Below are 140523 nucleotides of genomic sequence, written 5' to 3'. Positions count from 1 at the left end.
CCTAACTGAAGGTTTTGTTTCAATTTTGCATGGTATCAAGCGTTTACAACCTTCTTACAGGAAGATTTTTATTATGTAATAAGTATTTTTTTCCAAAGGGTTGACGTATCAAGAAAAAAATGTTACTTATTTTGCAACACTGGGCAGACCAACAACAGAACAACAACGTTAGTTTGCTGTAACAGTACTGCTTTTGAATAATGATAGAACAAATTGTAAAATAAAATCGCCTTTAAAGTGCATTTAATAAAGTTTATCTTTTACAGATACAAAGATTTCATGCCTGCATACATTTAAATTTTCACTAACAAAGTTGTGGTTCAGTGGTGGCGCACTGTGAGGTGCCCCGGGGTGTCTTGTGTGTGATCGGAGAGCAGGTGGTGGAAGACAGTCCTTGGAACCAGTAGAATCAGAAAGCTGGCATTTTCTTCCAAATTCTACTTTTATTGACCCCTTGACTTCTTGGAGAATGCAATGCACTCCAAGCAAGACAAACAGTTAAAACAAAACCCCTGCACAGCAGAGAAATGCATGTGTATATAGTGTTTCAATCATTATTACACGCAATGGTAATTTATATAACAGAAGGACAAATAATTGCAACCTTTTCGGCTTACCCACAGGCACGACGTCCATTCAGTATACATGTGCACAAAAATTCTTCAATCTCTCAACCGCAGAATGTACAGGTTTGTTCTCGCAATTGATAGGAAATTTTGCAAATGATTTGCCAAAGCAATACAAAGGTTACAATGACACAACAAAACAATACACCATGTACATAAATAGGCCTACATGAATGATCCCCATCTGGAGATAATTACTGACATATTGGCAAAACAATCTATCTACGGGTCGTGCTGACAGTGCACACATGCGACTGCAGCGGCGTCTAGCTACACTTTTTTTGCCGCATGCACAAGGTCAAAGGGTATCCACGAGGAACCACATGTACTCCGACGGCGCACGTAGATCTCTGCTCACACTAAACACTGCACAAAGACAACCTTGATGATCACACAAAGAGTACTGTCGTTTATAAGAACTAAGGCAAGTCAAGACACCCCCCACTCGCCAGTTGGCAACCGTCTAAACAATCTTCTCTGCACATTTTCCAAGCCCAAACGGGGCAGTTATTGCCCAAAGTAAAGACTTTTGGAGTGAGCACTAGTTGGAGCACGCATTTGCCTGAATCAGGTGCACGGCGACAGTTCTAGAGGAAACTATAGTCCGCGCCCAATCCCGGTTTTGGGGTTTTTTTTTCAAAGTAGCCCTCTTATCAGTGCCCTGATCAGTTACCCGCTCGTAAGGACAGTTCGCTCCACACAATCAGTTCCAGGACTTCTGTTCACGCCACCGTTTCATCGTTGTATATAGGGCAGCAACATCAACAAGTGTCATACCACTCGATTTTGAAGTGACCCACATGATCAGCAAAGCATGACTATCACAATGAACATCCCAGTCGATTGAAGAAATGCATGCCCCAGGTCGTGCGCATTGGGCCAGGGACGTACCAATGCTACTGGGTTTTAAGGCTCCGGTTTGCTGCCGGACCACACATAGGCCTATGTTCAAGAAATACACGGTTGGGCCGTGTCTTTTAATTTCTACGGTTTCAGTGCAACGGTCTGGCAAAAAAAGAATTATTCTAGATCTGAGGTAGTCAACCAGTTTGTAAGGAAAGAATAGATTAAGTTTGAGGACTAGAATGGAGCACTATGATATATCAAAAAGGCTGTTTTTTATATTCTCTGCTGATTTAAAATGAAGGTACCACCACGTCAAAATTTTCAGCGAACACATTCAGTACCTTGGGTTTGCATTGCATGTTCAGGGTGACATGATTATATATTGCATTCAACGTGCTACCATTGATGGTTTGCCGCTCCATATATATTTACTAAGATTATCAGACCACTAGTGGCCCATTGAAGGTATGTGCATTGTAGTTTACCTATACGGTGGATCAGTCTTGCTTTGTGGCTCAGAATGCTGGAGGGTTATACAGGGAGACATGAAGAAATTATATGTCTTCCAAAATAACTTCCGTAGACGAATATGTGGTATATTCTGGCCGGAGAAAATCTGGAGCGTAGAACTCTACAAAAAGACCAAGTGCAACGGTATGAGTGCTGAGATCAAGCACCGACGCTTGAGATGGCTGGGGCATGTTCTCCGAATGGACCAGGGAGCGCATCCCTAAGGTGGCGCTGAGATGGACACCACGGGGAAGAGGAAGCGGGAAGACCCACAACAACATGGAGGAGGTCGATAGTACCAGAACTGAAAGAGCTTGGCCTTACATGGGGCTAGGTGCAACATGTACATGCAGCTACGTCGCGCGCGCGGGGGCAGGGTCAAATGGAGGCAGAAAGTATCGGTCGGAAAGAAGATTAAGTAAATAAGTATACGATGGATGGGGAAGGGAGGAACAAGATTGTGACGTAATTGCTTAAGAGGTGAAGACTAGCCGCGTATATGGCTCGTTCCCAACATGGAAAAATCAAAATAGCCACCCACATAACAACTCAATTGAACTAAGAATAACATGGGAAGGGAAAGAAGGTTCCACTCAAACAACAGAAGAAAGAGATTAAGTAGAAACGATATAATTTTTTTTAACAATTATTTGACAAAACTACTTAAAATGACCGCCTGAAAGTTGGTGTCTGTGTGTAGCTGGGAAAATACCTTTTTTTGCGTTGTGGGTAATATCTGTCAGCTGAAGTCGCGTTATATATTGCACACAGGACACTGGGACTTCAATTTCTCTATACATCCCAGTAGTAAAGCTATCGGAGAACTCATGTTCTAGAAATCAGACTTGCCTAAACTAAATAAACGTGTACTGTTTGATTATTCCCTCCCCATAATGCATGGTTCTGGTTTAAACGGATTTAAGCGAGTCCGGGTGCGGTGCATGGACTGTTTTGTCGAAGAATTAAAATGGAATCTCAGCAATACTGGTCGGCTGTTGAGAGAAGCAAAAGTTTCACATGGCGTGAGTTAAAAGGGGCACCCCTTTCACTAAAAGTGTTTACTCCAGCTCTCAGAGGCAAAACTGTGCACTTACGCACTGACAATAAAGGAGTGGTACCATTATCACTATCACCAAAGGCAGCATGGTTCCAGAACTGCAAGATCTGACTATAGATATGTTCTACTTCTGCCACAAAATAAATAGATTTGAAAGTCGAATGGATCCCTCATGGCGATAACCTATAGAAGCAAATTTACTTAATAGACAGCAGGATTAACTTGGACGATTGAGGTGTTCCCCAGTTGTTCTTTTCTTTCTTGGACAGGTTGTGGGGGCCACGATACGGGAACAGATTTGCAAACGAGCATAATGCAAACCTGCCAGTCTTTAGTTCCAATTGTACATTGGAGCCCAACGATTCACGTTAACGTCTCCATTGCAGATTGGAGTGATAACTGGTTAGTGTCACTCAAAGATTTATTCTCAAATTAAAGCTCTTCAACGTACAAAACTTGAAGAATAAAGGCAGAGGTAGCTCCTGCAGTATTTCGGCCTTTGTTAAATTCGAATTCTAGCCCATATCATGCATGGTATCGTTATCGAAGTCTTTGGGTTTACTAGCAGCCCTGAGAACATTTCTGTTCAAGGGAAAAACACCAATTCTGAGATTGGCACAACAAAAAATGAAAATCAAGTTTTATGTATACTGTTGCAAGGATGAACTGACAGACAGGACGAAGCTCGTGCATGCTGCATGGCTAGTAAAATAAAGCTTTGCCGTATGGCTGAAAAGAGAGGTAATTCTGTTTGGTAGCTGGTAGAAGGGGTTGGTGGACCCGCAAGGCCGAATGTGTAAAGCATACATGGGGGAGGCGGGATGAGAAGCGAGTTTGTGCTATAGAAAAAAAATATTTGCGAATAATGGTCTTGTGTGCTCTCCCACGGCAGTAAAGTTTGAAACAGTCCAGCAAGCCCCCCTCGCGAAGTAGTAATTAAAGAGCACGAGCTAACATCACACCATTAAGTTTTAGGTCGAAGTCGCATGGCACAGGTTTCCAACAGAAAAAGTTTTATTTTTACTGATCACAGCAGTTAGGTCTGTTCATGGAGATGGTCTGTTCAATCATTTTCATTAAGGCTACAGCATAGTCAAGTGGATTTATCGAGCTTTTTTACACCGCAGTAATTGTTGGTTACCGGGTCCCCCAGCCAAATCAACAAGCGTACTTGCGACTCCATTTTGAAGTGACCGGCATGATCAACAAAGCATGACCACCACAATAAACGTCCAGTCGATTGAAAAGAGTGCGTGCTCCACGTGTGCACGGCATGCGCACATCAACATGACTAGTAGGTCAAGGACGTACTACGGCTATTAGGCTCCGGTTTGTAGCCCGACCAAATACAAGTACATGTACGTGTACATGTAATATTGTTCTTCCATGGTTCGTCCATATGGTTCATCGGAGCACAACAGACACAAACCCGGCCAACTTCTCATGGCGGCTCATGACAGCTGGAGTTCATCAGCGGGCGACAGCAATGGTATTCAAGAGTCCGGGGTCATTATCAAACCTTGTGAGGCACCATGCCAAAGCAAAAGACAGACACATCCACTGTCAAGGGCAGGAGTCTTCTCTAAAGCATTCTTCATGTGAGTTAAAACCAGTTTCCAAGACCTCCTGCTCATATCAGAGAGCTATCCATATTGCATTATAAACTCCCCCATGGTTGGGCTTTTTCTACGGTGGTAAAAGTTCAATCATGTAGGAAAGGAAACTGGACCACAGATTTCCATACTCGGAACATTACAAGACATGCTGTGCGCAAAGGTTATGAGACTGGTCGGGATATTCTTAGTATTTTGCAATGAAGTTGCTTCAATATTTTCCCGGCATGATTTCTGAAAACGTGACGTGCTGTCCCAGGAGAAAATTTCAGTTGATTCCCATTGAATCCCATTGGATTTTTCAATGGGACCCAATAGGACTCAACTGGATACAAAAGGACCAAATGGGATCCCATTGGTTTCAATGGGACATATTCACACAGACTTATCATTCCATTTGAATCCCATTGAGTCCCATTGGTCATTTTAATGTCACCCAATGGGTTCCAACTGGATTCCAATTGGATACAATGGACCGGATGAGACCCCATTGGTTTCAATGGTACATATTCACAAAGACCTATCATTCCAGTTGAATCCCATGGAGTCCCATTGATCATTTTAATGTCACCCATTGGTTCCAAATGGATTCCAACTGGATACAATGGACCGGATGTGACCCCATTAGTTTCAATGGTACATATTCACAAAGACCTATCATTCCAGTTGAATCCCATGGAGTCCCATTGATCATTTTAATGTCACCCAATGGGTTTCAAATGGATTCCAACTGGATACAATGGACCGGATGTGACCCCATTAGTTTCAATGGGACATATTCACAAAGACTTATCATTCCAGTTGAATCCCATTGAGTCCCATTGATCATTTTAATGTCACCCAATGGGTTCCAACTGGATTCCAACTGGATACAATGGACCGGATGTGACCCCATTGGTTTCAATTGGACATATTCACACAAACTTACATCTCAGTTGAATCCCATTGAGTCCAATTGGTCATTTTAATGTCACCCAATGGATTCCAACTGGATACAGTGGGACCGGATGGGATCCCATTTGTTTCAATGGGAGATGTTCATGTGGACTTTACATTCCAGTTGAGTCCATTTGAATCCCATTGGTCATTTAAATGGCACCCAGTAGGTTCGAATTACATACAATGGGGCCAAATGGGATCCAGTTGGTTTCAATGGGAGACAGTCGTGGGGTTTACATTCCATTTGGGTCCCTTTGAGTCCCATTGATAACATAAACTGGTTAATACACAGGACTGGATCTGAGTGTTTAGTGCCATTAAAGTCCAGAAATTGTTGAGGGCAAAATTAGCTTTAAGAGTCCAATGTCCTTGGTTCATAAAGATTTCTAGAGTTCTGGACGTAAATCAGACTGAGTGTACAATTCTGAGACCAGTGTGAGATAATTTGAGATTAATTAGTTCAGCTGAGTATGAGTAACTCAGTGGCGACAGTTCAGAGATTAATACATGATGTAATCCCTCTGCCATACTGGTGGTTCTCTTAATTATTCGCTCAGACTGTCTCGCTCTCTGTTACTGAGAATCTGGCTTATGCTGGGCTGGGTCTTCAACGAAGTCCAGTGCAGCTGGTGGTTGTGCGATACTCTGTGCCATTCATTCTGACGATGTAGGAGAGGGTTGTGTAAGCAGTACCGACATTGCATCTCCGACTGGACCAAGTTTTCCATTCGTCCGGATCTTCACCCGGGCAAGATCTCCAGTTGGTACAATGACTTGGCACCGTGCTTCTGGTTGAAGTAGACTTCTTCCTTAGAATCGGATGCAGCATTTGCTTGTTTCAGCTTTGTCTAGTTAGTGGCCCCTGAAGGAGATTATTGGGCACCATTGGTAGGGTAGTGCGTAACTCTCCGCCCATCATCAGACTTCCTGAACTAACATCCAGGCTTCAGAGTGGGGTTGCTCGGTATGTCTCGAGAGCTTGAATGGGATCTGGTTGGTACAGGATACTCTTGGTAATATAGACAGCTTTTCCTGCCTGCGATTAATGTGGTTGAAGCCAAATTCTTTTGCGAATCGCTGAAACCGTCCCTGAATATGTGGGGCATTATCAGATGCAACAACTTCAGGGATGTCATATCATGCAAATTAAGTTGATGACTACCAATGCTGTTGGTTTCACAAGGTGATGAATCTCAATCCACCTCGAATAGTAGTCAACGATCACCAAGTACACCTTCCCTCTCAGCTCTGCAAGGTCAAAAGCAATGCGTTGCCATGCTTGTTGTGGTAAGGGTGTGGGCTATAATGAGTTCTGCTCTCTGTGCTGGTTGCTTTTCTCTGCAGAATTCATATTGCTGAATGGGCTGGGCAATGTCAGTACCAATTCCAGGCCACCGTATCGCTTGATTTGCACGAAATAGGGTTTTAGTGACCCCATGGTGACCCTTAGTTTCTCCGCATTTTTGCCTGTATCCCCTGTGGGATGATGATGCGATCCTCATGCCAGTATGCTGTTGATCTCGCTTATCTAATCTTGTTCGTCCCAGTATCGTTTGATATCAGGCTGCACATCCTTGACATACTTCAGCCAACTATCTTTCACGTACAATGATACAATAAAGTCTCATTAGCGATTTCTGCAAGTTTAGCAGCTGGCCACTGGCTGGTTACCAGGCTCACATGTGCTGCAACTTTGGCTACAATATCATCACTGCAATCAGCTATCTGGTCTGCATGCACTGGAGCTCTAGACAGGGTATCTGCACCGGCTTGGGTCTTACTCTAGACAGGGTATCTGCACCGGCTTGGGTCTTGTCTGGTGAGTAAACTGCTGTACATTGGAATTTCATGAGGCGCATCAGTCAGCGCTGACATCTCAGGGGTGCTTCACAAAGGTTCTTTTAATTTATCAAGGACACCAGCGGTTTGTTTTCAGTTGATAGTGTCGCATGAAGCCCTCTGATGTAGAAATACAACCTCTCGCATGCCCATACACTGGATAATAACTCTTTCTCAATTTGGGCATACTTCCTCTCAGTAGGATTCAGGGCACAGGGACAGTAAGCCACTGGCTTTCATGTGTCATCTTCCTGCTGCTGGAGCAAACGTCGTCCCAGCCCATAGCTAATGGCATCTGCGCTTACCATGGTAGACTTAGCAGGATCATTGAAGGCCAGTGTTGGTGATATGGTGAGGAGTTTCCTTAGTTGTTGGAATGCAGTCTTTTTGAGCTCCACACATCCAGTCAACATCGTCTTTCAGCAGATCTGTGATTGGGGCTGTTGCTGACGCTACAATCGGAATGAAGCAGGACAACCAGTTGACCATGCTCATGAGCCTCGTTACTGCATCCTTTGATGTCGGTGGGGGCATTTCGACAATTGCTGCAATTTTCACGGGATTGGCCTGTATTCCATACTTGTCCAGCTGTAGACCATGAGAGGTAATTCTTTCTTGAGCAATCATTGATTTTTCCTTGTTTAGTCGCAGGCCAGCTTTCTGTAGCAGTTGGATGATATGATGCACTCGTTGATCGTGCTCTGCCTGTGTTCGGCTGGTGATGAGAATGTCATCAATGTAGATAACTTCATCCAGATTCACTAGCAGGTCACTCATAATACGTTGATACAGCTCAGGCGCTCACAGAGGAGGCGTGTAAAGCGCATTGCGCATTGTGATTGGCCAATACGGTCCAAACTCTTGAAGGCGCCCTACCGTGTATCCCCCATTGCACGAATGGTTTCAAAAAGAGGACAAATAACCGAATTAATGAAGTGAACGAAAGAAACTTGCTGCTTAGTACTACTGGTGAAAAATTCAAATGTTACTTTTTGTCCGAACGAAATTATTCTGTATTGGTGAACATTTCGATCAAAATAATAGCAGTAGTAATAATAATCATTCTTGCTTGTTATTTTCTCAGCTGGATGTTCGGTTTCTTCCGTCGAGGACATAAGAGACCACTTGTGGAAGAAGACTTGTATGATGTTTTGCCGGAAGAGTCTGCAAGTGTGTTAGTGAGTAAACTCCAAAGGTAAGCAGGTCTATGCTGGTACATTTAGCACTGTATAAAACAATTTCACTAATTGTAAGAACATTTGTTTACCTCCATGGCGATGAAACTAACAAATTTGTATTGATTTTCCCGAATGGCTATATTAAGTATATTGCATTTATATTTTAAGTATTCCTATTGTTGTTGTTGATTAATTTTTCATTTTTTCATTCAAATTTCCCCAATGACTGTACCCCTTTCCACAGTCTGTATAAACAGGCCTACAACTGAATGTAGTTTATGGTATTGCTCTATTTAAGACAATACATAGAGAATAAATTATGTGTGCATCGTAACTTCTGTTGCAACGAACGATTTGATTAACAATGTCGAGCAAGCCTTTGTATATCGTATTTGGCAATGTAACATGGCCACTGGTGAACTATTTGGGCTGAATAGGAGCATTTCAAGAACAGATCGATTAATATGACGTCCATGCGCTCTATAGAGTTAAGGGTCTGCCCGACTACGAGTAAATGCAACCGACTGTCTGGCTGTGTTCCCCGTGCATAAAGCATTTTATCACTTTGTCTATAAATATAATTTACCATTATTTACCATACACTCTTCTAACAACACAGTGGTATTCCGCCAAAAAAGTATGGGGTTTACTGAATGAATATCTTTTGTGGTTGCTTCTTATCACTAATGTGATTGTTAAAAGCTACCCATTTGCTTTACTTTTGTTCCTAGGGAATGGAATAAAGAACTGGAAAAAAGTAATTTCACAGGGAGGCCTCCGTCCCTCTGCTGGGCGTTATTAAGAGCGTTTGGTGTGAAGTTCATGTTATATGGTTTGCCCGCTTTCTTTCAGGTACCGTAACTGACAATCTTTTGTCAGATTAATTGTTTGTGAGACTTTGTTTTTATATGAATATTCGCTCCGAATTGCTTTCAAGTAATGCGTTACTGGAAGTGGCCTGATGTGTTACATGCATGATTTAACCCAAAAAGAGCCAGGTTTATATGTTGGTCGATCTCCCAGCCGGGGGCAAAATCCGCACCCCATCCCAAAGGAAGCAGCTCTACCGTACTAAAAAATTTTGGAAACTTGCCATCTGTGTAAAGACCATCCTTATCACTTCAAATATAAAGTTTGAACTCAATTAGACGTTTAGTTTTGATGCTACTTGATTTGCAGTTAGGCTACATGCTTGCCAGTCCGTCTGCATGGAGCGCCTCAGTAGAAAAAGTACATTGGTACGTTTTTGTTGATCTGTCCCGGGAAATGTGCGCTGTGCAAGAATTTTCACAGATTGGTGTAAAAATGGCTGCAAAGACTTACTCTAAAACTCCTTAAGGCTCAATACCTGAAAGCAATGCACATTGGCGATATAGCAAGAATAATGGCAGTGGAAATCCGCTCCCGGCTTTTTTTTAGGGCTAAACGTGATTGTCCTGGTCATGGTTATTTTGCATATAGGAGGTCTTCTTGAAGATGGCCCAGCCGGTGATGTTGGCACGATTGGTTCTTTACTTCTCCACGGACCTCGTATCAACCACGGAGGCCTACTTGCAAGCCGCCGGTCTCTCCTTGTCTTCCCTAGGTCTTGCCGTCTTTCACCATTGGTGTTTCTTCGGCTTCGCACGTATGGGGATGAGGCTCAGAACTGCTTGCTCGGCCCTTGTCTTCAGAAAGGTAATAGGTATTTGTTTTCTTAGCTCTAAGCGGCATCTCATATAATCTAATGGCCTCCATCCTGTTCGTCCAAATACAGTTACGCCGACAAAGTATACCTTGATATCATTGAACCTCAGGCATTGACTCGCCATTGAAGCCCTGTAATTGTCACATTCATTTTATTGAAGGCCCTGAAGCTCAGCAACATTGCTCTCGGAGAGACCACAATTGGTCAGCTGGTGAACATCCTCTCCAATGACGTCAACAGATTCGATATGGTAAGTATGGGACCTGGGCACGCTTCCCAAGCTACCGCCTAGCTCTCCACGTATTTAAAATGGAGAGAAGATATCTGAACAGATCTAGATGAAGCGTGTGAGAAATATTTCATCAGTTGCCGTCTCCTACCGCCCCAGCCGACCGGATGGCTAAGGCCAGCTACCGTAGCAGTCGACAAAATAGCTACAATAATAAACGGGGTGTCATAAGTTTAGTTCCTGCCTCAGCAGGCTTGTGATTTTGGTTTTTATTAACTCTTGAAAGACACCTATTCCTGGTAACTTGACGGTTTCCCTCGTCTGGAAGTGTTTAGAGCTAATGTGGCATGCTTGCATTATGTTTGTTTTATCGGGCTTGAAAACGCATTCGCTCCTTTCTATTGTTCTTGGCGGCTGTCCTTTAAAAACTGGGCCTTTTGAAACTTTCTCTTCTTCTTCCCTGTTTTCTGAACCAATACTGTTTCCATTTGGCAGGCCTTTAACTTTGCACATTATTTGTGGATAGCACCGTTCCAGCTGATTGTGCTGTTCCTCCTATGTTGGCGAGAGATCGGAGTTTCCTGCCTGGCGGGGCTCTCCGTCTTGATCTTGATGGCGCCCTTGCAGTGTTACGCGGGGAAGCTGTTTTCTAAGTTGAGGTAAGGTCCACTTTGTCAAGACATGCTGTTCCTGAAAGTACACGTCCATTTTGTCTTTATGCCCCTTTAAGAAGCCTATACTCTTGACAAGTGTTCTCCCTTTCCTCCTTCTCTCCTTGTCAGATCCAAGACGGCCCTGTTGTCTGATGCCAGACTCCGCATCATGAATGAAGTGATATCAGGGATGCGTGTCATCAAGATCTACGCCTGGGAACCATCCTTTGGAAAACTAGTCGCTGAAAGCCGAAGGTAGGTGTATAGCCACAGTACATTGCCTTAAACCAGTATTTGATTTTATGTTGCACCAGTGGACAGCTTCCTTTCCGGCATTGTAGTGTAGAGTTCAATAAAAGGAAGTATACAAAACGCATGGAAGCTCTTGGAAAACAATGAAACTGAAATGAAACGATACACGACAGCAGTAATTTCACTTTGAGAAGGAATTTTCCTGAAGACGATCATTAATTACTGCTCGATATGTTGAGAACTTGCCGCTGCGAGTTGAGCATTGGTAGACATTGGAAGATGTAGAGATTTCTGCTCGTTTTGCTCTTTTGGTCTGCAGCAAGGAGATACACAAGATACTGCACAGCTCCTATTTACGCGCACTGATCGACGGCCTGCTGTTCGATTCTACCTTACTGACGACATTTGTTACGTTCGTAGTCTACGCGTCGCTTGGCAACCCCGTGACGTCGTCTAAGGTATTTGCAGTAGTCTCGTTGTTTTACGGCGCTCGACTCAGCCTGTCCTTATTCTTCCCATTGGGTGTGATGAACGGGGCGGAGGGACTCGTCTCCATCCACAGGATTCAGGTGAGGGCAAACATCACAGACCTGGGAATGAGGTGGATTGCCAAACCCACTCTCCAAAATAACCAAGAATAAACCCGGATACCCCCAATAAACATAATAATCCTCAAAGGCCTGAAATGTTGTTTGTAAAAATGTGAACACATTAGCGCTAGTTAAACTCAGATGGTCTTTAGGTGTTTACAACGCATGCAAACTATTTCTACATTTAATAACCAGAAATTTCTACTTATGGAAGAGCTCGAGAGAAACGCTGATGAGGCCACTGTGGATGTTACTGCCAATGCTGGATCGGAAAAGCCCGCAATTCTCTTGGACGAGATAAAAGCAAATGGCGTCGTTGCTTTGAGGAAAGCTAATGGTGAGAGCGCCGCGGAAGATGTCACGGACGCCTCACAGCGCCTGGAAAAAGAAGCACGAACGAGCAGCGAAAACTATCTGATCCAATCTGAGGGAGATCAGGAGGTTGGAGGTTACGTTGGGCCTGCTGGGATGGAGGAAGATGACGATCTTGACAAGCCCGAACCTTCCCTGAACACAGAAGACAAGAAAGGAATTGTTGTGAAGAATTTGTATGGATCTTGGAACAAGGTGTATCTAACCCATTCCACCTCAGAAGCTTTCCTCTCTCCCCCTTCATATCCTATTACTCCAGTGATAAGTAATTGGTTTATTTGGCACAACATTTTTGCTGATTTTCTCCGATTTTCAGCTTGTTTGTACTCCAACTCTCTACAGAATGATAGGAATTCATTTTTTAGATTTCTGCTTTTTCCCAGTTGTTTTCAAGTTTTTTTCGACATTCGCTCTCACATCCCTGTTTGGTGACATCATTCTGATCACATTCAGCCGTCTTTATAATGTAAAGATTTAATCTTCTTTTGAATACGTTGTTCAAACAAGGATGTTAGCAACACTGTGCTTCAAGACATCAGTTTTCGCGTTGAGGAGGGAGAGCTTCTCGCGGTGATCGGTCCCGTTGGGTGTGGAAAGGTGAGCTTACTAGGCCTAACATTAATTTTGTCGTCAAACGCTTGGTGTTAATGCAATATCCTTGGTATGTACACCTGAACTGTATATTAGGACCAGTGAACCTATCAAAACTCTCTATTTGTATGTCATAAGAGTGTAGCACAGTAGACTTTCAACACTTTTTGATGAACGTGTATCTACTTGTATACAGCACTACAGGACATATACCAGCCTTAAACCCTAGAGTACAGGGAAATGCTTGGGCTTGATATCTACACTATGTCAATACAGGACAATGGGCCTTTGTAGATACCAAGAAACCAAGTTGGTATATCCATAATTAATATACGTTAAAAACGTCAGGTGAAGGTTTCTGTCATTTTCATTATGTCTGCTTGGTTTATTTTCCCTTGCCAGTCTTCCCTGCTGATGGCCCTGCTGGGAGAACTTCCAACCGTGTCAGGGGTCAATACTCTGATCGGTCGGATTGGCTACACGGCTCAGCAACCCTGGATTGTGTCCGGGTCACTCCGGCAAAATATCCTCTTTGGGAGTGAGTACGAGTCTGCCAAGTACAAGCGAGTCATCAAGCAATGCGCACTCACCAGGGTAGGTCTGCAGCAGACAAAGGCTTTTTTAAAATCCCAGTATCCTCTAAGGCTGTGCTGAGCTCAGTCCATCGTCCTCTTTTGTGTGACTTGATTTGGTCATGCGATCAAGGAAAATCTATGTACCAAGCTTTAACTCAAATGTTTGCCTCGGTGTTTGCTCAAATGTACATGTAGCTTCAGGGACTTCAATAATCTTGCATCCACAGGATATTGAACTGCTATCACATGGAGATAAGACGCTGGTTGGCGAGCGAGGGGTGACCCTTAGTGGAGGTCAGAGGGCAAGGGTCAGCCTGGCCAGAGCCTTGTACAGTGATGCTGATGTATATCTGCTGGATGATCCGCTCAGCGCAGTTGATCCCGCGGTTGGGAGACACCTTTTCGAAAGGTAAGCTTTCTCAATTTCTCATGGATTCTTTTTATATGACGTCATTATTCTGGAATCCTAAAAATGATTCACATCTGCGATGGTGGTTTGAAACCCTTTACCCTTCTTCAGAAACGATATATGACGTTTGTTCTTGCTAGTTAAACATCGGCACAGCACAACAGAGGCTGGCAATTTCTGCGAGATATCGGTTTTGGATAGTGCCGACTCGCACATTCGAAAAAACCTGTATTACAACAACTTCTAAGCACAATATTTATCTACCTTTACTCTGATCTGCAGAGGTATAAAGCTCCCTTTATCATTTAACAGTCAAATAATGAATGTGGTTTTCTAAAGGTGCATCCTTCATCAAATGAGGGACCAGGTGCGGATCCTAGTAACTCATCAGCTGCAGTTCCTAGACAAGGCCGATAAGATTCTCATCCTGAAACAGGTAATTCTTCATTAAAAGCCGTTGAAAACTTCGATTAAGTTTTTGGACTGACAAGCATTCAGTTAGTTTCATACTATTTGAAACATTTAGCCATTTGCCCCGTTTTACTTGTCTGGTTGAAGAGACGTTCAAGTACAAAGTGCAAATTTTAGAGCTGATGGGCTGTCAAAATAATTATGATTCCTTGGCATGTAACATAATCTATTAGGGCAGCGTAGCCGGCTATGGGACCTACCAGGAGTTGCAGGAGGAAGGCGTGGACTTTGCCGCCCTCTTGAAGAAGAAATCCGAGGACAGTGACGACACCGGAGATAAGGAGCAGGTCCTCGAAGGGCGGAAGAGAGAAAGAAACACATCAATGCGCTCCAGTGCTTTGTTTCGTCCAAACCAAGAACAGGTTGGTGTCCTAGTTTTTAAGAGACAAATATCGCTGACCCTGATTCGAAAATTCACAGGGTTTCGTCGTACATGCATATGTTTTTACTGAGTGTATTTATAAATAAAACAAGTGACGTTAATTGAAGAGTCTTTACTACTTTTGATATGATCCATGCGCTTGTATCTTCTCTGTCCTCTTGTCCTCCCTGTCTGGTGTGTCGCCCTTGTTGCAGGCGGAGACACCCGTGGACATCACTCCGGAGGAGATGGCTGTGGGTACCATTGAGTGGATGGTGTATATCCGGTTCTTCCGGGCAGCAGCAGGATTCCTCTTTCTACTCGTCTGGGCGATCATCGTAGTTGGTGCAGAGGTAAAAATACCACTTACTAAAAGGACCTAGTGAAGGTGGGAGCCAGTGACACTTGAGAAATGGGTGCTTATTGTCAGCATCATGCATGAATCGCATCTATTGAATTGCATGCATGATGCTTGAAAACAAATTCCCGGCTCATGACAGTCTGAGCATTTGTCTATAATGAAAGCCAGAGAAACAGCGAAAGCATCGCTTAGTGCTGCTGTCCCAAAACCTTAAACAGAGTGCTGTTTAACTCAGCTCAGCAGAGCCCAGTGGGGAGCAAGGACTTTTAATGTACAAAGTACTTCGCTGATAAGATTTTCAGTGATATCGAGTGCCAGGGGACCTGTCCACCGATATTCATAAAATTTTAAAAAGAAAGTCCAATTATTTCATATCCTTGAAGCTACATTCGAGCAAGATTTGTATTCCAACTCCACCCTGACGCTTGAATGAAACATAAAACTCCTCAAATCAAAAGACTATCACTTGTGTGAGGTCCAATTCAGTGTACAGTGGCGAGACTCAAGATGGCGGTAGCCCACATTCAGATAGCTATAAGTCTTGGAGGTTCGAAATGCAAATGCCTCTGCCCTTGTCGTAAGGTTTGACTACGATATTTAGGCTTTTTATTAGCTTTGTAAAGACGGCTAGTTCTTGGTTGGAAATGTTTTTGCCGATGGTTTAGACCGATGTAGGCGAGATTTTAGTGGCTTCTTATTTAAGTGTTGCACTAGGGGTTGATTTTGGATGCCAAGTGGGTGGAGGTTTAAAAGATGGGTTTTGGAGTGTTTAGTGTGTGTGTGTGCATAAGGAATGCTATTCTCAGTTTTCGATTGAAAGCGTTTATATATGTCGCTTAAACATGTGGTGTAATTTGGTTTAGCAGGAGTGGGAATGAGGTTGGGACCTTTTCCGAAAGCGATCTTTTCACTCTGCGTTAATGTCGCTTTGGAAGGGATGGTTATGAATTATTCATATTGTTCTGCTAATTTAACGTTTTCGATTGGATTTGGTTTCCTTGGCTTTAGCATTGCATGTGACGGAGTAACGGTTTAATTTCCGCTGGTTGTGTTCTCTCTCAGTTTCTTTATGGCTTTTCTTCTAATTGCCATTTCCTTCTGGGGAAGTACGTAGGAATACAGTTGTAAGGTATTTAAATATATTCCTGATTAAAAAAAAACTAATGGCAGTGCTTGGCGATCTCTTTTGGAAGATGGGGTGGTCTTGAAACAGACCGTTTGTTTTGTTGAGAGATTTTATATGAGTGTTTCCTCTTTACGTTTCCTGCCGTTTGTCTTGATCTGGTGAAGAAGCCAAACAGTTGTTGAGATGTGGTGTGATCTTGGCCCTTGTATTCCTCAGCAATTTTCTGCAAGGCTGCCTATCTTGTGCTTGTAAGTTTCTCCTCTGTGGTTACCAGCTGGTGCTGGTATTCCTCCATCGTGCTCTTGGTTAATAGGAGGGGGTGTCTTCCTTTACCGTTTTCTCCAGCGTTCCTCAAAAGAGCTCTGGAATTTCAGAGAGTGGTGCGGTGGTCATACCCTGATTTCTATGTAAGCTGGTAGTGTGGAGTCTCAATGGCCTTGGACAAAAATCGGGTTCGGGGCGTTATTTGGCTCTTGACACCAGGGCTTTCACCCGCTGAAATTGTGCTTCCCACAGGCGGTGGGAGACTTGATGTTCGTGTTGATGGATGGTTCAGGGGTGTTCAGTTCAAGTGACAGGAGTAATGACTCCTCGTTACTGGAGTTGGTTTCCGACTGCAGGTGATGTTTGATGATTCGGAGCTGAACGGAGACGGTGGTGGTTGACGGCTTGTCTTGCTCTTTGTCTTACTGGCACATTCGCTGAGTTTAGACATTTTAGACAAACAGCATTGTGATCAACAAATCAACAAAGTTGCTTCATATTTTGCTTTGCTTTCCGACTCAGGCTGCGCTGACTTTCACGGACCTCTGGCTGGCGACGTGGGCTTACGAGGAAGAGAAGGATTTGGCAGCCAGAAATCAGGTCAGCTGATACTCATAGTCCAGATTACAAATAAGAAAAATTACCTTTGACATTTTAAATTGTATTTATGTCCCTTTAATTTTCAGTCTGTCCAATCTGTTTTGCATTGCTACAGAATTTTCAGAATGCCAGCAAATACGACAACCAGTCACATTACGTCAGAATTTACGCCATGTTGTGTGGAGGATCGACGCTTCTCTTGCTTGTCCGTAGCTTTCTGTTCTTCCACCTGTTCGTGACGGCCTCACGGGCTCTTCACAACCAAATGTTCGCCTCTATAATCAGGGCACCCATGCAGTTCTTTGATACGAATCCAGTGGGTAAGACGAGTCGACTGTGTGCTACAGCGCTCGTAGTGTGAAGTTAATGCAATCCATGTATTTACCCCGTGATCTGTGGGAAAAAAAGGAGTGGTTGTCTGCAGGACAAAATAACCAAGAGCCTTCTCATGGCCAAATTCGACATTTTGGTAGATGTTCATTGGACAGTTTTGGACACGTTATTCGCACGTGATGTTATATGCGGTATGGACTGTGCTTGCTCTGTTCAACGGGCCATTTTCTTACTATGAGATCCTTTAATTTCTTCTCACTTTTGTATTACAGAGGAGAGCGGGGGCACTGAATGTGTTCATGTTCTATTTTCAGGTCGAATTCTGAATCGCTTTGCCAAGGATATCGGCTTCATGGACGATGTCTTGCCAGAAACATTCACAGACTTTCTGCAGGTAAGGTTCTTTCAGACTTAACCAAATTGCTTATTCAACACTACAAGTGAACACTATAATAAAATATAAATCGTTAACATTAATTTGAAATGCGTTGTTGGGAAACCTGACGAAATCCCAAGCCTCTACATAGTTAGCGCGCATTGAATGAATTTACTTTCTTCGTGGCAGTTCCTCAAATAATTTTGAATGCACAAAAGATAATGAGATCAGATTTTTTTCCCGTAAATTGTGATTTTTCGCTTATTTTTAACCTTCCTGTCCAGATCACGGTGAATACCTTAGCCACTGTCATCTTGATTTCCATCTTCAACCCTTTCTGCCTCGCCTTCGCCCTCCCGATCGCCGTTGTGTTTTTCCTCACAAGGAGATACTACTTAGCCTCCTCTCGGGACGTCAAGAGGCTAGAAGGAGTAGGTACGCCAGTTAAGATCACAAACCCGTTGGAGTAAAGTTGAAGATATTGGTAACAACATATTTTTGACTTGAAGGACGTTAGCATGTGCTCTTCATGCAGGTCTGCAGATAGTTTGAGACGACTTCTGATTGGCATTTGCGATATTTCTCACATTACCCTTGAAGGGTTTGGATTTCATTTTTGTTGAAGATGTTTTATAAGAACCTCTCACCCACAGCTTATAAAATTGTTTTGTTTACATACGTGGAGCTACTTTTGCATTCGTTCTGTCATTACAAACTGATTTTTCTCACTAATTTCATCTGGTAAAGGCGATGGCATATCCACTGTGCAAGTATTATGTGCATGACTCAGTTTGAATCCATTTTACTGCATGATATGATACGCTGCAATGTAGTCCGTTTATTTAATAGCTTCAGATAAAAAATACTGTTTTATCTTGTGTTCCTGTTTGCAGCTCGCAGCCCGGTGTTTTCTCACCTGTCGGCCACTCTGACTGGTCTAAGCACTGTCCGGGCGTTCAAGGCCCAGCAGCGCTTCATCGCGGACTTCGACGGGTACCTGGACGGCCACACCCGGGCCTGGTTCCTCTTCCTGGCCACGTCCCGCTGGTTAGGAGTGCAGCTGGATTTCTTTAGCAGCTTGTTCATCTGCGGTGTTTGCTTCACTAGCATCTTGGCTGCTGGCCGTAAGTTTAAGGCGACCGCACTACAGATGGATTAGAAAAGTAATATACACGTTATTTTTTACATCTTTACTGATGACTGGGTCTTTAATTTTAATGGCCATCGTCATCTTTGAAGCTGCAGTTCATAACAACTTTCATTAAGACATTACTTGGCCAGATAGCATTACAAAAAATGCACACTTCTGCTGCTTTTGCTTACTGTCGCGTCATAGAGACAATAATTGCAAAATGCGCCAGTTGTTATGGGCGTGTACTTAATTTAGATATTTGGACAAGGATTCCTCACCGTATCTATCTGTTACATTTTTATAATTTTACTGAATGCACGTTTCTGGCATTTTGAGTCGAAAGTTGTGTCATGTTTGTCGGTAACCCTAACCCTCCTCAATCTTTCACCTGTTGGAGGACTGAGGAGTGTTACAGTTAAAAATGTATCAATTTGGCAATGGGTCTCCACTTGGCGAAAATGTTGTGCACTGGTGATTTTTTATAAAGATCTTGCTCGTTTCGTTTTACAGTAAAACCGAGATTAATCACTCAGTGTAGCACATAATCACTAAAGTCAAAACACTGTTGTTTTGTTTGTTCAGTCCTTGATCTGAACTCTGGCATTGTTGGTCTGTCGTTGACGTACGCCATCAGCCTAACGGGGACATTTCAGTGGGCGGTTCGACAGAGCGCAGAAGTAGAAAACCAGGTTAGTCTACCGGTATCAATTTTGGCCAAACTTTGTGCTTGGCTAGTGTAAATCCATACATGGATGTTACATTTTAACAAAATTAGTTGCATAATAATGGCAATGCCACCGTCCATTTCTGTACACTCAGATGACATCTGTGGAGCGTGTGTGTCAATACATCGATATCGAGCCTGAGGCTCCCTTGGAGACCAACCATAAGCCGCCTCCTGACTGGCCACAAAAGGGAGGTATCACACTCCAAGATACCTCCCTCAGATACACTGAAGACGGGCCTCAGGTGCTGCGAAATATCAGCTGCTCCATCAAGCCAAAAGAAAAGGTATGGCTACATAGACCAAAGTCTGATATCAGGATTGCCACCTTTGGAATAACAACCCTTTCGGTGTCAAAGGAAAATACAAACCTGTAACTTGAAATCAGAATTGGGTTCAGAGGGAAAAGGTCGATTCTGATAAGTTTTACATCAAGTCTGTGAGGGGGACAAAACATGAAGAATCAACCTTCAAGACGTAGTGTGCCTTTCATTTCACTTTACAACTCTGACGGGAGTAATGTGACTAAAACCAACAACAGTCCAAAAACCTACATTGTCATTGAAACATTGGCTTATAATTGCATGTGCATTGAGCTGAATTGAGGTCAAACTCATCAAGCTTGCAAGGTAAGCAAATTACAGCTGGTATTAAAATGACCAGTACCGACCGTTTCGGCTTTCAGGTGGGCATCGTGGGCAGGACTGGGGCTGGCAAGAGCTCCCTGATGACGGTGTTGATGCGACTGGCCGAGCCCACGGGCACCATCATGATAGACGGTGTCAACACGACGCTGATCGGGCTGCACGACCTCCGCAAGAAGGTCTCCTTCATCCCACAGGTAAAACGTCCAGTTTATATTATGAGCACAAGTTTAACTGGGCTCGAAAAGCCTCGATCTTTTCTGGGGCACGGACCCTTATAGAGTACATTGTCTCGCACTTGGTCGGACACCAGTGAGTTTGTAAAGGTCGTATTGTCTTTCCTCCACTTCATTGTCAGGCTATTGTTATGCATTACAAGCAACATGAAGTCAACTAGCCTGTATATCTTTCTATCTACTTTGTGAAACAGGGGAGGAAATGTGTGCTTGGCTGGTCTGAAACGTTTAAAACCGGCTCAGCAGAATAGACGCAACTAACGCCCTGGCCTTTGGCTCCATAATTAATTGTGTCGATTCACCTGTTCATCCCATTTCTTTATTCCTATTCATGAATTCCTTTTGAGTCTGAAGTTTAAACAAAGTTAAGCACTTCAAATTTCCAACATCCCTCCAGCCACGTTATGTTTTGTGCCGCCGCGCAAATCAGTACTTTCTCAATCTTTTTGTAAGACTGGCTACGTTACAGGCTCTCGGCCAGCAGGAATGGCTTAGCTGTCTCGGGTATTTACGAATACTGGTTAACAGATTACTATAGGTAATTATGTTCACCCGTTTGTCGGAACATATTGCTGTATTGATATTCCTTTGATTTTTAATTTTAATAGGATCCAATTCTGTTTAGCGGAACACTGCGGAAGAACCTGGATCCGTTCGATGACCACGCTGATTGTGATGTATGGAGAGCCATTGAAGAGGTGTGTTGAGTACAAAACACTGGGTGAAGCTAGCTGTTATAGCAATTCTCGTCAAACGTGACAATCGCAGTATGGTCAAAGAGGTGTGCGCTACTTGCACTTGAATAAAACTTTTAAAGCAGGATTGGACGTATTTTCAGTTAGGCCTTTTTTTTGCAAAACTTTAAACAGGCGATGTGATTGAGTATGCCCACTTCGAAATATGAAGCATGAAATGATTGGCATAGTTATCGAATCAAGTTCAACTCCTTTGAATCATTTCGATGGACGATTGGAAATTGGAAATAAACCTGAGAAATGTGGATCAAAAAATGACGTGTTTTTGCAAACAATTGCAACAATTCTGAATCAAAATATCGTTCCTGCACTTCCATACAAGTCCTGTGTATGGATTCTAATCCCGCACTACTCATCAAGCCTGTTTCTTGGCATTCCAAACAAACAAACAAGAAACTTTTCAACAGGTGGAGTTGAAGCCAGCGGTGGAAGAACTCCCTGACAAGCTGGAGGCAGTCCTCACAGAGGGAGGCACCAACTTCAGTGTGGGTCAGAGACAGCTGCTGTGCCTGGCCAGGGCCATCCTACGTCAGAACAAGATCCTGATAGTGGACGAGGCCACGGCCAACGTGGACGTCAGGTCAGGGTGTTTGTTTCACTTTCAGTCGAGATTGTGACCCGTGTCAAGTCCGTCTACCGTACAAAAAAGAGTCATCATTCTCAATAAACAAGTAATCGGTTCGTAGTGTTTAAGCTCTTTCCTGTGACTGCTGTTGCCTCTATTGCATTTATAGAACTGACCGGTTGATCCAGGCGACTATCCGACAGAGATTCAAGCACTGCACGGTCCTAACCATAGCTCACCGCCTCAACACCATCATGGACTCCGACAAGGTCATGGTAAGAGGCTTTCAATGGAAGGTGCACCGTTTTAATCCCCGAATGGAACTCTCCTTTACACATATAATCACATTTTGAGTCCATACACTGCATGTTGAGTATAATAACGTGCAATAATGAAGCACAATACACCATGACATCCATCTTACCCCAACTCCTCGACTGCTTAAGGTGTTGTACTGAAGTGTGGTATTCCAGCAGCGTACGTGCAAAACGAAGCAGCTCAGAGGCCAATCGGGAACAGGTGTGGTCTGATCCCGAATGACCTTGCCCCTTTCGAAATATCAAACTGGCTTATTCGTACCAGTCACAGCTGAATCTTGTCCCTTTCCAGGTACTTGATGCGGGGCGTCTGATCGAGTTTGACGAGCCTTACACTCTGCTCCAGGAGGACAGTGCCTTCACCAGGATGGTCCAAGAGACGGGCAAGGCTGAGATGGCCAAACTCCTACAGATTGCAGCTGACAAGCATGCAGAGAAAGTTGCCCACGACCCGGAAGACACATCTGATATACCGGTCTCTTAGCATGGAAAAAGAATCGATCGGCCTAAGTGACAACAAATGATTTCAAGCTTTTGAAGTGTTGAAAAGATATGCGATAAGTTAATGCCTCTCGTCATACTGGTGGGAAGTGTCATTCTTTCACTGTCCGTGGATTGCTGTAAAATATGTTTCTTGGTACGACAGAGTTGTAAGTGCGTAATTTAAAAGCCGGCTCTCTTTCAATGTCGATGTTTTTTGGTGAGTGGATTTTTGGTATGCTTTGCAAACTGTCCGGGGAGCACCCCGTTTCTAATTGAGAGTTTTGTTTAAATTTTGCATTGTATCAAGCGTTTTCTTCATGCTCATAGGAAGATGTTTATTAGGTAATTATTTTTTTCCCAAATGGTTGAGGTAGCAGGAAAAAGTTTCTTATTTTGCAACACTGGGCAGACTAACAACAAAACATTTGCTTGAGGAGTACTGCTTTTGAATAGTGATAGAACAGACTGTTAAATTAAAATCGCCTTTAAAGTTCATTTATCTTTAAAATAATAATTATCTTATACATATACGAAGCTTTCATGTCTGCATAAAGTTAATTGTCGTTCAGTGTCAAAATTAATGTGATGGCACGCGGTTGGGTGCCCTGGCATGTGCGCGGAGAGCAGGTGGTGGAAGACAGGCCTGGAACCAGTAGAGTCAGAACTCTGGCTTTTTCTTCCAAATTCTATTTTTATTTATCCCTTGACCACTCGGAAAACGAGATCCATGCACTCCAAGCAAGACAGATAATTAAACGGAGCCCCTGCGAAGCAAACACATATAGAAGTGTTGTGTTTCAATCATTATAAACTTATTACACACATTAATGCATAATTTTTATAACAAACAGAATAACAACTGTAACCGTTTGGGCTTACCTAACAGGCACCAATTCAACTTGGTATAGGCCTTACCCAGAATTCTTCAGTCCTCCAAGTTCAACGGCGGAATGTTCAAGGTTGCCTTTGTACATGCAGCTGATTGGAGAACTCGGAAATGATCTGCCAAAGCAATACAAATATTGTAGTGATACAATTAAACAACACGCCATGTATAAATACATGAACGATCCCTTAATACTCACTGTACCATATCTTTGGGCCACTGACATCGCGCACTGCGACTGTAGCGGTGACTACACTTTTTCTTGCTGGATAGGTCAAAGGTCATCCTTGAGAAACTACCAGTAGTAGTACGGTGACGCGCACATATAGATCTCCGCACACATTGAACATCGCGGGAGAACACTGTCGGTTAAGGCGAGACAAGTCACAGCAATACCACTCCACTCACCAGTCGGCAACTGTCTAAACACTCTTCTCCATACAGTTTCCAAGCCAAAACGAAGTGGTTGATGCCAGAAGTAAAAACTTCTGGAGTATGTACTTGGAACACACCTTCGCCTGAAGCACTGGCAGGTACACTGCATAGTTCTAGAGGAAACGATAGTCCACGCCCCGTTACAGAATTTCCAAAGTACCAGTGCCTGGTCAGTTTACTGGAAAGGATAATTAACAGCTAAAAATCAGTGACCAGGACCTCTTGACTGTCACCGTTTGTTGGTTGCCTTGAGCAGCAGGTCGGCGCTTTTGAAGTGTGCTGCATGATCAACAAAGCATGGCCATATCACAATGAACATCCCAGCCGATCGAAGAAAGTGCCTGACCGACCTCACGTGTGCAATGCATGCGCAAGTCAACGTGGCAAGTGGGCAATGAACGTATGGCGGACATATTTGGCTGTAGGGCCCTAGAAATAGTATGTTCACCCAGCGCTGCCGGCGTGTCCACTGAGTTAGCACACGTACGCAGGATTGTAAGGGCGTGGAGCATAACACTGACAGACGAGCCGCGCTTCGGTCTCGTCTCCTACGACTGTCCGATACTAGTGTGTGTGTGTGTTTTTTTTCAGGAACAGAGAAAATTAAGAGTTCCGCTGCTCGAAAAAGGCTACTGTTGCGTTAGACGACTGAGTAACATAAGAATTACGTCACACGTCGTTTCCATCACAAAAGCTGGCTGGCGTTCAGTGTTAAGTCCTGAACAATAAGAACTAAGTGGAGGGAGGACACACACGTGACCATACATGATCCATGATTCATTCATATGGTACTGGTGCACCGCAGCCACACACCCAAGACTCATGGCGGCCCAAGACAATAGTGTTTCAACGGGCAGCCACAATAGTTCTCAAGACTACGGGGTCACTGAGCCTCGTACTCGTAGGGCATCTTGCCAAAGCGGAAGACCACCACATCCGCTGTTGAGAGCAGGAATCTTCTCCAAAGTATTTTTCATGTAAGTTGGATTGAAATAGCTTGTGCACGTGATTCTCGACCTACTACGCGTAGGCCTAGCTATCCATGATTAGTCAGTGGTTAGGCCTATAGTTCAACCTTGGAGAAAAGAAAACTATGGAATAGGAAAGAGCTTCCTACGCGGACATTAAAAGACATCCTGTGCCCAAGCCTTATGAGATTTGCCTGAAGATTTTAATTATTTTTTATCAGGAAATTCTACGATGTTTTCACTGCTTGGCCTTAACATTGTGACATTCTATGGCAGACAAAAATTCTCTCAGAACCGGGCATTACAATACAGGAATCGCATGACTGTTTGGAGAGGGTGACACATACCACGCTGTCAAAGTGACTGAGACGCACAGTTGTTTGGTGAAGCAGAGGGAAAGCACCCGGGAAAGATTTCCATATACATGAACAGACATCAATAATTTTCCTTTCCGCTGGTTTATGAACCATCAGAAAATGATGTCCTAAGAAGTCAACTTTAGCAATTAAAAATTTTGAAACATTTACTAAGAAAACACTGTGACATTTCAGACCAGTGTCATAGGGTTTGTGCACAGTGTGTCAAGCGATGTCCGGATACGGAACTCTTTCCAGAACCCATATTAGCCCCCCCCCCGACCATGTCAAGGGGCATACGTACTATTAGTAGTGCCGACTCTTACGGGCACGGGTGTGGCGTTTGTGTGTGTGTATATATACATGTCTGGAAAATTCTGTTCAGCTGATGACTCGAGAAGCATTTATCGTATAGGATTTAAAATTGATTTGTGGATTGCTCTTAGGTGATAAACAATAGAAATCTTGTTAATCACAAATTGAAGTTCTGGGTTGAAGCACTGGTCTGGCCAGTTGTGTTTGTTATTAACAGATCATTCATGTCTACTTCTTCTTTTTCGGAGTCGCTTCCAAATTTCAATCAACTGCAAGGGTTAGTCACATCTCTAGTGGGAACTTGCAAACCCCTCTATACCTTTCACATATTTAATTTTACGCAAAATTTTATATAATGGTAAAATATCAAACAGATTGCCCTGATCACAATCTAAACAGGTCACTCTATATATACAACCTTATACCCGAAAACAAAGGGCAATCCATGGATAATTTCAAGAAGCGGACAAACAGCTGAATTAATCGAACTTTTAAACTGTGATGTGAATCGATATTCCAATGTTACTATTGTCCAAACGAAATTACTCCTTACTGTTGAACATTTCGATGTATATCCATGAAAAGAAACCATCAAGATCAGTGATTATCATTTGAGTCACTAAAATCCAAATCAAGCTCCTCGAAAAATGATAAGAGTAATAATCATTATTATTATCATTTATTTCTGGTAATGACACCTCGAAAGCGTTCAAGGCACTGCAGCTCAAAATATTAACATAATTCTCAATTGTTACTTTTCAGCTGGATGTTCGGCTTCTTCCGTCGAGGGTATGAGAGACCTCTCGTAGAGGAAGACTTGTATGATGTTTTGCCAGAAGACTCTGCGAATGTGTTAGTGAGTAAACTCGAAAGGTAAACCAGTCTATCACCTGTGGAATCTCACACAGTTTCAGAGCGTTCGTTTAGTCCAGAGCGATGGAAGGGAAGAATTTATTTGTTTGTCTCCATTATTCACGAGTAGATTGCATTGATATTTGGGGCATTTCTTTTATTGTTCTTGAATAATATCCCCATGTTTAAATCCAAATATATCCCTGAATGATTATTCCACTTTTTATAATTTGTATAAATGCAACCTTCTATTGTTTATGGCATTGCTCTTTATATTTACAGTAAATTTTGTTAACCAACGTAAAACCTATATCATGTGTACTGACCCAAATCTCTCTACTTGAACCTCAGAAATTCGTACCGCGGCTTGTCCGTGTTTTATTGCTCCCTGTAGTAAACCCGATAATACATAACTCTGACTCCATCCTCTCAACGGGCTTAGAGCAACAACTAGGTATGGAAACACATGGCCGCCGGCTTACTATGAATGATCAAAAATATCATAAAAATATCAAAAATATCATCATACTAGACACCGAATGAGTTGAATCCTTGGAATGGGGGGGGGGGGGCGGGAGGTGGGGGTTGACTTGCCTGAACATGCCAATTTGAAAGGGGGGGGCACACCATATACTCTATATACATGTATATACATGTACAGGGGGCGGTGCTCATGATAAAAATGCACATCTATAATGTGTATGTATCAAATTCATGCAGAATCAGAATGCCATAGTGTCGCATCGTTGTTTGCCGTAAACTGTTTTTAATAGCAAAGTGAAAAGAGGACTATATTTGGTAAATGTCAGAAAACCGGTGTCTACTCGTGAATGACCGTTTTCACTTTAATTTTTGCTAGTTTGCCCTTCCTGCGGCTACCTTTTCTCCCCTTTGGCCTAATGACCTGACAACGATTGACTAGGATCGTTCGCGCTTCAACGTTCACTGCACATGCGCTTGGTACTTCAAAAACCCACCACTGGTTAATTAGTGGTCCTTGATCAAGTTTGCTCCGGCTTGTTTTATATGAAGTCCACGCACTCTCTGAAGTGAAAATCTGTCCGGCTTTTGTCACTGCAGTTAACCAGTTTCATCTATAAAATCTTATTTTCCTACATTCTACACTCTCTTCCAACAAAAATATTCCCCCAGTAAGTATAGGGTTCACTTTATGAACATTTCTGTGTGGCAGTGTCTAAGGCCATTTGGCTCTTCAACAGCCACTGATTTGCTTTATTCTTTGCCAGTGAATGGAATAAGGAACTGGAGAAAAGTAATGTCACGGGGAGGCCTCCGTCCCTCCGCTGGGCGTTGATTAGAGCCTTTGGCGTGAAGTTCATGTCATACGGTTTGCCAGCTTTCGTTGAGGTAACTATTGCCAAATCTTAGATAGTAATTCTTCACTTATGGCATGCTCTTGTAGTGTTCAGGATTACGAAACAATCTCTGAGTCAGTATTTTGCTAAGCAATGGGTTTTTATATGGATATCCACTATTGATTTCATTCACACAGTGCATAATTCGAAATGGATTCAAGTGCTGCATCATCTGATAACGTTGTTATTCCGATCATGGACATTATTTGTAGGAGGTCATTTTGAAGATGGCCCAGCCGTTGATGCTAGCACGATTGGTTCTTTACTTCTCCACGGACCTCGTATCAACCACTGAGGCCTACCTGCAAGCAGCCGGTCTCTCTTTGTCCTCCCTAGGTCTCGTCGTCGCCCACCACTGGTGCTTCTTCGGCTTTGGACGCATGGGAATGAGACTCAGAATTGCCTGTTCGGCCCTCATCTTCAGGAAGGTAATGGGTTTTACCCTTCTTTGCTCCCGGTTGTTCAAATACAGATGCGCCGACTGAGCGTAACGTGAAATCATATACACGATATCGCCACTGTTGCACCGTAATTGTCACGTTTAATTTATCGAAGGCACTGAAGCTCAGCAACCTCGCTCTAAGAGAGACCACAATCGGTCAGCTGGTGAATATCCTCTCCAATGACGTTAACAGATTCGATCTGGTAAGTATGGGACCAGGACATGCTTCTTAGCTCCCGTCAGCTTCTTGTCTCTACAATTTTATAATGGGACAAAGCCCTGGACCTGGCTCTACCAAACGGATCTTGGTGAAGCCTTCATCAGTTGTCGTCTCCTACAGCCCCAGCTGGTCAGATAGCCAACCGCTGTCAGCTCAGTGGTAAAGTATCGGCACAGTACTGAACAGTGTCGTACAGGTTCCAGTCCCGCTAGAGCAAGTTTTGGATTTTAAAAACCTCTAATCTGTTGAACAACACCTTTTCCACAGAACGTGGCAAATTATGCCTGTGAACTGGACACAGTTCCCTTGCCTCAAAATGTTGAAAACTGTTGTGACTCGCTTTTACTGTTGTTTGGTTTTTTTTTTCGTTCCTTACTGTTATTCTTTAGCTATGGACAGTTTGAGAATTTTTTCCCATAGTGCCTTGGCTTCTCATGATCATCCAAGGCATTCTTGGAACGTTCAATGCATCTTTTTTCAGGCCTTTGTGCTCTTGCATTACCTGTGGATAGCACCAATCCAGCTGATCGTGGTGTGCATCTTATGCTGGCGAGAGATCGGTGTTTCGTGCCTGGCGGGGCTCTCCATCATGATCTTGATGGCGCCACTGCAGGGTTACGCTGGGAAGCTGTTTTCCAAGTTAAGGTATAAGGACTCATTTTGTCAAGAGATTCTCGTATGATTCTAAATATTTGCGTCTATTCGGTGTGTTTTCCCTTAACCCTATTCTTAGCCTGTTTTTCCCTCCCCTCTTCAAAGATCCAAGACGGCCCTGTTGTCAGATGCCAGACTCCGTATCATGAATGAAGTCATCTCGGGGATGCGCGTCATCAAGATCTACGCCTGGGAACAATCTTTCGGAAAACTAGTTGCTGAAAGCCGAGGGTAGGTTGATTGTCAAAGCAGACTGGTACTTTTTTAAAGAAGCAAGAATTCTAATTTCGAACCAGTGATTTTTTTTTATTTAGTCGCGGACATTATCCAGTAGAGTTCCGTATTGGCGTGTCTACAGAAGCCCGTTGAAGCTCTGTGAAAAAGTTTGAACAGAAGGGGGAGAAAGATGGGACATGCAGGATAGCAGTAGTTACACATAAGAGCAGGGGATATTCCAGGAGACTATACACGCAATTGATTCCTGGTCCAAACGTTGAGAACTCACACCAACTCCTTAATGTGTATTATTTTTCTATTTTGCCACAAGACAACCTTGTAAGATTTAGCAATTTCTTATTCTCGTGCTGTTTTGGTCCGCAGCAAGGAGATACGCAAGATATTGTATGGTTCATATTTACGCGCGCTGATTTATGGGCTGCAGTTCGATGCTATCCTACTGACGACATTCGTCACGTTCGTGGTCTATGCCTCGCTTGGCAACCCCGTCACGCCCTCCAAGGTGTTTCCAGTGATCTCGCTGATCTACAACTCGCGAGTTTGCCTGTCTTTATTCTTTCCATTCGCTGTCATGAACGGGGCGGAGGGACTTGTCTCCATCCGTAGGATTCAGGTGAGGACAAAGATTAGAAGCCTGCATGGGGATGAGGTGGATGGCCATAGGTCACAATGCAGCATATCCAAAAACATCAACGTCCTTAAAAGGCTTTCAGTGTCTTTTGTTTGTAAAAATTTGCACACAAGATCACAAACAGAACAGTTAATATTCAGTCATCAATTAAGTCTAGATACATGTATCTTGAAAGTAATCGCAAACCATTTCATAACCAGAAATTTCTGCTCATGGAAGAGCTTGAGAGACACACCGACAAGGCCACTGTGGATGTAACTGCCAATGTTGGACTGGAAAATCCCGCGGTTCTGTTGGACGAGATAAGTACAAACGGTGTTGTTGCTCCGAGGGAAGTTCATAATGAGAGCGACCACGATGGCACGGACGCCTCACAGCATTTGGAAAAAGAAGTACAGTCAAAATACACGAACTGTGTAATACAATCCGAGGGAGATGAGGAGGTTGGAGTTATCGTTAGGCCTGCTGAGATTGAGGAACAAGACGATTTAGACAAGCCTGTACTGTCCCTTGATCCAGAAGTCGAGAAAGGAATTGTTGTGAAAAACTTGTTTGGATCATGGAACAAGGTACCGAGTTTCACAATATCTAACCCATCCTACCTATCATAAGCCATCACAAAAAAATCGAACGAGACTTCTTTGCTGTACCTCTTCACGTTCAATTACTCCTGCGACGAGTAATTAGTTTATGCTTCACCACAAACCAGTTGTCAAGATGCAAGTTCGATTGTGTTTATAGATCGCCCAATACTCCTTTGGTAACATCATTTTGCTCAGTTTTAGGCGTACACATTCAAGTTTGAAGGCAGGGATCACACGACTGTTTATATTGTGGCTTTATGTAGAGATGTAACCTTCTTTTGAATATTATGTTATTAAACTAAGGGTGTTAGCAACACAGTCCTTCATGACATCAGTTTTCGCGTTGAGCCGGGAGAACTTCTCGCTGTGATCGGTCCTGTTGGGTGTGGAAAGGTGAGTAATGAAAACTGGGGTTATTTAAACACGCTTTGCTAAGCTAGATATTAGATATTATTGGGAAGTCGGGTTGGCGTAGTGATTCTTCCCTCGCCTTCCACCTCTGCGGTTCAAATGCCGGTTCGGTCCACATGTTGATTGGGTTTTCAGTCCCTACCTGATTCCATGGGTTTTACCCAAAATATTCCCCTGGGGTTTTGCTCCCACCTCTAAAACTGTAACTGCTTCTCATTGTCTCTGCAGATTTATTAAGCCTTACGAGCGTCAGTGCCTGAGGCGCTTTTGAGGAATTTTTGGTGTCAACACAAGAAATAGATATAGGAGAAATGTAGGACCAAAATCCTGTTTTATCCATGAGTTAGATACAGCAGTAAATGGAAGCATTTGAACACCTTTAGCCCAGGACAAAAATAATCGGAAATCGCTTAACCTATAGCAATAACAGTGCTTATTAGTACCTGTGGACCTAAAGGCGCTCTTTGTTTAAGAAAGATGTAGCCCAAATAGACCCTTTTACCAGCTTTGATATTTTTACAATACATACAGCACTATTCGATAGTGGACATCAATCGGCCTTAGTATCTTCACGGCACTAGTGTATAGCGTAACACTCTTTATATCGTAGGAAAATGTATACACCACCCTTGATACCTATACGGCAGCACTAGTATAGGACGTGCAATGGACCTTATAATTGGCATCCACTGTAAATAATGTTTAAAAGATCAGGTAAGGGTAAAATCGTTATCATGACGTCTGCTTCGTTTATTCTCCCGTGCCAGTCTTCCCTGTTGATGGCCCTGCTGGGGGAGCTTCCCACTGTATCAGGAGTCAACGCCCTAACCGGCCGGGTTGGCTACACGGCTCAGCAACCCTGGATCCTGTCCGGCTCACTCAGGGATAACATCCTCTTTGGGAATGAATACGATGCGGCCAAGTACAAGCGAGTCATTCAGCAATGTGCGCTCACCAAGGTAAGTCCTAGGAGAATATGAGGTCATTTTTGAAAATCGGGGGATTGTCTTAAGCTGTACTCTATATATCCCGAATCATTTGTTGAATGGAATGCAAAATTTGGCATTGCACAAAAGAATTTGGCTAAAGAAATCAAGAGCGTTTAAATCAACGGAGCAAGAGGTGTAAAAAATTGACTAGAGCTCAAATTTTCTCCCAACACGGATTAATCATGTTGGAATAGCACTTGTATTTGACAAAAGGAAGACGTTATTACTGTATTTGACACTGAAAAATAATTCATCGTCCTCTTTTTCCTGGCTCAATATTGTTCTGTGATCAAGGAAAATTTACCAAGTTGAAACTCGAATGTTTGCTCAAACGTGCATATAACTCCAGGGATTTGAGGTAACCTTTTATCCACAGGATATCGAGCTTCTACCTCATGGGGATCAGACATTTGTGGGAGAGCGTGGGGTGACCCTCAGCGGAGGTCAGCGGGCAAGGGTCAGCCTTGCTAGGGCCTTGTATATTGATGCTGATGTGTATCTGTTGGATGATCCGCTGAGCGCAGTGGATCCGGCAGTCGGTAGGCACCTCTTTGAAAGGTCAGCCATATCGATTTCTCGTGGAATTGGTTTTCTTTTCATGTCATTATTTTTTTGACATTCTAACATGACTCATTTCAACGAAGATGGGTTTGAAACCCTATTATTAATAGAAGGAATCTAATCTGTTCTTGCTTATTATACGTTTTTGACCAGTAGAGCGATGATGATACTCTTACTGATGGATTTATTTTATTTATTTTCACTCTTGTTCTGGGCGATTTCTGACAGATGTCGGAATTGCACTTTTTGACAGTGAAGACTCCCACAAAATACCAACAAAAACTCTTAAGCACGGTATTAACCTGAGTTTGCTCTAATCTATGGAGATTAAAAGTTACCCATTCATTGAAGAGTCAAAATAATTTGTTTCAAAGGTGCATCCTTCATGAAATGAATGACAAGGGGCGGATCCTGGTAACTCATCAGTTGCAGTTCCTGGACGAGGCCGATAAGATTCTCATCCTGAAGCAGGTTATTCTGACATAAAAGCCGTTGAAAACTAAATCTCACAATTCTTGTGCGCTTTTCCCAGATTAAGAAACACTCAGTCATTTTCATATAGTTAGAGAGTTTGACAATTTTGCCCAAGGTTTGTATAGTTACAGTCTGCTGATAACCTGAGATTGACTTCACAAGGAGAATTGTTTGGTTACAGAGACATTTTAGTGCAACTTACTTATCTCGAGAGCCAAGGGGCTGCGTAATTACCCTTGTAATAATTGGTCATGTTCCATAATTTGACAGGGTAGTACAGCCGGCTATGGGACCTACCAAGAGTTACAAAAGGAAGGCGTGGACTTTGCTGCCCTCCTTAAGAAGAAGTCCAAGGACGGTGACGACGCTGGAGAAAAGGAGCAGGTCCTCGAACCGAAGACGCGCAAAAGGAAAATGTCAACGAGCTCCAGTGCTTCGTTTTGTCCAGCCAAAGATGAGGTTGGTGTATTGCTAACCCAAATTCAAAAAAAAATAACATCATGCGTCTATATGTAAAATGAGGTGAATGGTATTAATTGAAGGCTTTGCTAGTTTGGCCATGTGTTTGCATCCATTTCTTTTATTTTTGTTTTCCTGTCCCCATCCTTCCCACCTCTTCTTCACTCTCCCTGCTCGGCTGGTCGCTCTCGTAGGCTGAGGCACCCTTGGACATTCCCCCGGAGGAAATGGCGTTAGGGACCGTTGAGTGGATGGTGTACTTCCGGTACTTCCGGGCAGCAGCGGGATTCCTCTTTCTGCTCGCCTGGGTGATCATCGTGGTCGGTGCACAGGTAAAAGTACCTCTGTAGTAAAGGGACCTTGTGTAGACGGTAGCTAGTGAAATCGTGCTTATTATTGTCATCTGTACTGAATAATGCACGGTGCTCATATTTTGCTTTGCTTTCCGACTCAGGCTGCTCTGACTTTCACGGACCTCTGGCTGGCAACGTGGGCTTACGAGGAAGAGAAGGATTTGGCAGCCAGAAATCAGGTCAGCTGATGCTCATAGTCCAGATTACATATAAGAAAAATGACCTTTGACATTTTTAAATGTATTTATGTCCCTTTAATTTTCAGTCTGTCCCATCTGTTTTGCATTGCTACAGGATTGTCAGAATGCCAGCAAATACGACAACCAGTCACATTACGTCAGAATTTACGCCATGTTGTGTGGAGGATCCACGCTTCTCTTGTTTGTCCGTAGCTTTCTGTTCTTCCATCTGTTCGTGACGGCTTCCCGGGCTCTTCACAACCAAATGTTTGCCTCCATCGTCAGAGCCCCCATGCAGTTCTTTGACACAAATCCAGTAGGTAAGACGTAATCGACTGTGTTTAAGAGTTCGTGTGGTGTGACTTCAATGAAATAGTTGCCGCCTGTAGTGACTTGGCAAACTTCCTTGCATTGGAAGTAGTTGCCTGTAGGAAGATATTGGCTTAGAGCCTTCTTTTGGCCAATCTCGGTGCTTTTGGTAAATCTCCCTTGGTCAATTCCAGACAGCGGATTTGTTAATCATGTGATATGTTTTATCGACTCTGGATGCTAGTGTTCAACGGATCATGAGAGATTTTCATAAATAATATGATTCGTATTTCATGAGTCCTGCAGAGATAGCACGGGCAAATTGGACTGGGGCATTGATTTTATAATGTTCAATTTCAGGTCGGATTCTGAATCGCTTTGCCAAGGATATCGGCTTCATGGACGATGTCTTGCCAGGAACATTCACAGAATTTCTGCAGGTAATGTTCTCTTAGAGTCAACGGAATTGGTAAAGCACTACGAGTGAACGCCCGAATGTAGACTGTTTAATTTGAAAGGCGTTGTTAGGAAACTTGACAAAATCTAAAACTTCTATATACACCATTATTATGAAACGAATGGACTTGTTGTCGATTGTTTGTTGCTTTCTTTGTGACCATTCCTTACAAATAATTATGACTGCTCAAACTTTTTTAGATCACCTTGACTACCGTCGCCATAATCATCTTGATTTCCATCTACAATCCTTTTTGCCTCGCCTTCACCTTCCCGATTGCCATTGTGTTTTTCCTGACAAGGAGGTACTACTTAGCCTCCTCTCGAGACGTCAAGAGGCTAGAAGGAGTAGGTATGTCAGTTAATGCTACTGGTTAGGTCACAAACCTGTGTCATGAGTAAAGTGACATTGGCAGCAAATACTGTTGATTTGAAGGACGTTGGCATGTGTTCTTTACCCAGTTTTGCACGTTATATAATTTGACACCTGCGTTTGCCATTTGTAACATTTTTCATGTTACCCTTGAGGGACTAAGATAGTACAAAAGAATTAGTCACTTGTTACTTATGGAAGACTGTACTTACATGTGGTTGGCGCTACTTTTGAATTCATTAATACTATCACAGGCATAGTTATGGATCAGGTGTTTTCACTATAATTTCATGTGGTAAAGGACGATGGTATTTGCCACCGTTTACTATTATTCAAGATTTCAACTGTGCAAGTTTAAGACTTAGTTGGATCTCTTTTACTGCACTAAGATACGCTGATACATGTATATGTATAGTCCATACAATAAATACATGTTCAGATAACAGATTTTGTCTTACCTGGTGTCCCTTTTTGCAGCTCGCAGCCCAGTGTTTTCTCACCTGTCGGCCACTCTGGTTGGTCTAAGCACTGTCCGGGCGTTCAAGGCCCAGCGGCGCTTCATCGCGGACTTCGACGGGTACCTGGACGGCCACACCCGGGCCTGGTTCCTCTTCCTGGCCACGTCCCGCTGGTTTGGAGTGCAGCTAGATTTCTTCAGCAGCTTGTTCATCTGCGGAGTTTGCTTCACCAGTATCATGGCTGCTGGCCGTAAGCTTAAGGCGACCGCACCACAGATAAAACTAATATGCCTGTCATCAGAGACATCTTTACTGAGGACTTGGTCTTTAATAGGGGCGATTCACAATAGTACGCCTCCAAGAGTTTGCAATGCTTGGCCAATCACAGTGCGTGAAATCTGTCGACCCTTTCTAAACGCGCATTGGGTCTGTAAATTTCGTGCATTGTGATTGGTCAACGCGTTGCAAACTCTTGGAGGCGCACTGTTGTGAATCGCTCGTATTTTGATTGCCATCCTCACATATTCATCTGCATGTCCTCATTTCTCATAATACACTTTAGCATTTGTGTGTTGCTTACTGTTGCTGCGCCAAAGAGACAATACATGTAATTGCAAAAGCCAGCAGATGTTATGATGCGTATTAAAAGTGGATGGTGCAACTGAACCTCACCAACTGTACCGTATCTACATGTGAAAGTCGTTACAACTCACAACGTGGACGTTGCTTGAATTTTGAGTTGTCATATGTTTGGTGTTCGTCGTTATAATGTTCCAATTTGGCTATAGATTTTCCCTTACGACATTGTAGTGCATAATAATTGCCTGATTGGTTTTAATTAAACGATCTTACTCATTTGGGTCTACAGTAGAACCGAGCTTAATCGCTCAGTGTACTGCAGAATTGCAAATGTGACCGCAAACTCTGTTTCTTCGCTCAGTTCTTGGTCTGAACTCTGGCATTGTCGGCCTGTCGTTGACTTACGCCATCAGCCTGATGGGGATGTTCCAGTGGGCAGTTCGACAGAGTGCCGAGTTGGAAAACCAGGTAAGTGTACCCGAGTGAAACGGTTTCTGCCGAAATTTGAGCTTGACCGTAAATCTGTGCCAGGGTTGTCGCATTTTAACAATTTAGTTCATGGCAATGCCACCCTAAACTTTTGTGCACTCAGATGACATCTGTGGAGCGCGTCTGTCAGTACATTGACATAAAGCCCGAGGCTCCCTTGGAGACCGACCATAAGCCGCCTCCTGACTGGCCACAAGAGGGAGGTATCACACTCCAGGATACATCCCTCAGATACACCGATGACGGGCCTCAGGTGCTGCAAAATATCTGCTGCTCCATCAAGCCGAAAGAAAAGGTATGGTTAATACAGAGAGATAAAATCCGATGTCAGGATTTCCACCTTTTGGGGAACAACCCTCACAGTGTCAAAAGGAAAATCTTACTCTGTATCCTGTAAGAAAAATTCAGTTCGTATGAAAAAAGTCGATTCTCAGAAGTTTCTGTGGAACTGTTTGTGGACAAGGGATTGTTAAGAAAATTGAAGAAATGTTAAATTTCTTTAATTTAATCTGAACGACACGTCAGTGAATTAGATGTCCATACACAAAAAAGCACGACTGATTGATGCAAGGTCCAAGACCTGCATTGTGCAAGAAACATTGGTTGAAACTGTTATGTATATCGGGTTGAATTGAGGTCAAACTTATCGAGCTCAGCGTATTACCCTTCCACCTTGATGATCAAAACGACCAGTAACGATCGTTGTGGCTTTCAGGTCGGCATCGTGGGCAGGACCGGGGCTGGCAAGAGCTCCCTGATGACAGTGTTGATGCGACTGGCCGAACCCACGGGCACCATCATGATAGACGGTATCAACACGGCCCTGATTGGGCTGCACGACCTCCGCAAGAAGGTTTCCTTCATCCCACAGGTGAATGGTCCAGTTTATAAGCGAACTGTAACTTTGCGCAAAAAGCCTTTACCTAAATTAGGAACACCTACCCTCTACATTGCATAACACTTAAAGTCTTGGCCTTGTACTCGATTGCCACCATCGAGCTAGCAGTGGGCGAATAGTCTTTCGTCAGGCTATTGTAATGGGTTATAATCAGGCCAGTTGAAGAAGAAATCTCAGCAATATTAAGCCAACAAGCGCTGGCCTGCAGTTTTATTGCCCTCTACTTTTTGAAACAGAATGTAGGCCTCAAAATTGCGCTCTGTTGGTCCTTAACATCCAAGACGGCTTTCGGCATAATGGACTCAACTACCCCGTTTCTAACATTTACTGTTCATAAATATTAGAACATTCCCGGGGAGTTTGTACTAACAAACCAACCAAGTTTCAAACCAACCAAGCCATGTTTTGGTTTGAGCGGCTGCGAGTAAATGCTTTCCCAATCGCATTATTAGACGGGCCAGATGCCAGGCTCTCGACCAATAGCAATGGATATTTGTTAAGAGTGTGGTGAGGGGAAATTATTTTCACCCGGTTGTAATAAAAATAATGTCTATATTCTTTTGCTTTTCAATTAACAGGATCCAATCCTGTTTAGCGGAACACTGCGGAAGAACCTGGATCCGTTCGATGAGCACGCTGATTGTGATATATGGAGAGCCATTGAAGAGGTTTGTTGAGTACGAAACGTGTGGTGAAGATAGCTGTTAGATACCTGACAATATAGCTGTGTCAAGAAAATCGGGTGTCTCGATTGTGCAACATTCCTGATTCAAGATAGCCCTTCCCAATTCCACACAATTCTCATAAAGCCTGTTTTCTGACATTCCAAGAAACAAAAAATATTTCGACAGGTGGAGTTAAAGCCAGCTGTGGAAGAGCTTCCTGACAAGCTGGAGGCAGTCCTGGCAGAGGGAGGCACCAACTTCAGCGTGGGTCAGAGACAGCTGCTGTGCCTGGCCAGGGCCATCCTACGTCAGAACAAGATCCTGATAGTGGACGAAGCCACGGCCAACGTGGACATCAGGTGAGCGTTGTTTGTTTGTCATTCATATTAAAACTAATGTCAGGGTTACGTCTCCTAACACCTCGAGTTTAAGCCTGTCGTAGGTCATTGTCATTGACCTACTGCACGACGTACAGTATCGCCGACACGTACACACACTAAACATGCTCGAACTGATCGATGAATGCTCTTTCTCGAATGACCTTGACTTTTAAAAATGGAACTGGTTGTTTTATCTTTGAAGTAGTTCTTTTTACGGACTTGGAACTGGTTGTTTTAGCTATGATGTAGTTCTTTTTACGGACTCGTTCAATTGTCCAAAGAGAAACTGCTATTAAGATGTTACCTTAAATCGTACTGGTGACCTTTCCCACGTCCAAATGCCATACAAAAAGAGTCATCAGTCTGAAAATGGTCGGTTTGTAGTGCTTAAACTGGGTGTTGTGACTGTTGTTTACATCTGTTTGGTAATTTTAATATAGAACGGACCGGTTGATCCAGGAGACTATCCGACAGCGATTCAAGCACTGCACGGTCCTGACCATAGCTCACCGCCTCAACACCATCATGGACTCCGACAAGGTCATGGTAAGAGGCTTTCAATGGAAGGTGCGCCGTTGTAATCCCTGAGTAGGAGGTAGGCCACATTTGAATCCACACACTGCATGTAAAATGTATACGTGCGATAATGAAACACAATACACCACAGCATCCATCTCACCTCACCTCTTATCTGTCGTTGCACTGAAGCGTTGTATTCCAGCAGTGCATGCGCAAAATGAAGCACCTCCGATGTCATTCGGGAACAGCCATGCGCACGCATGAGGTCTTCGCCGTCATGAGCGAAGCTGCCCCCGACTTGCACGCGTGGTTTGTTCCCGAAAGACCTTGTCCCGTTTGAAATATCAAACTGGTTCATTCGTGCTGGTCATAGCTGAATCTTGTCCCTTTCCAGGTACTTGACGAAGGGTGTCTGATCGAGTTTGACGAGCCTCACATTCTGCTCCAGAAGGAGGACAGTGCCTTCACCAGGATGGTCCAAGAGACAGGGAAGGCTGAGACGGTCAAACTCCTCCAGATCAGTGCTGACATGAATGCGGAGAAAGCTGTCCACGACCCGGAAGACGCTGATATACCGGTATGTCTGTAACACGGAAAACGTCGGTTGGCCCCAAGTGACAAGAAATAAAAATTCAACTTTTCAAGTGTTGGAAAGATATGCGAAAAAGTCATGCTGTTCATTACACTGGTTGGGAATTTCATCCGTCCGTTGACTGGGTATTGCTGTGTAAATATACTGTTGTTTCGAACGACTAAGTAGAATGTGCATTGATTAAAAATCAGCTCCCTTTTAGTGCCCGCAATTTATGAGGATGGAATTTTCGGTATATTTTGCCAACTGGTCTGGAAGCACCTGCTTCCTAATTAAAGGTTTTGTTTAAACTTCCTAAGGTATTAAGCGTTTATTACATGCTCAGAGGAAGATATTTAATTGTGTATTTAATCATTTTTTCCAAATGGCTTAGGTATCAAGAAAAAGCTTCCTATTTTGCAACGTTAGGCAGGCTAACAACAAAAACGATTGCTGTAGTTGTACTGCTAATTGTAAAACAAAATCCCCTTTGAAATGCATTTTATTCTTAAAATATATTCTATCTCTTAGAAATACGAAGCTCTTATTGAACCACACAGTGTCTGCCTACGTTTAAACTTTCACTAACAAAGTTGTGGTTCATTGTCGAAATTAATGTAGTGGCAAGTGGGGAGGTGCCCAGGGGTGTCCAGCATGCGCGCGGCCTGCATTTGGTTGGAGACAGTCCCAGTAACAAGTAGAGACAGAAACTGGCTTTTTCCAAACCCTACTTTTATTGATCCCTTGACTGCACAGACATAACAAAATACACCCCAAGGAAGATAATAAAACTGAATCCCTGCAAGGCAGATTAATACATGTGTTCGTATCAGTTATTTTAAAATATAACACCAAATGTTAATTTATATAATAAAAGGAATAACAACCGTAATCGTTTCGGCTTACCCAAAAGGCTGCACTTAAGTACCACACGTACGCAGCATTCTTCAATCCTTCAACTGCAAAAGGTTCCGGTTTGTACTCGCAGTTGAGTGGAAACTTTGCAAATGATCCGCAAAAGCAATACAAAGGTTCCAGTGGTACAACAAAGCAATACCCATAAACAGCAATGCACATAAACACACGAACGATCCCCAGATAATCACTGAAATATTAGCGAAACCATCTATCTACGGGCAGTCCTGACTGCAATGGCGGCTACACTTTCCTGTTGCATACGCAATACAGGGCAAACGTCATCCACGAGGAACTACAGTGACAGAGCACGTAGATCTCTTTACACATTGAACATTGCGAAAAAAACTATCTCCGTGATCACACAAAAACTACGGTGGCTGGTATCCGCCATGAATACACTTTTTTAATTTTACGGCGTTATAACGCCTTAATTTCAGGTGTAATAAACGCCCTTTTACGGGTTACAGGGCCCTATTATGACGTTGTTATAACGACCAATTGCAGCGTAATAACGCTCTGCTTCCTGCAGACAAAGGGGCTTTTATCACTTACCTTCTTGCAAGATTCGAACCGTCCAAGGATGGCCACAGTAACTGCAAATACTATGCTCATATTAAGCGGAGCCACGTGTGTGTGTGCGTGGACGCCGTAGAGCGTTGTTAACGCCGTAATAGGGCGTTATAACTCCATTATCAGGGCGTTAAAAATAATAAAGGGTATTCCTGGCATAGATCAACCACCGTAAAGAACACTGTCGTTTATAAGAACTAAGGCGAAACAAGTCGGTGCAATACCCCTCACAAGTTGGCAACTTTCTAAACCTTCAGGCATCCTGCAGATGGACCATGTTGGAGGTGATTATACAGATTCAGTCACAGCCGTTCAGAAAGCCATTCATTAAAAACAAACGCTGTTTACAACAACACAATTTATGAATGTGTATAAATATATAATGTGACCTTTTAAAAGACAATTGATACTATTATTTGGGTGGAATCTGATACCCCCCCATGAACTTTAGCAACCTTCATTAAGATGACGTGGTTTCCAACCCACAATTGGTTTTTTCTAAATTTATAAGATATCAAACTGAAATTTCAAAATCCCTGGAGGAATTTCAGAACAACAGAAATATACTCTAAATGAACCCCTCTTCCACCTCATCTGAAGAAGTCCACATACCTCCAAACGTTCCTAAACTTAGTTGAATGACCCATGTAATGAAGTTAAATAGAGTTTGCCTTAACAGCAATCCTCGTGCTAGCCTTTATCCAGCAAGAAATGAGACCGAGGGGTAACCCCAACATTTCCAATCGCTATACACACTTTAGACTATTGTTACCGAACACATCCCCTAAATGTCTGAAAAGAATTCCTCGGATTCCAGTGAAACAATAACCAGCACAAAGTAGTGGGGTACTCTCCGGCTCATACCTTGCTTCGTAGATCTCATGGACTAACGTCGTGACAAAAAGGTCTCTAGGTAGTGGGTCAAGACACAGTATTGCGCCCACCTGTTGGTATGTTCATTGTCATGGAACGTTCCTTTGGGCATTTGAAGCAAGATATGGGACAGGAAGACCTCCCCCCCCCCGCCTTTGTGTTGTTCATTGTTTGATCGGAATCTCAGAAATTCTTTACAGACTTCTAGGGGGGATGTTTTAGGTAACAAGAGTCTAGAGTGTGTCTACGGATTGGACAGGTAAGGGGGGTACCCCTTCGTCCCATATCTTGCCTGGTATACTTTGGGGGCCCGGTTGGCCATGTCTATTGATAAAGGTACAATGGTCTGCTTTTAGCAATCCACTGATTGTCTGCTAGGAGGGTATATAAGGCCCATGTGACTGGGCAAAACATTTTTACAGAACACTGGCTGGGACGCATCTCTGTAGCTCGGCAGGCGGCGGTCCATCTTGTTCTGTTTAATTTGCTACAGTGAAGCTGTATGTAGTCTGTCAGCGTTTTCCTTCTACGTCATCCTGTAAGTTTGCAATTTTGTTTCCTTATGTTTAAATCCTGTGTTGTCGAGTGACATGGGGAACTAGCCTGGTCAATATCACCTTTTTCGGAAAATTAAGAGAAAGGTGTTAATTTTTTTCAATACTTTTTCCTGGGACCAAAGTTTACCTGTGTTTGGTGGAATTATTTTCTCGAGTTTGTTTATTAACTGGCAGGTATGGCCCCATGGTGGCTCTCCATTACAGTGTGGTTGGTGGTTTGTTAGTCTTTAATCTTTAAAGTTTGTAACAACATCTGAAATCTGCCTGCAAGATATTAGTATGATTCAAACCAATGGATCCTGTTTTGTGTCACCGAAATGTTGCATCAAAGTCTTTTCAATATCCTGATTAAGTTCACCAAACGTGGCACTTCATAAATCCAGAATAGTGATTTTAACATTTAATACTTGCAGTCGGAAATCGACTGATATTACCATATCAGTCACCTCAAGGAGCCCATGGTCCCTATCAGGAACTGTATCTGTTTATAGACATGTGCTGACTGGTCGAGGCTGTTCGAGTTGTGACCTGGTGTTACTTCCACAGTAGCATAATGAAATGTAGTTAGAAGAGACCTGGGGGATGTATAAGCTACCATAAAGCAGTCGCAAAGTTTGTACAGGTTCAGGCATGACCGGAAACTGACCTGGAGACAAAAATTACCTCATGGAGTAATGGTGTAATTTTTGAGGCGTGGCTGCTCCTTTTGGTGGTTGGTCATGGCTGTTTGGGTTGTGACCTGGTATTACTTATACTTCCACAGCAGCATGGTAAAATGTAGTTTGAAGGGACCTGAGAGATGCATAAGCTACCATAAAACAGTCGTACAGGTTTAGGCATGACCGGGAACTGACCAGTGATGAGAATCTCCATGTGGTGACAACACCCTTCGTTTTTGGGTGTGGCTGCCCTGAATGTTACAGATGTCAATGTTCCTCTAAAAAAACTTTAACAAAATACACAAACACAAGAACATTTTTCCTTTTGTTGTTCATAAAATACTGGGAAGAGATTTATTCATTTCACAAATGACTGATTCTGATCTGCCAAATTTCCCTTAGGCAAAGAACGCTTACGAAAGTTCAAGCGAAACCTTTAATGAGGAACACTCTCAGAAAAAATGGCAATGCATAACAAAGTGCATTGATAAAAGTATTACTTTTTTTAAAATGCACACATAAAAGACTGCTGGCGCTCAATAATAAATAGGACAAGGTGTTTTAATACACATTCGACTCAGTCAGAACAACATATCTTACGGTATCCGTCGGTCAGTAAATGGGTACAATTTCAATTATGCGTGATTTGCCGCATCTAACTTATGAATGATTATCGTCAAACTGGGCCATCCAGTTTTTTTCCATATTAATGACACACCGATGCATTGACGTCCTCACGGTCGTGGACAGCTTTCTCCGCATGCTTGTCAGCGGCGATCTGGAGGAGTTCGGCCGTCTCAGCCTTCCCTGTCTCTTGGACCATCCTGGTGAAGGCACTGTCTTCCTTCTGGAGCAGAACGTAAGGCTCCTCGAACTCGATCAGCCGCCCAGCGTCAAGTACCTGGCGGGGGGGGGGTTCAGCTATTATCGACGGGAATGAACAAGGTTGGTTTCTCAGCAAAGCAAGGTCATTCGAGAACAAGGTATCCGAGCGTGGAGAGGCATGGCAGCGCCGATAGAGCAGACCTCGTGCGTGCGCACTATATGACTGTTCCCGAATGACCTCGGACAAGCTTCATAATAGATTGGAACAGCTCAATACAACACCTGGAAGGATTTTATTAAAATAATAGTACAGTTTAACGTGCTTTGCATGAAAATATTCCTTCCCCTTTACGGTACACTGTTTTTCTTTTCTTTTATTCTCTCTTCTTTTGGATGCAATTAATTTTTGCTCTGATGATAGCTGTGTTATTTTATGACAGTTGAGGACGTGGTTGATGTAGTGACATTTATGGCATGTAAGTGTATTTTACACCTCTTGCACAAACTTGAGCCCAACATATGGCTTGATAAGAATGCTTTTGATCCATTTATTTCAGAAATTCCCCCTACAAGTCCAATTCATGTAACATTTGACTCATACCATGACCTTGTCGGAGTCCATGATGGTGTTGAGGCGGTGAGCTATGGTCAGGACCGTGCAGTGCTTGAATCTCTGTCGGATAGTCACTTGAATCAACTGGTCAGTTCTGTATTTGAATAATAGAGGTAACAACAGTCAAAGCACAGAGCTTTAAGAATCACCACAATGCAATTATTTTGATATTTTCTATCGTAAACATGAAATGAGTAAATGGTTAAGTTTATTCTCTTATGAGGCTTTAAGAAGTCCATATGAAAATGAACAGGGACACTGTATCGTAACCAACCAATGAACCAGTTACGAATTTCAAAATGGTGTGCTTATTCGAGGAATATCACCAGACATCACACGAGCTCGGATATGTTCATATGTTATTAGTCGCAACGCTGACCTCTGTCACAGCACAAAGGCGAAACAAACACGCTCACCTGACGTCCACGTTGGCCGTGGCTTCGTCCACTATCAGGATCTTGTTCTGACGTAGGATGGCCCTGGCCAGGCACAGCAGCTGTCTCTGACCCACACTGAAGTTGGTGCCTCCCTCTGTCAGGACTGCCTCTAGCTTGTCGGGAAGTTTTTCCACTGCCGGCTTCAACTCCACCTGTTGATGATTTTGTGTGTGTGGGTATGCAAGGAAACAAGCTTCGTGATCGATGTGGCATTGTTATCGTTACTGTGGCAGCGTATGCAGGACTATGACATTGGGAAATGTCGGTGCTAGGTTTTTGCGACGTCAGGACCTAAGAGTTTATCTTGATTCACAACTGAAAGATTTTCCTTATATCCGATCACCAATCATATATACCTCATAAATTCGAGATGGGCATGCTCAGACGCAACACCTCTTCAAGTTTGTGAGTCAAACCATGGAGGAATGGTCCAACTTGAATTACGTTCCATCCTGCCTTCGAACTTTGAATCAATCAATACTGGCAGTGCACAAATGCTGGATAACACAGTTCATGTCTACATTATTAAGAAGACAGACTAACTTTACCCAACTATTTCACGCACAACACACCTCTTCAATGGCTCTCCATATATCACAATCAACGTGCTCATTCAATGGATCCAGGTTCTTCCGCAGTGTTCCGCTGAACAGGACTGGATCCTAAGGAAATGAGAAATCAACAGTATCGAAGTTATCAACTATTCCATGACCAATAACGATGGCATGCGATGTTCATAAAGTGAAAGGAAAGTACACGCAGCTAAGCTTACTTCATTTTACTAGCATATGTTTCACGAGGAAGGTTTGAGAGTATATCTAGGCTCAGGACTGTGCAACTCTCCGGATCATTGCGTTTCCGAATTTGCAAATTTTGAAAGGGAATCCAAGAAAACCTTTACCTGTGGGATGAAGGAGACCTTCTTGCGGAGGTCGTGCAGCCCTATCAGAGTCGTGTTGATACCGTCTATCATGATGGCGCCCGTGGGTTCGGCCAGTCGCATCAACACCGTCATGAGGGAGCTTTTGCCTGCCCCAGTCCTGCCCACGATGCCGACCTGAAAGCCAAAATACAAATTACTGGTTATTTGGCAAAAACAGCCCCTTAACCTGATATTTGCGATATCGGACTTTATTTTCTGCAGCCATACCTTTTCCTTCGGCTTGATGGAGCAGCTGATGTTTTGCAGCACCCGAGGCCCGTCATCGGTGTATCTGAGGGAGGTATCTTGAAGCGTGATGCATCCATCTCGTGGCCAGTCAGGAGGCGGTTTATGGTCGGTCTCCAATGGAGCCTCAGGCTTGATATCGATGTATTGACACACACGCTCCACAGATGTCATCTGAGTGTACAGAAGTTGACGGTGGTGTTGCCATAAATACGCTGTCTCTTTTAAAACTATTTCCGTTAAGTATAGACTCTCAGCCTACTAGAAAATCAGCAGAAATTCATACAGATATACACTTACCTGATTTTCTAACTCCGCCCACTGTCGAACCGCCCACTGGAACGCCCCCATGAGGCTGATGGCGTACGTCAGCGACAGGCCGACAATGCCAGAGTTCAGATTAAGAACTAAGCAAAGGCATCAAAATAATTGAACATTAGAGATTTGCCCTTGTATTCAAACACGAAATCTGGCCTAGCGGTGTTTTAGTGAGATTCCCTTAGAAATTTGGCTCCAAAAAATGAGATACAAACTCAAGGGTGGTCGTCAAAATTGAAGGCCAAGTCAGCAATAAAGCTGTAAAAAGGCCTAGCAAAAGCCAAGAATTGTATATAGGGCGTTCGTTTGAAACTTACGGCCAGCAGCCATGACGCTTGTGAAGCTAACTCCACAAATGAACAAGGTGCTAAAGAAATCCAGCTGCACTCCAAACCAGTGAGATGTGGCCAGGAAGAGGAACCAGGCCCGGGTGTGGCCGTCCAGGTACCCGTCGAACTCTGCGGTGAAACGCCGCTCGGCCCTGAACGCCCGGACTGTGCTCAGACCAGTCAGAGCAGCCGACAAGTGAGAAAACACGGGGCTGCGAGCTGCAAACCGGGACGCATGCATGGGTTTTACAATTGAACTATGGAAATCTTGCACAAAAGAAAACTGTGGAAAATACAGGTCTTTTTACCAAGATACAATTAGTGAGAAAACCCACTTAAAACTTAGTTCCTACAATGACATCACGCATAGAAATGTGACTCCTTCCATACAAAACGACACAACTAAATGAACAATTCATAAACAACTACTTTTCAAATAAGGCAATCTGAAATTTTCAAAACCATGTATGTCAAAATTACAAATGAAAAACTGAAGTCGTTTCAAATAATATCAGAAAATCGAAAAAGAAACTCTAAAAATATTGTTAAAACAAGTAAACTTGACAGGTTTGTAGTAGCGCCATGAATATATCTTTTATTGAGCATGTGGGGTTCTGTAAAGAACCGGTGATATTCAAAGTTTCGGACTGTAGGCTCTGTCTGTCGTCAGTGATGAGGCAGCACTAAGGTGCTGAAAGGATGCTAACTCGGGACCCAACTGAGGTCACCGGAGTGCCGGCAAACCAGTGAGGCGTGTCAGTCTGAGGGTGGGGAATGAGGGGGAAGGTAGCCAAGGGTATAGGGGACCTGTTGGACTGAGATATAAGGATGGGACGCCAGATGTCGCTGATGTGGAAACCGAAGTCTAGTGGTACTGTGTTGTTCTTGGTGATTTCGATAGCTTCTCTGATGCGGGGCAGGTACCAGTGCTTGATGCTGGTGAGGAGTTCAGCTTTGCTCCAGTCGACCAAGCGGTCTTCGATGTGAGAGTGCTTGATGACGGCAGACTTGACGTATTCCCCTTTCTGTCATGGGCTTTGTGTTAAATCTGGCAGGGAGGTCCATGCCGGTCTCGCTGATGTACAGTTTGCAACATTTGCAGGGGAAGCTGAACTCCTCAACAGCATCAAACACTGGTACCTGCGCTGCATCAGAAGAGCCATCGAAATCACTGAGAACAGCACAGTACCACAAGACATCCTCACATCTCAGTCCAATGGGTCCCCCAGGACAATTTCAGCCTATGGGTCCCCATATCCTTGGCCAACCCCCCCCACACACACACACACCCACAAGTGTGTATTTGCCTGCAACTGGGGACCCCCTATTGTTCCTCTTTTGTTTGTACTTTAACTTTTTTAGAAGACCACCCATATGTTTTGTGCACAGTTGTCAATCGGGGACCCTCTGTCAATCGGGGACCTTATTGTCCGCTATTGTTCAGGGTCCCCAACTGAATGCAGAAACAAACTCACACTCCCCTCCCTCAGACTGACACGCCTTACTGGTTTGCCAGCACCCCAGTGACCTCTGTTGGATCCAGAGTTAGCATCCTCTCCACACCTCACTGCCCTCCACACAAGCTGCCTCATTACTGGACCCTCTGCAGTCTCCCGACGACGGACAGAGCATACTGTCCGAAACGTTGAGTACCACTGGTTCTTTTCAGAACCCTACATATTAAAAAAAAATGATATATCCATGGTGCTACTGAAAATCTAATTTACCTGCCAAATCCACCGAGAAAAGCTTCAAATCTCATTATTGAAATCGTCAAACGTATTTTGAGGTTTACACATTCTCTAACTTTAATTCCTTATAGGGTGTATGTAAAATCATATGAAATCAGGCGATAAAAGACTCTAAGAGTTAATTCATAGATCTGGTGACAATAACTGAACGCACCTATTCCCTCTAATCTCCTGACGTCTCGAGAGGAGGCTAAGTAGTATCTTTTTGTGAGGAATAACACGATTGTGATGGGGAGGGTGAAAGCGAGGCAAAATGGATTGAAGATGGAAATCAAGATGATAATGGCGATGGTATTCAAGGTAATCTGCAGAAGAAGTTTAAAAAGAAAGAAATCACAACTTAGGAAAAGACGAATTCTTGAAGTTTACCTGTGGTATTTCGTAATACAGTCATTTGCGAGGGAATTTTTGCCGTCGAACTCAGTACGTCTTGTAATAACGTCGAATGGTCTTTTTCTTTAACTGTTAAGTGACAAATTATTTGAAATTGAACTAAACCCATTGTGTTGATGTTTATTTGCATAGCTTTGCAAAACTATTGCCTTATTACCTGCAGAAAGTCTGTGAACGTTCCTGGCAAAACATCGTCCATAAAGCCGATATCCTTGGCAAAACGATTCAGAATCCGACCTGAAACGTGACAATTTTATCATTCAGTGTCTCCCAGGACAAACTCGTCAGTGTAATTTCTACCGGAGACACAAGTAGTAATGATCTCATGTTAATTCACCCATATCCATTGAGCAGACCATGCGGACTGGATAAGGCAAATTACACTCTTCATCGTGTGCGAATCATGTGTCAATAATTGTCCAATGACGATCTTCTAAAACTTCGAGTTTGGCAATGGGAAGGCCCTTGACCATTGTCTTCCTGCACGCGGCCACTCGATCCCTATTAACGGATTCGTGGGAAATCACTAAAAGGCAACCATCACACTGACTTCACAATGCAGACGCTCACAGTCTGACTATACGTTTTACCTCCTGGATTTCTATCAAAGAACTGCATGGGTGCTCTGATTATAGAGGCAAACATTTGGTTGTGAAGAGCCCTGGAGGACGTCACGAACAGATGGAAGAACAGAAGGCTCCGGACAAACAAGACGAGCGTGGATCCTCCACACAGCATGGCGTAAATTCTGGCATAGTGCAGCTTGTCGTGCTTGGTACCATTGTGATTGTCCTGTAGGTAATGCGAAATCTGATGTGGAAACAGATTGAAAATTAAATGAGCAACGACCTCAACAAAGGATGTCCTATTAGAACTTCGCTGACGATTTGCTGACCTGATTCCTGGCCGCTACATCCTTCTCTTCCTCGTCAGTCCACGTGGCCAGCCAGATGTCCGTGAAATTCAGCGCAGCCTGAAAGCAAAGCCAACTGTCTGTTAACTTGTTGAACCGTTGGTCATGGTGCTGTTAGAAATTCTTGACGTCAGGAAGTACAAATGAATTAATGAACAAAGCATAATACCCTTCTTGGAGACGAGATATCCTGTACATCCCCCGTATCCCATCCCCGGAATTTACGCCGACTGTTTCTCCGGTTTTTAGTATGAAGACAACTCAGTCAACTGTGGCCAAAGCTTGTGTTTTTTTAAGTGATCCTGTAGAGTTGTGCACCAAGATACCGATAAGCAGCTGGCGTTCTCCTATGTCAGTGGCTTCCGCGTTCAATTCCATCCAGTCTGTGGTGCTCTTACCTGTGCACCGACCACAACGACCATAAGGGTAGGCAGAAAGACGAATCCCGCCTCAGCCCGAAAGAACCGGATGTACACCTTCCAGTTGACGGTACCCACTGCCATCTCTTCCGGAGTGATGTCCACAGGTGTCTCTGCCTACAACAAAATGGCGACAAGCCAGACACGGAGAGCAAGAGGACGTGAGAAGGGACGGCCAACAAAAGAAGGGGGGGAGAAACAAATAAAGGGAAATTTACTGAAATGGGAGTGATGCATTACACAAGGGCAGAGATTATAGTTATCAACACATTCTTCTTCGAACTGTTATCAATATATATTCTGGGTGAAAACATGTATATTCCGTATTTCCAAAGATGGATTTGCACCCGGGGATGTTTATTGATTTTAGATTTTTGCCCTGCCCGACGTGTATTAAAGCACAGTATACCCCGTGTTTGCCCCGAAGACTTGTGAAAAAACCACAAGGGTACACGGGTGGGACTCAAACTTCGACTTCCTGCTTACTGGTGCAGACGTCTTAACCACTCGACCACCGAACTTGCTGGTGTCGGTTGGCTGATTCCAGACAGATGTAGCAGGGGGTACTTCGAGCAACTATTTCCAAGGATGGATTAGCGCCGGGAAGATGTTAATTAACTTTAGATTTATAAAGTATACAGTGTTATAATACACGTCGGGCAGGGCAAAATTATAAAATAATGTATATTTCCATTATGTTATTTGAAGCATGGTCACAATTTTTGTGCTTATATAAAAGTAGGACACCAACCTCATCTTGGTCTGGACAAAACAAAGCATTTGAGCATGTTGGTATTTGCTTTTCGCACGTCTTCGGTTCGAGGACCTGCTTCTTTTCTCCAATGTCGTCACTGTCGTCAGATTTCTTCTTCAGGAGGGCGGCAAAGTCCACGCCTTCCTCCTGCAGCTCTTGGTAGGTCCCATAGCCGGCTACACGTCCCTGTCAAAGTATGTCACACCCCAGGGAAAAAGGCAATCAGTCATCACCAGAGAAATTTGGACAGCCCCGATCGGCTCTTGAGGTTAGCAAGTTTCACTGAAATGTCTCTACAAGCAAAATGTTCTCCTTGTGCAGTCAATCTCACACAATCAGCATGACTGCATCCGACCTTGTTCAAAATTGGCAAACTCAACCTGATAATGACTGAGCAACAAGAAATTCCAGATTTTAAGTTTTCTACAGCTGTAATTTCGGAATAACCTGTTTCAGGATGAGAATTTTATCAGCCTTGTCCAGGAACTGCAGATGATGAGTTACCAGGATCCGCACCTTGTCCCTCATTTGATGAAAGAGGCACCTTTGAAAAACAAACTCTATCCTTTACACAACAAATACATGCGCTGAGGAACTGGGGGGGTTGACAGATTCGTCAAGCTGCAGTACACATGAGAGCTCAGAAGATAACTGTTGAACAGCCAAAGCCATTACTTAGCGGTATTAAAAGAAGGTTTCTTTGTCGATGCGTCTGTGCGCTTGGAACAAGAATGAGATGTGCAAGTATCCCGGGGAGAGCAGATTTTGGAACTACTTGCACGCACCGTCAGAAGATGTTTATCCTCAATCGTTAACCCATGTCCGCAGTACATCTAAGTGTGTGAGTACAGGCGAACTCAGCTCTCATTTGATTCACGAGTTGCTTAACTGTAACATAGTAATAACGGTCATAAAATCTAATTTCTTCATTTGAATGAGATTGAAAGGTTTAATGCTGATGAAGCTGATGAAAATCAGTGTTTTAAGACCAAACCACATTCACGCAGGACAGATAAAAGAGGGTCGTTTTGAGTACGTCAAAATGAAAAGAGTATAGGACGAAAAGAAATACAAATAGCCGACTTTTCAAAAAGATGCCTCCCGACTGCTGGATCCACTGCACTCAGGGGATCATCTAGCAGATACACATCGGCTTCACTGTACATGGCTCGAGCCAGGCTGACCCTTGCCCTCTGACCTCCGCTAAGGGTCACCCCACGCTCGCCGACCAGCGTCTGATCTCCATGTGGTAGCAGGTCAATATCCTGTGGATGCAAGATTAATTTTTGTATCCAATGTCTTCAAGCTACATCTGTGAAACTTTGTGTCAATTTTCCCTTTTCACATACCAATTTCCAAATTTAGAGATGCATTAACCGGGTTTGAACTGTGTTTAAATATAAGTTTCATTTAAATACGAATAAGTAATTTGGGTGAAGGGCGAGCAGCTGCGGCTTCGTTAATTCAGTCTCTTGGGTTTGCGACCAATTTACTCAGTGGAGCTTCCTGATTAGCTTTAAAAAAGGTAAAATGTTTTCATTTGACCGTTTTACGGTTTAGTTAATCAAACAATGGATTTGGGGGCAGAGATAAGGCCATTGCTATAGATGATACCTGGATTTTCAAAAATGGCCTCTGTCTCCTAGGACTTACCCTGGTGAGTGCACATTGCTTGATGACTCGCTGGTACTTTGGCGACTCGTACACACTCCCAAAGAGGATGTTGTCCCTGAGTGAGCCAGACAGGATCCAGGGTTGCTGAGCCGTGTAGCCAACCCGACCGGTCACGGCGTTCACTCCTGATACGGACGGAAGCTCTCCCAGCAGGGCCATCAACAGGGAAGACTAGCGCGAGAAAATAAACAAAGCATATGTAGAGAAACTTAAAAAATTTCATAATACCTTTCAGGATCAGTTTGAATGTATACTGTCTGTATATACCAACTCTTACATGTCTTGGTATCTACATCATCCATCGTACATCCTATGCTGGTGCTGTATAGACACCAAGGGTGTTGGTGCAGTAAAGCTAGCAATGAGCCCAGTTTCCTAAGCACAAGTGTTCAATATACATGTAGATACAGTGGCTGGCATACGTCCGTTATCCTTGTGCGGTATACAAGTAGATTTCAAAGGTCACCGTGGTGAAACCTGGTGTTCTAAACTTTTTCTGATGTACAGAGAGTCTTTTGCTTCACAGGTCCTAATAAACACTAAGGATATTATAGGTCAACCGATTCCTAGTTTTTGTCCCAGGTTAAGGTGTTCAAATGATTCTTATGTTTGACTGTATCAATACAAGGATGTTACAGACCCTTCGGGTCTATTTGTCTGCTACCTAAATTATCCAAGAGTGGTGTTGAATTAACACCACGCTTTTGGCGTTAAAAGAATAAGTGTTTATGACTCACCTTTCCACATCCAACAGGACCGATCACCGCGAGAAGCTCTCCTGGCTCAACCCGAAAACTGATGTCATGGAGCACGGTGTTGCTGACATCCTTGTTTCAACAACGTATTCAAAATAGGATAAAATATCTACATGAAAAGGCACTTTCATTGTGAATTACTGTGTGATCAAAGCGTTAAAATTAATGTGTGAGTCTGAAAGTTAACAGATTGATGCTAAACCAATGGAATGTTGAGCAAACTGCGTGCTTGAGCAAAGCAAATCAAGGATACATCTTGGACAATGTTGCTAAACCAGCAGCGCGGGTCCTGGTTTGTGTTTCTGTGGTGCCATTATAATCCAATTCTTCTCTTCAACCTGGAGTCATTGAATATGAGTTGGATATAGCAAGGAGGGGCCTTTCAATTTTCATTCGCAAAGGCTTCACGGGTAGAATGGGCTAGATACAGTGGAAATGGGTATACCTTGTTCCAGGATCCATACACATTTTTCACAACAATTCCTTTCCCATTTGCTCCATCAAGGGAAGGTAAAGGCTTGTCAAGATCGTCATCTTCCTCGATCTCAGCAGGACCAACATAACCTCCAACCTCCTCATCTCCCTCGGATTGGATCAGATAGTTCGTGCTGTTTGTTCGGGCTTCCTTTTCCAGGCGTTGTGAGGGGTCCGTCCTTTCTTCCGCGGGGCTCCCATCATTAGCTTCCCTCGGAGCAACAACGCCATTTGCAGTTATCTCGTCCAACAGAATCGCAGGCTTTACCACTCCAACATTGTAATTAACATCAGTATTTGGTCTATTTGGGTGTGTCTCAAGCTCTTCCATAAGCAGAAATTTCTGGTATTAAAGGTTGAAAGTAGCATAAGCTAGACAATGCAAGATCCATACACTTAATTGTGCGTTGCGTAATTCTGGGTGTGATCTAATGTTCATAATTTGACAAAGAAAAGCACATTTTAAGCCCATTATATTTAGTGTGGTTTGGGGTTGTGAGTTATGGCCATTGACCTCATCCCTTGATTTCCAATCTTTGTCCTCACCTGAATCCTACGGATAGAGACGAGTCCCTCCGCCCCGTTCATCAAGGCGAACGGGAAGAATACGCATAGGCAGATTCGAGCGCTGTAGTACAACGAGAGCACTGGGAACACCTTGGAGGCCGTGACAGGATTGCCAAGCGAGGCGTAGACCAAGAACGTGGCCATTGTTGTCAGTAAGGTACCGTTGAACAACAGGGAAAAGATTAGCGCGCGTAAGTAAGAGCTGTGCAGTATCTTGCGTATCTCCTTGCTGCAGACCAAAACAGCAAAAAGAATCGGACATTTCTCCATCTTACAATGTCTATGCATGTAAAGAAGAGACTGAGAGAAAACTATAGAAAACTTGCAGTTACAAAATGGACAGACATCTGTTAAGAAGATAATTTAAGAAGAATTAATTTTTCAGTTTTCAGCATCTTGATGAAATCAAAAGGTCATCTTCGGGAAATTTCCTTCTCAGCTACTTGCAAGGGAGCATTCCTGTTGCTTCCATTCCATTTGGACTTGAGTTTAGTTTTTCCATTTGGAAACTTATTACCCTCTTTTGAATAGTGCCTGCGACTGAATTGAGAAACAATCCATGGGATGAAAATGTACTTGCTGGTTTAAAACAGTTTTGGTTGGAGGATCAACCTACCCTCGGCTTTCGGTAACTAGTTTTCCAAAGGATTGCTCCCAAGCGTAGATCTTGATGACGCGCATCCCCGAGATCACTTCATTCATGATGCGTAGTCTTGCATCCGACAACAAGGCCGTCTTAGATCTGAAAGACACGGCAAGAGTTGGATTTTTATATTTTGAAAAAGGGAGAAAGTATGGGTGGTTTTATAAAGAAGTAAAGGAAAGCACATCTACTGAATAGAAACACAGACTTCTGCTCTTTCACCTCAACTTGGAAAATAGTTTCCCCGTGTAAACTTGAAGGGGTGCCATCAATATCATGCTGGAGATCCCTGCCACGCATGAAACTCCGATCTCTCGCCAGCACAAGACAAACACCATAATTAGCTGGAATGGTGCTATCCAAACGTAATGTATGAACTTGAAGGCCTGCAAAACAGATTTTTCAGAGATTCACAGAATGCCTTCAAGAATGATAATATGGCAAAGTAAAAAGAAGATCCATGCCATGTTTGCAGTTTTTAGTTCAGAGGGAAAAATTAATTTTATTTTAATAAATCACTGGTTCAGATACAAAACGTGTATCAAGCACTTACAATCCTGTCCCACAAGAAATTCTTGTCCATCAGTAATTAGTTGATTTTTAAGAAACTTCTATTTTAGAGACCATACATTTGCATTTTTGTGATCCCACCTGAAAATATGCACTAATTCTAATCGTAAACAATCTTGATGCTCACCGTAACTTTCAGTGGTCGGTTTACTGAAAAGTGTAGTTGACAATTCTATTCGTCGATACCTCAGGCTGGACTGGAGCCCACGACAATCTGTTTGCTAGAGCTGCTGTATTAACCATTCGACCGCTGAACTGGTTGGGGTCGGCCATCCGACCGGCTGGGCAGTAGGAGCAATTAAAGAAATATTTCTCACACTTACCGGATCGAATCTGTTGACGTCATTGGAGAGGATGTTCACTAGCTGACCGATTGTGGTCTCACCGAGAGCAAGGTTGCTGAGCTTCAGTGCCTTCAACAGTGAATGTTATACAGTTAGAGTGCTGCCAGTATTCACAAAATAAAAATCGAAATGTCTGTTGTCTATTGATTTCAAGTCATGCCTTTTTTGTGCTGATCCGTAATATTCTGGTAAACCCCAGTGGACTGCAGGAGATGCCAACTTGAGCTCAGAAAAAAAGACCCCGTTACCTTTCTGAAGACGAGGGCTGAGCAGGCAGTTCTGAGCCTCATCCCCGTCAGGCCGAAGCCGAAGAAGCAAAAGTGGTGGGAGACTACGAGACCTAAGGAGGACAAGGAGAGACCGGCGGCCTGCAGGTAGGCCTCTTTAGTTGACACGAGGTCCGTGGAGAAATACAAAACTAGTCGTGCCAACATCAGCGGCTGGGCCATCTTCAAGAAAACCTCCTACCAACCATGTCCATGACAGGAATAACAACCTTATCAGACGATGCAAAAGTGGGAGCCATTCGAATTTTCTTCGAGTCAAATTCAGAGCAAATAAAAACGAATATCGGACAAAGCCTTAAATTCCCTCAGACGTTCATTTTCAGCAATACATTCAACAGTTCTTTTAAAAGTGACACTATATCCATACAGTTACCTTCGTCTAGCAATTTAGAACGACGTTTTCGTTTCTTTGTGGTTCCTTTTTTCTTCACGCTCTAACATATGAATATATTTCCACCGTTCAATTAAAGGAAAGCCTCTTTTATAGAGCAAGCAGAAATACTTTTAAAGATCAGGCCAATAGTTACCTCAAAGAAAGCGGCCAAGCCGTAGCACATGAACTTCAGACCAAAGGCTCTGAGCAACGCCCATCGGAGGGACGGAGGCTTACCTGTATCCTTACTTTTCTCCAATTCTTTATTCCATTCGCTGGCAAATAAATAAATAAATAAATAAACAAACTGCTACTATCTTGTCTGCACAGGCATGCAATGTAGTATCTTGCACAACCACAGAAAAAAGCTTTACAGTGAAAACCGTATTTTGTTGGGGAATAATACTCTTTTGGTGGCATGAGTGTAAGGAATGAAGGTATCCGGCTCGAGAAAGACCATGAGGGGATGCATTGGCAGACCTGTGTATATATAGAGAGAGTAGCACCAACTTAAGATTTTGGAACCAAAATGGCTGTCCATTATGTGTGCGGTGCAGCATACGGCTCTTGTATACTAATTTTCCATGTGCACCACGGTTAATCCACCATTTTGATTGCAACGATCGAGACAATCGTTTTGCAACTCTCTGGCTCCGATAGTATAGGAGCTGCAATTCGCTAGTTCATGAACGGCTACGAAATGCATGCGTTGTGATCGCGTCGCTACCAACAAAAACGATCACCCCGTGGCTCCTTTTGAACAGATGAAGGGGTGTTTTGCCCGAGGCTGATACAGACACCTAATTTGAGGTGTGTGATGACCAATCCTGTTCAAACAAAGATTAGTCCATAACTAGCTCATATGATATACGTACTTGTTTAAATTAAATTTATTCTGAATTAAACTAACTTTAAACTGTACAGAGTTCGTGTTAAATATGCAAACAACAAAATGCAAATGAAAAATATTAATAAATAAATATGAAAACAATTCCAAAATGAACAACAGTATTTTACTCAAAGATAGCAGTGAAAATCAACACATTTCCTATCTTTTGTGCCCACGGAAGCAACGAATGCTTTTACAAAAGTTTGTCAAATTATTTTAAATCAATGTTGTTGTTGTTGCTTACCTTTCGAGTTTACTCACTAACATACCCGCGGAGTCTTCGGGCAAAACATCATACAAATCTTCTTCCATAAGAGGTCTCCTATACCCTTGACGGAAGAAGCCGAACATCCAGCTGCAAACCGGGAAAAGAAAATCTTTAAGAAAAAATTACCTAAAAGCATGGAAGTAAACAAAGGGTCATATCTGTATACTCAGTTTTTAAAGGACTATTCCAGCAAGATTAGGGTGCAGATAGAACCTAACCAGGAAGACACGAATGATTGAAGATTATGGATTTTGAAAACATTATTGCAGGTTTTAAAAATATTTAGTAGAACTTTTGGAGAATAACATATACCTTTGCAAGTATTACTTTAAGCGTAATTTGCTTATTTCACGCTATCACACTATGAATTGAAGGCATTTACTAGTTTACTGAGAAGAAAGATGTTGGTGGACAAGACGGAAAAGGACAAATAAGAGCTGAGTGTCTCGACTATTACGTGAAGACTATTGCGGTAGATATGCTTTATAAGATCAACGCTGAGTTCAGTGGTATCCAAGGTGATATTCGTTTTTTGTAGTTTAATAATCCATATTATGGTTTACACGATTGTTTATTTAAGCTTTAATCAGTCTCTGAAGATGTAAGGATAATAGCAGTCGCTCTCGCCAAGGCAAAGCTTTACTTCATTTGTATAGCCATTCAGCCAAGGAGATAGAACATTAGTTCGAGGTTTGCCCTACCTTAAGACATCCAATATCTTGCAGACAGGTATCGATCGGGATTAATTCCCTAACAATCACGAGCAATAAATACAGCAAGGCCGTTAACACAGGCTCATTCTGCCCCAATCCATTTTCCGAGGATTATCCGCCCCCGAATCACTATAGGCCTACTTGCCGGCCGCTGTTGCGCCGTTGCTTGGAATACATTGATACACATCTCGGTTTAATTGGTAAGCGATAGGCCCAGCGGTTGCGCCATTTGAGGACAAAAATGATCACCACCCAAGAATGAAGTGTTACCGAATGGTATTATCGGACTCCCAACTCCACTTTCGATGTCGCTCTCCAGTGGGCCTATATTGCTCGTTAAGAAGTCTTCGTTTCACGGAAAGTAAAGTCGATTTATTATGTCAACCATGGGCACGCATTATTCTGTTCTATGGGATGACATAACACATCGATAGCAATTTGTTTAGCTGGGATTATTCAAGATGCCGAAATCCACCAAAAGAGAATATTCTGGGTAGACTAAGGTGTCGTGCCAGTAACTACAGCGTTGAGACCTATACACCCCTTATATAGACTCTTAAACATATTACAAAGTCTACTCTCTGTAGGTACATGAGTGAGATATCGCACTCCCAAAGACAGTGGGCCTCTTATAAATCTACTCGAAAAGTGCAAGCCACTGAGAAAAAGGAGCCAAATAAAAGACAACTCTCTTTCAAATGGTCTTTTGTAATTATATATAGCTCCAAATTTCACTTTTTGTAGAGGGTTTTTACTCTTCTCAGAGTGGTTTTTAACCCTCCTTTTCGAGTGGTTTCCACTCTTCGGAGTGGTTTTATAGAGGATGCACTCGTTTTGAAAGTGAGGTTTCACTTTTTTTTCTTGTAAGGTAACGTCACTTCCAGCAAGAAGATACAGATGCCTGAAGAAACACTTAGCCCTTTTGAGGCCGAAACAGGTTCAGCAATATGTTGGAATTTCATTGGGGGAATTATTTGGGGGGGTTGGGTGGGTTTTTTGGTGCTAAAAGGGTAGAAACCATTGTAATTCTGTTCATCCCAAACTCGGCAGGTATCAGAATCGAAATTTGCATTGCAATTTATCATTTTTGTACTATTTTTCCCTTCAGTTTAACACTTCATTAAATAGTACGAATAGGGAGATAAAGGCGATACCTTCCTAACCGAAGAAAATGGGAAATGGGATGAATGTCACAAGTGGAGTTTAAAACTAAAAGTCCGATTATTTTCCACACGTTTAAAATCTTTCATATATGCTAAATGTCAAACTGTACTGAACATTTTACCTAGTGTATTAGATATTCATTCTCATCCATACAACAGGTCAAACTAAAAAAAAATCTTAACCAATACGAACTCCACCGTATCACAATTTCATTTCATGTTCAAGTCACCTTTCCATACTTCTTAAGAAAAAGACCAGTGTGTGCCAGAGTCCCCATTTGCAACTCAAGCTCATAGCAGTTCCCAGGAGACATGGAAACTTTTGCAGTGCAAGAAAACATAGTGACTTCTGAAGTTGAAATAGAAAGATGGGGTCCCTTTGTCAAACAACCGGTCCACCATTCTACTTCGAAGGTGCAGTTTGATTAGAGATTTGATTTTTATTAATTCAGTTTACTGTCTGCATAATGGAATATAATGGTCTCTGTAATTGTACAGTGAAGCCCCCCTTGACTTGTGATTTCAAGGACGTCTTATAATATGTTGTGGCCTATTAGCTGGAGGCCAAATACTTGCCGCCGCTGATTTCCTTTGGCTGTGGGATACTTGCAAATGAGGAATTCCGATTTATAGGCCAATAGAAACACTGCTCTCGTAGCTATTCGGTATGGGCGGCACATATCAACTTCAGCCCAGCTTGCAACACAATAAAACACCGTTTTCAACCCACCAATTTCCCTAATCAGCTCTATAAGTATGTTGAATGAGCGTACGGAAAGTGGGTGCTTTCATTTTGGGGGCTTCAGGAAACAAGCTACCACCAACTTAAGTAAAATGGTCTTTACAAATTACCATTTCTTTCAAGATATTATTTCAGTTGCAAAAAACCCGCTATGCTATGACACCATTTGTCCTGGGACCATACGTTCCAGCTAGCTGATGTATGAGGCATAAATTGTTCATTGTAAATTTAAGATTTAGAATTTTTTGAAAAAAAATAATTCCAAAGTAATATTAACTGTAAATTAATTTATTACTTCATGTCGTTCTATGTCTTGTTTCATCTGTATCAATACTGTACAAGTACCCCCTTTTTTCTCCAGAGGGGAATGGCACTTCAATAATGGAAACATTGAAGGCTATATTCAAATCTGAATCACTAAATACTGAACACCTGTTTTCAGTCTTGTTCTCCATGCGGCTTTGACTGGGGTACAAGTTCCCAAATTTGTCTGATAAGCTTGCCGAGTTAAATTTCTGAGGGCAAACTCACCGAAGTTCGTTTGGCACACTCGCCAGGTGGGCGCAGGGCATTTTCAGGTTTTTGAAGCTTTATGTGCAAGTCGTTGAAAGGGGACAAACATGCCCACTGCTAGGCTGGTGAATTAAAAAAATTCACACAATGCTGACTTTATCAATGCCAAGGTTTAATGGAACATTGACAGAGTAGTTGATCTAGACAGCTTTTCCTGGAAACCCACTCTCAAAGCTGTTCACTTTGAGGTGTCTGAGAAAACCAGTTTGTTGTCGCTATTTTCAACATCCCTTCCAAGTCGAACAATGCAGGTTCTTGTATTTCGCGTTCTAGCATGTTCGAAATATCGCCACTCATTTGGAAACTTCCAGTCATGTGAACTCACTTCATAATCAAATGCACAATGTTATGAGAGCAGAATAACAAGCTTCAACGTTGATCCCCGCTATGAACCGGAAATTTTCGAGGAACTTACATGAAAAATGCTTGGGAGAAGATTCCTGCCCCTAGGAGTGGATGTGGCTGTCTTTTGCTCTGGTGTGAAACCTTGGAAGGCTCAGTGATCTCGGACGCTGGAGCGCGATGACACTTACTGTCGCTGGCTGAAGAAGTCCTGCTGCTTTGGGTCGCCATGATAGCTTATCTGTGCCGCCACGGTACTCAATTGTATGATGCTACGGTATTGATCAGTAGATCAGGCTAACTATAATAGGGCCAGAATCCGACGCGTCTGCATCACCTTGACGGGTATATGTAATCGACACGAGGCCACACTCCAGATACATTTGAAAATGGTTGTGTACATTATCTTGCATAGGGCCTAGTAAACCTACAAATTTGCATTGACGTATGTCAGAGTTTGAAGCATACTCGGCGACCGACTAAAATTTGGCTGACGCGTATATAGCAGACTCACTGAAAGATGTGAGAAGAGTATTTAAGGAGAGTGAGGGTATAACTGGTGAAAACGAACGTCACTATTCTGTTGTGCTATCGCCAAATCACATAGTTGAGTTGGGGTTTGATCCCCGCTATGAACTGTGTGGGAACTACACAAAATAGTTGGGAGACAATTCCTGTCCTGGGCAATGGATATGGCTTTCCACCCAGGTACGATGCCTGTGAAGGATCAGTGACCCCTAGATGCTGGAGTGCGATGGCATTTGCTGTTGTCCACTGATGTAGGCCTGCTGCTCCGGGCACAATTTTCCCCCCAAACTGTATCCGTTTCCTGTCTTGTTATTGGTCTGTTATATGTGTATTGAATGCGTGGTTCTCCTCACAAACCAAACTCATGGTGAGAATGTTACTTTCCCACTTGTTATTTGCAAGTTTTAAAAAAAGAGTTGTAGGCCTAAAACGAGAGAGATGATTCCAACCTTAGACAGAGAATTTCAAGTCAGGAGTATTCCCAACCAATCCACACATTGGCTGCCAGGCTCCGCTGAATTGAAAGCCTGTTTACCTCAGTGTACATGAACATGTGACCACCACAGAGACATGGACAGAATTATGAATAATGTATAAGCACATAGGGAGCCCTCTTTCGAAATGGTTGGATCTCGTTTGGGGGAAAAATACGCGTCGGGCGGGGCCACTATGATAATTTGCTTGTGCGGCCACGAAGCTCTGTCGCACTATGTTATTGATCAATGATTATGCAAAAACTGACGGTATTTCGTCGTGCAATCCCATTTAGAGTGTAACAAAGACTATTACTACAGTGCATTTAATCTTACATTTAAGTTGCGTAAATTTGTGCCAGAAATTGGTGGAAATGGGGAAGAGACACTGCAGGGGTGGGTTGACCTGTTTGACGGAAATTTGAGAGGGGGGAGTCTGACACCATATGACACTATAATAGGACGATGTCAATGTACATCTGTGATACCTGTTTTAAATTCCTGCAGAATCTTGTCCCAAGGCGTAATTAGCGTCACCCACACCGGACGCCCTAAAGCCCCTACCGCCACAGAATGTCTACCGTACCTAGGCCCCATCCCCACACCAACTCCGCAGTATCCTACAGTCGACTAACATCCAAGTCTATCATTCTGCACCCAACAAGCTGCAGTCAGTATTCCACACCAACAAGGACAAGCACCCACCCAGCAGTCACCCAGGTGTATTTAGCATTCCATGTGAGTGCGGCCAAGTATACGTCGGAGAAACTGGCAGGAATCTCCTAACCAGGCTTCAAGAGCACCGTGCACACCGCCGACGAGGAGAATACAAGTCGGCCACTGTCAAACATGCACACTCCTCGGACCACTAAATCAAATTGGACAAGTCCAGGAAGCCCGGGAACACCGTCCCCAAGATATCAGTTTCAAGCTCAACGACATCTGGCGCCCATTGCCAGCACCCAAGTCGACCCCCACCCCTGGGGTTACATGACCCACAAATTTCGTTCCACCACTTCCAGATTACCTTTAAACCCACCTGTCCACTCGAGTCCGGGCACACTTTTCTGATGATGGCCAGAACATCCTGGCCGAAACGTCGAGTTAGCCCTCACCAGTTCTTTTATTACCACGCCTCTTCCAAAAGAGGTTTGTCCCATGGTGTAGTACACGTAAGCCTATATCTCCTGTAACTTCCATCCTACAAAGCTTCAAATCTTACTTATTTCTGGAAAATCCTTCTTACACAAAGGTACAATTACCTGAAGTCACGCATATCGCACTGTTTCCCCTTCTTCCGTTTGAACTGTCCTGGAGGGCTCCTGTGAGTTTCGCGCGCACGATGGTTGGAAATTTTAATTAATTTGAATTGTACAATGCCTGCCACTGAATTTATAAACCAATTCATGGGTTTGAAATGAAGTTTCGCACTTGTTTAATCCGCATACTGTAACAGCCACCCTACCCCCTGCTGTCAGTGACTGTTCCCAGGCGTAGATTTTGATGACACACACCCTCGAGATCACCTCACTTATACGAGTTTCGCATCAGACAAGTCATCTGACATCGTCTTAGATCTGAAAAATGTGCCAAGAGTTGGTCTCTTAAAGGTAAGAAGAAAACAATTTATGCCTAAATGTATGACAAAAGGGCATCTGGCTTTACCTTAACTTAGAAAACAACTTCTCCGTGTATCCTTGAAAGGGCGTCATCAAGAACCTGATGGAGAGCCCTGCCAGGCAAGAAACTCCGATCTCTCACCAGCACAAGACGATCTCCACAATCAGCTGAATATGGTGCAATCAACAGGGAAGATTCCAAAGGGCCGTCGCCAAACGGAAAGCTGCCACCTGTCCTGAAGAACAAAGAGCAAGGACAAGGTAAGGTTTTAACCTCACTGAAAACATTACATGGTGCATAAAACAGTAGACGCTCAGAAAAAAAATACCATGATAATAACATAAGATGAAGTTTCAAAAACCTGGTTGAAACTGTTGGTGAACAGGGGTAGTTCTGTTTTGATTGATGCCAGTTCCGTGCTTCAATGCTTCAATGAATAGCGTAAGTTTGAATTTTGAAAAATTCAAGTCTGTTCCGCACAGGTGTGTGAGGGATATAACTGAGATCTGTCACATTGAATAAAAGGAGTTTTACCTGCACATATAAAATTTGGGGAAAAAATAAATGACCCCTAAACCACAATTAACACTAACATAATCTCAATCCTGGTTGTACCGTTATACCAAGCAGACAGGGGTAAACATCGCATACATTTCTTGATGACGTTTAATCTTCAATTCCTGACATACCCAACGTGTTTCTGATGATGGGTTCACAAACTTTTCAAACTTCACTAATAGTATTGATCATTTTTCTGCAACAGCATGAAACCAATCTCCACTACAAGAGTCTTCATAAACATACCTATGCCTCAGAGATGGGAATCTATGTAAGTGTTTCACTCTAAATCGTGTCTAATGTGAGACAGGAACATACCCAGGTTGGTTTTGAATCATTTTTCGGAGTGGGAGACTTTGAGACACATGGTGGCGCAGTTGTGTGCGTGCTCAGAACAACTACTCATGCCTTTCACTGCATGGGCATGCCCACATTAACCAAAAAAGGACCGTTGCTTCTGTAGCCGCCAAGCGTCTCAAAGTCTCCCTTTGACATTCAGCATCGTACTTACTGCCGACTTCATTTTTGACCAAATGTCGACATTAGAGTGGTGGTTGTGGCATTTTCTCCTAGAAGGAGGAGCGGCAGGAGTGTCGAGCAGATAATCACCACTCCCCTTTTAAAACCACGTGCAGTTAATTTGATGGCAGAAAAAAAGAAATGTGATTACGTTCAACAGAAAATCAACGTTTGAAGCAACTGCCAACTTTTCTCGCTTTTCGTCGATTACAACTTTTAAATTAGATGCAGCAGAAGTTCGACGTTTGAAGCTGGCCATATAAGCACTCGTGCATCATCGCTCGTGCTGGCTGCGATTGCCTCACAAAAAATACATAAAATCGTTCCACAAAGACTGGTTCCATAAAATGTCTCACTTTCTGGTGTCGTAAAATGACTTTTTTTTACAATTTTATGTTAAATGATTTATTGTTAGAGGATTGTTTCATCAGTGACTTGAGCTAGCATTCTGCCTTTGATGCACCGCGTACCAGGAGAGAGTTCACTTTGTTAAATGGTTGATCGATTGAAGGCGTGTTGGAATTCACCTTTCTTCGAAATCGTCACGCAAAGACGAGAATCCTAGCTCGGGAATCGGACTCAGCTTCATCAGAGAATCGAATCCCCCAAACAAGTTGAATTGGAGTACGATTCTGATCTGAAATCAATTCTATTGGATTCCAGCGTGGATTCACCTACGCCCGCCGTCAACACGGGCATCGATCCACAGAGAACAAACATGAACACTTTTGTAGCTCAAAAGAAAACCTTCAAAGGACTTTCAGGGAAACGTCAGAACTTTTGATAACGCAATCCGCTGGGTTGACCTCGTTATATTGAACTGGGTAGCTCTTGTTCTTAGTCAGCAGAAAGAGAAAAAAGTATCACTGCTGAAGGCGGAAAATTACACTGCCACTTTAGTTGCCACCAACGCTTAAGTAAATGTAAATGTTTATGCAAATGAGTGGAAGGTTCCACGTGACCCCGGAAAACCGAGTTGGACCACTTCGACTTGAACTCGCAGTGATAAAACGGTATTTGGCTTAGAGCTCGCTCGTTTGAATATCACGGCTGACCCGATCCCCGTGGTGAGCAACTGTTTTAGCTAAAACACTAACGTGACATACATATAGTTAATTATTAAGCCTTTATGACCGTGTCTGACGCTTGTTTATCAGCTACAAACCACAAACACCGCGTTCAAACAAAAAGGTTGAAGAAGGGGACCACTTTTTATTTAAGAGTGGTGCTGGTAGATAAGGTCACCAGTCACCAGAGGTGACCATAGAGCTATGAGTTGACAGGCGCTACGCTGGGAAGGATCTAGTTTGCCTAATCAATAACATTGTGCATCGGGGCTCCGTGGCCTCACAGACAAGTCATCATGGAGGCCCTAAACAGCAAGCCTACTTCAGCGGGTGGCAGTAAGCGCTATAATGCTAAAGAGTCTGGGATCACCCCGCCTCCGAAAGCATCATGCCAAAATGAAAGACAACCACACCCACTGCTTAGGGCCGGAATCTTCTCCAAAGCATTCTTCATGTAAGTTGGAGTTAAATTCACTGTTTGTAGTGGGATCAACTTCAAAGCTTACTATGGACAAGTTTGCGGTGACACCATGTGGATATATTTCTCTTTTATGAGTGTGTGTGGTTCCACCTCGGTTCCTCTCAAAACCACACACACTCACAAAAGAGAAATATATCCACATGGTGTCACCGCAAACTTGTCCATAGTTAGTACTTCCACCATGCATAGCCTCAAGTCTCATCCAAATTCAAAGCTTGTTGGCTTACTCGTAATGTTGCAATTTAGTTAGTCATCTAGCAGGGAAGTTTCGCTAGTGAGTTGCAAAAGTATTTCACTGTGGACGAAGGAAGATGAAAAATGAACCACAAGACCCTTTATTTCATGGCTTTGGAGAGAAATTGAGGACGACAACAAACGATCAGAATAACCAAATGTACTGTATGTTAAGAAACGGACTAGTCTGCCAAAGCAGAGGGATATGAACTAACTTTCTACATCTGAGGTTGCTGTTTTCTTTTTCTTGCGTGAAGTTTTTTCCCACATCTTTACGGAAATATATTGAAACTTGCACACCCTTCACAAATTGTCATTTTATTAAGAAAAATCTTGGAAAAAACCACTAATATGGGCCTATTATGCAGCTCCTACAACCTTAGCTGGTCACAGTATAATATTCTGTTTGAATAGAGTCACGTTTACAGACATTGAACATTCACAGAACTGATTTCGTTGTTCGTGTGTGTGTTGTCGAACACAAAACTAAAAGGTTTTTGCCTGCAATGCACGCCGGTAAACAAGTCTGCAGTCCAGTGGCTGCTCACCCGACCCGACTACCCATATAATAATATTAGCACCACAGTTAGAGCGTGGCTATTTATTAGCTGCACAGGCCCCACTTATAAGTAGCGGTGGGTAGTCGGGTCGGGTGGCTGCTAGACTTCTTTAGAAGCTTGTGTTTTGGTCGGTGAACTTCATTTACAATCCTTCGTCGTGACTCTAGTGAGGGATAATAGTGACATAAGGCGACATAACGACTTGACAAATAATTTTTGGCATCGTTATTAAATATGTACAGGGCAATAGATGACAATTCATGTCAAAGATGCAATGGTGCAGCCTTTTTTCCAAGATAGATATTTTAAGAAGTAACAGAACGAAAAAATATAACAAATTCTAAAATCTGTGCACGTTATTTTCATATCCAAGGGTTCCGGAAGCGTGCCACCAAGGTCAACTTTCAGGTTTCATACGTCGGGGCAAAGCATTAACTTGCATTCCCTGCAGGTATTGGTGTGTTTATTGTATGGATTCAACTCCGTATCCAGTCCTTCAATAAACTGGCAGGGGTAACTCTGACAATGAGTTAGTTGTTGCGCAGTACCTAGCTTATTTTAATGTCACTAAGCTATTTATTATGTATTATAATGTGGATCCGACTCCCAATCGCTAACGACCTGGCCTTTGCGATAAAGTACACCAACAGTGAAGTGACTCATGGTAATCACACGGAGAAAGAGAACCAGCCAGATGGCAATGGCACAAGAAAAGAACAGAAAAAGGATTTGATTTAAGGGATGAGAAAATCCCTCCAAGTTGAAAACATTGAAGTCTCCTAGCTAACACTCCCTCCCTTCGGCGTATAGGCTTAATTTCCACCAAAAGACAAATCATTTAAATCACATAATACACAAAGATACATATTCTTTGAAATCACTGTCAGTGTATCTTTTTGGCAAGAAACCCTTGCTTTTTCAATGTTTACAATTGGTATTAAAACATAATGTTCACCAAGAGGAAACAAAGTTCAATCTGTCTGAACACTAACTGGGGGCAAATAAACCTGACAGGTAATACGTTAAGGGCCCATTAAAAACTTTCAATGCTTTAAATTACATTTACAAACAAATTTAATTCACCAAAAAAATTGGCTTCGGCCACCTACCCCCATTTTCGGTTTAATTACTAATGTTTTTAAAATTCGGTTTCATACATACATACAAGTCTCTTTTACATCCTTGTTTTTCTTTGGACGACTTGCATCCCTGCTCACAGTTGTGTTTTCCTACAATTGACTGCTAAAAGTGGTTGCTGGCCGTCAGAACAACAGCAATTGAACACTTCAGAGAGTGTTAAATTAATTGACCACAACGGGGAATAGGCTCCAACCTTATAAATTGTACTGTAAACTGCCGCTTTACGGGTGACATGTTTTCAAGCAGTTCGCCTCGCACTGTCCCCGTAGTAGGTGTGGAGCCACATATTCTCCACTCGCAGTATCACTGCGATCCACATGGTCTGAAGTATTATTACTGGTTTATTAAATAATAAACTTTCGCAGCTAAACAGCTGCATTATGGTCCATTTTACTAAGATAATATTAGATTACAAATAAATTGAAATACATTTAAAAGTTACTGCCATACCAAACAATTACTTAAGAATAGATAAAACATTACACTGGTTGCAGAACAAATATACTATGAACCTAAAAGACAAATAACCACACAAACTAGGACAGGATAAGAATCTATAAGATATATCAGACACGATATAGAACATACACGAAAATTCATCATGAGCATGTCTGCAGAACAAAAGCTACGGCAGCCCTTAGAAACCACTAAAAAGATTTTGACAGGTTTGAGGACTGTCGGAAAACACTTGATTTGTAACGGTTTGTGCGAAAGCGTATAACGGAGAACATGTTTGTATTTCTCAAATTAAGAGGAAGCGAATGCCTAAAGAACCTGTACTTAAGTAGACTCTTACCAGCGGCGTATGTACACGACCAACAACGTAATACTGTCAGTCTGATTTCTAACAGATTCACTGATATGAAAAGAAGGTACAGTAATAAGTACTTTTCGAAAGCGAGATTATCTGTTACCTTTACACGGAGGTGTTGGTTACCTTGAAGTTCCCTAATTTGCGAATGACTATCCAATTATTGAATTAGGAACATGTTTTGTACACGACACATGGTATGATCTGCTAGATTCGATTCGGACACTTTGGTTCTTTGAGCAACCGTACAGGGGGAGTATTCGAAACCCCGCTCTCGTGTTAGTCGAACACGAGAACGGGGTTTCGAAAGGAAAGAATCAACGAGCGAACATTGTTTGCGAGCAAGATTGTCACTCCCCAGTTTCTGGGGAGTGGATGGAGAACATCAAGAAAAAAGATGGCGGATATGGTACATACCAAACTTAATGTTGGTTTTGTGACGTAACATAGAAAAGACTCACTATAATGAAAATAAAACCCAGTGCAAATACTCATGGCTATTGGAGAGAATTTACCCTGACCATTTGATATGAATATCTGGAGACTTTATCATTGTGAAATGGTGAATGCCATGCCATCTTTTCATTTGGTTTCAAAATGGCAACTACTATCTTGACCTTCAGCGCAGCTGCACTCTTTTTGCCATTCGGCCTTCGTAATCAACGACCCACGAACACTGTTCGTGAGTATGGGACTCAATGAGAATGGGGTTTCTAATACGCCCGGGGTGTTTGTCCAGACACCTTCGTTGTTGTGGGTCGTCGATCAATCGGTAACTGGATATAAGTATTGTAGCGTGTCCTACTGATTGGGCTCTGATGCTAATATACACACACACAAGTCAAGAAATCTCTGTTTTATTTCTCTTTGTCAACAACACTGTGTTCTATCCCAAGCTCTAGACATGACGCGTCTTCGCGGGGACTGCGCAGGCGCGAGGCGGGAAAACCGCGGGCCGTTCGCATACCAGCGGGGGCAGCCAGCCAACTCCATACGGGTCCAAGCTGGCGCCCCCACCGGCCGGACCCGCCGGCGCTACAGTATGGATTTCATGGATCTGCTCCGTTCCCCAAGGTTCCAGAGCGGAAAAGTGGAAAATGAAAAAATGAAGGTCCAAATCACCTTCTTGAACTTTTTTCTTTTGCCCCCCCCCCCCAAGTCCGGTTTCTGGTCATGGATGGACTTGGTCCAAAAGTGGTGTGGTGACGCAATTTCCTCCCCTCTTTTTTTTTTTTTTTTTTTTTTTTTTGTTGGAAGTGATGTACAGGCACATATACTTTAGAGCGCATGGCCTTGTTACTATGAGAAGTGTGAATTAACAACTTTGAATCAATAAAAAGACCATAAAATATGACGAGAGGCAATGGTTTCAGTCCTCTCATTCAAACAAGAGGCTTCCATTGTTGACAATGTCAAAACTAAATAAATAAACTTTGCACCTTTTTTGGACCCATAAATGAGGAGCTGTGTCACTGAAAAAAGTTCTTTCCTCACCTTTCACCCAGTGGCGTATCGGGGGACGATCCCCCCCCCAACGAATTTCCACCACGTTTTCCCCCTTTTGCAGTATAGTCGGTATGTCTATTTATCAAACATCATGTTGAATAAGTCCGATGCTGCAATTGCCTTTGAATTCCCCCCTCCCCTGCTACAACAAAAGCTGCATACGCCTATGCCAGCTACTAGTGACGAATGGACGTGTCCTGGTCGTACTGGTTTTACCCAGAATGTGCCAAGATGTTTCCTCCAGTTCTAAAGCTGCAAACGCATGTACTTATAGTTGTCTTCTGTTCGGGTGACCACAGGTCTGTGGGCTTTAGGCAGTGCCAGTGGCGCTTTCAAGGAATCATTGGCTTCATTATAATACCAGAAAGGAATGGGCAGTAGGAACAGAAACTATCCCAAGTTGATATTTTCTTTCAAGCCGCTGAACTCATAAAACGACAAAACTTAACTCAACCAAACTTTGCATGTCTTTCTGTTTAAACTTGCACTATCCAACGAGACGGAACAATCTAATGATCTCGTTCTGGTATTGTAAACGGTAAGGGGACCTTAAGAAATATCCCCGATATCTAATGTCTCCAGTGTTCATTCGCAGATATGGCCTCCCTAGTATTGCATTCAGTCGTAATATCCTAGCTTTTTTTTCAGCTGGATGCTGGACTTCTTCCGTCGAGGGTATGGGAGGCCTCTCGTGGAGGAAGACTTGTACGATGTTTTGCCAGAAGACTCCGCGGGTGTGTTAGTGAATAAACTTGAAAGGTAAAACAAGTCTATGAAATTCCCATTTGGAACCCTCGGTATAACCTACTTAATCTCGTGTGCACAGGAAAAATCACGATTGCAAAGTCTTTTAACAGAGTACTGAAAATGGCACTTAGATAAGAAACTAACAGCGGAAACGACTTAATGGGACTTTTTCTAGAGAAAAAAATTAACAAAGCCAGAAAACCCGAGAGAAAATGATCAAAATCGCACCCCCTGTACATTTTTCAATGGCCCTTAATTGCCACCAAGGCCATTTACGCGCATTTGTGAATAATTATGAATTTCATTAGTTCAAATTCCATTACGAAGCGCCTTTGTACTTACCTTTCATGCCCTTCCAAATAATGAGGTGGTATTTACCAAACAAATTAATTATGCGGTTCACTGAAAAAAAAGTTGTGGTTGTGTCAAACACCGTTGTGCCTGTATTATACTGTATTATAACTGTCGCCGATTTGTTTTGCCAGTGAGTGGAATAAAGAGTTGGAGAAAAGTAATGTCACGGGGAGGCCACCGTCCCTCCGATGGGCGTTGCTGAGAGTGTTTGGTGTAAAATTCATGATCTATGGTTTGCCCGCTTTCGTTGAGGTAATTTTTGCCAAATCTTAAATGGTAATTATTTCCTCTGCAGTAGCCCTACTTTTATTGGATCGAACCTTGAGACTAAGAAGCCAAAACGATGTTTTAAGTTGCCAAACGAAAGAAACTGCTGTTATTATTTCAGTCATAAATACTGTTCGTAGGAGGTCTTCTTGAAGATGGCTCAGCCGTTGATGTTGGCACGATTGGTTCTGTACTTCTCCACGGACCTCGTTTCAACCACTGAGGCCTACCTGCAAGCAGCCGGTCTCTCCTTGTCCTCGCTAGGTCTCGTCGTCGCCCACCACTGGTGTTCCTTCGGCTTCGGCCTGACGGGGATGAAACTCAGAACTGCTTGCTCGGCCCTTGTCTTCAGAAAGGTAGTGATCATTTTCTTCTCTTGCCTTAGCTCCAGGTGGCATCTTCAAGAGTCTACTTGAGTTGAACTTAGACACTGACCCTGCACTTTTTATGCGCTGTGGCAATTATGTAGCCGAGCCATTTTTTCCATTATTGTAGGCCTTGAAGCTCAGCAACCTTGCTCTAGGTGAGACCACTGTCGGTCAACTGGTGAACATCCTCTCCAATGACGTCAACAGATTCGATCTGGTAAGTGTGAGAAATATTTCGTTTGGTGTCGACTCCCGCAGCCCTGTCTGTCGGATGGCCAACCCCGGCAGGTCAGTGATCAAATGGGTAAAATACCCTCCTTGTCCCGTGGGAGCACAAGAACGATTGCTTTTCGAAGGCCCAATTAAACCTTTAAACGACACCTGTTCCAAAGCATTCGCTTATTAGGTCCGTTGACTAATTTTAGTACCAACTTGATACCTTCAACTGTTTTTACTGAGTTAGAAATCTCAACGTAAGACAAGGTGTTTCTGTTCTTGAATGTACGCGCAGCAGCTTTCCCTTTGGCACTGTTTGGCATTCCTAGACTTCTTGTCTTATTCGCGTTGGGTTTTAATGCCATCCGAGGCATTCTTTGAATCTATTCCGTGTCTGCTTTTGCAGGCCTTTGTATTTATACATCACCTGTGGATAGCACCATGCCAGCTGATTGTGGTGTTTGCCTTATGCTGGCGAGAGATCGGAGTTTCTTGCGTAGCGGGGCTCTCCATCATGTTCCTGATGGCGCCCATTCAAGTTTACATGGGGAAGCTGTTTTCGAGGTTGAGGTAAGACCTTTGTTTGCTTGTGATGGTGCGCATCCATTCTTCCTGCTTTAGCTATTGAGATGTCACCTCTTCGCATCTTTCTCTCCATAACTATGTCAGATCCAAGACAGCCTTGTTGTCCGATGCCAGACTCCGCATTATGAATGAAGTGATCTCGGGGATGCGTGTCATCAAGATCTACGCCTGGGAACAATCTTTTGGAAAGATAGTCGCTGAAAGCCGAGGGTAGGTTGATCGTCAAAGCATACCAATCTGATAACTTGTACCAGTTTTCAACATTCAGTGGCGGTTGTTGTACCACGGATAAATAGTTCCAAACTGGGAGATGATGTTTAGACCCTACGGGAGCCGTTCGAAAAGGTTTTTGTCCAAACGGTGGGATAACAATGGAACATTCCAGGCTGGAAAAGAACATTTCTGAAGACAGCCATTCATTACTAATTGAACCGTTGAGAACCCACAGAGCGATTTTTCTTCGAGCCATCATCGAAAGAGATATCTTTCAGTTTTGCCATTTCGAGTCTTACATGGTTCATGCCAGCCTTTCTGGTGTAGACATTAATTAATTGTTCTCCCCTTCTGCAGTAAGGAGATACGCAAGATACTGCAAAGCTCGTATTTACGAGCGCTAATTTTTGCTCTGCTGTTCGAGGGTACCCTACTGACAACATTCGTCACCTTCGTGGTCTACGCCTCACTCGGCAACCCTGTCACGCCCTCCAAGGTGTTCCCGGTGATCTCGCTGTTCTACAGCGCTCGAATCTGCCTGTCCTTATTCTTTCCATTCGCTGTGATGAACGGGGCGGAGGGACTTGTCTCCATTAGTAGGATTCAGGTAAGGACAAAGAATGCAAATCTGGGAAAAAGGTGGATGGCCGTAACTCACGCTCGTGGAGTTAAAGAGTAATTTAATGTAATGATTGTGGTTCGTCGACGGGTTTGGTCATACAAGTGCTTCTGAAGGGTGTGTAACAGAATGGGGTTCGGTGCGTTATCTCTGCAGGGGAACTCCTTGAATGATGGTATGAGTTCTCCAGTTTTATGCTCTTATTTTTCTAAGAAACAGCAAGCAGATGAAGAAGTAAAAGAAAACCTGGAAAAGCAAAGTAGAGGCAATAGTTAGTTCCCGTTGTATGTTTATACAAAAGAAAGTGCTAGGTGACATTTTGAATTAATGTAAGCAGTCTTAGTGCGGTACTGCAGCGCCAACTTCGCTTTTAACGTTGACAAGTGAAAGACCAAAGCGCTGGTAAAGTACGTGTAGCCAATCTGGGGCGGGGGAAGTCTTGAGAACTGGTCACGACAACTTTCCCCAAAATTTCCATGGACAGCTTACGACATTCTTCTCGAGCCAATCAGTACCAGATAAAGTAGAACGATAATGAATTATTCATGCTGGCTTCACTGTAGAATGAGCTCCTTACATGCACACAATCCACACTACTCTTAGTTCACGTAAGCACGGGAGTTCTCCTCGGCCTATTGGGTGTTATTTGCCATTGAGTGAATACAAAATTATTCAGGACTCAACTTAGTCTAGAGGATCTGGCAGGTTTTGTTTTCAGTTTTGCAAAACTATTTCCACCTTCAATAACCAGAAGTTTCTTCTCATGGAAGAACTCAAGAAACACGCACAAGAGGTCAATGTGGATCTTAATGCCAATGTTGGATTAGTAAAGACCGTGATTCTGTTGGATGAGATAACTACGAACGGTATTGATGCTTCGAGGGAAATTAGTAATGAGAGCGACTCCGAAGATGGGAAGGGCACCTCGCAGTACGTTGAAAAAGAAGCACGAACAAAAATCACGACCTGTCTGATCGAATGCCACGGAAATGAGGAGGTTGGTGGGTACGTTGGGCCCGCTTGTATGCAGGAAGGCGGCGATCTAGGCAATACGGGAGCTGCAGCTGACATGAAGGACGGAATCGGGATTGTTGTCAGGAATATGTGTGGATCCTGGTACAAGGTATCTATCTGCACTGTAGGCCTGTTAACCCATTCCACCCATCAAGCCTTCACGAATAAAAAACGAATGGTCATTCCTTTCCATAATTCTTTGCATCCAATTATTCTAGAGAAAAGTAACTGGTTTATAAGGCAACACAAATGCACAAACCTAGACCTTCGAATCTGGTTTTCCCAATTGTTAAGATGCATTCTTGATCTGTTTCCTTCCTACTGTTTAGACAGCGTTCCTATGGTAGCGTCTTACTTTTCACTTTCACTATCTCACACATCAACTATCAAGGCGGAAAATACGTGTACTGAGTTGAAAGTGCCTTTTTTACAGTATTGTGTAGATCCTTAACCTCGTTTTCATTTTTAAAACAAGGATTTAAGCAACACTGTGCTTCAGGACATCAGTTTTCGGGTTGAGCCGGGAGAGCTTCTCGCGGTGATCGGTCCCGTCGGGTGTGGAAAGGTGAGCCATCACTGATTCTAGATCGCAAAAGCGTGGTGTTAATAAACACCCTTTAGGAAGAGACAGGACAAACATAGGATCAAAGGACCCATTATTTTCTCGCTTTTGATACAGAACTAAAACGTACTTGAAGGAATAACTCTAACCGGGCAGAATGGAGAATCAGTTGACCTATTAAATTGTAGGTGTAGGACCAGTACTAGTGGACCACAACTACTCTTGGTATCTGTATAGGCCTACACAAGGTCAAGGACAATATCTACACAGTTTTATCACACTATCCTTCATATCTAAATAGCTCTATTATGGAGCACCCTCGAAATCGAGACAGTGTGCAATACAAACATACCACCCCTTGATATCTCTACGGCATCGATACAGAATGCACCTTTTTGGATACTACTACAAATACAAGTTGGTATCCACAGTAAATACACATTACTAGGGATCAGGAAAGGGGCTCCTTCAATATCTTTATACCGTCTGCATGGTTTATTCTCCCGTGCCAGTCTTCCCTGTTGATGGCCCTGCTGGGGGAGCTTCCTACTGTATCAGGAGTCAACGCCCTAACCGGCCGGGTTGGCTACACGGCTCAGCAACCCTGGATCCTGTCCGGCTCACTCAGGGATAACATCCTCTTTGGGAGTGAGTACGATTCGGCGAAGTACCAGCGAGTCATCAAGCAATGTGCGCTTACCAAGGTAGGTTCTAGGAGGCTGGAGCCATTTCTCAAATCCCAGTATCTTTTCATTCTTGGGCTTCATCTCTGTTCCAGAATCATTTGTTTGAATGGAACCTAAAACTTAAGCTAACATGGAAACCACATTGAAGGATTTATCTTTTTTAAGCACCGGAAGAAGCTGCAGTGAGTTGATTGTTGTCAACCAAAGAAAGACCTCCGGGGAGCTACTCTGTTTTTCCTTAGAATGACTTATTAAGTAAAAGAAATTAAAACTCGTCACTGTATTTCTGAAATGTCCTTCTTTTACTAGGTTTAAGGTTGTTTTGTGGCCTAAAAAAACTTTACAAAGCTTCATCTTAAAGGATTGCTTCAAAGCTTGCCCAAATGCAGCCTCAAGACATTGAAATAATCAACCTTGTTTCAAATTAGTTAAAGGTTATGGTAGTACAACGCAAGGATATCTCTATTTATCAGTCAGCTTCTGGTTCGGACAAAAAACCCAGTGGATATTCAATTAATGTTCACACAGTAATAGCATATGCTTTGTCCGTCGTCAGAAGCCATCCTTTGCGTCGTGCTACTGCAGACTTTTTACTTAATTTGCGAACTTCACCACGAGAAGCTTTAAAGGTCATCCAACCTTGTATCCTCAGGACATTGAGCTGCTACCACACGACGATCAGACACTGGTCGGCGAGCGGGGAGTGACCCTCAGCGGGGGTCAGAGGGCAAGGGCTAGCCTGGCCAGGGCCTTGTACAGTGATGCTGATGTTTTTCTGCTAGATGATCCGCTGAGCGCAGTGGATCCGGCAGTCGGGAAGCACCTCTTTGACAGGTCAGCCATTTTTATTTCCTGTCATAGTATTACTCTTTTCATTTTACATTCTCCATGACTTTCTTGTACTTCTCCAAGATGAGTAATGGACATCGTCTTCGTCAGCATTAAACCTCTTTATCTAATTCAAGGAAACAAATTTGAAAAGTTGCTCGGTTCTCGGTTACAATGAGGCATCAGATCAAACTCAAAAGGTTCAGAATAATTCACATCCTTTGTTGTATTTCAGACACGGGATCTTTGCTCTGTGGATGAAGATTGGACAAACAAATCCTTTGTTGGTGTGCGCCAAAAGTCACAGAATCCTTCATCCCCACAAAAAGGATACATGCATATGCATTTTCACTGAGTAGACAGACGCATTGGAACATTCTCTTTGGTACAGCCAAATAATTGCTCTACCTGATAATTCTGATCCCCTGCGCAAGTAAACCTGTGTTAACTACAAAGTTGCACCTGATGATCTATCTGTTCACACCTACAGTTTCAGAGTGTGCATTTCAGTACACTCGGGTGAAAGGATTAATGTTATTTTCTTTAATTTAAAAGGTGCATCCTTCATCAAATGAGGGACAAAGCTCGGATCCTGGTAACTCATCAGCTGCAGTTCCTGAACAAGGCTGATAAGATTCTCATCCTAAAACAGGTAGTTCTGAAATAAAAGCTGTTGAGAAAAGAACATTTTGGGTTTCTTGCTCACGTTTTAGACTGACAAACATTCAGACTATCTGGCAGTTTGGCCATTTGTCCCCAGGTCGGATATAATTACGGTGACAGTCTGTGATGGACTTCACTTCAAGAATGGTTTGGTTATGTAGAGGCATTTTAGCTCTACTTTCCAAACCCAAAAGTTGAGGGCCCATAAAAGCTACTCATACATAATGATCGACAGTGATTCCTTGGTGTGCTGGACTAAATGTGACAGGGTAGATCAGCCGGCTACGGGACATACCATCAGCTACGGAAGGAAGGCGTGGACTTCGCGGCACTCCTGAAGAAGAAATCCGACGACGATGACCAAGCTGGAGAAAAGAAGCCGCAGTTCCTCGGGCCGAAGACACACCAAAGGAAAATATCAACGAGCTCCAGTGCTTCGTTTCATGCAGGCCAAGATGAGGTTGGTGTCTTTATTTTTCATGCTAGCAATTTGCTGACCCTGCTTTGAAAAAGTCGCATTGTTGCGTCATACTTGTAAACTTCCATATGTTTGCTGAGCTAATATAAACAAGGGTGATGATCAGGGAAGAGACTTTGATAATTTTGGTCTTGTGTTTGCCACTCTTTCTTGTTAGGCATTTTTGCATTTTTTGTCTTTATTTTTCCGTCCTTTCACACGTCCTCTTGCTCTCCCTGTTTGGTGTGTCGCCCTTGCTGTAGGCGGAGAAACCCGTGGACATCGCCCCAGAGGAGATGGCGGTGGGTACCGTCCAGTGGATGGTGTACCTCCGCTACTTCCGGGCAGCGGCGGGATTCCTCTTTCTGCTCACCTGGGTGATCGCAGTGGTCGGTGCCCAGGTAAAACTGCCAGTAATGGGACACGGTAAAGGTGGAAGCCTGTGACACTGGAGAAAGCAGAATGCTTATAAGCATTATGATTCACATTCATAAAAGCATGTTTAAAAATTAGTTTCCAACTCACTCAGTCTGAGCTTTGTATATTAGAAAAACCATAAGAAGAACAGAAGCATCTCTGGCCGTGTCCAAAACGGGCTTCCAGAGCTACGGCTAGGTCTATTGTCCACGCATTTCCACGCATTTTCAATGGAGTAAAGACCTAGACCTAGCTCTGGACAAGAGATTTGGACACAACCTCAGAGAGCTGTTGTCCCACAGCCGATTACGGAGTGTTTTAACGTTTAAGTTAATTTTAATTTTAACGTTTAAGTTAAGTTTAAGGCAGTGGCATATCTGCCACGTCACAAATATTTTCAATGTTACAAAAGTGGACTTTTAGTGCAGACATTCCACCCGGAAGAAGTATTTTATGGCCAACCAATCCCAACCCAGCGTACGATGTTTGACGTTTCCTCTCCTCCATTTTTTTACTTCAAAGTGACGCATCTTTCCAAAACATGCCTGGAGTGAGTAATGATGACGTTTTACAATTCCACACGTTCATTTGACTGTTAGGGGGCTGCAAGCCGCTCAGACCACACGCCCGATGATTGGCAAATCAACAAGTTCCCCAGACAATAATATTTTGCTTTGTCTTCCATTTCAGGCTGCGCTGACTTTCACAGACCACTGGCTGGCTACGTGGGCCTACGAGGAAGAGAAGCATTTAGCGGCAATGAATCAGGTTGGCTGATAGTCAGCATACAACTTACAGTTAAAAAAAAGTCGTAGCTACTATAAGACACTTCTTGGTGTGAACGTTCCCCGTCTAAAGTTTAAATTTGATTCCAAATCCATTTTCTACTGCACACAGGAGTTTCAGAATGCTACAAAAAACAACCACCAGTCGCATTACATCAGAGTTTACGCCATGCTGTGTGGAGGATCGTCGCTTGCTTTGTTAATCCGTAGCTTTCTGTTCTTTCATCTGTTTGTGACGGCCTCCGGGGCTCTTCACAACCAAATGTTCGCAGCCATCATCAGAGCGCCCATGCAGTTCTTTGATACGAATCCTGTTGGTGAGACTCAAATGAGACTGCACACTAATGCGTCTGTAGTGTTAATTTAGTGCAGTGTTTAACCCTTGTCGTTATAGATCGATAAGAATTCATGAATTTGTGTGACCCACGTGTAACAGAAAAGTAAGGAGTAGCACTGATAAAATGTATGCTGTTCTACTTCAGGTCGGATTTTGAATCGCTTCTCCAAGGATATTGGTTTTATGGATGATTTGTTGCCCGGAACGTTTACGGACTTTCTGCAGGTAATGTTCCGACGGGCTCAGCTTTTTGATGTTTCACTGTTTGGTGGCATTGCTAATTGCTTTCGTTAATTCCAAATACACAAAGTGGCTTCGAACTAAATTTAACCTTTCATATTAAACTCAAAAATGGTCTTCCAGGTTGAAATTTTTCTTTATTTTCATTTTTCTCCATTTCTCCGTCCAGATTACCTTGAACACCATTGCCATTATTATCTTGATTTCCATCTTCAATCCTTTCTGCCTCGCCTTCACCCTCCCGATTGCCGTCGTATTTTATTTCGTAAGGAGATACTACTTAGCCTCCTCTCGAGACGTCAAGAGATTAGAAGGAATAGGTACCTCAACAGGGATTCCAGTAATCTAAATCTATATTATGATTGATGCAACCTCTTAAAGTGGATTGAAAGAGGCCTTAAGTCACTGCAACCCTGAATTTTTAATGATAGTGTGCTATGCTCTTCTCACCTAATGAGGATTTATTTTCATTTCTGTCATGCTGTCTTAAGAAGGATTGTCGAATTTCGTGGGTGAGACAAATAGCTTTTTTAGGAATCGTTAATTTATAGTTTTAGAATTATTTCAGTATACATGTGTAGAAGTACACTCTATCTATGATTTCATTTCACAAACTGACTTGTAAATGCGTTGTCTCATTAGTACGGCCGTTGCACAATAGTGCGCCACCAAGAGTTTGCAACCCGTTAGCCAATCACAGTGCACAAAATTTGTCGACCCAATGCACGTTTGGAAAGGGTCGACAAATTTCGCGCGTTATGATTGGCCAACGTGTTGCAAACTCTTGGTGGCGCGCTATTGTGAATCGCCCGTATTGTATCTAGTGAAACATTATGGTATTGTCACCATATGCCATTGCGCAAGTTTAGGACCTAGTTTGGATCCGTTTTAATGTGATATGATTCGCTTTCTTAAACTAAACATCCAATATTGTTTCGTATTACAAATTTTCTTTCATCGTATGTTCCTGTTTGAAGCTCGCAGCCCCGTGTTTTCTCATCTGTCGGCCACTCTGACCGGTCTGATCACGGTCCGGGCGTTCAGGGCCCAGCGGCGCTTCACCGCGGTTTTTGACGGCTACCTTGACGGCCACACCCGGGCCTGGTTCCTCTTTCTAGCTACGTCCCGCTGGTTCGCAGTGCAGCTAGATATCCTCAATACCTTGTTCATCTGCGGAGTTTGTTTCACCAGCATCATGGCCGCTGGCCGTAAGTTGCACAAAATGAAGTAGGCATGTTCAAATGTAGACATAAACCCAGTCGTTTTTAAATTTATGCTACTGACTGGGTCGTTAATTGTGATGACCATCTTCACATTTGCAACCTATTTTTGGAGAAAGAATTCATGAAATAACTCACGGATATACTTCAGCAAAAATTTCTTATAGGTTCTCATTAATGTTTTGATTTACCGTGCTCACATTACAAAAGAAGACAGTTATGGCAGAATGCGTCCTATGCTTCAAAACATATTCAGTTTAGATATTTGGACAAAGCTTCTTTATCCATCTTTGAAAGTCGTCGCTATTTTATAGATGTGCAACTTTCAGCATTTCAAACAAAACTGGTTTCAGTGTTTGTGGTGTAACATACAAGATATACCGGATGTCGACTGAGTACACCCTCGTCGAAAATGCAGTGAATAATAGCTTTATCATTAAAAAAAAAAAGATCTTGCTTATTTGGGAAGGCACTTACTATAGTACAGGATCATATTCAAGCCAAATTAACATTGTTTTGTTTGCTTAGTTCTTGATCTGAACTCTGGCATTGTCGGTCTGTCGTTGACGTACGCCATCAGCCTAATGGGGCTGTTTCAGTGGGCAGTTCGACAGAGTGCGGAGTTAGAGAACCAGGTAAATACCTGTATTAAATTCTATCGATTTTCTGGTTGGCTGGAAGTCCGTGGGCGTTTAATACATAACAGAATTAGTTCCAAACTAGATATTCATGAGCCACTGTCAACGTCTGTACACTCAGATGACATCTGTGGAGCGTGTGTGCCAATACATCGATATCAAGCCTGAGGCTCCCTTGGAGACCGACCATAAGCCGCCTCCTGACTGGCCACTTGATGGAGGCATCACGCTCCAAGATACTTCCCTGAGATACACTGAAGACGGGCCTCAGGTGCTGCAAAACATCAGCTGCTCCATCAAGCCGAAGGAAAAGGTACGGTTAAATATAGGCCTACAGGGGCCGATTCGAATCCGATGACATGATTACTCTACCTTTGGTGGAAACAACTCCTTCAGTGTCTCAGGAAAATCTGAACTTGCAACATAAATTTAAAGTGGGGTGGAAGAATTCAATACTGTATATTGACATCAAGTCTGTGAACGAGAAGCTTGAACGCCCGCTTCAACAATTACATTTCCATGCACGTCTGAAATACTGTGCAGTTCCGTTTCTGCATAGCCTCTTCTACAGGCATGTGATGAGCACTAAACCCTTTTCGAAACGTTGGTTCACATATCACGGGAATTACATCAACCTGGATCAAACTGTACATGCAGGTGAGAGATATTTTGTGGTAATTGTGGCTTTTAGGTCGGCATCGTCGGCAGAACTGGGGCTGGCAAGAGCTCTCTAATGACGGTGTTGATGCGACTGGCCGAACCCACGGGCACCATCATGATAGACGGTGTCAACACGACGCTGATCGGGCTGCACGACCTCCGAAAGAAGGTCTCCTTCATCCCACAGGTAAAAGATCCAGTTGATGAGCACAAGCATCACCAACCTTCTAAGCCTGTCTCTAAAGCCTCTCCAATCCCGAAAAGTGACAGCTGATTTGGATTTTATTTGGTTTTGTCCTTGATTACGGCTCTCTCCTCGAAAGATGTCCTTCAAAGACATGAACCAGCGGTGAAGATCCACAAGAGGAGACATATATACCGGTGATCAACTACCAGTGACAACCCACCCCACACCTTGTCTATTCAACATCGACTCCGTCAGGCACCAGTTAGCTTGCAGTGGGCGTAGTCTCTTTCCTAAACGTCCTTGTCAGGCTAGTGTAATGCGCATGTTTGCCAGTAAAAGTAGGCACCGGAGGGAAGGAAGTCAACTGGCCTGCATGTATTGCCCTTTGGAACTGTGAAACAGGGATAGACTGTTTAGGAGTAATGTGCTTAACCGAGTTTTGAAAAACAGTTTGTCAGAACGATATTATGGCAATTTTCCTTCATGTAGGACCCAGTCCTGTTCAGCGGAACACTGCGGAGGAACTTGGATCTATTCAGTGAGCACGCTGATTGTGATATATGGAGAGCCATTGAAGAGGTATGTTGGGTAAAAGAAATTGGGGGACCGGTATAGTAGGTTAGCTGATCCTGATCATTCAGATCCAACGCGACAACTACAGTAAGACCCAATAGGGGTACACTTTATTTCATTCTATACCGAAAGCATGGAACAGCCCTGAAGAAAACGGGTGTATCCTTTTCTGCAAAATTTCCACAAGATTCCTGTAAATGGAAAAGTCCCTGTGAATGCAATGCCTCTCTCATCTCCAAGCCTGTCTCCTGGGATGCGTTCCTGAAATCATTAACATGCTGGTTCTCTTCCCACCTGCAGGTGGAGTTGAAGCCAGCAGTGGAGGAGCTTCCTGACAAGCTGGAGGCAGTCCTGACAGAGGGAGGCACCAACTTCAGCGTAGGTCAGAGACAGCTGCTGTGCCTGGCCAGGGCCATCCTGCGTAAGAACAAGATCCTGATAGTGGACGAAGCCACGGCCAACGTGGACGCCAGGTGAGCGTGTTTTTTTTTTCTTTTTCATGCCCGAACGATGATCAGTGTTCTTTTAGACAACTCAAGGTGAAGCACCTCGTGGGTCAGTCGAGAGCATCAATATCCGGGTTTGCAAATTCAACGCTATCAGCACGACGGTAGCTGGTCGCACGCACTCAAATTATTGACCTTTGTTTTTTCTTAAATCCAAAACTGGTTATTGCTTTTCTAGTCTTTAACAAAGAAACTGTCAGCATTTGTTAGAAATCATACCAGTGACCCATATCACATCTACCCTACAAGAAGAGTCCTCATTCTCAAGACAATTAGTTCGTGGTGTTAAGCTCCGTGCTGTGACTGTTGCTCTGTTGCATATTCACATCAAGAACTGACCGGTTGATCCAGACGACTATCCGACAGAGATTCAAGCCCTGCACGGTCCTGACCATAGCTCACCGCCTCAACACCATCATGGACTGCGACAGGGTCTTGGTAAGAGCTTTTTCATGGAAGTGTAGCAGTGCAGTCCCCGAAAGAAACATTCAAAATCATTTTCACTAATCCACATTTTGAGTCCATTATCTGTGCCAAAAGTCTCTGTGCATGCAAAACCATAATTAAGTGCATGAAATGGCGACATATCAACAACGCCCTCAACTGTCACGAGAAGGATCTGGCCGATCAGCGCGGTCATGGCCCAAACGCGCACGCAGGCCTTGTTCTCGAATGACATCTTCCTTTTTGGGGCACCGAACTTATTCATTCCTGTCGATCAAGTCCGAATCTTCCCCCATTCCAGGTACTCGATGCAGGGCGTCTGATCGAGTTTGACGAGCCTTACATTCTCCTCCAGAGGGAGGACAGTGCCTTCACCAGGATGGTCCAAGAGACAGGGAAGGCTGAGACGGCCGAACTCCTCCAGATCGCCGCTGACAAGCATGCAGAGAAAGCTGCCCACGACCTGGAAGACGTCGATGTCAGCCCCAAGTGACAGCAATTAATTCCAAGCTTTCTAAGCGTTTCAAAAATACACAAGAAGTTAAAGTAGTCAATTCATGAATGAAATTTCATGCAGCTATTAACATAAGATGTGTATATCGAAGACTGAGTTGTATGTATATAACTTCAAAACCCGGTATGGTTTATGGTTTAATGATTTATTGACTTTATTTTTAGTAAACAAATGCGTCGTTGAAACGGGACAGTTAATAAGAAATGAAGAAGAAATGGGTGAAACTGATCCACTTTGTAAAGTACATATAAAATATATCAAAAGGTATACGGTGGAATAAAAAAGAGCGTGCTTTTTGGGGGGGTTGGGTTAGGTAAAGTTGTTAAAAGGCACGAAGACCAATATGAATCATGCAGTATATTTGTGAAAGGATGTGATATCCTCTTGATGTACAAAATATAAAGTAACATGTAATGTTCGTCCTGGCATGCAACCCTTCAGAATAATCAATGTTTATCTTGGTTTGTACAAATCGTTGTCTGCTCCCGTGCCACACTTTGTGCCATGATTGTGTCTGTTGTGTACGCGGCGCTAAGGTCGCGGGAACAGACTGCCCTTTTCCTCGAGAGCTCTGAACTTTGCCACTGAAGAGAATGGCTACACAGGTGAGTTTCAGAGGTTTTCAAACGATTACGCCGTATTATATTGGTGACAATACAAATCTGATTACACACAAAACAAATGGCTGCATTAGCAGCTATCAAAAACTGCATTCGAACTGCTGCACTACAAATCTGATGTGATGTCGCCACAGTCCATGATAAAATGTAATCGCTCATACACAAAGAAAGCGCACCTGTTGTTAGCCGTCCAAAACCGAGAGCAGCAAGGCAACATCCGATCTTGAAATGGTGAATCCTGCCAATAAGCACTTTTGATGCATCCATTGGTATGCATTTTGAAATCTACTCTTGTGCTTGCTCCAGTAAAAAAAGAGCAACATCGACTATGGACGACTTATGTCTTCTTCGAAATAGTCCACATTGCGACAAACGTCGCTTTAATGTTCTTAAACTTACAATAACACCGTGATTCACAGCTAAACCATAAAATGTCAGAATACCTTAAACCAAGAGAAGTAAGAGCTTACGAGGGTTTTAAACCTTATGTTCTTTAAGATGATCACCCATCTACACAATCAACGAAACAACAGTATTAACGACAAGCTAAACAGCGTTATTTCGCAAAATTATTTTGCATTATTTCACAAAACTGTTGCGTTATTTCGCAATTAAAAAAATTATGTACTTTAAATATCTGGCACGATCGGGCTTCCGTAGAAAACAGCGCAACAGCATTACTCTTGCTTACAATGTGCTGTGAAATACAGATTCATATGCAGTGACGGAACTGTACGAGTTTACACTGTTGTTAGGAAAGTGTCACGAACAAATATTCGGTTATACCTTCACTTCAGGAAAAGTCAACAAAGTTCGACAATGCCACGCAAAATTGACGTATTCCAAACTCCCTTTGTAGTAGATTGTGTTTACTTTATTAAGTTCCACAAGCATTTCAGAAGTGTACAGCACACTTTGTAAATTTGGAAGAGCATTTAATAATACACGATCGATGCCACATGGCAGCGTTCTGTGCCACGAATTAGTTTAAATGCAGTGTAAATATACGGTCCATTGTAAGTGGTCTCAGAATGAAATAAACTCCATGAGCAATACTGGTCCAAAAAAAACCAAACACTCTTGATGCAAAAGTATCATTTCTGCATAACTTCTGAAGAACAAACAATACACAAAAGCCTTGTTTCAAACAAAGTTATCCAACAAATTTTATCCTTGAGATACGATGGTCGAACGTAAATTTAATGTCACAATTTTTCCAAATACGTGAAGCTTTCGCAATCAAAAATATCATGCAAGTCTGGATCAGTGCCAAAATCATGGCTCAATTGACAGCGTGACTCTAACATGTCGCGGAAATAAAGTGACCATCTTGCAATATCTGTAATGCATAATGAGGGGGATATTGAAAGTATTTTACAGTTTTCCTAACTGAAAACTCTGAGATAAAGCTGTTCTCCCACAACATTTCTGAAATCTGATGAGATACCATGGGACAGGGCTTCTGACACAAATTCTGTTGAGCTAGCATTGAACTACATCTTAATGTCCTCATTTCCGAAGTTAGTTTTTGTTGGTGTCGTCGTCGTCAGCGGCGGCGGTGGCGTCGTTTACTTCGTTCTTGTTCTTTTTGAATTTATCCTTAAACAGGCCAACTAAGTACGAGGTGGCTCCCCCGACCGTTGCCCCGACACCGCCCACCGCGGCCGTCCCGCCTGCGCCGAGGCCGGCGGCTCCAACCGACTGAAGGACGGCCACAGCACTTCCAGCAGCTACGCCGCCCCCGTTGGCAACAGCTGCAGCCGACATCATGCTGGCAGCGTAGGATCCGGCTGCTATCCCCCCGGCAGTGAAGCCAATGGCCGGTAGAGCGACCATTACGGCGCCCACAGCAAGCGGCGCGCCCAGAGCTGCCATCAACAGATTGCGTTTCCAGTGTCCTGAATCATTAATTGTGGTAAAGTATGAAAGCGTGCTAGCCACTAAGAAACGCATTAAAAGGAAAATATGGTTGATGCCTAATAATCATCTTCCATTTCGTGTCAAATTTGAAACCAACGATTAATAAAGCATTTCAGCTTCACACAGGTATGACAAAAGTGCACAGCCAGATTTTGCAAGGCTGTCCGTTGCAAAAATGAATTAGCCCCGTTTAAATTATCTTTACCTCGGCGCAATACGGTTGATTCACAACAGTGCGCCTCCAAGAGTTTACAACGCGTTGATTAAACACAGTGCGCAAAATCTGTGGACCTAATGCGCGTTTGGAAGGTTGCACTACACCAAATACGCGCCCATAGTAAACAGTGCAAAATCGGGCCGAAATAGCGCCGCCTTGTGACTCCGTTTTTTTACCGGAAATTCAAGATTATGTCCAGAAGATCACTTTTCGTTTCAATTTCATGGGGGTTATAGCCACGATTTTGTTTTTTATTCGCCTTTGATACCCTCAAAATAGCAGTAAAACTAAGCGCTCATTTCTGAATGTAGCCGCCCGCCTATATCCAAAATAGGCTCGCAATTGGGGCTTTTTGTAAAATAAATACCCCGACCTGAAAACTACCAGTCCAAAATTTGGGATTTATAGAAATATTTGTAAGATTCCTCCTGATTATTGCATGTCATATTGTAAACCCTCCCCCCTCAGAGCTTGCGCGCAGAAATACAACCTTAAACACCTAAACGATGCATGCACGCTAAGATAAAGAACAACGTGTGCATGCTCAGAACTGCTACAAAGGACCGGTATGTTTGCCGCCACCAAAATCTCCTAATTCTGCTTCATTCGCATCCCGTGTTTGCTTTGAAAAATCCATCTTGTTACAGTCTGCAACTTACTCTAGTACATAACCTAGCAACCCCTTGACTACCCTTGCCCTTCCAGTTGTGATTCTGGCCCGAGTCTGAGACATAACGTCCAACATACCTCCGCCTTTACCGTCTGGATTTTGCTGCTTGGTGTCAGCTCCGGCAGGTGCTTCGCCTGGCTTCAAATCAGATGATTGAGTAGATGTGTCGGATGCAGTTGACTTGACTGGGCTTTGGGTTTCTATGAAAAAAAATCAGAACTTGGCCTATTCTCCAACTCAAACGTAATACTCATCAAATCAATTTGACTAGAATGTCATAATGCTACACTGGCAAAAGGGCTCACTCACTATGCAGGCCCCAGGTCTTTTTTCCCTGAAATGTTTTAGGGTTTGCTCGGATAGTTTAAATAGGGACGGCATATCTCTTCACGGTGCTTGAGGTTTGGAGTTACAACGTCTAACATACCTCCACCAATTTCAGCCTCCGAGTCTGGAGTTGGCTGAATCGGGTCAGACCCATTAGTCACTCCACCTGCATTTGCATTTAATAGTTGAGCAGACGTGGTGGATTCAGTTGAAGTGGATGGTCTTTCGGTTTCTACATTAATTAAGGCAAAACCCAGAAAGGACCATGTCTCAATGGCAAGCGAAAAAGGGGTCGGTAAAAATTGTCCCAACAATAATCACAATAGGTTACTAGATGCAACTTTGTGAGATGATTGAGGCCCGTGGTGTGTCTTGTTGGGGCCTCTCGGTAAACAGGAGGGGATATACAGGGCTTGCATGGCTGCCATCTTTTGTTCCACAGGGTATACACAAAGGATGTCGAGGAACGTAACGAGCCTCTTTATGAGGGTAGGGAAATGGCAGAGGCACAGTACACTGGTTATCCTAGGCAGGACTCGTATCTTTCTGTTGTGCCAGGTGGAGTTGGGGTTTACTGGGTCTTGAAGTGGACCAACCAGGCACAACAGAGAACCCTTTTGAATCAGGTTCCACTTATCTGGTCAGGAAACTGTCCAGCGCCCCAACTTCACCCAGTGCCAACTTTGGGCACGACCAAATGTTGGGGACAGTGATCCAGCAGCACTGAATATAAAATGTACGTAATTCAACAAAGTGTCAAGAGTTTACCAGACTAGTTTGTAAAGGCAATCTACATGTCGGGGTAATTAGACTGCTCCTTAATGAATGGCTTATGTCACTGCATTCTCCTTAAACTATTCTGTCTTTCCCCTGTTAATATGTGGGTTTTTTTTAATTAGGCCTGCTACGGTTCTTTTTATGTTTTTAATTTCAAATACGATTTCACAACGTTTATTGCTCGCCAATATTATTTTATTCATGGTAGTGTTGGCTATGCCCCACTTTATTGATAGACTAAGCCAGGTCAGTGGAGAATGTCAGGATCCTGCAATGGGTGCACAAGGCATTTTTACCTTGCACCGGAGGAACCAAGCTGAGGGGAGACAACAAGTGCTCGAACTCATGAACGAACTCAAGCGCCCCCATGTCGGCTCTCAGTTTGTCGGCAAAACATCCAGCATTGCTGTAGTCAGCCAGGGGAAGTTCCATGGTGGTTCCATCGTCAAAGCAGATCTGGCAATTGACAAAAGACAGGAATTAAAAGCTAATTTCAACAGAGAGACGGTCAGTAAGCCAAACTTGTGAACCGACATTTTGACTACATGACAGGGGTTCTTAACGCCAGTGCATTTTCTCGGCCCACCTGAAATTTTCAATGGAACTGTGGTCCACGGCATCTGGGGACGTACTTTCCAAGGTTCTTAAAAGGAACATGCGTGTAAATGATGAAAGACGAAGTGTGCTTCAAAGCCAGAAATCAAGTTTTGGGACGGTCTGGGTGTCAAAAAGTTGATAATCAGAGCCCATCTCTCCACGCTTTTTGCTGGTATGAGGACAGTTCACAATATCTGGAGAACAATGAGTTGTTTGTTATGTTCACGTGAACGTTTAATGTCGTTGTACGTATTGCAATGCAATAAAAGTCAACTCGTCCCGAAACGTACTCGTCCCCAGGTGTGTGTGCGTGTACGTGTATGCAGTCATGCCCATAATCAGGACATCTCATTTTTTACCGCTCCCCGGCCATGTTGGCCTGGGGGGTGAATCCGCATGAAAAAGGAACCTCGTTTCAGACAAATGGCTCTTGATCTTGAAAATTGGGCACGAAAATGGGTCCCAAGGAAAAACGAAGTGAAGTTCATAAAAACGTTTTCTACCTAGAAGTAATAAACTTTTTTAATCATTAGATTTACTAGTCTTTCACGTGGCATCAAAGTTATTTGAAGGTAAACAAGGCAAAATTGTGAAAATTAGACATGAATTTGGCTTAAAAAACGATAATTTTTCATAATTATCCTTTTTCGTAAAATTGACGTTTTCTACTTCTTTGATTAGTTTCCGGAGATCTTTCTTATCAGAAGCTAAAATATATCACCATTCCATAGATTATGGGAAATTATTTATTTACACACGAGGTCTTCAAGGGAAATGGCCGGACAAATCCCTCACCGACATGCGTCGTCTGCTAGAATAGACCTATTAGTTTTCAGGCCGACGACCATACTATGTTACTACTGCGCATGCGCGAATTCACAAACTAAATGCACGCCACGTAGGTTTTACCCCCTTCGACGTGTGGAAATTAACGATTTCGACCGTGCGCGGCGGTTACTTGACCGGACCCTCGTTAACCATACGGAATTGTCCTTATCAACTTGCCAATCCTCTCTGTAGAGCCTTTTCGTTTTGAAGACTTTGTTTGCACAAAGTTAACAAACGATCACATTGAAACTCTCTGTATGTGCTCTAGCCGGCTTAATCCGAATGAAACACTACATACCCATAAAAAGAAATGCTACATAAATATGAAATGTAGCCTCAGAGTGGTTGCTTAGATGATACAATATTTCCATTTTCAATAGATCATTTGGTCTTTTTCCCACTAGATTTCTCAATTTTAGAAGTTTTCCCTGAACAGTGAGAAAGTCTCTACGATGGGCCAGAATCTCAACTACACAGTACAATCAGTTCTATGCAGCTAGATTTTTTTGTTCGACTTTCATGAGTTACATTTATTACTTCTGCGCGGCGCAATCTATTTGTGTTTTACACGCACAAAAACGATCCAGCCATGTACCGTCACGGTAAACTGCGGCCTGTTACACACGTACCGCGGCGTGCATGTTCATACGGTTCATGCATGTATAAAGTACACGTAAAACTCGTATATTTACTGTTAATTTCAACGTATTCCCGGCAATTTTATAAGACAGATAGACCTCGGTTTTAATAATAAACTTTATGTTATCTTACTGTACTTTGGTGTTCGTCTTTCGTTCCGGCCCGAGTCACTGAATTTTTACGCTCGCAAGGCCGTAAGATTATGCGGGAAGAACGGAATATGCAAACGCGTCCGGTCGGGAAGAGAAAAAAAATCTAGCGGAAAACCGTTAGCAAATCTGAAACCTTCGCACCAGTTTCTCCACTGCAACCCACTTTTGAAAACTTCAGGACAACTTCGAATTCTTTGTTTCGAGTCTTCAAAAATCGCATCAAAACGTAAACAAACTACCGCTTACGAAAAAAGCTTTTCCCAAAATCATTAGTTTTGACCATTCTGGTGCTATTTCTCAATTTTATTTTCATAAAACACTTTAGGAAAAGTCCTTATCTCACCATGAAAATATTTTGGGCAGGAATTTTTATTTCCAAAAGGTGGAAATAAGACGTAAATTTCATGAAATGAAGCAGCTGTTTACCAGGCATAAATTCCCATGGCCCTCATTACGTATGCAAATGACCCTAAAAATGGGACATGCGCAGTTAGTAATTTCCCTCGGAAACATGCGATCTATGATGTACAATGCACAGTAGGCCCCCTTCTGTAGATTAACTTGTGTGCATTACGCATATACGGACCAGTCTAATACAGTGTGTGAACCAAAAATCGTACAGCACCGCGTAGTAAACACGGCGCTTTTAATACGCAAGGAAGAAAAAACCTGTCTAAACCGGATAAAACTAGTGCCGTTTAGCCAAAAGAAAGGATGTGCATCCATGATTTTCCTGATGACACAGAGATCGGTGTGAAGGTTTGGCGGCACGATGCATGCCCGACCGTCACTTTTGTGTTCTGTTGTCAGGCCTACGTCATGTACATGTACCTGTAGCCCCACTAGTGCGGCACGGATCACTCCCGATTTACCCTTCAGGAGTAGTCCGTGCCACACTAGTGGGGCTGATGTACGTGCGGCGAGTTGCCCGTGACGCTAAACCCATTCAAATTTACCCACAATTTACATTAAAATAGCCTTTCATTTCCTAAGAGTATACTCGAGTGGCAGAATCCGGTGCACCTGTGACCACGAGCATAATCGTAGTCGGCAGTGACCGTATTGTATTTGTAATGGTGCTGAAGCTTTCGAGCAGGAGTACACTACTTGACTAGTCCTATGTACAGTGTATATAAAAACATTACTACATGCACACACCTCCACTTTTCTATCCGGTAATGCGTTGACCTTCACGACGTATCTTCCACGAACAGGAGAACCATACAACACCAGAATCACTCCGTCCTCGACTGAAGATCGCGAAAACTCCCACATAACGTTTCTTTGAACGATGTAATCAACCTGTGTTCACCAAAAACAGAGCAAGAATGACGCAATGTTCCAGCCATAGAGCAAGGAAACCGAAGGTCAACCCCCTGCACGCGAATCGCACAGTTTAAAAGCGGGAAGGCGTTATCGGTTATTTCTCATTTGGGGATTCCCCTAAACTGGTGCTTTCCCCCAACAAGAGGGCGCTGTTTCCCATGAGTAATTTTACACAAACGAAAGAGTTTATCCCGGCAAATGATGACAATCCCACTGTTCTGATGGCCAAACAATTTCCCTTCTCAACAGAAACTCTGTGTGTGGGGGGAGGGGGAATTTCCATATGACCATACTAATAAGCTCGGCAGAAAATTATCATTAGACCATGACTAGAGTCAATGTACTGTACCCGCAGAGCTACAGAGGGCGCCCAATTTGAATCCGGTGGCGCAAACGTACGATGCAGACTGCTTACAATTTATATTAACCGCGTGATCTGGGCGTCCCGAGAACAATTACGTCTCTCATCTCGTCAACTTCTGGACTTTCCATTCGATTCGCTGCTTTCTGCACTTGGGAAATCTGAAGAACCATGATCCATTTCCCTTTATAATTAATCTGCGCTTTGTCTTACAAGCAGCACAGTAGAACAAAAAATAGCTCCTGCCGGACTGCCTATAATAAACTAGTTTCTGTCAAAAGGCTATCAAAGTAAACAGATCGTTTCAGGTACAAAGTAAATTTACATGATAAACGTCTTCCACTCCACTTCCACTCCCACTCCAACCCCAATCCAATAAAAAGAATAGAACAGAACAGAACAGAACAGAACAGAACAGAACAGAACAGAACAGAACAGAACAGAACAGAACAGAACAGAACAGAACAGAACAGAACAGAACAGAACAGAACAGAACAGAACAGAACAGAATAGAATAGAATAGAATAGAATAGAATAGAATAGAATAGAATAGAATAGAATAGAATAACCAATTTAGACAATAACATTAATATGAACAGTAGGGCCTACATCGAATAATGATAACCATAATTTTCAAGGTATTGCACATAGGATTATAATAAATACTGAGAACGATGGAGCTTAATCTGCTGAAATATGATAGTTTGATACACTGTAATTGGTTTCTGGTGGGCAGGAAGAGGAAAAGCCATAAAACATGTCGGCCTATGTTGGAAAGAGTGTTTTAGAGGGCATCGGGGGTCCAGGATGAAGAAATACTCTCGATCGTTAAAGAACCAATAAAGGATTTCAAAAAAGGTTCGAAACAAAAGTCCCGAATATCCAAATATCAAAGAAAGAGGATAATACAGAACTTGGAGCAGTTAGTTCGGTTGTATCGATGCTTGTTCTGGCCAGCTCATTAGCATTAAAACAGTGCCCCGTTCTTTTGAGAAAGGAGATTGTTCAGCCCCCCAAATGGTGAGATTGTGTAAATCGTGGCCGGAATAAACTCCCTGGGCTTTTAAGCTTTCATATGAAAGCAGAATAGCTAAAAACTACGATTGAAAAATGGTCAAAAGTGCCCGCGAGGAAGTTAAGAGTTGCCACTTGAAAAATGGGTGCAATCAGACTTCGGAAAAATCACTTTTCGGGGGCGATTGTTTTGCGGGAATAATTAAAGATGTAACTAGTTAACCCACAAAAAAATTGAAAAGAAATTGGAAGATTAGGGACCAGACAATAATTTAACTTGTGTTTCAGAAATCTCAGGAATGTTGCTGTGCATGTTATTTGGCCCTGTTTACACTGTTTTCAAGTTTAATGGGGCTTGAAATGGTGGATTGTATCCTGATAGTGCGGCGGGAACCGTACTGACTGAAACTGATAGAATCCGCGGGGTATACAAAAATCCTCGGTTCGGTAGGCCGAAATAAGGATATTTGAAAAATGAAACTTAATGCTCATTCTGTCAAGCTGAAGTAAGTGGTGTTGGTTATTACGAATTTGCATGTTTAGCATCACTCTTTTTGTTTGACACCGGCGTCCATAAACATCTGCCCCGCCGCGAAAATTTGTGAGCGGGCTGGGGCGGGGCGGAACACGGGAGTGGACATCAACATCACTTTAAGGGGGTGCTGCACGCCTGCTATCCATTTTGTGGCGATGCATAGATATAAACCACGACCTCCGTGCAGTTTTGGTTACTTACGAAATATGAAAAAAATCACGGTAACGGGTGTGGGGGGGTTGAACAAAATAATAATAATCTCTCGGGTCAAACATTTTCAAATAGGCCTATGCCCCACACCTCCGGAATTTATGTCCTTTGGGTGAAGTTATCTCCTTTATATACTCCTCTAGCATTGTGTCAATCACTTTATTTTATTTCGGTTTTCTATAATGAATTTAAATGAAGTTGTAACTGTTTGTGATGTATCTGTAGCTGTCACGATGACATAGCAGATTCTACGGTGTCCTTGAGCACTGGGGTTTTGGGATCGAGGTTGGAGTTACACTATGATAATAAGCTTCAACCTTCTAAGCAGGGTAGTGTAGTGCACGTTGTTGCATTGTGCATATTGTACCAGAACTGTGTGACAGTTCATTCGTCGTCGGCTTGCACTGCACTGGGGTAATCCGAGTCAGGCCTTTGTCAACTTCACTGGTCAAGTAAACAAACCCAGCGGCAAAGTCCACAACAATGCCACAAAAGAAGAAATTGAATCAGATAAGGAAAGAGTCCACATACGTTCCACAACACGATGAGGACAACAGCATGTGCACGCCGTTACCAGCTACCAGTACCAGCAGTGAGCGTGCTGAGGCGGGCATGGCGGACGAGAAGGGTGAACGCACTGCCTGCGCCACAGGTGATGACTCCCACGGACTAACGCAGGAAGAGTACCCGGACGCTGAATCCAGCGATGGTGCTGAACCGGAGATCCAAATAAAAGCAGCGGATGCCACACGCAAGCATCCACTGTCGAGGGCCAATATCATCTCGAAAATATTCTTTTGGTAAGATCACTGGAAAAGAGCTCAAAAACATGACTCATGCGTACGGTACCTGTTTGCAAATGTACTAAGACACAACGTAGCCTAGGCTGCTCGGGTAGAATTGTTACGGACAAGGACGTGGCCCAAAAAGGGGGGGCCAGGTTAGTGCACAACATGTATTGTATGAATTGGTTTGCCCTTTTTTCTGTTTCACACACAGTAAAAATTTACCAATAAAAAATAAATGTATAATATTATTATTATTGTTGTATAGGTATGATATTTTTATACAAATAAAAGGAATAAATGTCGACACAGGTATGTATTGATAGTTTGAGTGTCGGGACTGTATCATGCGTAATGTGTATGGGATATCTCCAGATGCAGTTTTCATTATAATTCGGAAAGAGTTCCATGAACGGACAACACTGTTTCCCTTAAATGTTATAACAGCCGTCAGCATGTGATAAAAACAATGAAAACATGGAATTTATCTAATAAAATTCAGAAGCATTGACTTACATGTAGAAAACACTTGTTTCCGACTTTTGTTTCAGACAAGCACAGGTCTGTGTACAGGGACACCAGGGCTTTTCACATTATGCGGAACATTTGTGATTCCCCCATTCCAACTCATTGGCAGTGCTAAATAACAGCCAGTCTTAAAAGTGAAAGGTTTTCAAGAAAAAACTAAATAGACATTTTGCTCTCTTTGAATGTTTATTCAGTTCTGGGGTCAGATCGTCTGAACAGTAATGAACTACAAGTAGCCACATACACATGTAGGCTGCTGGCATGTCAGGATGTTAGTCTAGATCTGACCATTGCAGGAAATTTCTTCCTGCATCCCACCAACTTTAAACACTTATCGGTTCTCTTGACTATATTTTCATACATGTATTTTTGTAGCATAGTTAACCTGCTAAGCAACTTTTCTTGCTGTATTTCATATGCAAGGCCGTGATGAAATCATGGACCCATAAAAATCCCTTCTCTCCATGATGTAACGTAATCACGATGTACTTGCACAATACATGTGTTGCATCATGCATGCAAAAAAATTGTTTAAGTGCGGCTGCAATGAAGTTTTCTTCAACACAGTTTTTCAGCATCTTTTTACTTTCTTCAGTGTATGAAAACTCTTCCACACTCCTATTTCATTTGGTTAAATGCACTGAAAAGTGCACACTTTTAAACAATCAAATCATCCATGTTTTCCCGGACAACAGAGGGCGCTGTTGCTGTGAAGTCATCTAGGGAAGACATGGTTCAGTGCATAGGTATTTCTGTTCAAATTGTGAACCCAGAATTTATTAACTGATAACGTTTCTGAGAGAGGGATTGGTGGTTATTGATATGTACATTAATAACATTCAGCAAAGAAGAGAAAACTTAGTCTAGGAAAATCCACAAAAACACAGGATTTTTTTTGTACAAACCAAAATAACATTGAGACTTCTTCCTGAGATGACATCACAGTTTTGTTATATGGAAGTATCATTAGCATAAAAATCATCAAGGCATTAAAACACCCTTTTAAATAGTGAAACCAAAAATGGAAATAGGTTTTACAGAGGCATAAAGGTACATTTTACAGGTTTATACAGTAGTCAAAAACATTGATTGCAGCTACCCTTTAAACTGGCCAAAACAGTGGTTCTAATCAGTGAAACAAGGAAGTACATGGAAGTGTGGTTAGTAAGTGTAGAGGAAAAGGCTCACGTGCTGCAGTCAGAGTAATGTAAGTCGGCGTCAATTCAAATAGTTGAATAATCGAAACTATAGAATGACTCTGTGCCAAATTCCCATAAAAGCAGTTCTAACCAAAAAAGAATGTTTGTCCCCTAGTTGAAGGGTGGGACAGGACGTCCCGCTGATGTTTGGTCCTAATTGATGATTTTACTCCCCAAGTCTCAGCAAGATCGCACACTACAAAAAGTCAGTCAATAAACCTGGTAGGGGAGTCGTATTTTGGACTGTATTTGTTTGGGACATGCACTTTTTCAGCTACCATGAATTCACTCCAGACATCTTGAAGTAGGCTTTTGGAATGCAGTTTTCTTTCCCCACAACCAAATTTCTCTCCCTTTCAAAGTCATTGATTTTAACCTCCAAATTGATTTCAAAAATGGGTTCAGCTCTAAGTTGGAAACACGACCAAGTCACAGTGGGGTGGCAATATTGAGGGACAGGTCTCAACAACTCATACCATCCACAGAAAACTAACACAGCAGAAAAAGTAATTCAAGCCCTGTAGGATAATTTCCCCCATCTACATGTACTTCAGGATAAATTTGTGAATGTTTTCACCAGCAGGCTTTGTCAGGGAAGATATTCTGGAAATTCAGTTGTCAAGAATAAAAGCTTAACCCCCACAAAATTGTATGTGTTCATGTATGTACATGTAGTATACAATTGAGACAATAGTGAAACAGTTTCATGCGAATAGTGTTACAGCCGGATAGTGTTACAGCCGGATCTTTACATGTGTAATTCTGAAGAAATCAATCTGCATTGCGCATTGTTTGGTAAGTGTACATGTGCGTACGTGACAGGTCGCAAAGTCACTAGTGCACATACATGTACATGTATATTACTCACTTTGCTGTAAGCCTTTAATTTGATGACATCATTTCCTTCAGTATTAAAGGCATGCTTTACTTCCTGAGCCAGGTTCTTGGGGGGGGGAAAGTTCCCCACAGAGGACAACTGTCATCTTTTTTCTCGGGAAAATAAAGGACTTTTGAAAAAAAAAACCTGCATTAGTGGGGTATCCATTTGTTTCATGAACACTGCACCATGTTCATATTGGTTGGTCTTAGTACGTTGTGCATACATGTTCACATGCATTTGTCCTGTACACGTAACATGTCTGTAGAGTCCATGCAGTAATGCCTGAAGTCATTTCCTATCTGGAACTGTCTAATAAAAGCGGATGTTTTGGCTACTTTGGCTTCATAAAACCAAGCTTTACCTGTGTCCTAATCCTCTGAAGGATCCTTCATCAGTACTTGACATGCATGCCGCAAGGTTTGGGTGAAGGATTTAGCAGGACTGGGAAAGAGCACAGCCTCTAACAAATACTTCACATGGGGCTTCGACGTTGCTTGAAAATTCTTTCACAAAGAGTGGAAAGTGGAGGATTGGGGATTGTGCTGACAGCATCCTGGCCAAAAAAGGAAAGGGACTTTTTTTTCTCGAGGGCTGGTAGTGTCATAGTACATGAACATGCTATTTTTTGGGGGGAAACTCAGACGCCATGTAAAAAGTTTTACCCCCTTTGAACTGTCCTCAGTCCTCCAAATTCCTCTGGTTGGAGAAATAATGATAATTATGTCAAGGCTGGTGAGACCTTGTGTTGTTTTAAATGCTTAGCTATGTATAAATTTCTGCTTAGATTTTACGTGTATGTGAAATCCTCCCTACTGCTCCGGAATAGCATTTGCACTGCCTCAACATAATGAGAGCAAAATTTGCCTGTGTAATTTGCGGCTAGATGTGAAAGACAGTTTGGAAAAAAGGGAAGCACATGTACACAAAATTGGAGATTTTGTACAATTTAACCCGGTGATCATGAATATTAATCCTCTCCTTGCCTTGCTACCATGTTTATTTATTTATTTATTTATTTCTCTGCTGTTTTGAAATGTACTCTAGCTGGATGTTCAAGTTCTTCAGAGTGGGCTACAGAAAACCGCTTGAAGATGACGACTTGTATGACGTCCTACCCCAGGACTCCACCAGGGTGTTGGTGGAAGCGCTGGATAGGTATTTTAAATGTCAATGTCTCCAAAAATATATGTTTTCGGGGTTTTTGAAACACTTTTGGGGTATTACCAGGGGACGGGTAATTACCACTATTGCAGAAACATTGTTGCCGGCTTTGCACATCCTCAGAAGACAAGTTGGCCAAGCTACATCCCTTAATTTCGGGGATTTTTTTTTTGGGGGGGGGGTTAATGAGACAAAAGTGAGGGTACTTCCAGTCCCCCAGTATATTTCTCATTTTCCCCTCTGCAGGGAATGGCAGCTGGAGCTTGAGAAGAACAAGAGGACGGGTGAGAGGCCGTCACTACGCCGCGCAATATGGAGAACATTTGGCTGGGGCTACATGGTGCTGGGCGTTCCTGCCTTCTTTGAGGTACAGCCCCCCATCTTTTCCATCTCTCCCCTCCCCCCCAAAAAACACTTCCTAACCAGTCGCAAACCACCGCCCGCGACGCCGGCCAAAACGTGCACGCTGTCGTCATTTTTTTTTTTTAAAGTAAGCACACCGAGTCTCAAAATGGTCGAATGAATTCCATCGAGTTGCAGTCCATCATGTTGAGTTAATCCTCACCCAAACAGTTAACAGCTGCTGGGAACCATTCAGCCTCGTCGCTATCGAGCAGACATTATTCACAGGTGATTTGATGAGACATTACAGTAGCACTTAGCTACATGTACGCAGATTGACGAACACCTGTTCAGTGTTTCATGCAGCCTCTCTCTGCCATATTTCAGTGACGGCAAAAGACAAAAAAAAAACACGACTTGGACTGCAGTCAGCTCAAATGTATTGGAAAACAATACTAATTCATGCTCTATGTGTACATAAACAAGCGGCACAATTCTCTTTTTCTCCTTTACATGTAAAAGTAACCTTACCCACGGACCATTTACCCAGGGATGTGCAACCGCGAGCGGCCCCAGTGCAAACACATGTGCGCCCTTGGTTCCATGCATGTTACGGATTGTTATTACCCCCGCAGGCACTCTCGACTTTCTCGAAAAAACTCACGACCACATGACGCGCGTTGCAGCATGTACAGTGCAGCCGTGGTTATGCCGAGACGACGGGCCGACGCGGTGCTTAAATCTATTCGTTTTGACAAAAAAGTCTTCTTCATTTATCAATTCAAGGAGAAACAAAGTTTTAAAGAGGCAAAATTCCCCAATTTCGTGGTACACTTTTCTCAGAATGTATAGGATGAAATATCTTGAGCAGCATACTTTTAGAAAGCATTTACCCTGACTTAAAATATTACAAGAAAACAAAGTGGTAGACAGGAATATATGTTTTATTAATAGAGAAAGTGGTACATAATCCAATTTAATTTCTGCTTTTCTGGTCGTAACACGCACTGAACCAACTTTGAGCAAAGTTAAATGGTCCGTGTCTGACTGCACATGTACATTATGTACCCTGAAATTTATAAAGTTGCTGGTAAGTGGTATAAAAAAAAAATTAGTGTGGTATTGTCATACATGGAAGGTGACTGGCAGCCCTTGTAATAAATTCTGAATGAAACTAGAGGCATGTTCGTCCTCTGGACGAACGCAGCTGTTTCGGCGTTTATTCTTCTCGGTTCTTTTTCCATCTAAGTAATGGTGTTTCCATTTGATGTGAAATGTATTGAAATAAAGCTTTGAATAATGAGTCTGTAAGTGATGAGAGCTGTACATTGATAATGTTTAAAGAAATCATCACACATACTGGTACATGTACATGTATGTAGTTCAAAGGATATTTTGCTTTGAAGAGTGCACCTTTAATGCCACATGACTTAACAGCTGATGATGTCATCATTTCGTGATTCCAATTTGCTTGTATAATGCTTCCCTTTGTAGTTGTCTTCAAAATTTCAACCCAGTGGGTCTTTAGGAAATATCAGGCCTTATACATGTTAAAGGATGTGCCTTCACTGTAAGAAAAATCCTGTTTGGAGCAGCGATATTGGTCTTTCTGTGCAAGGCCGATCGTGCATGTACAAAAAAAAGCCATTTCGGCATGTCTATGAAAATCGCGAAGTTACCAAAATGGTTGCTGGAAAACATGTACAGAGTCAATGGGCTAGAAACACACGCAGAAACACTACTTCTCTTCATGTCATCCGATTTGCTTTTAAACTGAAATTCTTTTTGAAATATTACTTGGTATTCTGACTCTAGGGTATATTTGAAATTGAATAACTTGGCAGAAAAATGCAATTTCTCCTTTCTTCTCATAGTTTCTCTTAAGCGGAAGTTAAGGACTACTGACTCATTATGATCAGTGAAAGTGTTTAGTAGAAAAACGTGTACAAAACCTGTGGACAAAAACTGCAGCTTTAATCTCATGTCACGTGACCCCTGATGTCATTTTGAGAATTTTGGTCCTGGGACCCTCTCTCCATGGTGGACTACGAATGTACATAAATGGAATAAGTTACACGTAGATTGACCTTTAATCTCATGTCACATGACCTCTTGATGATGTCATTTTGACAATTTTTGTCCTGGAACCCTCTCTCCATGGTGGACTACGAGTGTACATAAATGGAATAAGTTACACGTAGATTGACCAGAGTACCGAAGACTGGCTGTTGAAAAACGTGTACAAAACCTAAAGGGGAAAATTGAATATCCAGAAATAACTTTAAAAATAGGCGATGACATTATCATGAGGTCATAAATAAAGCAAAGTCTTTTGTTAGGGTCTTTGTTGACTGTAACTTTTACACCAACCAAAGATTTCACAGTTACCAAAATGGTGGCTTTAAAACGTGGACAAAGTCAATGGGCTGAAAGAAACCAGATGATGATGTCATCATGACATCATTCATTTGGAATAATTCTTGTATCAGGGTCTTTGTTGGCTATCACTTTGATGACGATCAAACATCTCTAAGTTACCAAAATGGTGGCTTGAAAACACGTACACTGTCAATGGGCTAAAAACACATGCAGAAAAACTGCTGCTTTAAGTTCATGTCACATGATTTGCACTTAAACTAAAAGTTTTTTTGAAATATGACTTGATATTTTGACTCTTGGGGCATACACGTATTTCAAATTGAATAACAGGGATTAAAACGTACAATTTCTCTTTCGTTCTCATAGTGCTCTTGAGCCGAAATTGAGGAGTACTCGTTCATTAGTGTGTTGTAGAAAAACATGTCCAAACCCTATGGTCAAAAAGTAAATATTCAAAATTAAATCACGTGATGACATCATCATGACAAATGTGTTCCAGGACCACCCTTGGATGATTGACTGAAGGTCTGCCAAGTTTGAAGTCGATCAGATGTATGAAACTACCGAACTGTGGGACAAAAAGATGTGTACAAACTCTGGAGAAAGTCTGAGAATGGAAAAGAAAAAAAAATGCCATAAGGAAAGCAATGGCTTTTTCAGCTGCTGGCTGAAACAGAGATTCCTATCGGCCCTATTGATTTCTACTTTTCTTGCAGACTTGCCCTAAACAAATGTGACGCACCGGTAATAAAACAAAGATATATCATCTCAAAAAGAGGACACTTTTGTGGGTTTATCCTACTACTTTTTCTCTGCGAAACAAATAAAAACAATTACCAAAAAAAACTTTCTTTTTGTCTTACATGATGTTGTGGTTACAGGAGTGCGTCTTCAAAGTGGTGCAGCCGTTGATGATGAGCTGCTTTCTTTTTGTCTTACATGTTGTGGTTACAGGAGTGCGTCTTCAAAGTGGTGCAGCCGTTGATGATGAGCCGTTTGGTCCTCTACTTCTCCACGGACCAGGTACCCACCGGCCAGGCCTACCTACTGGCTGCTGGCGTCTGCTTGGCCGCATCAATGACCATGGTGTGTCACCACGTGGCCTTCTTTGGCGTGGCACGCTACGGCATGCGGATCCGTGTGGCCTGCTCCGGCCTCATCTACAGGAAGGTGATGACTGCTCGGACTTGGTTATTACTGGTCAGGCAGCATTTGGCACTGTGCCAGGGTCCTGGCAAAAAATCCAGGGGCCTACAGTAAAATTCTAGGGTCTGCAAAGAGAGTGCTCCTCTCTTTGAATGCTCGAATCACCAGTACTCGTACATGGATGTGCTGATGATGAGCGCAGCTTAGCTTGAACATGCTTTTTTTTAATCAAATACTTGCACGTACCAGCATTGTGAAACGTGTGGTGATGCACGCATGCCAACGGGCAATTTAATCCAGCCTTAAGGACTTCACTTAGGTTCTTTGTGGTCAAACTGTGGTCGTGTGAAGTTGAGTGCTTCACAAGTACTCACAAGTATGTCACAAGTACCCGAGATTTAGTAACAGCCTCATGCTCCTAAGTTAATAACAAGACTTTGTTGTTCCTTTTTCTCACACTCTGAGTCGTGAAAGTACTTTTCATAGTATTTATGTGCTGTAATATTGATGTGAAGTACTAGAAAAAGTACTCAACTGCACCAAGTCCTTCTGATAGTAGTATTTATGTACTGAAATAATGACCTGGAGTGTTAGAAAAGTACTCAACTCCTAGTACTTCTGACAGTGTTTGTGTACTGAAATAATTATTGTTGTTGAGTAACCAAACTTGGTTACAACACAAATATCACTTGGGTAATAAAGAAAGGTTTGTGGTACCATGTGGTATCAAGTGTTTGCCAGCAAGCAGCTGTTTTCAATACTGATCAAGAAGTTGACTGGGCGTGCTATAGTATTACTCATCTCCGTCAATCAATAATCAGACTAGGAACTGTATCGTCAAAGGGAGAGGCAAAATTTCCTCTCCCTAAAGGGCACCTACATGTATATTAGGAAAATCAACATGTTCCCGGAAACTTGGGCAATGGAGACAGAGTTCAGGGACGTCGAGACAGTTGCCAGCCCCCCCTCCCCCTCCATGTTCCTCTGAACTTCCTGGCCTGATGACTCGTTATTTCCAGTCCTAGGATGCAAAAATGAATCAGAAACCGTAAAAAAGCTAACTTTTCTCAGGCCAAATGAGCGGCAATCACATGTTCATTGCTTGGTTGCAGGATAACATGGAACAGCTACATGTACATGTATGTGAGTCATTCTATAAATTTGGGTCCATTTTTTTTCCCGTCCCTGTTAATCTGGCAGATGATTTTTTTTTACTGTTTAGAATTCATTCTGTAATTTCCAAGATTGAATAAGTACGCGTACTGCCAGTTACCTGCCAAACTAATAAAAATAGTTTGAAATCAATTTCAGTGATAATGTGTACATGTAAGGTGTAACAGGAACAGAAAAAGTCACACGCCAGACCTTAGATCCTTTCAAAGATGGTCTTTGCTGCAGGGATGTTTTTTTATTATTATTATTTATTTATTTACTTCTGGAAATGAGACCAAGGATTCCTCAAAAGCACCGTAGGCTCTGTAGCTCGCAAGCCTGAAAAAACCTGTAGAGAGGAGACAAAGAGAAGAAGTTACAGTTTTAGAGGTGGGAGGAAAACCCCAGAGGAATATTCTGGGTAAAACCCACGGAATTAGGTAGGGACTGAAAACCCAATCCATGTGTGGATCGAGCCGGGAATCGAACCCCGACCTCGGAGGTGGAAGGCGAGGAAAGAACCACTACGCCAACCTGACCCCCCATTAATTGTGGGTTTTGCCCAGACACCAAAGCATATCCATAGCCCTGTATGGTAGTATCCATATAGTGATAACACGGAGTATACCGTGTTATGAGTATACGGTAACAACGTTGCCATGGTGAGCGTGTTTCTTGTGGCTATTTATTGTGAGCAGTACAGTATTTGAGGCCAACCCAGCCAAGACCATAATTAAAAGGAAAAAGGCTGAGTCCTTGTCATGTGTGTCTGCAAACACATATTCAAGAGCTCGTCATCCAAGCATAGGCCCCGGTAGAGACCTGTCTTTACAATACTTGCTGCATGCCTACCTTTTCAGGCGTTACGGCTCAGCAACCTTGCTCTTGGAGAGACCACTATCGGCCAGCTAGTGAATATCTTGTCCAACGACGTCAACAGATTTGATCTGGTAAGAGGAGCGTTTCAGAAACTTGACTTGTCATCAGATTAATTGCTGCATTTTTCCCCGAAGTCCTTGAGACTGTTTTGGATGCGATAAATGAAGCTGCCATCATATTATTGAAACAAAAAATGCACATAGCAGTGATGATTATCGTAGTAGAATCCAGTCTGAGAAAATGCCATAGTTTTTCAAGCAGGAGATCATACAAAGACTTTGTACAATTGCCCCAAGTCACTTTATCTTGAGATTTCGAGAGAGTGTTACATCCATACCTCACAACATTGAAATTGGAATGTACAGCAAAGCAAGCAAGACAAACTACGATTGCAAAGAACAAGCCAGAGAATGGGCCATTTTGTTGAAGGCCTTTGATGAAACAAAGTCAACTCTATTGGAAAAATAAAATATGGCATTAAAACGAGAAGTTGTCTGATTGAACATAAAAGTAACCATTTCAATTTCCCGGACTGAAGACACTGTTGCTATACCTCGTGATTCGGTGCTAGAGTTGGCGTAGCGACCACCACCTCTGGAATGGACTGGTTTCTTTGTGCCCTTATTATCCATTGAAAACATGCATTGGTGCAAAGAAATGTCTTACGTAACTAAGCAAGCACTTGCCCCGAATCATGAGGTATAGCAACATGTGTCTTTAGAATGGAGCATTCCAATTGTTATGTTCACGTGAATTTAAAGAACTCAGTATACCAGATTCGCGCAAAAGGCTAATTAACCCTTGTAGGGCCAAATCGTTCAATTTCATTGAGATTTTCATACACAGCTAAAGTAAAGTTCATGTGCCAGAGAAAGAACTCATCTCTTTTCTCCCGCATTTAGGCGTTCATCTTCCTGCATTACCTCTGGATTGCTCCGATCCAGCTGATCCTGGTCACGGCACTCATCTGGCGGGAGATCGGCATCTCATGTCTGGCAGGCATGCCCATCCTGATTCTCCTGGCCCCACTGCAGGGCTACATGGCCAAGCTCTTCTCCAGGTTCAGGTGGGTGGGGAAGGTCCCTCGATGCCCATCTTGCCTGAAAATGTTGATGGAGTTTGTAGGGTCAGGGAAGGGATATCCCAACCACCGTTAACACTGTACATGGGGGCCAGATGTCTTTTGTAAGCTTTGAGGGAGAGGAATGTGCCCTTGCTTTTCCAGAAAAATTTGGAGTAGCATCTTGGAAAATGTCTTGAGTGTTGCACTAAAACTTTATTCTATTCTTTTTAGTGATCATTGAAAATACATCTTTTAAAGTTTGGCAAGATTTTTCAGAGTCGAGGAATGTTGAGCTCAGCCGTGGTGCTTCTCCTGGGTATAGTCCCTCTTGAAATTTAATGTATGCAGTGTGGGCTGTTGGGTTTCCATACCGAAGAGGATTTCGGGAATCGTCAAGGAAGATGTATAACCACAATCTTTCAAGATCCTTTAAAATCCATGTAGAATTTTTGTAGGATTTTTCAGGTTTACGGGAGGTCGGGTCGAGCCACCATTACGTTGCACAGGGCATGATGCTACTTGAGAAAGTTGGGGTAGAGAGAATCGGCTACTCTTTTGGAGGAGTCAGGAAAGATGGAATACGGAAAAGTGGGAGAGGTTCCTGCTTATAAAAAGTACATGGAAGTTAGGGTGTACGGAGCCATTACTCTGCAAAGAGACTACAGCGTTGGCCACTTGCAAGGAGGACAAGGTTCAGTCTTGTACTTTTAATACATGCAGTCCAGCGGAGAAAGTGTTGGGACTGCGTTTCATCAAAAGATGCCCCTAGGGCTCCCTTGACTTTGCTTTCCAATTTTGGTGCATTGCTCTTTCAGATCCAAGACGGCCTTACTGTCAGACGCCAGGATCCGCATCATGAACGAGGTGATAGCGGGGATGCGCGTCATCAAAATCTACGCCTGGGAGCCATCATTTGCGAAGCTGGTCTCCGAAGCCCGAAGGTCAGTAACTGCAAGGACCTAGTTTTACATTGCTATCTGGGCGAGCAAATGTTGCTCACAGTGTATCAACTTTGCGCCAAGCAAAACCCAGGTGATATTCTGCCATGTGATGTTTGTGCAGCGCATATGTTTGACCAGCAAACCGGATCTCACGTTACAAACAGTCTCTATGCGTTATATGGTACATTTCTCGGCTTAGCGAATTCACAAGCTATTCAAATGAACTGTGACAAAAGCATTCTTTTGTCATTGTTCATTAAGTTACTAATATAACTGGCCTTGTGAAATGACTTGTGATGAACTCGAATACAACCTTGTGTGATTCCACCTTAAAGGTCTTAACAATGCCGTGAAATCTGCAAACACTCTATGGAAGAAAAAAAATTAAAAACTTTTGAAAATCCAATTACAACTGACTCATTTTTAAAATCCAGGAAAAGACAAATGAGAACTAACCACTCTTGTTTTGTACAATTCATGACCTAACTTCAGTCACGATTCACGCCTCCAACAAATGGAGCAGATCGGTGCCGTATGATGCTTCACGTGTGATTTCAAACCCAAATGTCAGAATTACGAGGTGCATATTGTCAGACAGGTAGTAGGCCACTAATGAGGGTTTGATTCGGTCGAAAGAAGTTTTATTTCTACAGGGCAGGAACTTTGTTGTTGAAAGGACAAGCCAATTTCTCATTTGCAAAGGGCACGTGTATTAGAAAATCAACTTGTCTACGGGGACATTTCAATAAGCATTGAGGTAAAGACCAGGGGCATCCAGGCAATTGCCTCTGATGCCTCCGTGAAGTTCCTGCCCTGTATCTTCTACGTTGTGGTCTCCTGAACCATTGCTATTGAAGTATACTTTTCGAGGCAGTGTCAGTGGCTGAAAATCCCCCCTTTGATCGAAGTCGTCCTGAAGCCGCGCTTTGTCTTCTGACAGGAAGGAGATCCGTAAGATCATGCACGCCGCCTACCTGCGCTCCTTCACCCTGGCGTTCTTCTTCGTGGCGCCCCTCCTCATCACCTTCTGCACCTTCCTGGTCTACTCGGCCCTGGGCAACGCCGTGGTGCCCTCCAAGGTGTACGCCGTCATCCCGCTCTTCTACGCCGCCCGGCTCTGCTCGGCCCTCTTCGTGCCCTTTGCCATCATGAACGGCACCGAGGGCCTCGTGTCAGTGCGGCGGATCAAAGTAAGGGCAGCCACCTGTTAAACACCCGTCGACTCCAGAACCAATTCACTGTGATCACCTTGTACATTCCCCACTCACCACAGCATGCCCTAAAATTCAGAAATGTTACGCAAAGAAGAGGTTGTGATGGTTTCATACCTTGACCAAACCCAGTAAATGAGGACCTCCCCTCTACACCCCCTCGTTAGAGACAGCCAAGTCGCTCAGCCACAGATGTTAGACGCTAAGAAATGTACGAAGCAGCTAGGCAGCGTTTCCTGAGAAATGTGTTTCATCCGCAGCCTCAGCCAATACTGACGTGGTCCTAGTGTAGCCAACATCCTTCCTCCCACATTCTTGACATTTAATGAAGCCATGGGTGGGGCCAACGGGGGCCCAAGAAAGGACCCCCAAAAACTGTTCGTGGAAAATTAATGAGAGAAGGTCAAGTTTGTATTGGTGTGTTGCTTTTCTTCACCTTAAAGATAGCATATAAAAACCCCAACATGGAGCCTCACTCCACGGAAAGGTCATACAAGGTTATATAAAAACTTTTCAAAATTTGTTGGCCTCCTCAAAACCAGATTTCGCTCTCCTCCCAAGAGAGAGTTGGTTCTTGATCCGTTCTTGAATGCAGATTAAATATGAAACAGTTGTGTAGATTTTATTTGGCTGGAGAAATTTGAGCAAGTGCCTTCGTGGTCTTGGGAAACTTTTTTTGAAATCTCTGATCAGGGTTTCTTCGTTCTGCTCACAGAATTTTTTGCTGATGGAAGAGTTGGGTGTTCAGGACACCACGATGACTGATGCCTCCACCCCCAGTGAGGTGCCCGACGGGATGGCCATACAACTGAACCATGTCGATGTAGCGGCGGACGATGACTGTGCCTCATTAGTGCCTGCAGAGGACAGTGACTGCCCGCAACAGCAGACGGCCAGTACCGATCAGTCCGTGGAGTCGCCCACGCCCAGTACGGCCTTCCTGAACCACACTGGGGAAACTCTGGTGCAGGAAAATAAGACTCGCTTCCTCTTCGACTTAAACGCTGAAACACACACCTCAGGGATTTTAGTTGACAAGCTGAGAGGTTCCTGGACTAAGGTATAACAAACAGAAATTGAAAAGTAATCGAAAAAGTTACTCAAAATCAAATGCAGTCGGGGTTTATTGGTCTTGGAAACCTTTTGACATTTTACAGTTTTGGGGTTGAAAAGGGAATTTGAAAGATAAAATTAAGATCTTTTTGCCCAAATAATTACAGGATATGAGTAATGCCGTTCTGGAAGGGATCAGTTTCCGTGTTGAACCCGGAGAGTTGCTGGCTGTCATAGGACCAGTGGGATGCGGCAAGGTAACGAGGCAGTGTTTCATTTAGTTATGGGCTTCATTGGTCGGGCATTGGAGGTGTATTTGAAGAAAAAGAGCCGAGTTGAATCAGACAGAGGAAAAAAGAAGCATACAATCACTCTGTGACACTCGTTATTAATAACAAATTTATTTCTAAGCTTTGAAGATATTGCTTTATAAATCTTCAAGGAAAAGGTAGTACATCTAGTACAAAGGTAGTATATTAAAATACTGGGTTTCAGTGATTGACTGAAACTCACGTTCCTTTTATGTCACTCAAACGGCAGGTTCGAAAATTGACATTTGATAGTCTTCATAAAATTTACAAGCCCCATTTCAGCATAAAAGGGTTCCCTTTCTGCATAAATCCCTAACATTCCATCTAAAATATTTGGTATGGTGGACATCTGGGGATAGATAGCCAAGATGATTCAGAATTTGGGCTAAGAACAGACATATGGTTGTTTTTTAATCTTTATTGGGAGTGGACTGAGAGAGGCTTAATGACGTTGTGCTTGTAACTGCCAATGGTCTTCGTGAATTTGTGAGCCATTTCCCGATTTGTGATGGCTTTCTCTCCTCCAGTCTTCCCTGTTGATGGCCCTGCTGGGAGAGCTTCCGACCGTTGCAGGAGTCAACGCCGTGAGCGGTCGGGTTGGCTACACGGCTCAGCAACCCTGGATTCTGACTGGCTCACTCAGGGACAACATCCTCTTCGGGAGTGAGTACAAGCCAGCCAAGTACCGGCAAGTCATCCGGCAATGCGCACTCACCAGGGTAAGTTTAGTTCGGCTTGCAGTGCCTTGCAGCTGCTTAGGAACCAAAAGGAAGATGTGAGAAAGATGTGACCGGGTCTAAACAAAATGAGGCTTTTATTAAAAATTAGGCAGTGCTTTGGTTTTGGTTTTAGTGTACTAGGAGTTGCAAACAGCTCTTTAACTTGATGTTTCACGAATAGCTTTGCATCTTGGCAAAACTGGACGTTGTGTGAATGCAAAATCATGAGAGTTCCTATCAATGTACATCGTGTGCAGTTCTTGTTAGCTTCCAACTCAAAAATGGCTCCAGCGATTCCGATTCCTTTTGTCCAGTATTAACTTAAAACAACCCGGAAGTCAAGACACCACATTCTACCAGATACTTTGTGTCTTCCAAGTGCAAAAAGGCTTTTCTTGAGACTGCAGCAATCCTGGATACACCTCGTTACAGTTTTCACAGAGAGACAATTTCCTCATTGGATTGCAAAACATAGGTTTAGAGAAAATCGCATTTGAAGTTGGTCTCTTTTTCAAACGCTTAATTTCTTGGAATTTAGCGTTCCTTTAACTTCACCAATGCTACTCCATGAAAGAGGGGATGTTTTACATGACACAAAACTACAAAACTAATATTTCTAGAAGTTTATTAAAGTTGTTTATTTTGTAAACAAACAAGATTGTCTGTTCATGAAATGCTTAAATTTGTGTGACTTTTGGTCTCTTTGTGAAAATGGCACACACAATACACACTTTTGCTGTAGCACGTGCCAGGTGCAACATTGTTACATTTGTATACATTTCTGGAGTCAAATTGTCTCTTCGTCTTTTTGCCAATGTTATATCCATGGAAGGCAAAATTGTCTCTTCGTGAAAACCCAAAATGCAGTTCAGTTGAATATTACCCCACAGACATCACCGTAATTTGGGTGATTTCAGTAGAATTGGTAAAAAATTATTACATTAAGTTGTAACTTGTAAGCATTGCATAGCTTAGTTGAGTTTGCAAAAAGCAGAAACTTGAAAAAATCATGATTTGGGGTCAGATTGTCTCTTCGTGAAAACTGTGATGACCTGTTTCGTCTCCATATTCGTAAAAGCAGCATCAACAGCAAGGATGTAAAAACATGTCTTCTTGGAGCTCGCTGTCCGCTATATATTCAGTCTCACCAAACGTTAAAAAAATTTTTTGTTGTTGCAGGATATTGAGCTGCTTTCCGACGGTGATCAGACGCTGGTTGGCGAGCGCGGGGTGACCCTCAGCGGAGGTCAGAGGGCAAGGGTCAGTCTGGCCCGGGCCGTGTACAGTGATGCTGATGTGTATCTGTTGGACGATCCCCTGAGCGCAGTGGATCCAGCAGTCGGGAGGCACCTCTTTAGCAAGTAAGTCTGTGTTGCTGTCTCATTCCGGACTGCTGTTACTTCAAGCAGTAGGCGGACAAAAGAGTAAACATTTAAGACAGTCATTGCTAACCTGTTTCAAGTTTAAAGTAGGTGCATGACATGTACAGCGTCAGTTATGCCCTTGAAAGTGAACATCCTGAGCTCTTTTTTTCAAATCTCATTATTTTTCCCCTCCAAAGGTGCATCTTGAACTATTTGAGCAGGAAGCCAAGAATCCTGGTGACTCACCAGCTGCAGTTCCTTGACAAGGCAGACAAGATACTTGTCCTTAAACAGGTAGAAGTTGCATGGTTCCTCATTTTTTTGTCGTCAAAAATTGGTGTAGGCAAATAACCTTTCCTTAGATCAGCCTTGGCCAATCTGTGATTTTCTTAGCTGAATTTTGATCCGTGATTTCACAGCCACCGGTCAATTTTCCAGAGTAACCGGTGAACAGGCTGTATCCTGAATACCAGGCAAATTCGACCGGTGGTAAGTTAAATGTCAGTGATCAAACTCTCATACTTTCTGTGTGCTTCGTTGCGGCTTGTGCAAAGGCTAATGAAGTTTTTCATTTTCTCGTTCTTGGATTACATTGTATTGCATGTCTCATCATTGTATTTGCTGATGCAGAAAAGTATTTGTCTCAGTGTCCATCTTTGGGAACTGTCCGAATTGTAGATAGTGATGCGTTGCTTGCACATCTGTCGGAGTATAATAGCCTCGGCTGAAAACCCTACCCATGTCTATTGGGACATGCATAAAGACACTAGCTGGGGGGGGGCTTGCCTAAGCAAACGTGCGATTTCCAGCAGTAGCCACATATTTCAAACATGGTTCACCTCACAAGAGCCAGTTCAGGACACCTCATATCTGCGCACCATTCCATTATGCACTGAAGCCAATCTGGGGCGTTGAGACGAGTTCCTGCTTCGATTCCGCAAAAGCTGATCCCTGGCGAACTTTACCGTGCATGTTTAAATGTCCACTTTTTTGTTTACGTTCATTTTTGTGCCGTGCAAAGAGAGAAAAAATACTTAAAAGGTTCATCATACCTTGTACAATCATTTGAATGAACAGTTAGAGTTTAACTTAAGCGAACTGGTCACGGTCTGATTTGTTGGGTAATAATTCTGTCTGCAGGGCAAAGTAGCCGACTACGGAACGTACCAGCAGCTCCAGGAACAGGGCATAGACTTCTCAGCCCTGCTGAGGAAGAAATCAGAAGACAGGGACTACGACGAAGACGTGGAGGAAGAGATGCTCCCCCGGCTGGAGAGACAGCTCTCTGTCATGTCCAGGACCTCCCTCTGCTCCTCCATACCCGATTTTGATGTGAGTTCTGTCGCAAATTCTAGCAGATCTCTTCAGCCAGTCATCACTGAGGTCAAGCTGTGTCCAGAAAGAGGCCTTGTGGTCTCTGTGGAAGTGTGCCATCCATCTCTAAATTCACTTTTATGCATATGCATTTATTATGGTTTGAGTGCAACTATTTTTCAACGGAATGTGCAAAAATCCAAGACACATCACACACTCAGTGGTTGACTGACACACCTGGCATACAGTGAACAGTGACTACTTTTAAACTGAATGTGAACAAATCCGGGACACAAGCCCTACTCGCAGTGGTCCAGTGACTCACCCGAGACTAGTAATTTTCAGCCGAATGTGCACAAATCCATGGGTCTTTTGGAATCGGATATTCTTTGAGCATGGGCATACGACTTCAAAGAATCAGTGATATTCAGTGCTCAGCATTATGAGGGCATGGAATTTGTACTCTCCTTTTCCCTTCGTCTCTCTCAGACCTCTCAAACGACTTGTTTTCATTTGCAGATTGAGGAGCCCCCAAATGTCGTGCCCGAGGAGACAGCAGTCGGCACCGTAGGAGTTAGTGTTTACCTTAGGTACTTCAAGGCTGGTGCCAATGTGTTGCTCCTTCTTTTCTGGTTGATAATGGTCCTTGGTGCACAGGTACTAGACATGTGTGGTTGTTCCTTGCACTCTATGTATACTGTATATACACATATATATATTGAATAAGTACACCTTATGCACAGGAAGCCATGATTGATCTTGTTCCCTGAATCTCTTATTTTTATTGTTATTTGTTAAAATGGAATGGTGCTAGACTATGATGGGTTCCTAGACCCAACTTTTTTTTTTGATTTTTTTTTCAGTGTTTTCACAAATTTTGGATGAAAGATGAAGTTTTACATCCTCGCTGTTATTTTTATGTTTCAAAATCAAAAAGTTTTACGTCACTTTCAAATCAAGACGGCCAACACGACCAAATACAGTCTGTTGACATTAAAATTGAGTCTTACCCGGTGAAACACCCAGTTTTGGACATGAAAATGCTCTCTCATCCCCTCTCCTTAGAAGACAAAATAAAAAAAAAAAAGAGAAACACAAGAGTTGTTTTAAGTACCAAAGGCAGATAATAATTTGACATGGATGGCTTCCAAGCCTGAACTTTAAGCCTCGAATGTTTGTAGAAAAGATTGATAAATTGTCCATCTGTCTTTCAGGCTGTCTTTTCATTGAGTGAGTGGTGGCTATCACAGTGGGCGTACGCGGAGGAACAGAACCTGGCAGCACAGAATCTAACCAGTCAGGTCGGTTTGATCGATGAGTTTGTTAATCTAACCAGTCAGGTCGGTTTGATCGATGAGTTTGTTAATCGAACAAGTCAGGGAGGTTTTGATCGTTAAGTTTGTTAATCTAACCAGTCAGGTAGGTTTTGATCACTGAGTTTGTTAATCTAACCAGTCAGGTAGGTTTTGAACACTGAGTTTGTTAATCTAACCATTCTGGTAGGTTTTGATCACTGAGTTTGTTAATCTAACCAGTCAGGTAGGTTTTGATCACTGAGTTTGTTAATCTAACCAGTCAGGTAGGATTTAATCACTGAGTTGATTATTTGGTTTGCTAATTTAATGAGGCAGGTAGGATAGAGTCAGTGTTCTGCTGATTTTCTCCATCCAGACCAGATTTTACGCAGTTTTGGATTTAAGGAACTGGTGTTAAAGGAATCAAATACTCAAAATTGGAAATTCTGTATTAATATAAAATCTTCGATAGCTTTTCATCCTCGATTTCTGTCATCAAGTAAGTACTTCTCGTTTGATATATTCCTCCCTCCTTTGAAAACTTCTGGCGATGCAGTATGACGACTCCTTTGTCCAGTTTGAGAATCGGACTTTCTACATCCAGCCCTACGCCATCATGTGCAGCGTCACGTTTGTGACATGCTTCATTCGGAGCTTCCTGTTCTTCCACATCTTTGTCACGGCCGCCAGCTGCCTCCACAACCAGATGTTCCGTTCCATCATCCGGGCGCCCATGCAGTTCTTCGACACCAATCCTGTCGGTAGGTTGCGCTCTTGACAAATTTTAGTTCCGGCTAAGTGCGTGTCCTTTTTGGACAAAACGCCCAGCGAACGGAATTTCTTTTCATATATACTTAACAAACCAAAGAATAAAAGCAGTTGTTGCCTAGCAGTTTCTCTTCAGCCTTTTGCCACAGTGAAACAAATCAACGGCTCTCTGTTTCAGGAAAATTTCCAGCAACTGGGATCAAAGCAGAGGATTAATACCATTGCTTTGAGCAAGATATGTGCAACTTTTTCAGTAAAACGTCGTTCAATTTTTGTCTCTCTTACTTCCCCTTAGGTCGCGTCCTGAATCGCTTTGCCAAGGACATCGGTTTCATGGACGAACTCCTGCCCGCAACATTCACCGACTTCCTTCAGGTAGGGCAGCCATCATCCAACTTCTGTCCCATGTTTCAAAAGGATGCTGTATTGTATAGTTGCCCATTTGTCTGACTTGAGTCCAAGTCTGTCTGCTTGTTGGTGCACATTTTCAGCAAACGTTTTTGTTCACGAACTCTTATTTCTTTACCCACAATCAAACACTCAGAACTCCCGTACTGATCTTGTCCAGTTTCAGTGGCGTAACTTCTACTGCGCCATGCCATTCTGGTCATGATGTAGAATGTTCCCCCTCCATTGCAAGTAAAATGGGGACCATTTGGACTGGGCAGCCAGCATGCACACAACAAAGACTGTATGTTCCAACAGAAATGCGGCGCACATGCTCAGCGTAAGACACTTTATGGAGGCACCAACCTTTTAACACGTTCACGTGGTGCTTCTCCACTATAGCGATGTTGCTGTTGTCTGAAAACTCATCTCGTTTCAATTTTTCGTTTTGCCTTAACTCTGATGCATGTTCATAACACTGTACGCTCTTTTTTTTCGGAGAGCTTACGAAAAAATACCCAAGCTAACTCAACTAGAACCCACAACCTCCTGCATACTAGTGGCGACCTCTTTCGACCACTGAGCTTGCCTGGGTCGATTGGCTGGTCCGAGTCAGAGAGAGCTGTGGATACCGCAGACAGTTTCAAAATGTGCTTTTGTGCATTGGGGAAATGTTTCTTTTTAATGTCACCCTATGTTCACACACAGAATGGACTTTCTCTTTGGACTTCATTGGTGCACTACTGTAACCACTGAAAGTCTTATCTTGATGTTCTGTTCCTTGTCTCTTCCCCCAGATAATGGTGCTGACCGTTTCCACGGTCATAGTGATCTCCGTCTTCAATCCCTTCTGTTTGACCTTCACGGTGCCCATTTTCATTGTCTTCATCTTCACCCGCCGGTACTACCTGGCTTCCTCACGGGCCGTCAAGAGGTTGGAAAGCAACGGTATGTGCAAAATCAGGTGGGAGAAGGTCCCAGCTTGGCCACGTGCTCTTACAGCACCACACACTCTGGCTGTCACCCCAAGGATGTTTTGGACTGAAACCCCAAGTGTTGAAAACTACCATGGTGAAAATACCTGTTGGGATGAAGTTTGCTAAGAGGATTTGCCTTGGAGTAGAACGCGTTAAGTCAGATATCTAACCCAGAAGCATGGAAGAATTTTAAGCATTCTGGCTTGCTTCTGAATATACGTGACCCGTCACAAAAGTCGCATCCCACTCTTTCCCTGTGTTGAGGGTTCAAAGTCATATTGAAGTGGAGGTTAGTTTTGGGGTTTTGCAATATTTGGAAAGAGTAACCCGTCTCCTATTTATTTCCAACTATTGTGCAGAATCACATATGTAAAAATGTCACTTTCTCAGCAATTTTGATGATAGTATTATTCGTGCCTGGTCTGGCATGTTGAATAATGTCGGGAACAAAGACGCAAAGCTGCTAGAATAATGTCACGTTGTCACCTTATACTTTTACCCTAAGTGTTCCATGTACATGCCATTGGAAAGCTCTCTTTCTGCTGAATTCAACAATTCCAATATCTCAGTTTTTGAAAATTCCAACTTTCAGCTCATTTTGTGGTGACAGGTCACATATACGTGCATTCAAGGGTTCAGCAGAGATCAAGGGAAGATGTAATAGACTGGATGCATGTGTCAGCCATCTTGATTCGGGAACTTGAGAGTAAAAACGACAATGAAATAAAAGTTCATACAAATTAGCGGCAGTTTTTGTTCAGAATAATTCAAACTTTGTAATAAATCATATCGAACTTTTCAAAGCCACATTTGGAACTTAAGTAGTCTGGTACCACCCGAAAAACAGATTACACTGAGTATGATAGATTCGGGGAAGAAGATAAAAATGGCTTCCCTGTGAATTAGGTCTGTCACCCTCTGCACCCACTCGCAAGTAAATAATCTGGTTTGCACTATTCCACCGGAGTCAAAAAGATATAAAGGAATAAAAATCAAAGTTTGAAGGATTTTGTAGGATTAGGGAAACCATATTACAGCATGGAGGAGTAGATACCCTTTGGCAGATGAAAAGAACAAAGATTGTGCCATTGGTTTTGCACAGGGTGATGCTTTTTTTTTCAATTCTTGTAGCAAACTTTTTGAGAGAAATGTAGAGCCCAGCCATGTTTATTCTTACTTGGGGCTTGACAGAGGCTCCTGGAAAGTTCAGGTTCAAAGAATGTGTCATTGGTTTCCTGCAGAGAAGTGAATTTTTGAAGTCAGGAAGGTTCGTACCAATCATGCGCCAAGAGAGCTTGAGTGTTAATCAGGGACAGTGATACAGTGGTATTTCTCATGTCTCATTCCAGCAAGGAGCCCCGTGTTCTCCCACCTGTCGGCCACTCTGAACGGACTCAGCACGGTCCGGGCATTCCGAGCCCAGCAGCGTTTCACCACCGAGTTTGATGAGTACCAGGACAAGCACACCCGGGCCTGGTTCCTCTTCCTGGCCACATCCCGCTGGTTTGGGGTGCAGCTAGACAGCTTCAGCGTGCTCTTCATCTGTGGCGTCAGCTTCACCAGTGTCGTAGCCATAAACTGTGAGTCTCGTTTGTCTCATAAACTGAAATATCAAGCGAGAGTACAAAATGGAAAGTTCATGTTGGTTGAAGGTAAATCCGATGACTTGTTAGATTCGCCCCAAGAGACCTGTAAAATGCAGGACCAGGTCTCTAGGAGCTCAGCCATATTTCTTGCAAAAAAGTGGAGAATATTTTGAAGGAGTTGATGAGGCTTGAAGGGCAGCAGAACAATTTGACAGTGATCAACAGGACAAATTCTTTTGGCTTATCTCAGGCACATCATTCCTGGGTAAAGAGTGGTGTTAGGATATTGAAGTGTCTTACTGTGTTGATATTTCAAGTTACCTACTTACTTTCATCACAGAGTGCCAGTTTCAATCTCTGAAAGATTTCCGTACACTGACATCACATGACACCCAGCACAAACCCTATGAGACTCATCTGAAAAATCCTAATTATTTTCCAAGTATAAAATGCTTCGATATTTTCCCGGCCAAATTTGACATTTTTGGACTTGTTATTGCTTTCTGATATACCACTGTAGGGAGAAATGAGCGATATCTGTACGTGGAACTCTATCCTCAATCCCTTCTTTATCTTGGTTGTTTTGGTCGTGGGCAGATCTGGAGCTCAACTCAGGCATTGTGGGGCTGTCGCTGACCTACGCCATCAACTTGATGGGGGCTTTCCAGTGGGGGGTCAGGCAGAGCGCCGAGGTAGAGAACCAGGTCAGTTGTGAAAGTTTGCCGGCATCAAAATTCCCCGAGTGGAGGCATCATTTCAATTGAATTGTGTTACACTGCATTGTGAGATTACCAGAATTCATTAAAACCTAATGCTAACAATGAGTTGACCTACCTGTTGTGGTCACTCGAATGAGTATTTTGGCGAACTTTTTTTTGCCATGTCTTAATCTGTGCCATTGTGGCCTCCAAATAATGAACTACTGTGGCAGCCACAGTAGCAGGATGTTATTTGATTGTCAGAAATGCTGCACAAAAAACTTGTATACAAAAGAGAGGACATAAACTTTACATTGCCCATCTTTTTTTTTTCACTTCGGCCAACTGAATGCCCTTTCAGCCTTGTTCAAGTGCATTCCTTGATGATGAAGACTTACAAAATTTGGACATGACCGTCTGTCTGGCTGATTGAAAAATTGATTTTGCATTGTCACAGATGACGTCAGTGGAGCGCGTCTGCCAGTATGTGGACGTCAAGTCAGAGGCTCCGTTGGAGACCGACCACAAGCCACCCTCCGATTGGCCAAAGTATGGACTCATCACGTTAGAGGGCACCTCGTTGAGCTACACAGAAGACGGCCCAGAAGTCCTCAAGAAGATATACTGCTGCTTCAGATCAAAAGAGAAGGTATTGATCTGGCAGACACGCAGCTGTGAATCGCAAATTATGAGGGGAACTGTTTTTCCTCAAATATGCAGATTTGGAAAGGAGTTGAAGTTTTTTTACTGCCGTGATACTACTTCCGATACGAACCTGAATGTAGCTCTGTCTCTAGTCAATAATTTTTTTGGGTATAAAATATAGAGTCTTAGTATGGGTCCAAACAACTTGACAGAGAGTGGAAGAAATACCTCAAACCCTTCTAAAATCAATGAAAAGCCATTACAGAGTATTGCTTTGTTGATCACAGACACTGTTTTCCTGCGTGAAGTTATCACTCGTTTCAGGGGAAACAGTTTGGGATTGTGTTTATTACGTAGTCTCAGATGTGGTGTATGGGTTTTGTTGTCAAAGGCAATAATTCCTGACTCAGCAAAGGAGCAGTTGTGCTGGTTTGTCCCATTGAAGTGATACTTTCCAACTCTTCAGACCTACTGCCTCTGGTAAAATGACAGCGTCAAGAACACATTACACATGAGTTTGTGCTGCATCATTCCTGGCTCACAAGGGAACATTATTTGTTTTCAGGTGGGCATCGTGGGAAGGACGGGGGCTGGCAAGAGCTCCTTGATGACGGTGTTGATGCGACTGGCCGAACCAACAGGCACCATCATGATAGACGGTATCAACACGGCCCTGATCGGGCTGCACGACCTCCGCAAGAAGGTCTCCTTCATCCCACAGGTAATGCGGGGCGCAGTGTCCTGCTGAGTTGGAAAGGTTTAAAAGAGTCCAGATAGGGGTTGGGGCATCATACCATGATCATAGCGGTATGAGAAGGCTACATATTTACAGCCAGTTTCACTCTGTTGCCATGTCAACCATTGGTTGGTTTTCCCTGGTAACCTATGCACCAAACTATGTGGGGCACCAGGCAGTATCTGACAGATGGCCAATGGTCAGTGATTGGACGTTGCCCATGCTTGCATGTAATAAAGCTTTATAACGAGTAACTTGATACCAGTGCTCTCTCCAGTTTAGTGCGCATACTCTGAGCCCTATATAACCTAAGAATATGCCTTCAGTAATTCTCCTTGAGTGCATACATAGCGCCCTCAGTAGTGGTTAGACAAAGCTAATAAACCTTTTGAGACATTCTCTACCTCCCTGACCATTTCAGTTGAATTTTCTGTAGTTACTGTTTTTTGGTCAACTCGATAAAAAACTTTATGTGGATTGGGTTCTTTTATTATCGTAGGATCCGGTTCTGTTCAGTGGTTCGTTACGCAGGAACCTTGATCCCTTCGACAACCACTCAGACATGGACATATGGAGAGCTCTAGAAGAGGTAAAGATTGCTTCAGTGGTCGAAAAAGTGAAGCCTAATGTTTGTGCTGTCTGCAGGAGTCAGGGTTGGAAGTGGTGTAATAAGAATGGAGCCTTATGAATTGAGCCTTGCATCAGGAGAAATATCAGTCTTCTTGGGAATCATATACAATATCAGCCTCTGCACAGAAACTGTTGTTTTCATTGTGAGGTGATTGAGTAACAAGCCCTGGTATTTCTGGCGGCCATTTGCCAGGTTTCCAGTGGATGGTCTCACCAGGTACCGGTTTAAAGGGGGAGAGGGTACTTCGGGATTCAACTTCCTGAAGGTTCTAGGGGAACGGGGCTGTTTTTGTCTTCCTTAAATTTGGGTTCCAGGGAGGGAAGCATTAGGAGAGATCTGTTTTGAGGAGAGGGATTTAAAGTTTCCGCTCCCCACCCCCCATACGCTATCACAGGCAGCATTTTCCACCTTACACTGTTGACTTCAGGCCTTGGACTAATGACTGGTCTCATGGCATGTGAGGGTCTCATGACCTCTGGCCTTAGGCTTTTGATTGAGTGCCCTCAGGAGGAGAGGTTGATAGTGTACAATCAGCAACTTCCATAAGTAGAGTTTCAGTGGAGCCTTGTCCACTTTTGTAGACTTTTAAGGAAGTTCCCTTCCACTTCTTTCAGCAAACAAATGCAAATTTTATGATAGGCACCTCATCAAATTTCCTCTTGAGGTATTTTGGAGTTCAAACATCTGGAGCTCTATCCTCACCTGCAGGTGGAGTTGAAGCCGGCGGTTGAGGAGCTTCCTGACAAGCTGGAGGCAGTCCTCACAGAGGGAGGCACCAACTTCAGTGTGGGTCAAAGACAGCTGCTGTGCCTGGCCAGGGCCATCCTGCGTAAGAACAAGATCCTGATAGTGGACGAGGCCACGGCCAACGTTGACGTCAGGTGAGCTCATCCCAGACTTCTCAGTAAAAGCCAAGTAGTCAGAGATGCACTCTGTCCAGATATTTTAAAGAAGTAAGGTGAAAATGCCACGAACCACACAATATCGCCGTCAGATTGTGCCAATCCCTGGCTGTTTGAAGCAGCACCCCCACCTTTTCCTTGTAAGACAATGCAGCCTCCTGTACCTTGCTCTTCTGCTTTTCGAATCAACCTCAGTTGACAAACTGGAGAAAAATTCTTCCCACACCTGGTGCGCTTGCCATTTTGTGGCCCCATTCAAATCAGTCTAGTAAGAGGAGTCAGATGCAAGCAGGGTATTTAATTTCTGTGTCCTTGAATGTAGTAGCTTTTACCAACCTGACCCTGCATGAACTGGCCAACTGTCAATCTATTTGAGTTGCGTTCGAGAACTGCCAGTCATTGTTGGCAAGCTGAATTTGGAGGTCATTTTTTATGTTTCCATGTCATTTTTCAGGACGGATCGGTTAATCCAGGCAACTATCCGACAGAGATTCAAGCACTGCACGGTCCTAACCATAGCTCACCGCCTCAACACCATCATGGACTCCGACAGGGTCTTGGTAAGCGCGACAATAAAGCCGGAGGTTGAGTATGTCAGGCAGGACCAAAGGCTCAGTCTGGATCTGCTGTCTGGAGCTCGGTTTAGGTCTTCACTCCATTAGAAGTGAGCAGAGATGCACAGATAGTAGACCTACCCTCCTGGTCCACAATGTTCTGGTCATTCATTTACTGTTGGAAATCATTGCATGCCACTGCCAAGGTGGGTTAGTGTTTGGCCTTTGACAAGCAGTCCCTTCAACAGTGCTGTTCGTATGCACCATCATCCCTGAACAACTGTAGGACAGTATGAACCTCCGAAGCAGTAAAGCCAAATGATGAGTTTGATACCACAGGTTTGTATACATTCTGGATAGCAGCCTGTTTTGGTTGAGTTTGTCATCTCTCATTTCCTTTTGCCAGGTGCTTGATGCGGGGCGGCTCATCGAGTTCGACGAGCCCTACATCCTACTCCAGAAGGAAGGCGGCGCCTTCACCGAAATGGTCAAGGAGATGGGCAAGGCCGAGATGGCCAAACTCCAGGAAGTTGCACGGGAGAAGTACCGTGAGCGGAACCCCTCCGATCCCTACGGCCTCTTCGACCCGGAGAGGAGGTCCACTTCACCGATAAGGCGCTACACCTCTCCTACAGGCCGACGGACTGTCAGCATTGAGACCTCTTTGTAAATATGAAGATGCCCTCACCCATGTCAGACAGAAAGGGTTCCTTGCCAAACCCAATAAATCGCTTCATGGACAAAAGCCGGTAACATCAGCTGTGGCGTTTTCTCTGCAGATTTTGCAATACATGTACAACCTTCTCAGTCAGCCCTGGAAAGCCCGCATGGGTTTAACGTCTCTTAAAATGCCTTGTAAAGTGGTACCAGTGGAAGTGATGCAGAAACTGACCTTCACAACTGTTCTGAGTGGGAAGTATCATTCTCCATAACAGACAAGATCTGGAGCAGCAGTGTATAGACTGAGGAAAAATTTGGGGGGGAGAGTGGGCACTTAGGGTGGCAGCACGTTTTGCACTGAAATCAACTAAACTGTGGCGTGTGTGTCTAAGCTTGTTTATTTTAAGATTTAAAAGGGGGGGGACACCAGAGAACATGGAAATCCCCTGGGGAAGGGGGCTCCCCTCCCTTGTACATGTACATGCACAAGCATTTCAGGCAATCCTCGGACACTGCTTTGAAATGAATGGTTGGAGCTGTTTATAGCAAAATGACTGAAATGTTTTTCTGCCTTATAAAAAATATTTGTTTGGAAACACTTCGTTTCCAATGGACAATATCAAAATGTTATGCACGTCGGATAATAATGTACAAAAAAATAAACTTTATAAAGACCCTGTTACTGATGCATGTAAGGCATCATGATAGCGATTATTTCTTAACTTTGAGCCAGTATTTATTGTTTCAGCATGGAAAGAGTTTCGTTCGGCAAGTTACACGTTGTCACACATTTGCACACCAATTAAGCAGCCTGTGTACTGCACTGTACATGTAAATGTCGCAGTTGGGCCTTGGACATTGATAGAATATGGAAACACAATGAAAGTGGAAGTTTTTTTTTTCGTTTATTAGTTTGGAGGAAAGAAAACATGTACTGTACATGTAATTTTATTTGAAGTTCTTTTTATTTAACAAGTCGGGCTTGGGAAAAGCTCCAAATATTCAAGCTTTTGTTAATTTAAGGCAGTTTGGCAGTGTTCTTTAAAGACACATTTGTACACAATGTACATGTACCATTTCAGTAAGCTAACAGTATTTTTATCTTTACTTTGATCAAGCCTCTTTTCTAGATTGATAACCAGTTTCAAAGTGGTTCCATAATGTTGAACATTCCCTCATATGCAGCTTAATGTTGTAACAAGTCTGATTTGTTCGAAAACATATATGTTTATATTATATATAAGTGAAAAACAGCTTATTACTGAAAGACCTGCCTGAAGGGCAAGTAAACTGCAGCTCATGTGTGATTTTGTTCAGTAGAGACTTGCTGCTTGCTTAGGTAGCATTTGCAACATTTGACCCCGCAGGACACTTCCAAAGGAGGGTAGTTTTGCTTCATACATGTACCTGTGCATGAAAATAGTAACGACGAAATTACTAAGTAGTGACTGATGCATACATGTACCAGAGGTACTGCATATGTACGCCTAGCATCAAGTGATAGGCTCCTCTTCACAACATACTGGTAGACTACCAAAGTGTGATATCCTTTTTGACTGGGAATTGTAGCACTAACAAAGGGAAGTCTGCGCACCTGTCGGTTCACGCACTGGTTCTCACATTTATGTCTCTCGATACACATAACTGTGCACAACCCAAAGTCTTCATTTCGGGACTCTGTGTATAGCCATTTTAATCTTGAACACGTTGAAGGATCCATGCCATGATTTTTTTCATAAACCCAATTTTTTGCATCTTTGTTCTTCTTTCAAACGGATGACGACTTCAGTTTTTGGAGTTGAGTGTACCAACGAGTATACTTTTCAGAAACATTAAAAAATGTCCAAGGTGCTGGTATTCCGAACACAAGGATGCCACTGCAGTTCAGGGTAGACACTACTCAGATTTTCATATGCAATGCTCTCTAAAAACATATCCAACAAAAGGTTGCACGCCAGCTTGCCGGTTGCCTGATACTTGCAGAACAATACATTGCCAAAGAAATGGCAATATTAAAACCAAAAACCCAAAAATAAATCCAGCAGTGTTTCTGCACGGATAAATGTCACATTAAGAATCAGTGCCTGGGATTGACATCACAGTTCTGGCATGAATATGCAAATCTGCATTAACATAAAACCAAACAGGCTGTAAAATACAGATCAAAAGAGCAAACCAATTAATGATTGACTAAAACACCAAGGTGCAATTCCAAGGGTTTTTAAAAAAATGATTGTAGCGCATCGCCCTTTTTAAAGGACCATGGGGGGGGTCGGGGGCCTTGTTTTACATCTTCATTGCCCAAAATCTCGGCTGTTAAATAACCTTTGCGACTAGAATTCGGGTGATAAACATCTGAGCACATCTGGAAAGTTTCAGTTCCAATCAGCAGAAGGCTTTGTAGCCAATGTCATTTCTTGTGCACGGTCAAAAAATAGTATGGTGCTACTGCCGAAGAAACGCACGGCCCTTGTAAGGATCAAGCCAATTTCCACTGGTACACCGATATGATTTCCGATACATCGGCCACAAACACCAAATTGACACTCCCTACTGAGGTCGAGGGTGCAAGCCAGTTTATCTTGTCCTTGTGCTTCATGGACAATGTTGCTTTCTTCTTCTTGAGGGCTGACGAGCATGCGCCTTGGTTCCTCTTGTCAGATTCTCTCTCTCTTCCTGATCCAGAAGACTGATATGCAGGTGGAATCTTGCTTTTTGTAGAAGTAAGATCTCTGGTCTCCAATTTGTCGGCTGACGTAATGGATGGGGAGTTTTCCGGTAGGAAGCTATCCTCAGAGGTGATGTTCGCTGTTTCCCACAGCATCATTCTGCAGTCATTCCCTGCCGTCAGCAGCAAGTCCTGCGTCCGCCCCGGGTGATTGGGAACGAACGCGACCTGCGTCACGCCACGCGTGTGCCCCTCCAGGCTTGCCCCTGGCCAGAGGTCCCGCCTCCCTCCCCTCCCCAGCAGCTGGACCCGGGCGCTCTCCAGGCCGCATGCCAGGACATCGCCAGCCGGGGAGAAGTCCAATGAGTGGACAAACGGGGGGTTGACCATGTACGGACTGGGCATGAGCTCATCCTCCATCCCCGCTGCTGTCACCTCCCTCATGTTTACTGACGTCCTGGGGCTCGCCCGCGTTGTTTCCCACAAGTGCACCACACAATCCAGACCTCCCGAGGCAATCTCCCTTGGGACGGTGGGATGATAACGCACGCTGGAGCAAATGGCACTGTGGCCTTTTAGCGTCCTTAAGACCTTGTGGCTTCGAAGGTCAATAACTTTTATCAATCCATCATCGTCACAAGCTGCAAGGAAGCCATCTTTGGGGTCAACAGTGATTTGGTTGACGTCCTCATTGTGGAAAGCAAAAGTGGCCTGACTGCATTCGGGGCTGCGTATGTCCAACAGTTCAATAACCTCCCCAGCCGACACGTAAACAACCGAGCCTTGCTGCGGAGGGAAACAGACACTGTTGACATCGGCCCTGGAGGGGAAGCTTTTCTGGGAGACAATTTCTCCGTCGGGGCTCCAGAAACAGACCTCACCGCCTTCCCCTCCAGATGCAACCTGTCCGCCTGCGTTTACACCCAGGCATAACACCATCTGGCTATGGCCACCAGTCAACACTGTGTTCAGCTCCATGGCAGTATCACTAAAGGCCGCCAAACCTCGTGCCGCTCATATACCTACATGTACATGTAGAAGTGCCAAACACAGGCATGTGCATACTGAGCAACACTCATGGTGTCTGCAAACGGAAGAAATAGTGTGAAAACATCAAGTGTTTGACCAGCCACAGTTTGCATGATTTATGACATGCCCTTTCTGTTCTGCAAACTGAGTCCAGTCAATGACAGTAATTAAGGATGGATCGGGAGTGAGAGTCCGTGCCACACTAGTGGGGCTAATGTCATGTCACCTGCCCTGTGAAAATGGGTATAAATTTGCCTGGTGTGAACATGTTGGCCCTTTGCCACGTTTGCCAACAATATCATGCAGGGTGGTGCATTACATGTAGGCCTATATGTCTGCATGTAGGGCCTACTGGTAGTACATGTAGTAGTTCTCTGATGTACTTGTGTGGCGTCACAACAAGCTGACCATGAATATGCCAGAATACATTATGGAATAGGCCAGAATGCCAGGATGTACATGTACCTCTAAACAACATGTCGAAACAAAGACGCGCTGTCCACAAGCACTGTAGGACCATGGAGGTGAGTCTACCTCCATGGTAGGACTATGAGACTGGTCTGGAAAATTCTGAGTCTGACGTTAGCATTGCTAGGGGCTCGTGTTTTCATTTTAAAACATCAATATTTTACATGTACCTACCCCTAGAACGGTGGGGTCCAACGTCCGCTCCCACGTGGGAGCGGACCCCACAGTTCTGGTGGTATTTTCCCTGCTATAAAGTAGGCCTATTGACAGCCTATCATACTTACAGCCTTACCAAGTTCACATCCATTCCAACTTACAGGCCAAGTCAAAACAAACAACGGCGATTGAAAGCAAAGATAGAGTGGCATAGGGCCGACGTTTCGCCAGTTACATTTTTACATGTACTGTACGTCTGCATTTACATGTATATGTAGAGTGTACATGTACATTGGATCAAAGCTTGCAGCACAATAAGTCAGGGTCGTAAGACCAATTTTGTAGGTCATCAGACTAAATAGGTGCCTAGACTTGCGTCGTGTCGTCAGATGCAGTTCGTGTGACATTTTGCCAATCAGTCCCAATAAATCTCAAAGTACATGTATTCAGGCTTGTTGCCAGTTTTCTTACTCTGTTAATCGATAGCCCACGGATAAAATGTTCCCTTGCTTAGTTTGTACACTTTCGATCAACGACTCGTCCTGGTTTATTTTGTCGAATACTGGTGCATGATAGCGAATTAAAACATTTGTGTAAAATGACATGTGCCTCGAATGCCACTCTAATAAATTCTCGAATTCTTTTGCCTCATAACACGTGATGAATCCCAAATTTTCAGTGAAATTGATTTTGTTACTTTTAAAGTCTTCTTTGGTGATCGTTTGAGGACTCTGCTACAGGCCTTAAAAGGCCCGAAATGCATTCTGCCCAAGTGTCGTGTAAGCCGGGAACTTCCAGTCGTCACTGTGTCATCATGCACGGGCGGTGAAATTATGTATGATGACTTGTTAATAACAAATCCGTGTTGATGAGTGGATATGCTGTTTGGGCATTCATGAGACAAAACTGCATTAAAATTTTATTTCCAAAATTTATTGCGCTCAAGCCTTCATGAAGCGTTCTTTTCTCGCGGTCCCTCTGTGCCATGGGCTCAGATTTGTATACTAGTACATATGCAGCAAGGTATGAGACGGAGAGAACCCCCCCCCCTGCTTTGTGTTGGTCATTGTCTCGCAGGAATCTGGGGAATTCCTTTCAGACATCTTGGGGGATGTGTTAAGTAGCAATAGTCTGGAATGTGTATAGAGATTGGACATGTTGGGGGGTACCCCTCGGTCTCATTTCTTGCTGGGTATACAGATTTGGCCACCGTTGTTGTCGTCAGCACCATTTCCGTTCGTGGCTGGTGTTACACATTCGATAGGTTTAAGAAACTTTCCCCCGAAAGAGGCCTCACGAACACAACAATTCAGTCTTCACTTTAGTATCTAAATGAGTCTTCGATGCACCCTTTTGAGTTCGGCTTCGTCCCTATTCAAAGGTCACGGTATGCTGCACAGTAGCCAAAAGAGAACCTTTATCCCTGAACACAATCATGAAGGCTCTCAGATCAGCTGCAATTCATGCTGCTCACCCGAAAACACTGGTTGGATAAAGGGAAGGGGCTTACATGGCCCGATAACACCATTTGCGCCGGGCGGAGGGGGTTTAACCCTGGTGGATCGTGTACTTCTCAGCCTGATTTTTTTCCTACTAGGAACATCCCGTCGCCCATATAGGTCTACTCAGGCCCAGTGCAAGCTCCAGTTTTTTGCCGTCGATATGGTCTGGCTGAAGAGGATTCGTTCCAAGTGGTGCACCTCCGTTGGAAACCTCCTACAGGCCAAGGGAAAAAAAGGCTATGCGGTCGTGCTCGAATACCCAGCCCAGCTCTTCAATGGACGGCCGAATCGTGAGTGATATACTGTACTAACAGGCCTCAATTTTTTTTTTTTTGTTATTTTTTTGCGTAAGGATATTTTAAGCTTTACGCGTCCCAGATTTAAATTTGCCCCGGAGCAGTTGGAAAATGCCACTCCCCTGTAAAAAGTTAAGGAAAAGGAACTGAATTTTTGTCCGTTTTTAAAAAATTAATGGCCGTTTCTTTTCCTTGCAAATGTGTTTTCAAACTTTCCAAATTACCCTCACCCCTAAGAAAAGTCATAAACGGTAGCGTAATTATAAAAACTCTAAGTTTTGCCACCCCCCCCCGCGAAAAATTGCCTTTCTCCGAAAAATGGGTTTAGGATCCAGCCTTGATCCCAGGAACATCGGAATTAGAATCGAGAGTTCTATGCTGTATTGTCCACGATGAGGAAGAATTCATGATGTACAAAATTCAAATTCAAAAGTGCTTTGATGTGCCTGTTAACGATAAATAGCGACCAATACTACTCGACTCAATGCGAAATTTCAGGCGGGCTGAAGTACTTTAATGGGCTCTTCCGCTCTAGCAAGGAAATGAAAAGGGGATATAAACAAAAACATTTGTATTATCGAAGAGAGAGATCTGACCTATTTAAGTGACTTGAGTTCACTTTTCCCATCAAGGCAAATGGACGCTCCATTTTTAAATCTCTGAACATATTTGAGACCTCCTGGAATGGGGTTTCCATGAAATGACAAAGAGTAATGATTGAGTCATAGAGCTTGTGGGCTTCGTCTGATCTGCTTTAAGAATCGCCAGCGAACGAGGAAGAAGAGGATGCATTCGAAGGAGAGTTGCACCCGCCCACCATGCAGCTGCACACCGCCTTCGAGTACCTCCTCCTTCGCCTCTACCACCACAAGGACCTGGCCCTCCCCGTGAACGTCAAGGCCGGCATGTTTCCGCCGACTCAGCCCCCGTCCCCAACCGAGCCCTCTTCCCAGGCAAAGCCCACGCTTGCCGCCCAGGTACGACACTTCAAGCTTAGCAAACTGATCGTAGTCGTGGACAAGCTCATCGTCATGCAAGAGAAGCTGTTCCGACGTCTGGAGAAGCAGGCCAACTGGGCCGAGTGGGTCCAGGATAGCCTACAGCACTTGTTCCAAGTCCTCGAAAAGGTATTGGGTTGGTTCGTGGAGGGGATCAAAATAAGCGTAAAGGGTCTTATTGGATTCTCTTGGTCTAGTATCGAAATCCTAATTCTGTGGAAAAGATTTTTGTAACTGTTATTTAAACGATTAAAAGCAGTTTTTAGTATTCAAAAGCTGCTCGATTAGTTCTCACGAAGAGCAGTGTTTTGTTTTGGAATCCACGAGTTACTGCCACTTTTGTGCGATCTTGAAGAATGCTTGCTCATACGTGTTGTCAAACTGAGCCAAGAGGCTTGATCTAGCAAAAAAAATATAATTTTTTAGTGTCTGGCAATCCTACAAGGCTTGTGTTCAGCAACGCTTATATACGTACTTGCAAGTCTGTGCCAAAAACAAAAAAATCAACAACAGGTGAATTTTGTTCGCGGTTAATATATGGCAATTACGGAGAGGATGCCGAAAGAATATAGTGCACCCCATCTACATGATAGTGCCGTCACTCAAATTTCGACAAAATGTTTTACAGAACCGCAGCAGCTTGAGAAGTAGTACACGCCGTGTGAGTGGAATTTCTTAATTATGCATTAATGAAGTCTGGAGGGTTATAAACATTAATGTAGCCATTTGTCTCTTCTCTCAGGAATGTGATAAAATACAACAGCTTTCCATGAACCTCTCCAGCGAGCGAGAGGACCGCTTCCAGATGGAGACCGACATCAACGCCCTCACTGACTCCCTCCAGGAGATCCTGACCAGCTTTGACGCGCTCACCCAGGCCTGGACCGACGTGGTGGGCCACGTGGCCGCCAACGTGGTCGAAGTGCAGGCCGGCGGTGACGGGAACCCGTGGCCGGACGTGGACACGGTGACCGACCTGTGCCGGGGGCTCCCCGAGAGGTACACAGTGGACTACGTGGCCCTGTGTGCGGACCTGGCTTCTAAGGATGGTAAGGAGTGGAATTTCGATCCGGTTCAACTGGCAGTCGGCGCTGGCACCGCTGGTCTGGAAGGGGCCAAGTGTTTCTCCAGAGCAAGTGTCGGCACCCTTCAGGACAAGGACTATTAACACGGCTCTACCACTGTCTTCATTGGTGCCACATCGTTAATGGATGTTGTTCATGTACTGAATCAGAGATCTCAAAACTGTTGTCTTCACCAAAACAGGTTTTCTTTGAGTTTATACAAAGGACTTGATACCAGTATTTACTGCATTTTTTGTTTTTCAAATGACTTCTTTCATGTAAGGCACGTATACCACTTGATCATAATAACAGGCCTATACATGTAACAGCTGAATAATTCTCCAAAATGTACTGCCTATGGAATTTATTATTCCATAATTATTATTCCATATCAAAGTATTGATAAGGTGTAACTATGACTAAAATGTGGAGTTTTTCGATACCACACATGACAGGGCCGACGTATTTTTCTCAAATATAAAAAACATTATCATATTTGCGCTATTACGGTCACAACAGATTGTTTACATTTCGCGCATGAGTGGACGTCGAGTTTCCACACTAGTCTGGTGCTCGTCACGCATATAAGAAATGTAATAATGAGTAAACATTTCCGAGGCTTATTCCGACACCACACGTAACACAGTCTTATTACTTGATCATTTAAACGGTATAAATGTTCAAATTTATGAATGGCCTCATTAATTGCTGCGAGAATGCTGCGAAGCGAACTTTCCAGTACCTTGAAGCCCTGGGTTGGAACCAATTAACGACAGAACACAGACATTCAAACTCACTTACACACTTTAAATCATTCTTTTAACCTATATTCTACGATTTATTAACATATTTCAATTTTTTATTAACTAAATTAAAAAGCCCGATCCAAAGGTTTTTAATGCTCCTACTTTGATTTTTAAGTTGTTTGATTTCCTTTTGTCTTATTCCTATTTTCTCATAATTATTCTTATGTCTACCTATAATTTAAAAAATATTGCTACCAGTTTATTCAATGAATTTATGCTATTTCATATAATTTTTGGTTCATGTTTCATATTTTTCCTCAAATTTTGTTCTAACTGTTTAAATTATTTTGTATTTTGTTTTAATGTTTCAGGGCCCTTAAGAATAGCAGTTGTATAACATGTAAAGGTTCCCCTGTCGAAATAAAACAAACATATATATAATTAATCTACCTCACACAAAATAATAAACACGACTATTGACAGTTGTATTTTCAGTCGCTATTAATTCGGTGCCTTGTTAATAATTATTTCTAATACTGTACACTTACAGGAATATCTGTATTCTAATGATGATGGTTTGTGCAATTAATTCATGTAACAGTAATATGTGTGGAAGGAGAAATTAATTATTTTGAACGAGTGCTGTATTTACATACTATAGTGACATTAAAAAGCACTTAATTAAGACAATTATACTTTAATGAATATGTGATGAATATGCTTTTTAAAAGTTTTCTTGTTGAAGCTGTTTTCATTGTTTTTCCGGAAATCTTTTTCTACGTTCTACGAGAAATTCTGGAACTTTTTTTTTCAGATCCACCAGCTGAAACATTACCAGCCCCAAAGTTTTGAACCATTGCGTGCTTTCGCATCTGTAACGTAATTCACCTATGAAACTACTCGGCATCGATGTGTATGGTTAAGTAATCCGCACGAGCAATTGCTGCACTGGAACCTGTTAAACATAAAGCGACAGCGACAATCATCATGAGTGACCTTTCAAAGGTCCAAAATCAACAGGAGTGACTTTTCCACTCTCCAGAATTCAAAGAGAACCATTTGAGCAGCAACACTCCTCGCAAAGTTATGGTAAAATAACGTGGTTTGTTCCTTTTAAACACGGGCACAGAACCGATGAAGTGTCACCAAATAAAAGTTGTGACATATCTCACGTGGAAAGTACTATTCAAAGAGGCGCTCATCCATACCTCGCTACACGCCTCAGAGTTTGCGTGGGACTATACAATGCGATGTTGTTAGCAGTTCAGACGGTGAAACACGAACTTCTTCACCACATTGCGAATGACGTAGCGCACAGGACACCGGCAACTATTATAAGCAACGTGGGAGGCAGAGGGCGTTGCTGAGAGGGAGAAAATGGGTAGAAACCCCCCCCCCCTTCGTTCCTCCGGGCATGTGCCCCATTGTGTGCAACTCTTGAATGCAATGCTCATGAAAAAGATTACATCACAAAATCTGTATCAAATTCAAACCGAATCTTTCATCAAAATGGCATATTCACGGCTTTAAAAATTGTTTCCCTTTTCTAGTGATTTCTAGTGCAAATATTTTACTGTCGTTGGGAAATCCAAAACAGTCTTGACAATCGGCTTTAACTTTTGTGCTTATCACAAAAAGTGTGAGGGGATGATTCAGTAGCTAAATCCCACCACTTCAAAAAGTGGGGGATACATAGGCCTCATCCAACCGGGGTTTACGCCCACGATAGAGTGCACAGCGTTCTACAGACGACAAAATTGTGCAGCGTCGTGCCGTCGCCCGACAAAACAGCGCGAAGCCACTACGCAACATTACGACAGCTCCCTCCGTCGTGCCGTCGGGTCGCGTTGCCTCGTTATACCGTTGCGTCGCATGGGCGGGTCTTGTCGTCGTATCGTACCGTCGCGTCATCATGGTTTTTATAGAGCGTGACGCCATCACGTCCTACCGTCGTTCTGTCGCGTCCTGGTGGCATACGTCGTGTCGTGTCGTCGTGCCTTACTCTTTCTAAAAATGGCTGGTGATAATCACGGTCAGTAGACGGCGTACGTTGCAAGTTCTGGAAAAAATAATGTGCTTGTCTAGGGCCTGCAAGGCTGAAGGGCACGAGGCGATGGGTTGACATGACGACAGAACGGTACAACACTACGTCACGACGCGGTGGAGCCTTCGTAGCGTCGCGTTGTGGTTGCTGCGTCGTGGCGTCGGAAGGAATTTTGTCGTCTATAGAACACCGTAAGAGAGAAAAAGCCACGTGCTGGCTTACCTCCAGTTACTGCGTCTTCCCAACGTACATAACCTTCTGCTGTACTGTACAGTATGATAGGGTAGGCCTGAGATCGCTCCCAATCACAACTGCTCATTCCAAGGGAATCAACCACAATCAACCAGCCGTAGTCCCATGGACATGACCCATATTTGTGGTTGATGAAGAACCTCCGGTGTCTTCATAAAGAGAAAGAAGGAGTGATAATCATCACCGACAAAACGTCTTGGCCGGCGAATGATTCCTGCCAGAACACGCAATACCAAGAACAGCCTAGCAGCATCTAGTGACACGGTACAGTGCACTAATGTAAGCTCAATTAAAAGTGTACATTCAAAAAAGTTCAGAGCTCAAATCGACACTACTGGTCTTTCTCTAATGAAAAAGAAATTATTGTCTTGTCCGTAGTCTTTCAATTCCTTTCCGATTTTGTTGGGTTTATCGATTTACTTTTGAAGGATTAATTTGGAGGATTTTGATTATCTATGAGGATCAGATCGCCACTTGTTCCTTTTTTCTAAATTTAATTGTTTATGAACGGGCAGACGATTAAACAGCCAGTATTTGTATAATCTTTGGTATGTCCCCAGCATGAAAAAGAAAGTGTTAACAGGAAAAATGGAGGAATCCGTCTAACAGGAGGACCTTCAAGTTTTGAAGTGTCAACATCACAGCCTATTTACCTTCACACGACTTGCAATCAAGCATCATGAGGCATCGCAGTTACATGTAATTACACCGCAAGTCACTATGTTGCAAGTCGAGTCACTAGCTGTTCTGGCAAACTCTGAAAAAGGCATCCCAATTGACCGACGGGCATCTTGAGGCTCCGAAATTTACCGAAATGCTGAGACTATTTTGCGCCATTTGAATACGACAGACGTTAGTTTCCCTACTCACTGAAAGAAGACGTCCCCTTCGATGCTGAAGAAATTGATTTCGGATGATGAGTTCAAGTCTTTCCACGGGCTTGAGATTAGGCGGTCCTTGGTGAACCAGTTGAGGATATCTGATCCGGTTCCGTCGAAAATCAACTCGGCTCTGCAGCCGATGAAATCGCACAGGGATAGCTTCACCTTATAGCACGACATACAACGTTAGAAAAAACCACAGACATGACAATGGTACACCGAGCGCGCTTCAAGTCAAGTTAGGGGTAATTTAAGTTGCCACTTTGTCTGCAATATAGGATGGTGTCTTTCACTCTCTTGAGTTTAAGTCAAACTTCATTTGCCAAGTCGGCAGAGTTTGTGCCGCACCATTTGTAGTAAGTCTCTCCATTAAAATCGAGTCATGCCAAATAAAACCTCTTTGGAGAACCCCCCCCCCAAAAAAAAACCAGACTGAAAAGGGAAACATAAAATAAAACAAGGATCATTTTGGCTGGCTTGCTTGGCAGAATAAAACAACACAAAACAATTGAAAGAAAAAATTAACAAATAAATCCTTGGTTGCTTTCTAGTTCGTTCGGTTTGGCACTTTCTTCTTTCACCCCTTAGCACCCAAGTTTAGACGGAGCAAAGCACCGATTCTGATCGACGGTTGAGCTTACTTTTCACCCAAGAAAAGCAGGCTCAAACACGGCCAATGCCATACCGAAGTCCAGAAACCCTGGCCCAGGATGACGCAGTCTGCATACTCACACGCCTCACGGCCAAGGCTCCGCTTCTCCACGCCTCGTGCAACGAGTCATCGCGGCAACTACCAGCGGTTGCCATCACGCCTGGGTCCCCACACGCAGCAGTCCACATGTCGGACAGCTTCATGCCTCTCCCTGCGACGCCTCTGAATACTAGCCGCCAACCAGGGACTTTGATGTATAAACGACGAAATGTACAGTCACATAGAGGTAAATACCTGTCAACACTCGTTTTGCACCGTTTCCATTTTCCCCTTGCACCTTGCTTGGCACGTGATTTCAAGAAAGAACAACGCAACTCCAACCTAACGTTATACGAATAGTGTGATTTCCCTATTAAGTGATTTCCAAATTAAATTCAAACTGAGTTAAATAAATTTTTAAATAAAAACAAAAATGGAACAAAGGATTCATATTTGCTACGAAATCGAAACTCTTTTTCAAAAACAGAGCACAGAATCTTTTGTTTTAATTTATGCGCAGCTGTTTTTCTCCAAACGTGCATAGCTTCAGCTGGATAAGGAGTATTACTCTAATTCAAGGTTTTGAGCTACTTTGTTCTTACTTCTGATAAAACAAAAAACAAAAATAAAAAAAAATTGGATTGAAATATTTTCAATTATTTACTAAAAACATAATATTAGTCTTTACAATAATTGTAAGAAAAAACAATAGTAAAGTTTTAAAAATATTTTGACGGAATAATTTCGAAAAAATCTCCAAGCTTAAGTTAATTTATTTCTTCAAACATACAGCTGCAGCTGGATTTTTAATAATCTGGCAAATCCCAATGATTTTTCAAGGTATATGAGCTCTATCGAACCAATGAAAAATTCAAACGCGAATTTTCTAACCAAAAGAACTGCACCTTGCAAGTGCTTTACACCAACAAAAATATGAACCTCTTTATGTCACTGCACGTCCACAGTGCTAAATTGGATTTATAGTTCTTTATTCCGTCGCCACCGAAATAGAGGAGATTGACAGAATTTGAAACACATTCCAAAATCTAAAAGCTGACTTTCACATACTGTTTTTAATGATACTGCATTTTGCCAAAATTCACAATCCTTCGTGGTACCATACGTACGGTAGAGAAGGGTTTGGAATATTATTTTATGAAATTGGTGCTAACTACCTGTAGCTGTACGAGGACAAACAAATATTAATAGCCTGATTTGTCACGAGTGACCGTTAACAAAAACGCCACCAACAGCAAAAGTGTCAGGCCAAGTCTCGATAAAACAAGATAACTCTTTTGGATTGATTTATGTCTTCGACTCAGTCTTACTCCTGCCAAAAATTTTGGACTTGACCATCTTTTGGACTGGCTCATCTTTTAAACAATGGACCATGATTACAGAACAGTTTGGTGGAATCAGGGAGGAATCTGGGAAGTCTTTCAGCCGTCATCATGACTAATCTTACCAGCATCAAAGTATGTGCATGTGTTGTCACACGGTGAGTGGCGAGGCGTTTCCTCATCTTCATCGAAGTACACCCTCCCCTGGGCTGCAGTGAAGTTTCTAGGATGTTCTCGTCTTGTGGCAAGGTTCAACTCGCACGTTTTGTTGCAGTCGTTGAAGTTAAAAGACTTGCAACGTCCATCCAGGCTACAAACGCGTTCGCAGGTGACACGAGAGCGTACAGTTGTATGGGCGTACGTAAACCCCTGCAATACTCGATTTTCCGCAGCGTACATGGTTTTTGAGAGTGGATTACATTGATCACCAAACACGAAAATGACCATTCCACCAAAAATTATCAGCCCCAAAACTTCGACACCAGCATCTAGTCTCGTCATTGTCGAACTTCTGACTTCACTGACTTATTGAATTTCGCTGAATGTTCCGTTCTCAATCATGAAATCTAAGCCCTACCAAGGAATTGGTATCAAGCAACGAGCACGCGTTGCCTTGCTGGTGTTACTAGTTGACAGTCTGCTGCAGTGTGGAAGATCGTGGGTGAGGCGCTGACGTAATCCTGCCCATGATTTACATGTATAGTCTCTAGTCGTGGCGTGTGGCACCCCAAATATTAGTGCAGGGATACAAAACATGAAGACAAGGCAATAGAGGGATTTCACATTAACGCCGTCTGCGCATATCTGCATCGAAACCGAGGCTCTCTGTGTTGAACTTAGTCGCGCGCGCCCGCGGAGTCCACACAGTACATGCAGTATCCGGTTCGTAAGTGTGACGCCACTTCGGTTTAAACCACGCCCACTGCATAAGATACACAACCATCGCTGGTACGTTAGTTCGCAGTCAATTGTCGTTATTTTTTCTTTTGATTTTACGTGTCAAGTCATCCTAAAAGACTCTTCCACAAAAATTTGCAGCCTGAAAAGTCTGAATTTAACATACTTTTATGTATTTTGTGTCTTGACTCCTTACTTTCAATCGTCTGATCGTATTAAGAATTGAAGCTGACACATACAGCCTCGTTTTCAAACGTGGATGTGCGCACATCGACGCTAAAAGCGTCGTATTGGGATCCATCTATTAATTAAGTACGAGTAGCGAAGCAACGAGCGCCCTGACTGGTGAAGGCTTACGTCTTTACATTTCTCTATACAAATTGGTACAGAAAATTCATGTATAATGCATAACATTTTGTGGATAATGACCACTAAAATGCAACATTACTCGCATAGACGTAGAATAACTGATGTCATACGCGCTCACGAGGAAGGCTCTTGAAAACCAATTAACATCCTTCACCGGATCATTGGAACAATACTTCCTTTTGCCCACGGAGTGATGATAGTCAATCAGTCTTTGCACACGGTCGACTGCTGATCGCTAAACTAAAGCAGTAGTATTTAAATTTTTTAGTACCACGCCGTATAGACAAGTTCACTAATAAATTCTCATTTTGGGGCATAAAAGGCAAGCGCAGGCCACGAGCTTGAGCGGCCCATTGAAAATGTGCAGGGAAAGAAACTCATTGGTCATTTTCTTTCACCTTTTGGACTTTTTCACCTTTGTCTTCAGGCAACCCTTTATTTTTAATTTGTCTACAGTATAAATGAAATTTGTTTGGTCTTTGTTGCTTTTTAACTTGCTTTTGCCCAACGTATATCCGTAACACTATGCTCAGTATTTGTCCAATATCTTGCCAAAAAATCACAAGGGAATAATCGGGTTTTTGTTTGAAACCCGGCTGTTTCCGCGTAAAATGTCTTTTAGGTAGCAATACCACCGTTTTAAGCTAAAGTGATATTCCAGGTTGAATATTGTGTCTGAGCAGCTATTTTGTTGACAATCGGCGCTGCATACGTTACCAAGCGATGTTGTGGTTTTTCTCACAAGGCTTCGGCAGCAAACACTGAGTATACAGTGTTTTAATACACGTCAGGCAGGGTAAAATTCCAAATTTAAATGATAATAATGTTGATATTAATAGTCAGGTTATTATTTCAAACAAACTCTGCTGATAAAGTTAGACACAATGACATATTTGGGTATTAATAATTAAACACAAACACAGGTTTTTTAGGTGGTTACACTTTCCGAACACAGTAACAAGATTCTTTCCAAAAAAGGTATTTAAATTTAATGGCTTTTACGTTCACAATAAACGCATAAAAGAGCGTTGGTTTTTATATTGCAAACAGTAGAAATTAACATAATGGGTATAGTCTCTTTCAGTTGATATGGAAACCCGGCTTTACTCACACAACCATTAGCGAATGGCTATTATTAATCACAAGAGTAATCTATAGTCTGGAACGATGCAACAGGTAGCTGACTTGAAATTGTGTGTGCCCGCTGTCGGGTTTAATGTTCATGAGTACCCGGGCTGTGCGAGGTTTATAAGATTCATTCAGTTAATGTTTGCACAATGTGTCTAGCCATTAGATTTTGCATCCATAGCTTTCATACTAATTTGAGGCTTTGCAGTATAAATGATAGATTCCATATTCAGGGCGAATGAAAATTAACGATGCCGAGGGAAATTCTAGC

General features: G+C 43.1%; 10 protein-coding genes and 1 long non-coding RNA gene across 19 annotated transcripts in view; 6 read left to right on the top strand and 5 right to left on the bottom strand.

Moving 5' to 3' along the window:
* The window catches only part of LOC110980771 (ATP-binding cassette sub-family C member 4-like), an 18852-nt gene extending 18603 nt beyond the window's left edge, over positions 1-249 (top strand). Inside the window, exon 27 of the mRNA XM_087145617.1 lies at positions 1-249. This exon is cut by the window's left edge and continues 494 nt beyond it. The gene's annotated coding sequence lies outside the window, so the exon portion shown is untranslated.
* Positions 250-4369: 4120 nt separating this feature from the next.
* LOC110980770 (ATP-binding cassette sub-family C member 4-like) lies at positions 4370-22839 on the top strand. The gene is made up of 27 exons (XM_087146051.1): positions 4370-4637; positions 8515-8625; positions 9340-9460; positions 10070-10285; positions 10456-10545; positions 11020-11183; positions 11307-11432; positions 11749-11998; positions 12215-12586; positions 12899-12988; positions 13385-13576; positions 13785-13966; positions 14306-14402; positions 14611-14799; positions 15014-15151; positions 17072-17149; positions 17265-17469; positions 17797-17876; positions 18143-18293; positions 18752-18982; positions 19573-19679; positions 19810-20001; positions 20400-20555; positions 21203-21292; positions 21757-21929; positions 22084-22189; positions 22524-22839. The coding sequence occupies exons 1-27, from the start codon at positions 4426-4428 to the stop codon at positions 22713-22715; spliced, it is 4311 nt and encodes a 1436-aa protein (XP_087002177.1). The 5' UTR covers positions 4370-4425; the 3' UTR covers positions 22716-22839.
* Positions 22840-23903: 1064 nt separating this feature from the next.
* On the top strand, positions 23904-40608 carry LOC110980766 (ATP-binding cassette sub-family C member 4-like). Of its 2 annotated transcripts, XM_022237723.2 has the most exons (28): positions 23904-24133; positions 24627-25012; positions 26437-26547; positions 27774-27894; positions 28115-28330; positions 28458-28547; positions 29046-29209; positions 29324-29449; positions 29819-30068; positions 30287-30655; positions 30974-31063; positions 31849-32040; positions 32447-32628; positions 33006-33102; positions 33376-33564; positions 33759-33896; positions 34019-34096; positions 34212-34416; positions 34766-34845; positions 35063-35213; positions 35712-35942; positions 36633-36739; positions 36864-37055; positions 37476-37631; positions 38237-38326; positions 38510-38682; positions 39144-39249; positions 39617-40608. In XM_022237723.2, exons 2-28 carry the CDS (start codon positions 24801-24803, stop codon positions 39809-39811), a joined length of 4311 nt encoding a protein of 1436 aa, XP_022093415.2. In that variant the 5' UTR covers positions 23904-24133; positions 24627-24800; the 3' UTR covers positions 39812-40608. The 2 variants fall into 2 exon arrangements, with proteins under 2 accessions (XP_022093415.2, XP_022093416.2); XM_022237724.2 differs by lacking the exons at positions 23904-24133; positions 24627-25012 and having other exon boundaries at positions 26437-26530.
* A 3080-nt stretch (positions 40609-43688) lies between these two features.
* LOC147796826 (ATP-binding cassette sub-family C member 4-like) lies at positions 43689-62675 on the bottom strand. Its single transcript, XM_087146064.1, has 27 exons — positions 61741-62675; positions 58111-58221; positions 57132-57252; positions 56566-56781; positions 56297-56386; positions 55626-55789; positions 55377-55502; positions 54740-54989; positions 54165-54536; positions 53702-53791; positions 52944-53135; positions 52374-52555; positions 51738-51834; positions 51288-51476; positions 50516-50653; positions 50100-50177; positions 49795-50014; positions 49362-49441; positions 48966-49116; positions 47049-47279; positions 46714-46820; positions 46396-46587; positions 46147-46302; positions 45818-45907; positions 45225-45397; positions 44797-44902; positions 43689-44271 (listed from the first exon to the last, which is right to left on the bottom strand). Exons 1-27 carry the CDS (start codon positions 61896-61898, stop codon positions 44077-44079), a joined length of 4275 nt encoding a protein of 1424 aa, XP_087002190.1. The 5' UTR covers positions 61899-62675; the 3' UTR covers positions 43689-44076.
* Positions 62676-66271: 3596 nt separating this feature from the next.
* On the top strand, positions 66272-85685 carry LOC110980779 (ATP-binding cassette sub-family C member 4-like). 2 transcript variants are annotated; one of them, XM_087145496.1, is made up of 28 exons: positions 66272-66886; positions 71813-71923; positions 72397-72517; positions 72673-72888; positions 73028-73117; positions 73523-73686; positions 73786-73911; positions 74272-74521; positions 75285-75656; positions 76023-76112; positions 76622-76813; positions 77448-77629; positions 78179-78275; positions 78555-78746; positions 79007-79144; positions 79851-79928; positions 80058-80262; positions 80428-80507; positions 80692-80842; positions 81014-81034; positions 81500-81730; positions 82271-82377; positions 82502-82693; positions 83072-83227; positions 83717-83806; positions 84101-84273; positions 84639-84744; positions 85052-85685. In XM_087145496.1, the coding sequence occupies exons 1-28, from the start codon at positions 66729-66731 to the stop codon at positions 85241-85243; spliced, it is 4281 nt and encodes a 1426-aa protein (XP_087001622.1). In that variant the 5' UTR covers positions 66272-66728; the 3' UTR covers positions 85244-85685. The 2 variants fall into 2 exon arrangements, with proteins under 2 accessions (XP_087001622.1, XP_087001623.1); XM_087145497.1 differs by lacking the exon at positions 81014-81034 and having other exon boundaries at positions 66273-66886.
* A 1031-nt stretch (positions 85686-86716) lies between these two features.
* LOC110980772 (uncharacterized) lies at positions 86717-93443 on the bottom strand. Of its 5 annotated transcripts, none has more exons than XM_087145498.1 (5): positions 93170-93443; positions 90092-90251; positions 89119-89250; positions 88769-88891; positions 86717-87794 (listed from the first exon to the last, which is right to left on the bottom strand). In XM_087145498.1, the coding sequence occupies exons 1-5, from the start codon at positions 93284-93286 to the stop codon at positions 87406-87408; spliced, it is 921 nt and encodes a 306-aa protein (XP_087001624.1). In that variant the 5' UTR covers positions 93287-93443; the 3' UTR covers positions 86717-87405. The 5 variants fall into 5 exon arrangements, with proteins under 5 accessions (XP_087001624.1, XP_087001626.1, XP_022093421.2 ...); XM_087145500.1 differs by having other exon boundaries at positions 89119-89184; positions 93170-93442; XM_022237729.2 differs by having other exon boundaries at positions 86717-87782; positions 93170-93440.
* A 2384-nt stretch (positions 93444-95827) lies between these two features.
* Positions 95828-125013, top strand: LOC110980761 (ATP-binding cassette sub-family C member 4-like). Of its 2 annotated transcripts, none has more exons than XM_022237711.2 (27): positions 95828-96257; positions 99894-100004; positions 100257-100377; positions 103686-103901; positions 105890-105979; positions 106811-106974; positions 107787-107912; positions 108853-109102; positions 109839-110183; positions 110344-110433; positions 111015-111206; positions 112386-112567; positions 112768-112864; positions 113711-113902; positions 114404-114541; positions 115099-115185; positions 115736-115940; positions 116243-116322; positions 117132-117282; positions 118661-118891; positions 119495-119601; positions 120053-120244; positions 120806-120961; positions 121476-121565; positions 122316-122488; positions 122964-123069; positions 123470-125013. In XM_022237711.2, exons 1-27 carry the CDS (start codon positions 95941-95943, stop codon positions 123731-123733), a joined length of 4473 nt encoding a protein of 1490 aa, XP_022093403.2. In that variant the 5' UTR covers positions 95828-95940; the 3' UTR covers positions 123734-125013. The 2 variants fall into 2 exon arrangements, with proteins under 2 accessions (XP_022093403.2, XP_087001621.1); XM_087145495.1 differs by having other exon boundaries at positions 122964-123173; positions 123470-123604.
* LOC147796825 (uncharacterized) lies at positions 104604-106009 on the bottom strand. Its single transcript, XR_015427622.1, has 2 exons — positions 105882-106009; positions 104604-105378 (listed from the first exon to the last, which is right to left on the bottom strand). It is a non-coding gene; the product is annotated as an uncharacterized LOC147796825 (long non-coding RNA).
* A 311-nt stretch (positions 125014-125324) lies between the features above and the next one.
* Positions 125325-128307, bottom strand: LOC110980760 (WD repeat-containing protein 53-like). 2 transcript variants are annotated; one of them, XM_022237710.2, is made up of 2 exons: positions 128173-128307; positions 125325-127475 (listed from the first exon to the last, which is right to left on the bottom strand). In XM_022237710.2, the coding sequence occupies exon 2, from the start codon at positions 127367-127369 to the stop codon at positions 126203-126205; it is 1167 nt and encodes a 388-aa protein (XP_022093402.2). In that variant the 5' UTR covers positions 127370-127475; positions 128173-128307; the 3' UTR covers positions 125325-126202. The 2 variants fall into 2 exon arrangements, with proteins under 2 accessions (XP_022093402.2, XP_022093401.2); XM_022237709.2 differs by having other exon boundaries at positions 128181-128307.
* Positions 128308-129481: 1174 nt separating this feature from the next.
* On the top strand, positions 129482-132572 carry LOC110980744 (uncharacterized). Its single transcript, XM_022237688.2, has 3 exons — positions 129482-129836; positions 130602-130969; positions 131583-132572. The coding sequence occupies exons 1-3, from the start codon at positions 129707-129709 to the stop codon at positions 132006-132008; spliced, it is 924 nt and encodes a 307-aa protein (XP_022093380.2). The 5' UTR covers positions 129482-129706; the 3' UTR covers positions 132009-132572.
* Positions 132573-132718: 146 nt separating this feature from the next.
* On the bottom strand, positions 132719-139365 carry LOC110980745 (uncharacterized). Its single transcript, XM_022237689.2, has 5 exons — positions 137984-139365; positions 136560-136726; positions 135817-135992; positions 134917-135095; positions 132719-133605 (listed from the first exon to the last, which is right to left on the bottom strand). Exons 1-5 carry the CDS (start codon positions 138357-138359, stop codon positions 133547-133549), a joined length of 957 nt encoding a protein of 318 aa, XP_022093381.2. The 5' UTR covers positions 138360-139365; the 3' UTR covers positions 132719-133546.
* Between the last annotated feature and the right edge of the window lie 1158 nt (positions 139366-140523).

Source organism: Acanthaster planci, linkage group LG14 (assembly GCF_054643075.1).
Source record: "Acanthaster planci isolate LZ-2023a linkage group LG14, COTS_SCS, whole genome shotgun sequence".
NCBI classification, from domain to species: Eukaryota; Metazoa; Echinodermata; class Asteroidea; order Valvatida; family Acanthasteridae; genus Acanthaster; species Acanthaster planci.
The sequence above is the reverse complement of the archived record's forward strand: the minus strand, read 5'-3'. Positions and strand labels throughout refer to the sequence as shown.

Bases quoted from the DNA above. Each gene is read 5' to 3' on its own strand.
- LOC110980770 (XM_087146051.1), top strand. From the start codon at position 4,426: ATGGTTCGTCCATATGGTTCATCGGAGCACAACAGACACAAACCCGGC. The intron at 8,626-9,339 runs GTAAGCAGGTCT...TTTTGTTCCTAG, and splicing joins TTAGTGAGTAAACTCCAAAG to GGAATGGAATAAAGAACTGG. The intron at 17,150-17,264 runs GTCAGCTGATAC...GCATTGCTACAG, and splicing joins ATTTGGCAGCCAGAAATCAG to AATTTTCAGAATGCCAGCAA.
- LOC110980766 (XM_022237723.2), top strand. From the start codon at position 24,801: ATGATCCATGATTCATTCATATGGTACTGGTGCACCGCAGCCACACAC. The intron at 34,097-34,211 runs GTCAGCTGATGC...GCATTGCTACAG, and splicing joins ATTTGGCAGCCAGAAATCAG to GATTGTCAGAATGCCAGCAA. The intron at 37,056-37,475 runs GTATGGTTAATA...TGTGGCTTTCAG, and splicing joins CCATCAAGCCGAAAGAAAAG to GTCGGCATCGTGGGCAGGAC.
- LOC147796826 (XM_087146064.1), bottom strand. From the start codon at position 61,898: ATGGCGACCCAAAGCAGCAGGACTTCTTCAGCCAGCGACAGTAAGTGT. The intron at 51,835-52,373 runs GTCGGCTATTTG...TGTTTTTCAAAG, and splicing joins GGGAGGCATCTTTTTGAAAA to GTGCCTCTTTCATCAAATGA. The intron at 45,908-46,146 runs GTAAAGGTTTTC...TCATTTCCTTAG, and splicing joins AGGTCTCCTTCATCCCACAG to GATCCAGTCCTGTTCAGCGG.
- LOC110980779 (XM_087145496.1), top strand. From the start codon at position 66,729: ATGGAGGCCCTAAACAGCAAGCCTACTTCAGCGGGTGGCAGTAAGCGC. The intron at 71,924-72,396 runs GTAAAACAAGTC...TTGTTTTGCCAG, and splicing joins TTAGTGAATAAACTTGAAAG to TGAGTGGAATAAAGAGTTGG. The intron at 78,747-79,006 runs GTTGGTGTCTTT...CCCTTGCTGTAG, and splicing joins TTCATGCAGGCCAAGATGAG to GCGGAGAAACCCGTGGACAT.
- LOC110980772 (XM_087145498.1), bottom strand. From the start codon at position 93,286: ATGTGGGAGTTTTCGCGATCTTCAGTCGAGGACGGAGTGATTCTGGTG. The intron at 90,252-93,169 runs GTGTGTGCATGT...GTCAATTGCCAG, and splicing joins TACCGGATAGAAAAGTGGAG to ATCTGCTTTGACGATGGAAC. The intron at 87,795-88,768 runs GTATGTTGGACG...ACTTTACCACAA, and splicing joins TCCAGACGGTAAAGGCGGAG to TTAATGATTCAGGACACTGG.
- LOC110980761 (XM_022237711.2), top strand. From the start codon at position 95,941: ATGCCACAAAAGAAGAAATTGAATCAGATAAGGAAAGAGTCCACATAC. The intron at 100,005-100,256 runs GTATTTTAAATG...TCCCCTCTGCAG, and splicing joins TTGGTGGAAGCGCTGGATAG to GGAATGGCAGCTGGAGCTTG. The intron at 117,283-118,660 runs GTATGTGCAAAA...GTCTCATTCCAG, and splicing joins CAAGAGGTTGGAAAGCAACG to CAAGGAGCCCCGTGTTCTCC.
- LOC110980760 (XM_022237710.2), bottom strand. From the start codon at position 127,369: ATGGAGCTGAACACAGTGTTGACTGGTGGCCATAGCCAGATGGTGTTA.
- LOC110980744 (XM_022237688.2), top strand. From the start codon at position 129,707: ATGGTCTGGCTGAAGAGGATTCGTTCCAAGTGGTGCACCTCCGTTGGA. The intron at 129,837-130,601 runs GTGAGTGATATA...ATCTGCTTTAAG, and splicing joins CTTCAATGGACGGCCGAATC to AATCGCCAGCGAACGAGGAA. The intron at 130,970-131,582 runs GTATTGGGTTGG...CTCTTCTCTCAG, and splicing joins TGTTCCAAGTCCTCGAAAAG to GAATGTGATAAAATACAACA.
- LOC110980745 (XM_022237689.2), bottom strand. From the start codon at position 138,359: ATGACGAGACTAGATGCTGGTGTCGAAGTTTTGGGGCTGATAATTTTT. The intron at 136,727-137,983 runs GTAAGATTAGTC...TATACATCAAAG, and splicing joins ATGCACATACTTTGATGCTG to TCCCTGGTTGGCGGCTAGTA. The intron at 133,606-134,916 runs GTAAGCCAGCAC...TATGTTTAACAG, and splicing joins GGAAGACGCAGTAACTGGAG to GTTCCAGTGCAGCAATTGCT.